Raw genomic sequence first — 144179 nt, 5'->3', positions numbered from 1 at the left:
CTCAATAGGAAAATAGCAATAAAGATCTCTAGACCCCTAGGATACTGGGATAAAGCTATACCATCTACAGCAAATATACACTTTCAAAATCAGCTATTGGCATGCTTATTGGATTAATGGTGAAAGGGAATTCCTGATATTAAGAGATCATATGGTCAGAGTGATGGACTGTTTCTGCATTATAGCCCCACTCAGAGTAACCCTGAAAGGTAGTGGTGAGGGGAAATTCTATGAATGAGTAGAGTTTCAGGTAAGCGCACTTGATCATTCATGTGGACTGAAAGGAAAGAAGCCTGAGATTGAAATGCATACTCATGTGGAGTTGCACAGAGTTTGGCTGACTGTCAAGGCTAGGACTGTAAGATTAGGGACAGAATATGTGGAAGCAAGCATGTGGATAGACAGTTTATGTCTTACCTCGGCCAGCTTCATACACTGGTCATTTCAGTGCTGGTTTAGTAAGCACATGCAAGAAGTAGCCATCACAGCGGGGTGGATACTGTACATCTAGCCACATACCCTGAGTGCCAAGGCTAGGTTAGTTTTTGCTGCTGCCAGAGGTATAATTACCAGCAACAGAAACCTCTGTAATTCCCAGTATGGCACACCCTTTAAAACAGATGGTGTTTTAATCAACTTTTTCCCAGCTGTGACTGAAAGACCTGACCAGAACAATTTTACAGGAGAGAAAGTTTACTTAAGGGCTCATGGTTTCAGAAGTTTCAGTTCACAGCCTGCCAGCTCCATTCTTCAGGGCTCTTGGTGAGGCTGAACATCATGGTGGAAGAGTGTGGTAGAGGGAAGTGGCTCACATGATGATCAGAAGCAGAGAGAGACTCCACTTGCCAGATACAAATATATACCCCAAAGACATGCTTCTGATGACCAACCTCCTCCAGTCACACCCTACCTGCCTTCAGTTTCCACTCAGTTAATTTGTTCAGGGGATCAACTCACTGATTGGATTAAGGCTCTCATAAGCGAGCCGTTTCTCCTCTGAACCTTGTTGCCTTGTTTCACGTATGAGTTTTTTGGGGACTCCTAATATCCATAACATATGGTCATTTGGTTAATTTGGGAAGAACAGTGATTTCTCTTGATTGCACCACGTATTCTGGGATTGGGGTTTTCGTTCCTCCTTACAGGGTCTTTACAACACCATTTTCTGAGGATTTACAGAGAGTGTAGTTCATACATGGAATGCATATATAATTACATTTGTCTAAGGGATCTACTTTAGAGCTACATTAGTTGTCCGTTGCTGCATAAGAATGCTCCCAAACTCAGTGGCTTTGGCAGTAAATATTTATTTCTTACACAGTTTCTTTGGGTCAGGAAGCTGGGAGTGGTTTAGCTGGTTGGCTCTGCCAACTAAGCTTGTATTCAACAGGTTAACCAGGACTGCATCATTTGAAGGACTGATGACATCTGGCAGGCGCATTTCCAAGTTATCTGACTCATATACTTGGCATGTCAATGCAGGTTGTTTGTAGGGGTCTCGGTGCCATGTCACCTGAACCCTATAGAGGGCTGCATGAGTATTTAGGACTTGGCAACTGGCTTTTTTCAGAGAAAATCATTTCATAAGAAACAAGGTAAGAGGAGCAAGTTGTATGCACCACCTCTGGAAATCACACAATTTATCATTCCCACCTTCCCTTATCAGGTTACATGTTAGTTCTATTTAGTGTGAGAGGAATCTGCAACAAGAGCTTGGATAAATGGAAATAAAAATCTATAAAGTTCTAATTAAAGAAATTATAAATAAATAAAAGGAAGACCAATAGAGTAGTGGAAGGGGAGGAAAAGGGGGAGGAAGTACTGGGGTCTGAAGTGGAGCAAATTATATCCCATGCTTGTATACTTCTGTCAAAATGAACCCTGATACTATGTATAACTATAATGCTCTAATTAAAAAAAAATCACTAAGAATTGTCTTGGAGGTTGGCCTTCACAAGAGCCAAGACAGAGAGCAGGGACCTCCTGGCCCTGTCCCTTGCAATACTCCACAGGAGTATAGATCTACTGATAGAGTGGTGGACTAGTCTTTTGAAGGCACATCTGAAGTGCCCACATAGAGATCTTATGCTCTTAGAATGACATAGTATCCAACCAGGATGTGGTATGTACCCTAATTCAATGGGCGTTGTTCCCAAATAAGTAGAATATATAGTTTCAACAACCAAAAGATGGAAGCAGTAGAAGCTACTCCCACTGATCTTTTTGGTGGATGTGTACTTCACATTTCTGCAAATCTGTCCTTTGAATCTTAACTCTTTGTTGAGATGATATTTTTTTTTTCCTTGAATTGCTTTGGTCAGGAATCAGTCGGCTCTGTGTGTATTCTGTTTCCAGTCTCTCAATTCTATTCAATTGATATCTATGTCTATCCTTACACCAGTATCTCCTTATTTTGATTGCTCTGGCTTGGAGTTAGGTAGCACAAGTTTTCCACATTTATCTTCCCCTAATTGACTATTCTAGATATTTAAGCATTTCCATACAAATTCTTAGAATCAACGTAAATTAAAACTCGGTTTGGATTTGATTAGGATTATACTGAGTCACAGATCAACTTGCCTTAGGTTGGTTTCTCTATGGTACAGCCAAAATCAAAAATTCGTACTCTTGAGATTGATTAGCTGGTGCTCTTGAGAATAACAATTTTCCACTGGTAGAAAATCAGGTCTGGGTAGAAACACAGGTTGACCAGTGATACATCTGCAACAGAAGGGAGCTCCAGAGGCCGAGTGAGTGTTCAGAATCTGTCTGAGAAAGGCACCTCATGTGTGTTGGTCACCTTTGCAACACTGTGACAAGACCGTACAAGAGCAATGTAGAGGAGGAAAAGTTTATTTTGGATCATGATTTCATATATTCAGTGTGCGTATTAATTCAACTCCTTAGTTTTGGGACCAAGGTGAAGCGGAACACCATGTTGGAAAGGTGTGGTGGAGGAAAGCAGCTCAGAACATGGCAGCCAGGAAGTGGAGAGAAAGGTGAGAGATCCACCCTCCAGTAACAAAATATCCACCCCAAAGGCTCACCTCCAGTGACCTACCTCTTCTAGCTACAATTTACCTTTCTGTAGTTACTCCCCAGTTAATCCATATCTATGGATGAATGCATGGTTTAGGTTACAGCTCTCATAATGTAATCATTTCTCCTCTGAATGTTCTTGCATTGTCTCACACGTGATTTTTCGGAGGACAGCTCATATCCAAACCATATCATGCTAGGTTCACGTTGTTGCCAAAAAAAAAAAAAAAAAAAAAAAAAAGAAATTTTCAGAAGAGTAAAAAACAAAATGATACAAATTAGAACTAATAAGAACTGAATAGCCACTTTTTAGCATTTTAAAAACCTTGCCTCCTCATTGGTAAGAAAATAAGTCATGTTGCTATCAAGAAATAAATGTCATTTAACCTTTTTCAAACTTCTATTTTGTTCTTTTTTGTTTGTTTTTTTCAGACATCAGTCCTATTTTTAGTAACTGAAGAACTTACTAGTGACACATAATTTTTGGAAGAACTTCCATCTTCATTTTTTTTCATATGAATTCCCTCATTCCATTCCTTTCAAGACTCCAGGAGAATAAAACACACTATTGCTGTTCCAAACTGGATAAAAATGTGTTGAGTTCAAAAGGTTTAGAAGGGATTTATTGGGGAGATGATCACACTGTGTTTTATGATTTGCTGTAAATTCTGCAGTTATAGTATATCAGGGCAGAGTGCTTACTCAGCATTATTAAAAGTTTGATATTGTCACTTTGCCCATTATTATAGAATTGGTAGAGAGAATAGTATTTCCCCAGAGAGCAATCCATCCTGAGGACTGTATCATTGCGGGTTTATTTCCACTTACAGCCATGTTGGTTGTACCCAGCACCAGCTTATTTCCACTTATCATAGTTTAGGGGAGGCATCCTCTCAGACCCCCGTAATGGGAAAATATCTTGTCATTCTCCATATCCAAAGGCCCCCATTCTTTTCAACCCTGAACTCAGATATCGCATATTTCATGAAGCTACCTACCACTTGTCTCTTTTTGTTCCCTCCTATTCTCTTTTGAATTCTGTTTATGGGAAGATGATTTTATTCCTTATAAACTGATTTGGGGCATCAGATATCAAGAGGCTGTACCCATGGTGGCAAACAAAATACCAAATTCATATAGAAAGACCACTGGTGACTTGATGAATTGATCTTTCCAAGGTAGTTAATGGAGACAACATATAAAAAGAAAAAGCAAATGCAAACTTGTTTAATACAGTGCAGATCTATTTTTCTTTTCAAAGAATATATTAAAATGTCAGGGCTAATATTTTTAAATTCAATTAATTAAGGCATTAAATTGGCTATAAATGTGTGATATAGATGGTAAAGAATTTCTGAAAAAGAGTACTATGGAATGAAGCGTGACTATTTTTATGAAATAAATTAAGGATGTATTTTAGTGGAGAAAATACTAAATTAAATGCTTATTTACTATAATATGTTCAAATGAAGTCTAATCAAATGAAGTCAACCACCAGGCTAAACTATTTTCAGCTATCCGAAATGCAATATCAAACAATGTTTTTAAAGGCAAAGATCTTCTTTCATTAAATGACTAAGAATTGATAAATTTCAGATCAGAGACTTTTTTTGGAAGACTGTCTGCAGAAGTATTTATGTTCCTCCATGAAGAAGCGTCTGGACTTTGAACTTCCTTCATCATCCGGGTTCTCACTCAACTCTGGAAACATTTTTGTCCACCAACTCCTTCCGTCTTCACAATCAGTCTCTTGATTTTGCTAACATTTCTTGGAGTATTCTGCTAATCCTTCACAATCATCTATACTATCCCTTAAGTTAATATCTTTCAATGTGTGCTTTATGATTTATAGATTGTATTTCCTGTTGAAGAACATTCTCTATTCTGGAGAAGGGCTATTTCTGCTTTCATTGCTTTCAGTCTTCCTATATTATCTTCCCATGAAGATTCAGCCTGGGAGTTGTAAGGGCTAGAACTCGAATCAAGTCACTTGTTATAAAAGTTGTAGTTCCACCACAATTTCCAAGTTACAGTTATGGCATATATATTAATATGCAATATATAATGAATGTATTGGTATACCATGTACAGTGAAGTTAAGTTTTGTGTGCCTAAGAAAAAACTGTAGTGAATAAGAAAAAGTTTATGAAGACTCCAGAATATCACAACCCAACCCCAGCAGTTGCTAAACCTTTGCAGAGATTTCAGGTCAGTGTATAAACACCATTGTCTCAGTTACTTATTGCTGTCCATGCTTATTTTTGAAATACAAATTTTTAAATGAAATGTGCATGGTATCTAGCTTCAGAAAGTCCATTTCTAATGGAATGTTGCATCTTCTACTTCTTTTTTTTTTAAGCATTTGATCATTTTATTCACAAAATATAAGTAAGACTTAACATCCCCTTTCTGTTGAGACTTTTCTCTCTGAATTATTTTATGTGGAGGACCTTGAGATATATCGATTATAAAATATGCTGAAATGAAAACATTTTTAAAATTTACAACTACAAACCAGTACTTAATACGAGAATTCTCTATAAAGTTTGTTAATCAAATGTAAAAAATACTTCATTTGAACTGAATATAGGGCATGTTCAGATTATGTTACTCTGTAGTAGAATCATTTTTGCCTCATTGGAGATTTCGCCGGTGCTGATTTTTCTTTGATTCTCTTGAATGTTCAGAGTATCTGCCAGATTTTTACCATCATCTCTCAGCGTCATTCTGATACCTATCCTCATTACTTTTAGAGCCTGAATTGTTTTCTATTCTTTTCCCTTGACTTTGATCTATCTTTCCTTCTAAACATTTCACTGTCCTGATTTCTACTTCTGCTTCCTGGGAGCACCTATAACTGCCTCTCACACCAAGTATTCCATAGTGGCTATTTTTTTTTGAAAGTCATTTGTCACCTGCCAACTTGTTCATGGAGCATGCATTTTTCCTAACCCTCCTGGATTTGTTATTAGCACTGCTCCTTCCCTATCTCCCATGTCTTGGTTCATCTTGGAGCCTGTCCTTGCTATTGACATCCCTTTCCAAATAACATGTCACTTCCTCTTGTTCTTTTTTTTTCTTCCACCCCCTGACTCTGCCTCTTTCTAAAATCACATTTTCAACTACTCTCTCAGCTTATGGAAACGCACCATGTGGAAATGACTCACAAGGGAATGTGCACTTTTACTGACTCTTATCTTGAATTCTGCTTCTGCATTCTGTCTGTCTGCTAGTACTTATTTAATGCTATAAAATCTTCACTACATTCTTAAGGTTAAATTATCTCATTCTATCATCTCACTATTGGAATAAAAACTTCATCCCCTTTCTGACTGCCTCATTTAGCATAGTTTTGGAGAGAGATTGAAAAATTATGGCACAAGAAACAAATATCACCTGCCACCTGTTTTTATATGGCTTGTAAATAATGTTTGCTATATTTCAAATGATTGAAAAAAAATTCGTGACGTGAACATTATGAAATTCAAATCACATTCATAAATAACATTGTAATGGAACACAGCCATGCTTATTTATTTACCTGTTGTCTGAGACTTCTTTTGTCCCCAAATGGTAGCATTGAGTAGTTGTGACAGGCAATCTGGCCTGTACAGATTGGAATATTTAATGTCTGACTCTTCAGAGCAAAAGTCTGCTCTGAAAAGTTTTAGTGGGTAAAGCATGAGTTTTGAAGTATTCAGATGGAGCTAAATGTTAATCTTCATTCGATACTTTCCTCACTAAGTGAGACCTTAGGGAAAGTGACTCAGCAACAATGAACCTCAGTTTTCTCATCTGTGAAATAGCCAACTGCCAAGTCTTTTATGAGGAGAGCCTCATCTTAGCTCTGAGACTTATACTGTAAACTCTCAGTCACTTGCACACTCTATTCTTTCTAATGGGTCTGGTGAAGCAATGGCAGATTAAATGTGTTTTAGTATGGTGTTGGCTCAAAAATAGCTCATGATACTCTGTTATTCAAGGCTATTTCAGATACAACTGAAAGCACATTAACTTGAATTGATTTAACCAAGCAACCATTATATTATGAAATTACATGTAATTTCTAGGGTTTAATGTTTTAGAGTTCAAATTTATGTATGCATGACACATTATATGCTTTATAATATATCTGTATATAGTGTTATACATACTATATTATAAAATGACTCTAAAGTGATGTTAGAAAAATTGCTTTACCATTTTATTGTAATTACAAAATAACTCCAATTTATCGAAATGCCAAAATCAAAAGTGACAACTGCATGATAATAGAAAAATATAGCAGCTTCTCTGTCATCTCCATTCTCATAACTGATTAGAAATGTTGTTCTAACTCTGCCATTGCATTTAACAACATCAGGTATTTGGCAACACAGGGGCCATATTTTGAAATATCTAACAACAGTTTTCAGAGCAATGATTTGCTTCCCTTGGAATTGTTTTAAACAGATAATTTTTTTTTTATATTTGATACCTAGTTTTAAGTACTCACTTATCTAACATGAAGAAATATTTTAATTCATTCTTCATTTTTATTTGTACCTTCTTCTACCTCCAGATATCTCCTTTTATTTTATTCTGTTGGTTTTCTGTGTTCTCCATCCTCTCCTCTCTCCTCTCTCCCTCTCTCTCTCTCTTCATATACAGATAGATAGATAGAGATAGACATTAAGAGAGATAAATATCTCCATGAATAGAATTGAGATGATGGTCAATAATATAAAATGTGTTTCATACATAGAATTAGAGAATAAGGGAGAGAGACAAAGTACTGTTTTTCCTTTTCAACTCAAAAAGTAGTTTTAAGATTTAGCCATATTGTCAGTTAGGTATTATATTGCTTGCTTCTTGCATACACTGTGTATTTGATGTATTAACTCACCCACACTCCTAAGATAGACCTTGAGGTTGCCAATAATCATTTTTTATTATGAAGTGCAATGATGATTGCATTTGATTTCTTTTCATATCAGTTATTGCAAGGGTTCCCTTATGATTCATTGTACAATTCACATGGAATCTCAAGAGCCTCCAAGTCGTCAAAACAATCTTGGGAAGGAAAAGAAAGTTGGAGGACTTACACTTTCTGGTTTCAAAACTTACAACAAACATTTGGTAATAAACACTGTGATACTGCATGAAGACAGGCACATAGATTAAAGGAACAGAGACGGCATAAATAAAACCTGAGATATTAGATCAAATGATTTTCAACAAGGGCTCTCAGACCATTTCATGGGGAAAGAATAGTTTTATAAGCAAATGGATAATGAAAATCAAAATGAAATCCACTATGAAATACTACTTCTCACTTTTTAGTACAAATACGATTACAAAATAAAACAAAATAATGGAAAATAACAAATGTATGGGAAAAGGTTGAGAAATTTGGAGAAGCTGCTTATGGAACTTTAAACTGCACCCACTGTAGAAAACTATTTCATGGTTTCTAAAAATAATAAGTAGCATATAATCCATAGATTCCACTTCTAACTCTATACATGAAAAGATATGAGAGTAAGAATTTGAACAAATATGTAATATACACATTTACATCATCATTAATTATAATAGCTAAGAGGCTGCAACAATCCATGTCCTCACAACTTGACACACAGACACACAGGAATATTAGTTAAACTGGAGGTTCTGACACATACTGCAACATGGCCCAACACAAAGACATCCTGCTGAGTGGAATAAACCATTCACTAAAGAACTCTGTGATTCCACATAGGTGATGTATTTTGAACCATCAATTCCACACAGACAGAAAATATAGTAGTGGTTGTCAGCAATCAGAGGGGAGGAAAATGGTGAGTAGATAGACACATAATTTTTGCTGGGTGGTGGTGAAGTTGAATGTTTTTCTGTAGTGGATGAATCCTGGTAACAGCTGCACAGCAAGGGGAAGGTCTGGCACTCAGTGCTGCCCATCTGTATGCTTTAAAATGCTAAACTTCATGCTGGGTGTATGAGTGTATTTCTTTTTTCAAGTTGTTCTTTTTAGTTATATATGACAGTAGAATGCACTTTGATACATCATATATAATGGAGTGTAATTTCTCATTCTTCTGGTTGTGCATGTGAAATCACACCAGTTGTATAGTTATATATGTACATAGGGTAATAATGTCTGATTCATTCTACTGTCCTTCCTACCCCTGTACCCCCTCCCCTTCCTTCACTTCCTTCTACCTAATCTAAAGTAACTCTATTATTCCCTAGCCCCTCCCCCACTGTGAATTAGTATCCACATATCAGAGAAAACATTTGGCCTTTGACTTTTTGGGTTTGGCTTATTTTGCTTAGCATGATATTCTCCAGCTCCATCCATTTACCAGCAAATGCCATAATTTCATTCTTCTCATATCATATTTTCTTTATCCATTCATTTGTTGAAGGGCACCGAGGTTAGTTTCATAGTTTAGCTATTCTGAGTTGAGCTGCTATAAACATTGACGTGACTGCACCACTGTAATATACTGACTTTAAGTCCTCTACTTCCATGGAGCTTAACTTCCCATTCTTGTGGTTGTACATGATGTGGAGTTACACTGGTGAATTCATATATGAACGTAGGCAAGTGATGTCTGATTCATTCTACAGTTTCCTGTTACCATCCCGCTCCCTTCCCTTCATTCTCCTTTGTCTAATCCAGTGAAGTTCTTTTATTCCCTCCTCACCCCTTAGAGTGTGTTAACATCCTCATATCAGAGAGAAAATCCGCCTTTGGTGTTTTGGGATTGGCTTATTAGACTAAGTATATTTTGTCATTATAAAAAAGAGATATTCTCTGTGACTTGTACCCAGAGCTGGCATGACAGGAGGATTGCAAGTTCAAAGCCAGTCTCGGTAAAAGTGAGGTGCTAAGCAACTCAGTGGGACTCTGTCTCTAAGTAAAAATACAAAATAGGGCTGGGGATGTGGCTCAGTGATTGAGTGCCCCTGAGTTCAATCCCCAGTACCTCCTGCCCCTGTACCTCCTGCCCCTGCCACAAAAATAAAGACATATGTAAATTTGCCAGGCACACTGGCACATACCTGTAATCCCAGCAATTCAAGAGACTGAGGCAGGAGATTCTGCATTCAAGGTTGGTTTCAGCAACTTAGTAAGGCCCTAACCAAGATAGAGCATTTCCCCAAAATTAAAAAAATAATAATAAAGCTGGGGATGTAGATAGTGGTAAAGTGAACATGGATTAAATCCCTAGTGCCAAAAAAAAAGAAGAAGAAGAAAAAAAAAACGGATACATATAAATCTAATTTAGCTAGCAATTGATCAATTGAAGGACTGACTGTTCACTGGGCTGTTCACTGGTATGGATATATACTTTTGATATCCCAAAAGTAGTAGTGCATGAGGTTCTCATTTTCCCACAAACTTCCATAAGTCACATTATTTAACTTTTTAATATTAGTCAGTCTAATGTCTACAAAGTGGTTTGTTAATTTATACTTTTCTAATTACTATTAAAATTGAGTGTCTCATCGTAAATCATTAGCTATTGAAATTTACCATTTAGGGAATTGTCTATTCCTGTCTTTTTCTCGTTTCCCAATTGTTTTATTTTATTGCTGCACTTCCTTTTGTACCAAAAAGGAATATTATTTGCAAGTATTGCAAATATCATCTCCATTCTGTTAAAATTTCTCTTATACCATTCTATGAATATAAATAAAATTAATTTTAGTTTACTTAAATCTTCAAGTTTTGGAAAATATGTGGTTTTATTAATCATGTTTAAGAAAACTTTAACATGATAAAGTTAGTCACCATATTTTCTGTTAACTGTATTTTTACCTATTATATTTAGGTCTGAATATGTCTACGTATCTTAAACTTTTTATTTTTTAATTAGTGCAATATTGGGATTCGTTTGTCATAATCATGTGTGTGTGAAATACAGTTTGCTACACTTCAGTCCCTGGTACTTCCCCTTTCCCTCCACTCCTCCCTCCTCCTTTTCCTAAAATTTTAAACTTGACATGAAGTTCAACACGAAGGCTTTTTTTTTTTCTTTTTTTCTTTCCAATATTTAATGCTCAAATTTGTAAGGTGATATAACTTGAACAATCAAGCCTGAATCCATATAAGAGTCATTTACCTTCTTTCTACCAATATATTCATAGTCTTGCCATAATCATGTGTAGCTAAGATGATTAAGATAGAAGCAAATGTCTCCTATAAATGTAAATTGTTTGCAAAATGAAATAATTTGATAGAGCCCCTCATTACCGAAGTTGTTTGAAGAAATTATATAAAGTTTTATTTTTTTTTAAGAACTTACTTTATATTCTGGTACTTGTAGCATTTCCTGGAATATACTTATGCATTCTAAGTATCTGGGAGGCGGGTCAGAACATGTATTAAATTCATGTGGTCAGCTACCTATGGTATTGGATATTAAGAATGAAAGGTCCTCTAGAGACTGAATTGAAGGAAATTATATTCAATGCTGGTATGATTACTTCAAAATGAACCCCAATATTATGCATGACTATAATGCACTAATAAAAGAATGAAAGGTACTGTGAAAGACAGCATGCTATTACAGGAATAATATAATAAATGCAATTCTCTGAATATGAGGTTCACAGAATAGATATGATTGAAAATAAATGATTGAGCATATGTTATTATGAACTCCACAAAATTGGAGCAGTCATTCGTAGGAAGTATTTAGCTGTTCTAACAAGAGCATTTTATTGTTATCTCTAAGAAACTTATGGGTCTATGCATCTGCCTAAGATCTTTTCTAGATTTTAGAAAATCTATTTCCTGCTATCCTATCTGGGACATCTCAAGGAAGTCTAGAAATTGATAATAATGAGGAGGAGCTTTTCCCAACTGTCCAGTTGTTTATACATGTGCATATGCAAGAATTCACCTGTATATTTTTTTTCTCCCTAAAATATAAGAACTTGATTCAGTGGCAATAGGGTTAATATGGTTAGATTTATTATAGAATTTTCTGGAATGTATGCTGATAATCAGAAAACACATTAAGTTGGAAAGTAATTTGGTATCATATTTTCACATTCTATGTGACTTGTAAATCGATATGTAGGTAATTTGACATAATATTACATTTTACATATCATGTACATTTTATATAATAAATCTGCACTTTTTGGAATCAAGAATTTAAATTTTGGTATTTCCTACTGATAGGCTTTAACAACATGATTCATACACTATTTATTATATAAATTACATGATGTTCACAATTTTTATTTTATATCACTCAGTATTTAGAGGCTGATAACTCATTCTTTTTGATCATCAAGGAGTTTACAGTGAAGCAGAAGAAATGGGTATAAAAATCAAACAAAAGATAGTACAAGCAAGGTACAATTCTGAAATATTGAGGGTTTGGTTCCAGAACATTACAATAAAGTGAGTCACATGGGTTTTCTGTACATATTCCCTAGTACATGTAAAACTTGTTTTCACTATAATATAGTCTATTAAGTGTACAGTAGCATTGTGCCTATAAAATGTGCTCATTCCAATTTTAAGATATGATAAAATAATGATCATCTGAGCCTTCAGTGAATCCTCCTATCTTTTGCTGATAGAGTTTAGCTCAGTGCTGATGGCTACTGACTGATCCAAGGGATGGCTGCTGAAGATCTGAATGACTCTAGTAATTTCTCTCTCTTCTTTGTGGTGCTGGTGGTCAAACCCAAGGCCTCACAGTAAGTGTTGTACCCCTGAGCCTTGATGGTCATCTCTTGAAATAGCTCCACAAAGAAGTTTCTTGAAATAATACCACAAAGGAGTTTGCCCCGGTGATTGACTTTCTTTTCACAAAAGATTTCTCCGGGGCATGCCATGCTTTTTATAGCACTTTATCACAGTTGAAAGTTGTTTCAGAACTGGAATCTGTCTTCTCAAACCCTGCTCCTGCCTTATCAACTACGTTTTTGTAATATTCTAAGCATATTGTTGTCCTTTCTGCTGCTTGCCGCCGACCAGTGGGACAAACGACACGTACACTTCAGAGGTTCACGAAGCAGCTTCCTTTTTATTTGGATGACACCCTCAATATATAAGCAGTCTCATGCATATGCAATTGTAACCAGATATGTCCATCCAATTCTCTTAAAGGTAAAGCGATCACGAGCTCAAGCATACATGTAAGATCTATCTGTCCACGCGCTAGGAGGCATTCAGCACGCCCTTTGACTCTCTGCCAGTCGCTATCTTTGGATGCATGTGGCGTAACCCTGGGCCCTGGGTCTCGCCCGCCACACTTTCAAAAATGTTCACAGCGTGTTCCCCAGGTGAGGATTGCACCTCAGGAAATTACCTTCCTTGCTGATCCTAGGAAGCAACTTTTCACCCATTAAAGTTCCATCATGAGGTCATTGAAATTTGGTCCCCTCTTCTCATCCTCTTGGTATTTCTACCATATCTGCAGTTATTTTCTCCACTGGAATCTTGAACCCCTTAAGGACATCCACAAGTGTGGTCATCAACTTCTTCCAAACCCCTGTTATTGTTAATATATTGACCTCCTTCCATCAATCACAAATTTTTTAAAATTATTATTTTATTTTTACAGACTGCATTTTGATTCATTATACACAAATGGGGTACATCTTTTTGTTTCTATGGTTCTGCACGATATAGATTCATACCATTTATAAAATCATATGTGTACATAGGGTAATGATGTCTGTCTCATTCCACCACTTTTCATACCCCCCTCATTTCCCTCTACATAATCTAAAGTTCCTCCATTCTTCTATCACCCCCAGCCCCCCACCCCTATGATATATCATCATCCACTTATCAGGGAAAACATTCAGCCTTTGGTCTTTTGGGATTGGCTTATTTCACTTAGCATGATATTCTCCAATTCCATCCATTTATCTGAAAATGCCATAATATTATTCTTTATGACTGAATAATATTCCACTGTGTGTACATACCACAGTTTCTTTATCCATTCATCTGTTGAAGGCCATCTAGCTATTGTAAATTGAACTGCTTTAAACATTGATGTGGCTGTGTTAGTATAGTATGCTAATTTTAAGTCCTTTGGGTATATACCAAGGAGTGGGATAACTGGGTCAAAACAAAAGTTTTCACCAAAAATACAAAGAAGCCAATCAATAAATGGGCCAAGGAACTGACAGACACTTCACAGAAGAAGATATACAGATGATTAATAAATACATGAAAAAGTGTTCAACATCTCTAGTAATTAGAGAAATGAAAATTAAAACGACTCTAAGATTTCATCTTACTCCAATTAGAATGACTATTATCAAGTACACAAACAATAATAGATGTTGGCATGGATGTGGGAAAAAGGCACACCTTTACACATGATCTTAATGGCATCTAGAATGGTGAATTGTTTCTAGATGATTTTCAATTACTTTGTGCAGATACATAAGAGGAATGAATCAGTATCTATGTTAGCTATATCCCAATAAGCATTTCTTAAATAATAAGACTTGAAGGTCAAGACTACTCCTTGATCCATGGGATTCAGAGTGGATGTTGTGTAGGCAGGCAGGAAAACAACTTTGATCTCATTGTATACATCTCTCTGAGCTCTTGATGGAGGCACATTGTTAATAAGCAATAACATTTTGAAAGGAATCTTTTTTATGTATTGTCAGTCTCAACAGAGGGCTTAAAATATTCAGTAAACCATGTTGCAAAGAGATGAACTCTTCCCAAGTTTGTCATTCCCCTTACAGAACACAGTTTTGTAGAATCAGTATTTAAGAACCCTAGGATTTTCAGAATGGTAAGTGATCATTGGTTTCAGTTTTTTTTTTTCTTTTTATCCATTCTTTTTAGTTATACAGTAGAATTCAATTTAACAAAGTTATAAAAGCATGGAATCTACTTTTTTTCTAACTTAGTCCCCAGTATTTCTTCTTTCCCTCCCCTCCTGCCTCTCCCTGTTCCCTTCCCTCCACTCTACTGATGTTTCTGCTATTTGGTAAACGTTTTTTGTTTTTTTTAAATTAGTGTTTTGTGGATGTATGTCATGATGATATTCTCTATGATAATAGTCACATATGTACATAGGAAAATTAGATCAGATTCATTCCACTGTCTTTCCCTACCCATCCCTCCTCCTTCCCCTTAAGTTCCCTTGATCTAGTCCACTTCACTTTGAAGTCAACAGCTGTATTAGCCCCTACAGGAGAAAGCCTGGTCTTTGAAGCCATTTATTAAAGTCTCTCTAACTCTGAAAAGTTCTAGATGGCATCTTCTTCCCACATGAGACTGTTTTGTCTATATTTGCAAAGTGTCGTTTGGTGTATCTACCTTCTTGTATGTTAGCTGGATCCTCTGGGTAACTTACTGTGGCATTTCCAGCTTCGCCCTGCACTATTATGTTTCGGAGGTGGCTTCCTTCCTTAATCCTCATGAACCAACTTTCTGCTAGCTTCAGATTTTTCTTCTACAACTTCCCCACCTTTCTCAGCCTTCATAAAGTTGAAGACAGTTGATCTGGATTAGGTGTTGTTTTAAGGGAAGATTGTGGCTGGTTTGGTGCTCCAACCAGAACACTAAATCTTTCTCTGTAACAGTAATAAGGCAATTTCACTTTATTATCATCTGTTTCTTTACTGGCACCTTGAATTTTCTACAAAAATTTTGCATCACGACTTGTCTACTCATTTGGTGCAAGAAACCTAGCTTTTGGCCTATTTTGACTTTTTTTTTTTTCCCCCTTCTTGCAGTGCTGGGGACTGAACCCAGATCCTTGTGCTTGTGAGGCAAGCACTCTATCAACTGAACTATCTCCCTAACCTCTATCTTGGCTTTTGACATGCCTTCCCTCTATGCTTAATCATTGCTTGCTTTTGGTTTAAAGTGAGAGGTGTGTCTTTATCTCTAGCATGAACACTGAAAGGCTATTATAGGGTTACTAACTGAGAATTTCATTATTAGTGTGTTTCAGCAAACAGTTCACGAAGAGGCAGCGAGATGGGGAAAGGCTGGTCACTGGAGCTATCACATTTATCAACTAAGTTCACCACCCTATAGCAGGGTGGTCTGCGGCACCCCCAAACAATTATGGTAGTAACAGTGAAGATCACTGACCACAGATCACAATAACAAATATAATTATAATGAATTTGTTTTTAATGTTGTGCTAATTAGCAAAATGTAATACAGAGACATGAAGTGAGCACACACTGTTAGAAAACAGGTGACAATTAGCTCACGCAACCTGGAGTTGCCATAATCCTTCAATCTGCAAAAATTGTAAAACCTGTGAAACACAGTGATGTGAAATGCACTTGAACAAGGTATGCCTGCATGAATCATCATGTATGTTTCGTATGCAGTGAGTATGAGGATAGCAGTAGGCACCATCTGTGTACTACAGTTCACAACAAAGAGGCTTTCCCTCACATTTCTGAAAGACCTATGAACTTCATATAGATAAAACTGTGGGGCCTTGATGTTACGGTTGGTGTCAACAGAACATGTAGCTAGCACTGTTCATATAAAGTACATACATTTCACAGTTTTAGGATGGTACTGTGTTCCCCTGGTCTTCATTTTACCAGTGTAAATCCTGACAAAGTTGATGATATTCATGAGTATAAACAATGCAGAATTAGACTTCAGAAAATTCAAATAGTACAATAAGATTACAGGGAAAAAGTATTTAAACTTCATTTTAAATTTGATATTTATCTATTCATAGCTTACTTAGGCTTCTTTTTATTAATATGCTCTTCTTTTTCTCTTTAATTTCTTATTGTAAGACATGAACACTCCAAAAAGGTTATTTCCACCTCTGGCCCATTTTTAATTGAATCAATTATTGACTTAACCTGCAGTTATCTTACAAGATTTCTCTTTCATGTAATTGGAAATTGTGTTTTATTCAATAAATTCAAAGGAATGCTTTAGAGATGCAGGCTTTACTGAAATGTGTGTGGAGGAGTGATTTATATAAAGAGCAATCTTTGTATTCCAGCTGCTTTTATTATGCTAAGATTCAGGAGTTGTTATTTAAATAAAGCAGATAGAGAACATATTCACTGGCTGGTAGTTATCCACTAAGCCTATGGACTTCTTGTGGCTGGATCTCATTGTATAGTATTTGAATAGAGAGCATCAAGTGAAATTCAGGGAAATGCAAGATAAATAAAATTGGCAAACACAATTAAAGATAAAATACAAAGATGATATCTGCATCTTTTTCTTTCTCAATACCCGTCATGTCTCAGATATATTACAAACACAGTGAAGAATGTGCTCAGAGTATTCTATAGTTTACAAATAATTTAGTGAATCAGAATAATAGCATGGTTCCTCTACAAGATACCCTTGTTAACTTCTCAAATGGAAACTTCACCACTGATGAATATAGAACTTTTAGTAATGAAGTATTGTTTTGCCTATATATCTTTGGAGTATGCTCATTTTATTGATTAATTTACCCAGGATTTTTTTTTTTTTTATGTACAGTATGAAAGAAAGAGTGGAAGGAGATAATAGCTTAAACCTATTTACAGTTTTCAAAGTACATGATTATGTACAATCATGTAGGTGTCAGGGAGGGTATATTTATTTAGTTCTCTTATTCTGAGATTAATATTACCAGTTTTTAAAATTTTAAGATATAACCAAACAAGTTAAGAATCATTAGGACTCTCAAACCATGGATAACTATAAGTCCATCTAACCTCCTAGTTTATGATTAAATATACCTTAAGAGGAAAACAGACCAGATTATGCAAGTCCCCACTCACATCTGTTTATTGACAAAACTGACAGAGTGCTCAGGTGAACATTTATGACATTAATATAGCTGCTGATTCTACAAGGCATCTCTGAGGAGGAAAACAAGTGTTGTCATGTTATCACACACCCCTCTGGGTGTGTGAAAGAGCATTTGCCATGGAGGAGTTCCTGTCAGGAAATTTTCTGGGTTACAAAACCTGGAAGAGAAAAAAAAAAGGCTTAATGTTAGTAGGTTCTTCAAAGTTAACATGTAAGAACTGGAACGAGCTAGAATGGAGTCTTTTCTGGAAAATTCTATCTGCAGCATCCCTGGAGGGTGTGGCAAGAATATTAATGACTTCGTCAAAGTGTCCTAAGAGATCAAAGAGGCACAGTGGTGTCAATGGATATGGGGAGAAGTGGGAGATAGTTGAGATGTTTGAGAACATCTTTGTGAAGCTGCAGATGATGGTGATTTAGAGTTGGCCTCCAAATACTTATGGAATGGGGCAGATCTCCTTGAATTTCTGACTAAGCTAGGACTCATCTTTAGTTAGTATCCCCTGGGATGTCTCTTTCTCTTATTCTGAAAGGTTATATCAAATCTTATTTTAATTTACTCCAATTACTAGAGATGTTGAACACTTTTTCATATATTTATTAATTGCCTGTGTGTCTTCTTCTGTAAAGTGTCTGTCTGGTTCCTTGGCCCATTTATTGATTGGGTTCTTTGTATTTTTGTTGTAAAGTTTTGTAAGTTCTTTATAAATTTTGGAGATAAGTGCTCTACCTGAAGTGCATGGGAAAAGATTTCTTCACACTCTGTAGGCTCTCTCTTCACATTCTTGATTGTATTCTTTGCTGAGAAAAAGCTTTTTAGTTTGAGTCCATCCTGTTTATTGATTCTTGCTTTGATTTCTTGTGCTTCAGTGTCACCACCCGCGGCAGCAATTGCACAGGTATTTATCTGAGAGGCCTGGAAGTAAACTATTTTTCCTATATTCACTAATTTATAGAGGAAGAGAGACTTTGAGAGAAAGATAGGCTTTGCTTAGAGGAAGAGAAACTTTGCTTATCAGGAAGAGAGACTTTGCTTAGAGGAAGAGAATTGCTTAGAGGAAGAGAAACTTTGCTTAGAGAGAAAGTTTTAGAGAAAGAGAGGCTTCTACGCTTATCAGAGATCTATTTCTTCTTAGTTGTGCTGCTTCTTCTTAAAGGTGCGTCCTGCATCCTGTGAACTAAGGGTGCGTCTATCTGAGGTGCTTCTTAGTGATGCGTCCCGCATAATGCGATCTACCTATCTGTGATCTAGAGGTGTGTTCTCAATTCTCCGCTCTGTGATCTGCCTTCCCCCACTGCCTGCTGCTTCTCTCTGCGAGCTGCTTCTATCTGCTTGCTGCCTTTTCTTCTTCCTTTCTGCTAGTGGCTTCTACTCCGCTTCTTTCTGCTAGCTGCTGCTCTTACTCTTGCGCCCCCGCCCACTGCCCTCTTATATTCCCTCCAGGAGGCGAAGGGCAGGGCCACGCCAGTTGCAATCAGGCGAGGAGCCAGCTGTCCTATCACGGTATGGGTTAAGACGAGCAGGCCTGAGCAGGCGCGCTCGGGAACACCTGTGCACACGTTGTGTGCGTGGACTTAACTGAATACGGCCAGTGATAAATCACCGGAGTGTGCTTATGTCAATTAACCTACCCACTGCTGATGTGATCAGGCGCCGTTCTGGCTGGCACAGCCCCCAACACTTCAGGAGTCTTATTGAGGAAGTCTGATCCACATTGCTGGTGGAGTTGCAAATTGGTACAGCCACTCTGGAAAGCAGTATGTAGAATCCTAAGAAAACTTGAATGGACCCACCTTTTGACCCAGTTATCCCACTCCTCAGTTTATACACAAAGGACCTAAAATCAGCAAACTACAGTAACACAGCCACATCAATGTTTATAGCAGCTCAGTTCACAATAGCTAGATTGTGGAACCAACCTAGATGCCCTTCAACAGATGAATGAATAGAGAATCTCTGGTATATATACACAATGGAATACTATTCAGTCATAAAGAAAAATAATATTATGGCATTTGGAAATAAATGGATGGAATTGGAGAATATCATGCTAAGTGAAATAAGCCAAGCCCCAAACACCAAAGGCCGAATGTTTTCCCTGATAAGTGGAGGATGATATATAATGGTGTTGGGAGTGGGGAATGAGAGAATAATGGGGGAACTTTAGAATATGTAGAAAGAAATGAGAGGGAGGGGGGTATGAAAAATGGTGGAATGAGACAGACATCATTGCCCTATGTACTTGTATGATTACAGGAATGGTATGAATCTACATTGTGTACAACCATAGAAACGAAATTATGTACCCCATTTGTGTACAATGAATGAAAATGCAGTCTGTAAAAAATTAAAAGCTAAATAAAAATAATAAAAAATAATCTTACTTTAGGTCTTGGCCCTACCACAATAAAGTCTCCTAGAATATTATTATTCTCCTATTAAAAATCTAATTAAACATTCCTATAATTATTTTTCAGTCTTACTCAATATAAAATAGGCTTTGTCAAAGTAAGGACTCTATCTGTCTTATATTTTCTCTTCAATGCTTAAATAATTCCAGATTCATGGAAGATAATAAATACTTGTGGAAAATTAATAACTTTCTTCAATCCTTTGTTAAAAGTTTTTTAAGTCATATAGAATCTGATTAATAAAATAAATTAATAGGGTGATATTTTACCAATGAGAAAAATAGTTATCAAGAAATAGGAAATAATATTACTAAGAAAAATTCTCATACAATAGTTGAGATTAGCTATTTCCTTTCCTGGAAGATTAGTCAAAAGACTATCTGACATTCCTGAATAAGAGATTTGGAACATCCAGTACTTAGATACTCATTGTAATCTGAGGTTCAAAGCCTGAAGAAATCTAGGAATTCTATAGCATTATAGGAAATGGACAATTAGCAGATTATATTGTATCTGCCCAATAGAGAGAAAGAGGATGTGTGAATGTTGTTAGCTTAGAAACAAAAATAGTAAGCTGCAATAACCGGAATTTTGATAATGAAAGTTAAGCATCAGGCAATAAAAACTGTGAGAGACATATTACATATTCTATATAGTCATATGAGGAAGTAGTTCTAAGATAGTAGCTGACAAAGAGCCAAGAGGTGGTACATGCGTGGCCTTAGTAGGGTGGGTTTATACATAATCTCTACTCTGATTGGTCAGGTTTCCTCCATACTCGTGGACAACTCATGCTCCTCTTCTTTCTTATACAGAGCACTGATCATGCGCGGGCTATTCTAAGATGATGACTGTTGGATTATATATAAGATGCTCCTTTCCTGATGCAAGGAAGGAACTTTGGGCTAAATAAAGATACAGCTCATTCCCACTCTGCCTCCGATTTTCAGTCAGCGACAAAAAACAGTGCTCTTTTCACACAATAATCCTTGTGAAAAATATTTTCATTGCAGAGGTGGAGGCTTCATGGAGCCATGTTCTGTTGCCATCACACACAGGACTGTGTGAGCTCCCTTTCCCTGCCACCATTTTTACCTGTCAATCACAGGTTGTAAGCTGATTTTCCATGCCTCCATGCCTATGGAGAGAGAATGTACCAGGGATTCTTTGTGTTAAGAATCTTGGTCATTATTGAACCATGTGGCATTCAGGCTGATAGCTCAGTCTTTCTTGGATCATTCTTTAACTTAAATTGATTCCCAAGGGCAGAACAAATCTTGGAATGGTAACAAAATGGAGTTCCTAAATCTGAGAGCTTGAGAGCTGAAACTATAGACTCAGGTAAATGTATCAAGGTGTTAAAGAACATAAAAATAAAGAGCAGGATGAGAATAATGGCTGATAAAAATTATCACCTCATGTTTTCTTATTATGAGAAAGATGCTAGGCTTAATCTCTCTCATCCATTTTATTCTTTATAATGACACTCTGTGGTTAATCGCATCATCTTACCACCTTACATGAAAATACTGAGTCTTAAAGAATTGCAAGAATCACAAAACCAAATAGTTGTGTGAGTCATCTTCTCATTTTGACCAAAATACCTGACAAGAACAACACAAAGGAGGCAAGATCTATTTTGGCTCATGGTTTCAGAGGTTTCAAGCCATGTTCCGCTGGCTCTACTTCTTTGGGCCTTGGGAGAGGCAGAACCTCATGGCAGAGGAAAGCTGCTAAGCTCATGCGGTCAAGAAGTAGAAGAGAGGGGCTAAGGGAGAGGAGCTGGTGAGAAGATAAACCTTCCTGGGCACATCTGCATTGACCTATTTCCTCTAATGAGGTCCCTGCTCCCAGTAGTTCATTCAGCTGTCATTGATTAGTCCACTGGTCTGGTCAGATCCCTTGAGATCCAATTATCTCTGTAAAGTCCCACTCCGACCATGTGCGACTATGAGGAACATTGCAGATCCAGATCCAAATCATAATAATGGTGAATTCAAGATCCCCTAGGATCTAGGTTCCAAGCTCTTGTTCCCCAGAGCGGTTTATCTCACAGATCCATTGTCCCTGTCATCATTGCCATTCTCCTTGGTGATACATTGATCTTTTCATGTAACATTGTGATTTAATTAACGCATTTTCAGAAAGCACACAAACCCAAGCGAATATCATTCTTAAGTCATTTCAACCATAATTTTTAAGTCAAATACCAGATAGGGACTTAACAGTTTTGAGTCTCTTAGGTACGTGCCTAGATAATAAGCCTGCGACAATCAATTGTGATTATCTGTTATTCTCATGTCAAGGTAACTTCACTCCTACGCCTGTACAAGCCCCTCATTTGCTGTCACTCACTCCAGTATCTCATATGTTTAAAACTCACAGATGGAATTGATTCAGATTTTCAGATCTATTCACTTTTAAACCTCAACCAACTCAGGGGCTTATTCCTCTGCCTTGGGATACCCACTAGAATCACACTTCTTAATTCAGTGCCATTTCTTAAAGATGCATGATACGGAGTAGAAAGCAGAGATCTAAACATTTACATCCACCCAGAGATGTAAAGGTGGTGATGAACTGCTGAATGGATGAGAGTTTTCCTATAGTCTGTTTCTGTGCTTTTACTATCTGACCTGGGTAATCTGAGTGTTATGGATATTATTCCTCTTGACTAGGAAAATCTAACTGACCCTCAAGGATAAGTCTATCTCTTATACTGAAAGGAAAATAGACTCAGATGGGAGAAGTACAGACTGGTTTCTTTTTGCTTTGCTCTTCCTCCTTTTCTCTGCTACAGCATGCACTATTATTCTTGTATGACCTTCCCGACTTTGTTCCTCTATGTGGAACCATTCTGATCTGGGGATGTGTCACATTCCCTAAAGTTTTTTTGTAGAACACTATTAAAATCATTTTTCCACTTTTGTGATTTTTTTTTTTTAATTGCTGTCTATCTCAGTTTCGTGAGGAAGCACTTGCTGGTGGGAGGTAAAATGACAGATTTGGAGACAAAGTTAATTTATCCAACTTCATAAACTCTTACTCCACTTCCAAAAATGTTTAATTAGATTGAAAAAGGCTTAAGGAGAACCACATTGTGATATAAACTCAGACAGTTTAATTAGTGGTTGTCTCTCATCCTTCGCCTTTAAGGAGAATATCTTGTTTAATAAGCTTTTCAAGGACAGGTGGAGGGGAGTGGGAAAAGAATTCTTGAAATTCTTTAAACCTCAATATTTTCATCTAAGGAGGAGGGGACAGGTAGGCAGGGCTGGAACACAGAAGCAGCTCCATCTAGGGAACACGGAGGCAGTGCGTGGATCTCCAGGGCTCTACACTCTCCCAACTCTCTTCTGGGTTGGCACCACCAGAACAGACAACATTCCGGGAGAGTCTAACTGGAATTTTCGTCATTGGGATTTAAGCCATCAGCCCTCACTAAATGGCTCCAAACCCATGACCACAGTGTCTTGGAAGATGTAAATCCTGCAGTCAGAACCAGGATCTCTACAAGCCAGGGGCTTTTGCTTGGTCATTTCATTCACCTGGCAATCAAGCTTCTTTTTTTTTTTATTATTATTATTGTATACAAATGGGATACATGTTGTTTCTCTATTTGTACATGCAATCAAGCTTCTATAGCATTTTACGTAATTGAATATTTTGGATCACACATTATTTCATGGGAGGATTTTACTATGGTTCCAAAGTGTATATGAAATATAGTAGAGAATTCAGGATGCAAACAGTTAAACCATATAAACAGGCAATTGTAAGGAAGAGGATACATGGCTTTGGGAAGACTGGGTCTGGAAAGCATTTCCAGGAGGCCATGATTAATTGTTCATAGACATAAATTCCTGTTTCTTTAGGAGAAGAATATTATGTGCAGAGGTCTAACATATCCATGAGGCTCCCTAAGGGAGACAAATTATACCAAGTTTAATACTGAAACAGAAATAGTAGTAAATCAATAATGAATTTATATAGAAAAATATTGAATTTATTTTCCATTTAATTTTCAAAGAAATACTTGTATCACCTACGAGAATGCTCAAAATTTAAATTTTTTTTTGTTTTATTTGTTTTGATTTTAAAATGACTATTAAGAGATCTGAGGATTTTAAATTACTTCCTTCATTTAGGAAATCTATTACAAAATGCTGTGTTGTGGTTTTTCTAAACCTGTGGTGAGTCAGAATACCTACATCTTATTCAACTATAAAGATATATAAATATATCAAAGGGCTACTATTTTTCATTCATTCATTTATTAGACAAATATTGATTGAGAGCTATTATATGCCTTACACCATTGTAGATCCTGAAAAAAATATTGGAAAAATTAAGGATCTAGCTTCATGTTGATTATAATCTAAAAGCATAAAAAATGGTAAACGGAAAAAAATAATATATATTCTTCATTACCAAGAATAATATAGGCTGGCAGAACAGAATGAAAAATCTGCTTTTTATGTAGAGGACTCAGGAAAGGTCTCCCAGAGAAGGGGTCACAAGGCTTAAACAAGATGAGGGAAAGAATAGACCAGAGAAGAAAACAGGGCAAGTGGTTTAAGATGTAACATGTCCTCTGAGTTTGAGGAGCTGTAAGATGTCATTGGCTCAGTGACCAAGGGGGAGATTAAAGAAAGAGGCCAGAGAGGAAGAGGGGCTTCAGGTCACAAGGAAACAGGTGGGAATCCACTGCAGGACTTTATAGCAAAGGACTGACATCTCTCATTCACAGTTTAGGAAAGTCTTCTCTCTGAACAAAATTTCATGGGAAGAGAAAGAAAGAAGCAGAGATGTGGGTTCAACAGTTATTTGAGTTGACTAGGAAAGAATGATGTTATATGGATCAGGGAGATTGCAGGGAAAGAGGTGAAAGAGGGTCATATTTTATATCTATTTCGATGTGTCAAAAAGTGCTAAGTCTTTTACCTGTAATAACTCACTCAATCCTCAAAATAATTCTAAGGGGAAGACAGATATTACCATCACCCCCGTTTCTACAAGAGAAATCACTGGTTGAGTGAGGTTGAGTGCAGATTAAGTTGAATTAAGAATGATTAAAGTGGATTTATCTGTCTCTGCTACTTGAGTGTGTCCTTACAGCATTGCATTGTGTTCTATTTTAACTCATCTACAAATTTGACCATTGACAAGAGAACCATATAGGAGAGTCTGCAGAGTATCAAGCACACCAATATAACTTTTCCTTTGTGTTGTCCCTCACTTCCAAAGCTGGATTTCCAGTACCACCTTTGAATAACAGTTCCAAGACTGGAGAGTTAAATGATTCCAGGAATTCAGACAGTGAGCCAATAAATGCACAAGGAAAAAGAATGTCATATATAACCCACTCCATTACACCACACTTTAACCTTTTTAAAAGTTAAAGGATTTGAGTTTACCCCCTTGGTGAATTGTTTCTATTAATGATCAGTTTGTAAATGTACAAGTTTAACAATGGTTTTCACAAATTGACTTCAAAAACCAAGTTTACAACTTAAATAAATTGGGCAACACTCACCCTAAGCCAGAACCTCCCATCCTCCCTCAAAATTAATTTTAGTTCCTACATTCAGCCTTAGGAAGCTGCCAGTTCTCCTTTGTTCTCTATAAATCTCCCTTTTTTAGGAAATGCATATAACATAAAGTCTCTTACTTTTACTTCTGTTATTTGGCATGTTTTAAAAAATATATACCCCTATATTAAAATATATATATAAACATACACATTTTAGTTGTAGATGGACACAATACATTTATTTTATTTATTTATTTTCATGTGGTGCTGAGGATCAAACCCAGGGTCTCACACAAGCTAGGCAAGCGCTCTACCACTGCGCCACAACCCCAGCCCCTGGCATGCTATTTTTTGAGGTATTAGTTGTTCATTATATTTTTAGAACTGGATAGTTTTCTATGATTGTAGATTACCACTTCTATTTTACTTTTAAGTCCATTTGTTAATTAATAAACATTTGAGTTGCCTCCAGTTTCTGGCTATTAGGAATGACAATGTTATGGACATTGACACACATGTTTTTATGTGGAACTACCTTTTAATTTTGCTTGGATAGATTCCTTGGAGTGAATCTGCTGGGTTATATGGCAAGTGGATATTTATATATATATATTTTTTGTGTGTGTGTGTGTTTTGCAGAACTCAATGTTCTTTTTTATTTTATTTTATTTTTCTTTTTAGATACATATGACAGTAAAATGTATTTTGGCATATTATATATACACAGAGTATAAATTATTCTAATTAGGATTCTATTCTTGTGGTTGTACATGATGCAGAGTTATCCTGATTGTGTAGTTCTTTTTTTTTTTTTTTGATTCACTAAATTATCATTGACTTCTTTTAATTCCTAACAAATACATTAGTTGGCTTGTGTACTCTGATGGAATTATAGAGTTGAGAAGGAGCCATTTGTGAGAATGTTTCAGTTCTTTCAACATTTATAACCTGTTAAAAAATTAGAGAACTTGTCTAACATAGAACTTCCTACCTTACTTGGCCCAAGGGTGGAAATGAAAAATTCTAAAAACAAAAAACTAAAATCAATGATAGTTATATAAACAATTTCCCAGGTTGTTTGGTTAGGGAGAAATTTTTTTTTTATTGTAAACAAATGGGATACATGTTGTTTCTCTGTACATGGAGTAAAGGCATACCATTTGTGTAATCATAAATTTACATAGGGTAATGTTGTTTGATTCATTCTGTTATTTTTTCCCTTACCCCCACACCTCCCACCCCTCTTTTCCCTCTATACAGTCCTTCCTTCCTCCATTCTTGCCCCCCTCCCTAACCCTAACTCTAACCCTAACACTAACCCCTCCCACCCCCCATTATGTGTCATCATCCACTTATCAGAGAGATCATTCGTCCTTTGGTTTTTTGAGATTGGCTTATCTCACTTAGCATGATATTCTCCAATTTCATCCATTTGCCTGCAAATGCCATAATTTTATCATTCTTTATGGCTGAGTAATATTCCATTATGTATATATACCACAGTTTCTTTATCCATTCATCAAATGAAGGACATCTAGGTTGGTTCCACAATCTGGCTATTGTGAATTGAGCAGCTATGAACATTGTTGTGGCTGTATCTCTGTAGTATGCTGATTTTGAGTCCTTTGGGTATAGTCCAAGGAGTGGGATAGCTGGGTCAAATGGTGGTTCCATTCCAAGTTTTCTAAGGAATCTCCACACTGCTTTCCAGAGTGGCTACACTAATTTGCAACCCCACCAGCAATGTATGAGTGTACCTTTCTCCCCACATCCTTGCCAACACCTGTTGTTGCTTGTATTCTTGATAATCGCCATTCTAATTGGGGTGAGATGGAATCTTAGGGTGGTTTTGATTTGCATTTCTCTTATTACTAGAGACGTTGAACATTTTTCCATATGTTTGTTAATTGCTTGTAGATCTTCTTCTGTGAAGTGTCTGTTCATTTCCTTAGCCCATTTGTCGATTGGATTATTTGCATTCTTGGTGAAGAGTTTTTTGAGTTCTTTATAGATTCTGGAGATTAGTGCTCTATCTGAAGTATGATTGGCAAAGATTTTCTCCCACTCTGTAGGCTCTTTCTTCGCATTGCTGATAGTTTCCTTTGCTGAGAGAAAGCTTTTTAGTTTGAATCTATCCCCGTTATTGATTCTTGCTTTTATTTCTTGTGCTATGGGAGTCCTGTTGAGGCAGTCTGGTCCTAAGTCGACATGTTGAAGATCTGGACCTACTTTTTCTTCTATAATCTGCAGAGTCTCCGGTCTGATTCCGAGGTTCTTAATCCATTTTGAGTTTAGTTTCGTGCACGGTGAGAGATATGGTTTTAGTTTCATTCTGTTGCATATGGATTTCCAATTCTCCCAGCACCATTTGTTGAAGAGGTTATCTTTGGATATTTATATTTTTAAAGAAATATTTTCCAAAAGAGCTATGCCATTTCCTTCTTCCAATTAGCAATTCATGATGGTTCCACTCCTTCTATATTATCTATGACTATTGATATCATCTGACACTTTCCTTCTAGTCCTTTTGGTAAGTGTATATTTGTGTCTTTTTGTGAGTTTGATTTCCAATTACCTAGTGATAAGTATTATGAACATATTTTCCTGTGTTTATTAGGCATTTACATATCTTTCTGGCAACATATCTATTCAAATTTTTTCTTTTGAAATTTTTATCTGCTAGTTTTTATTTTAACCATTTATTTTACTAAATATTTTCACTGATGCATAAAAAATTTAAGTGTTACTTATTAATGATATACCATGTGATACATTTATGTTATATAATATTTAAATCAGGCTAAATATATCTTCTCAAACATTAATCAACTATTCATGCTAAAATCTTTAAAAATTATTTCTTCTAGATTTTTGAAATGTATAGTACATTCTTATTATCTATAAGTTACCCTACACTGGAAACCATCATTATACTTCCAATTTTTATGCCATCCACTTTCAGATTTCACATAAAACTGAGATCATGTGTTACATGTTACTTTGTATCTGACTTGTTTATCATAGTGATATCAGTTGACATGATTTCATTCTTTTTCATGGCTGAATAGTATTCCTTTGGATATGTACTGCATTTTCTTTATCCAATCATCAGATGATGAATCTTTCAGTTTTTTTCATTTCTTGCATTTTGAATAACAATGCAGTGAAAATGGAAGTGCAGATGTCCTTTTGACACAATGATTTCTTTTCCTTTGAATATAATATTTTTATTTTGATGCTTTCTTAAATTGAATTGATTAATTTCATTCCTATATCATTCATTGCCAGCATGTAGAAATACAACTAATGCTATATAGTGATCTGGTATCCTAAAATGATTAACTTACTTAATAGTTCTAATAGTAATTTTAATGAATCCCACAAAATTTTCTACATTAAAAAATCATCTGCAAATAAGATAATTTTAAATTTCTACTTCTTTTGTGAATGTCTTTTACTTTCTTTTGCTTGTCAGATGGTCATGGTAAGAATTCTTAGACCAAAGGACAATGAAATGACAAGACTGCACTTGATATTTTCCTCATTTTTGCAGGAATGCACTCGTATTCACCACAAAGAGTAATAAAAGGTGTGAGGGTTTCACAGAGTTTCTTTATCAGGCTAAAGAGGAGTCTCCTCTAACACCTCCCCCCAAATTTGTAGTTTTCCAAATACATTTTTTTTAATAATGGACATGTATTGAATCATGAAAAGTTTTCCAATGATTTTTCTGTATCTAAAGAAATTATTGTGCCATGATAGTTTATTCTTTCAATACGATGTACTGCATTATCTCATTTTCATATATTAAACCAACCTTCCATTCCTTGCTGGTTTTAGTCTAATTAAAGTTTTTGTCAAGGATTTTTCATGTGTTCATGAGGGATATTGGTCAGTGCTTTTAGTTCCTTGGGTTGTCTTTGACTGCTGTGGGCATTAGAATGACTAGTCTTGGAAAATGAATTTGTGACGGGTACCTGCATTTATGTTTCCTTAGAGAATTTGTAATTCTTTCTTCTTTTATTTAATAGAATTCACCCTGGTCTGAGCTTTCTTTTGTGATAATATCTTCAGTTACCAATTAAATTTTTCATGATTTATAAATAATTTCAGATTTCTTCATCTTTTTGTTAGTTTTGATCATTTTCATCTTTCAAAGTTTTTTTTTCCATTTTTTTCTTATTGCCATAACTTGTTGGCATAAAGGTATCCATAATATTATCTGATAATCTATTTTATACATAATATTGGGGTTCCTTTTGATATAATCATACTTCCATGGAATATAATTTGGTATACATTAGTGTCTAGTTTTTCCCCTTTCTCTCCTCTCTCCCACTTTCCTTTAGTCTACTGGTTTTCCATATATATGTGTGTGTGTGTGTGTGTGTGTGTGTGTGTGTGTATACTCACATATGAGTGCTTTATAGATAGACATGAAAGTGAAATCCACTGTGGTGTAGTCATATAGGTTAGAAAATTTTGGTCAATTTTATTCCACCATCCCTCTCTTTCCCTGCTCCTCCTCCCACCCACTCAATCCCCATCCTCTGCTCCTCTAATCTCCCATCTATTTTCATGGTATTACTCAACCCTATTTTTTTCATAATTTTGTTTGCTTCCTGATGTGAGAGAAAACAATCATCCCTTGATTCTCTGAGTCTAGCTTATTTCACTTACCATGATATTCTCTAGTTCCATCCATTTACCAGCCAATGCTATAATTTCATTCTTCTTTATGGCTGAGTAAGACTGCATTATGTATCTATGCCATATTTTCTTTATCCTTTCATCTTTTGATGGGTACCTTGGCTGTTTCCATACCTTGGATATTGTGAGTTGTAGTGCTATAAACATCGATGTGACTGTATCTCCATAGTATGCTGATATTAATTCTTTTGCATAAATATCAAGTTGTGAAATAGCTGGGTCATATGGATGCTCCATTCCTAGTCTTTGGAGGAATCTCCATACTGCTTTCCAGATTGCTTATACTAATTTGCAGTCCTATCAACAAAATACATCCTTTCTGCACATGCATAAGTAATTAATATTACTTATATTATTGATAATTGCCATTCTGACTGTATTGAGATGAAATCTCAATGCTGTTTAATTTGCATTTCCCTGATTCTTAGGGATGTAAAATATTTTTTCATATATTTGATGACAATTTGTATTTCTTTTTTCAAGTAGTATCTGCTTAGTTCTTTTGCCCATTTGTTAATTGAATTATATATATAGATATATATACATATAGGTGTATATTATATGTATATAGATATATATATATACATATAGGCATATATTTTATATATATATATATATTTGGTGTTAATATATTTGGTTTTTATATTCTGGATATTAATCATCTGAGGTAGGCAGAATTAATATTTCAAAATAGCTACATTACCAAAAGCATTACATAGATTCAATGTAATTTCCATCAAGATGCTAAAGACATTCTTCACAGAACTGGAGAAATATAGTCCTAAAATCCATTTGAAAGTAAAAAGAGACTCAGAATAGCCAAAATAACCCTGAGAGAGAAGAGTGATGTTGGAGGCATCCTAATCCCAGACCTGAAATTATACCACAGAGTCACAGTAACAAAAACAGATACTAGCACCCAAGCAGACATGAAGAACATGGGAATAAAATGGAAGGCACAGAGACAAATCCACATAGATACAGTCATCTGACACTCCACACAGGTGTCTAGAACATACATCGGAGAAAATAGCCTTTATTTTTTGTGATGCCGGCAATTGAACCCAGGGCCTTGTGCTTTTGAGACAAGCACTCTACCAACTGAGCTAGATCCCCAGCCCAGAAAATAGCCTTTTTAAACAAAGTGCTGGGCAAACTGGAAATTCACATAACAAAGAATGAATCTAGATTCCTATGTTTCATTCTGAGCATAAGCCAACTCAAAGTGGGTCTAAGACCTAGGAACCAGAGTAGAAAGAAGCTTTGAAGAAAGCATAAGGTCAACTCTCCAACATATTGGTAGAGGAACCAACTTCCTTAACAAAACCCCTCCAGGGCAAGAAATAAAATCAAGAATCAACAAGTGGGATGGTATCAAATTAAAAAGCTCTGCCCTGCAAACGAAATAAGAGCATGAAGGAAGAGCCTACAGAATGGGAGAAGATCTCAGCCAGCTTTTAGTGTTTTCTATAAGGCAGGTCTGCTAGCAAATTGTTCAGTCTTTATTTTAGCCCTCATTTTCCAGGAGAGAGTTCTTGGTTTACCGTTTGGATTTTTTTTTTTCCTTTCACCACTTTGAATAAGCTATTGTTGCTGCTGCCTTCTGATTTGCATTGCTTTGGAAGAGAAATATTAATCTTTCTGATGCTCCTCTTAAATGATAAACTTTTTTTTTTTGCTGATTTCAAGTTGTTTCTTTGTCTCCGTCTTTCAAAACTTTGTGTATTATTTGTATAGATTTGTATATTTAGCTATAGATCTGTTTGTGTTAGTGCTACTTAGGTTCATGGAGCTTCTTGGTTGTGTAGATTATCATTTCCATCACATTTGGAAGGTTTTAGTCATTATTTCTTCAAATATTTTGTCTGTTCCTCATTTTCTCTCCCATTACACATATACTTGATGTTGAATAGGTCTCTGCTCATTTTCCTTCAATGTTTTCCTTCCTCTGTTTCTCACACTGCATAATTGCTATTGATCTATCTTCGAGTCCAATTATTCTTTCCTCTGCCATTGAGCTATTATAATCTTTTGTCATTTTAACTTTCATATTATGAAATTCTAGGTTTTCCGATTTTTAAAATAATTTTATATCTTGTTCAGCACCTCTGTTGATTTATTTTAAATATTTTCTTTAATTCTTTATACATAGTTTTTCTTTATCATTTAAGCATTTTTATAAACAAGGTATTGAAACTTTTCTCTGCTAAATCCAATATCTGGGAATACTCAGAACCAAATACTATTGACTGTTAATCGGTTTGTTTCCCTGCATATTGGCTATCTTTTCCTGTTGCTTTATATTCTATTTAATCTTTGGTTGAATACCAGATAACTTAGATACTATGTTGACTGAATTATAATATATTTCTCTTTAAAGAGTTATGCGGTTACTTTTTACTGGTTTATTTGATTTTTTTTTTTTTACTTAGTAACTATATTTCACATAATGTTCCATATAATATTGTGTATTCCACATCATAAGTGGTCACTCATGTCTTTTTTGCACACACACACGCACATGCACAAACACATACACACACAGTTTGACTTTTAGGGACCTCACTGTATGATATTTTGTACCTATGAGAAGCTCAGTTGTAAGACTTCCAACCTCTGCCAAGAGGTCTCTGATTACTTATTAGCATGAATCTAAAGCTCACACTTTTTTTAAGTCTGTTCTATGAGACCCTTTCAAGTCTCTTATGCTCAGGCTTGTAGCTTGAGGACAACCAGCAGAGTGTGAATAGATTGAGCATCTCTGGTCTCTGCTGCATATCTGATCAGGCTTAGGAATATACTGGCTCCTCAGTCACACAACCTAAATTAGTGCATCTGATATGTTGACCTTACCTAGTCACCTGCCTCTGAGAGATCACAGTAATGATGTTGCTGGGCATAGGTGTCACCTGCCACTCTGCATAAAGTAAACTTCTTTTGCCTGCTGTGTCATATCTGTTAGGACTCATGGTTTGACCTATTCTGGCAGCACCACCATGCTGAGCTGGGAGAGAAGACAGGGGCATATTCAGAAAAATGCCAAAGGTCTCCACTGTTCTTATTCAATGTTCAGCAATTTTTAAATCACAAATACCTTTCAGAATGTCATGTGGCTTGCTTGGCTTAAAGTTCACCAAAAGGGTTTTCTTTTTTTCCCTTTTTCTTTTATCTATTTATTTGACTTTTAAGTGTTTTGGGGGGAGAGGAGTTGCCAATCTCTTCAGTCAGCTATTTCCATAATTCTTTCCACTCTTCAAAACAACTACAAAAACTTTATTTTGACCATAAATGAATTGAGCTCGTGTATAACTTTGGGTATCAAAAGTTTTTTCAGACTTCATGACACCCTACTTTCTGAAATGAAGCAGTTGATCAATTTTTGTTGTAAAGTTATACAAAACAATATAAAATATATTTAAAATATCAAAAGTCAAAGTTTTGAGCCACATACTGTGGAGGTGGATTCTGAGAAATTTGCCATCATAGAGACTTGTTCTTTCCATCTTGAAAGCACATTAGTTCAAGAAGTTATTGTGTGTGGTTTTCATTTTGTTTTGTTCCCAGCAAGCATGGAGGTTCAAGCCAGGCCAAATAGCATCTTCAACTGCTCAAAACTTTGCTCCACTTTCCTGCCTCAGCATCAGGGGATATCATTAGCTAAAGCAATGCAATTAACATACTCCTTACTCAAATCCTGCAAGACCTTAAAAGTGGGTTAAATTGATGAAGGAACAACATCTTTAGCTATAGTCATCTCACTTCAACAAAATGACTCTTTCAATGTTACAAGCTAACATTCATTTTAATTGCCTTCCCTCACCTGTATCCTAAGTTGCTTAAATGGAACCATTGAAACAACTCAGGTTGACTCAATTATTTCTGCTTTTCCTTTTTAAACCAGAATATTATGATTCTGAAGCAGTAACCTAAAAAATCCTGTTACTTTCTTCCTGAAAATTTAAATTCTAAGGCAAAAAAGAGTTTACCAATAAGACATTTTACCTTTAAAATATTTATATTTGTAGGCTTTATTTTAATCTAATTATAAAAGAACACTTTTTGCAATTTTCTGTGGCAGATGCTGGTAACTTGTACCCAATATTCATTCTTTTCACTTCCCTTTTACTAATAATAAATAATATCATTTTAAAATTTATACCTGCCCAGCTAAGGGCTACATTTGTATCTACTTTGCATGTCTGAGTGGTTATGAAATTGAGACTTGAGATGTTAAATAACATGATAAATCTCACAATGCTATTTGCAGGGGAGGTGGGATATGAGGTCAAGTTCTCAAACTCTAACGAAATCTTTCTGTGCTAAAATAATTTTCTAAGTCATCCTTGGGATTAGGTTGCACTCAAAATTATAATTTCCTTTTGATGTGCATTTTTACTCTTAACTGATCTTATTGTCCATTGTAAGTTCTTTTCTTTCTAATACTTAGAAAGAAAAACTATATTCAGTGAAGAGAATTTATTTATGGCCAATGAAAGGCCCTGATTCAAAAGATCATGGAATTGTTATCATTCATGGGGTAAAACACCACATGATGAGAGCCAGTGGTAATGGACTATATAGGGCACTCTAAATGCTGGGCATGCAACAGATTCAGCAGACCATTAGTTAGTTCAGTTTTATCCACAAATGAAAGGAAGAAAATTAGCAGGTCATAAATACTCTGGTCACCATCTGCAGCAGAGAAGATGTCAATTTTAGGTTACTTATATCTCATTTACAATGATCCAGTAGTGTTTAATATTGAAAATAGACTTTTATTTGAAAAAAATTCACCTTTTTGGTTTTTGTTATTGTGATCCTAGGTTTCTAGCTCTAACCTCTACCTCTACATGTGCTAAAAGAGAGGAAGCTACTATGATGGAAGGAAAATGAGGATAGAAATTAGAAGACATGGAGGAAGGGGCTTCTGGATTGGTCACTCACTATCTCAGTTCGTTCAGAGAAATAGTCAATTCTTTTTACTAAACCTGGTTGGACGCCTTTATCTATAACATGGGGAAATTTTTCATATTTCATCAATTCTAATATTCACACTTGATCCCCATGTTTTAACTTCTTTTAAAATTGGGGTATATCTAACGATAAATGTGACCTTAGAATTGTACAGCATGTTCTCATTCTTAGCTGTAGATGAAATTGGTGATGTATCTTTGACTTGATGGTGTGTGTCATTGATGATGAAATTATCTGATGTGTTTTGGAGAAAAATCTCGAAAGGAATTAAACATAGGGCAGCATTTTAAGACATTATCACAGATACATACAAAAGTGTAGTTACGTAAGTCTTTTAAGAATACAACTCAGTGGGCACAGGACAAGTACTGCTGGAACCTACTTAGATACCTAATGTAAAATAATTGATCCCATGAAAGTTGAGAGGGCAACAGTGATTTGCAGAGGCTGGGGAGACTGGGGGAGAGAATGGAGCAAGGTTCCTATGTCTCCAAGTGCCATGGACATTTGAATAAGCTAGAAGAAAGGAATTACACTTTTTCATTACAAAGCTAAATGATAATCAGTGTTTGAGAAAACACATATATTACCCTTATTTAAACATCACACAATATATACTTGTGTGGAAATATTACACAGTGCCCTGTTGATATGTATTTTTACTTTTGTATTTTTTACATGAAGCAAGATAAAACAAACAAAAAAGAATACAACTGAACTAGTGCCTAACAATAAAAGTGACCAGAATATTAGTTTAGTAATGCCAGAACTCTATGTTTTTGAAATAACCTTGATTTTCCATTTCAAAATTATAGTCTGTTCGTGCATAGTGGGAAAATAAAACTGAAAGTTCAAAATCAAGTTATATTTTGGGGATGTTCATATTCAAGCATCAAGAAAAAAGAGTCAATGTTTAGGCAGAAAAAGCAAGTTACAAACAAGGAAGGAAATTGGAACCTAAGTTTTCTTCTATAGTAATATAGAATAGAAGAAAACTATGGGGCAATGTACCTTATCGTTTGAATAAATTAGTACAAATGATATACATCAAGCCAGGTGGTCCAGCAATTACAGTTGAGTTATAGTTGTTATAATATAGCAATTATAGAAAACACCTTGATAGTAAAACCTAACCCACAGAAGAACTGAATGCATGTGAAAAGGACAAGTTTTTAGAATTTAGTCTACTTTAAACAAATTTAAGAAAATGATCATGGAAGATAATATAAATGTCAAAAAATGGCATTTAAAACTACAGTAAAATTAAGAAAATTGGAAGGAGAATAATGTTCCTTCTTGTCTTTAATAGCAAGGTAAATTAATATGGTTTAAACTTGATTAAATTTGTAGCATGCAGTTAAAAATAATTATTTCAACCTCAATATTATCATGGTTTTTGATAATTGAAATGTTTCAGAAATATCTTTTCATGTCAAGAAACCTTTATTTAAGTTTACCAATTACTTTTACTTAATTAAAAGCCAGCATTTTTGTTTATTTAAATTTAAAATTAATCTTAATACTTTATTTGCAAAAATATAGTGAATATAAGACCATATTTTATTTTATTTTAATTTTTTAATTGTTTCAATTAGTTGTACATGACAGTAGAATGCATTTATACATTTTGATAGATCATACATAAACAAAGTTTAATCTCATTTTTCTGATTATACATATTGCAGAATCACATCAGTCATGTAGTCATACATGTACATGAGGTAATAATATGTTTCACTGTACTATCATTTCTTCCCCATACCCTTCCCCTCCCTCCTTCACTCCCCTCTACCTAATATATTCTATTTATATATTTTGATGTACATGTGTATTTAGGATATACATATGTATATGTACACATATACACACACACATGCACACTGTATATTGGCACTTGGTATTTTTCAAGAGCAGGATTTGGGGTGATTTGATACTTTATCATGCCTCAGTTACTTTTTAAATTTAGAAGCATTTATAATTATAAATCTAGAAGTAACAATAAAATTAAACATAAGTTTATCTGTAAACATATCTGTCTGGAACATAAACTGTAGCTGGTGAAAAAATATATATACCGAGAGAGAACCACAAAAAGTGAGATGTGTCAATAAAACAGGTACATGATGATTCATCAGACTTAGGGTGAAAGGCCAGGGCCTTTTTCATAGCTATGAGAATTTGATTGTACTTAGTGTGATGTTTTACACAGACCACATTCTTACAGCCTTCTTTACAATTCTCATTTTTTTCCTTGAAGTCTTTAAAATAGAACAAGAATTTACAAAACATTTCCAAATCTAATCTTTGCAGATCTTTAATTTTTATCCTCAAATTTTACATTTGTCTTACTATTCATATATTTTAAACATCTAGATTTATTGTTTTATAAAAGTACTTAACTTAGTTTTCATGGAAATTGTCATTATTTTTGCTGTCATTTTTCACTATTGTAAATGTTTCACTGTAGCATATGATTGTAGCAAATAAAATTACAAAAACTAATTTGAAAACAGATTAAATTAATATTTTAAATATCTTTAAAACCTTAAATAAAGCAATCGATTTACCTTTAAGCTAACTACTTTACTTGTGTGCATGAATATTTCTGTGTGTGTGTATGTGTGTGTGTGCGTGTGTGTCTGTGTGTCTGTGTGTGTGTGTGTGTGTGTGTGTGTATTCAAATACAACTGAGTTTAATACTAATCTTTTGAACCATAGGGCTTTTTTTTTTTTAAACATGGTAATTATTAAGAGCCTGGAATATAATAGAAGAAAAGATGGTTCAATAATATAATAACTATGGAATGGTAATATCCTTTCTCTCCCATTATTCCATTTTAATTTGGTGGGTATTATCAGGAATCTTTAAAGTATCAAAAAAATGAACCGAATTAATTTCCTCATTACAGAGAATTAACTGCAAAATACAAGAAAATCTTGGCAAGAATAACAGAAGAGAAAAGCTTTATTTTGGCTCACGGTTTTAGAGGTTTCTGTCCAGGATCAGCTGGCTCCATTACTTTGGGTGCAAAGTGAGGCAGAACATCATGGCAGGAGGGTGTGGCAGAGGAGAGCTGCTGAGCTCATAGCAGCCAGAAAGCACAAAGAGAGAGGGAGAGAAGAGACCTGGGACAAAGCAGGGTCCCCGATGACATGCCCCCAGTGACCTGCTTCCTGCATACACACCCCACCTGCCTACAATTTCCAACACCTCCAGTAGTCCATCCATTCAGGTATCAATGGATTAATCCACTGGTGAAATCAAAGCCTTTGTGATCTTATCCTTCTCCCAAGCCCCACCTCTGAAATTGTCTTCACTGGGGACAAAGCCTTCAACACATGTGACTCTGGGGGGCATTTCAGATATAAACCATAATCATGTGGCTTTAGGAAAACTAAAATTGTTTGCTCAAACAATGCTACTTGGAGTCTGTCTGCACATTTCAGCCTCCCTTGTCTCCGTGTGATACCTTTCTTCATTCATATTGGAGTCAGCATCCTCCTTGTGGATTCAGGAACAATAGCTCCTGGAACTCTAGGCTAAGGCATTCCTAATTTAGATACCATAGTAGAAAGCAAGCTTTGTTCTCCCACTGGACCTATTTAAATTTGGAGGACTCTGACTAGTTCTATTTGGCTCTAGCATATGCCTCTGATGAGTCATTACTTCCATGAAAGTAGAATATGCTATGAATAATGGAGATCTGTTTTCATATCCACCATTGCAAAGCTGGTGCTGAGTCACTGGAATTGACAAGCAAGCCAGATTTGCAAGGGAAAGAAAGGACTGGTGTCATTCCCCAAAGAAACAGGAAGTCTGGGCAGCCAGGACCAGAAGGTACCTACAGGGGGTGATCCCTTGCTTACCTGTGTAGATGTAGCCACCATTTCAAGTGAGCATGTCCTCCTTCATGCCTATCTCAAGTGAAGAGGCTCAAAGTCATGAAAATCAGGAAGGAATTTTATCTGGATTAGTACCCAGGAAACAAAGGGACATTCAAGAGGTGGAGAGTCATTTATAGACGTGATATAGAAAATACCAGCTAAATGTAGCACCTATCACCGAAAGTATGAAAACTTCAAGGCCAAAACTTTTCAGTGATGATTACTAGAAATAAAGTAGATTAAAGTTGAATCACTTTTTCACTAATAGCCCCAGATTCAAGTTTCCTCTGAAATACAGCTTGGATTCTACATAACCAATTCTTGGACCTCTTATGTTGGGTCAAAACTTGAGCCACTGGAATTTCTAACATTTGGCAAACATTGAACAAGCTATATATACATACCTACCACCCAGACCCCCACCAAACTTTGTACAAACTGCTCCTATCTTTTATGGTTTATATTCTTTTGAAGTCTAGGGATCATAGTTATATATCATAGTTATTTATTAATCTTAGAGACTTAATCCCAAGATGTGGAAAGAGTAATTGGAAATTATATGGCAGAAATAACCCAGCACTGGTTTATCAGTTTTCCATAGTTATTAAGATGACATCCACTGAAGTTACATAATCCTGAGTGGATCATGGTGCTGCCCATTGCAAATTATATAATACCAAACAAATCTTTTAACATATTTTGACACATTCTCCATTTGTACAATATTGATTGCAAGTATGGTGCTGACAATGTTATTTTTAAGATTACATTATATAACATTTACAAAATATTTAGTATGCTCAGCACAAGTCACCTAAATAATCAATTGCCACTGTTCAAATTTCTGCAAAGGAGATCTGCAGAATACTGTAGGAGTAGACAGCAGAAAGTGTGACCCTAACCAGGAGAGAGAGCCATATTTCCAGGACTCTGTAAGAGATTAACACCAGCATTTCAACACATTCACCTTGTACAGGAGGAGATGTGTGTCTCTCATGACAGTGACGAAAAATGATTCCAATAATTACAGTCATACCATGTTTTCATAAAAAGTTTTCATGGACTGTCACATGAATTTGTAGAAATCACTGGCCTGAAAGTAGCTCAATAGGTAAAAAGAAGTCAAGGAATCTTGTCAATATTACAACTTATAATAACTTTAATTTCACAAAATATTTTCCCTTTCTTTTAAAATAACTAATAGGAAGTGAAGGAACTTGAAAGGGAACCAAAATATACTATGAAAAGGAAGATCCAATGCTAAAGGAAAAAAAAATGACCAAGACAAAAATGAAAGTAAACATGCCAAAATAACACAAGAACACAGATGGAGACAATGGAATATTTCGCTGTAAATCCCGATGTCTTTTCAAATGTCAGTGGATTTTGTTCTCTGTAGTCAAGCATCTTCCTCAGGTATACTTTTGGAATTATACCTTCTATAAAGAATAGACCCTCTGCCAACTGACTTACCAGGAGATACTAGTGGTTCCATTGATAACAATAAATGGATTCTGCTCAGCCCAGAACTAAGTTGCCTGCTCGTCCCTCTGCCCCACCCGGGCCACAGAGGTCCAGAGGTTGCAGGAGAGGGAATCTGGGAGGTTTTGCAGCTACTTTCCTGCAGGGTTTTCCAGCAAGGGCTGCTGGACTGGAAATCACGAACACGGCAGGTAGTTCGATCTAGGCATTTAAGTTTCAGGCTGATTGTCTCAGGTTCCATACTTTAGAAGGTCTAAATGGACTGGACTGTATCAAAGTCATAAGGCATTGACTTAGGAAGTATGGCAGTTGAGAAAGTCAGTGAAATGAACAAAGAAGGAAATAAATGCTTAAATAAATGAAAACTCAAAAGTTCTTTCCACTAAATCACTGAGAAATCTTCAGGGCAAACAGAAATACTCCAGCCTTTTCTCACATACTCTTCCAAAGTTTTATTTTTGTCTTGGAATTTTGTCTTTAAATTTTTGATTTGTGGTCATTTGAACATAACTTCCCTGCTAGACATGTGTAGGGAGAAAGTAGAAATGTCATGAAGGTGATTTCTCAGAGCATGCAGTTGTAAGTTGGGAGAAAAGCAATTGTGGGCACGAGATGGTAAGAACCATTTGCAATACCCTTCTGTCCACACAGTTTGGGTCAGTAGCCCCTCAGCAGCTACTGAGGAGGTGTTCTAGGATCCTCCTTGGAAACCTGATCTGGGATGCTCGAGTCCCTCATTATGGTGGTGTAAGGGTTTGCCTGTAGACTACTGTGCATCCTTCTATGAGGTCAGCATTCCATATCCTCAGGATCCCCATCTGAATTCAACAACTGCAGATCGAAAATGTCTGAGGACTGGGGGTGAACTCAGTGGTGTTTGCTTAGCATATGTGTGAGGTTCTGGGTTTGATCTCCAACACTGCAAAAAAAATTGAGAAAAATTTCATCTGTAAATCTGTAATAAACGTACATAGACATTTTACTCACCATTATTTTCTAAATAACATGGTGTAAGTCCTATTTACATAGCATTTATTTTGTGTTAGGCATTATAAGTCATCTAGAAATCGTTGAAAAGGTATAGGAGGATGTGCGTTGATCATATGCAAAGTCTAAGTCATTTTATTTAAAGCACTTGAGCATCTGAGGATTTTGATTTCGGAGGGGCCACCCTGGAAGAAATCACTTGCAGATTCCTAGGGATGTTTGTATGTTAAATCATCTCTGCCTTACATCTAATATCTAATATAATGTGAAATTTTTGTAAATAATTGTTATGCTATATTGTTTCAGGGAATAAATGCAGATGGAATTATTTTTCCCAAATTATTCAATCTGTGTTTGGTTTAATCCACAGAAGGGGAAGCCACAGATATGGAGGTCCACCTGTATAGAAACTGGAGATCATACATGCATATAATGTTTCAAAATTGGTTGAAGAATCTATGGTATGAATATGTTGATTGAGCAAAAATATCATCAAGAGTCAATTTCTAGTCCTCCTCCACCCACCCCAGGATAACACAATTGAGATAATTTTTTCTCCTGCAAAACATTTTCTAAGTGCCAAGTTATGTAGGGAATGAAGCGTTACCTAGCAATATGGCCAATGCTCAATTACCCATAGCAATGGAAGACTGAGCTGGGAGAGAGAATTAAAATTCACTGACTGTCCCCAAACTTGAGTTTCATCATTCACATCACTTTCCACTTGCACTGAATTCACTGGAAGCACCATCTGAAGAGAGTATCTGGTGATTCCTGTTTCATCTCTTTTCATGTTCTTTGTCTTCCAAACAGGGAAAAAAATTGAAGAATACTTATTTCATCATTCTATCTTCAGGGCTTAATAAAAGATTTGGATCACAGTGAATGTTCAAAAATATTGAACTATTAGAGTGGGGTAAGATGGTCACAATGTTGTGGAAAGGATCTGTGTAATTCCTGAACTGGGAGTTGTGTATGATCCTAAATTGACTTTTATAGGTCAGACCATAAGAAAATTGAAGAATACAACCAACTGGGTTTCCTTTTATAATAATTTTACTTAAAATTACCCATCCATTCATTGACAAATGTTTATTAAATTTCTACTATGTGCCAGTCTTTGCTTTGGGTAGCAGATATTTAACAGCAAAGGAGATAGATAAGATTCATCTCCTCATGGAAATTAGATTTTGGTTGGATGAGTCAGATTCAAAGCAAATCTTCAAGATACAGAGAGATAGAGATAGATAGAGATATAGATACCTAATGGAGATACCTGTAAATACCTATTATATACTTGAAAAAGTATAGTATAGTTTGGATTAGGAGACTGTAATAGTTAATTTGAATTGTCTCAGTGAATTGATTGGATTAAGAGATGCGAAAGATTAAGAGACTTCTGGGTGTGTCAGTGGGGATGTGTCTAGGAATGATTGACTTGTGGGATAGCAAATAGCAGTAGAGACCCTCCCTACTCATGGGCAGCACCATCCAACCCGATGGTGGCCTAAATGGAATAAAGCTGGAAGAAGAGGGAAGCTGCAGCAGAGGCAAACTCGGTTCTTCCAGAATGGGTTCTTGATTGATGCTGTGATCACCAGATGATATCGGACTCTTGCTCCTTCACTCTTCCAAAGCAAACTCCGCCAGTGATTCTCCCGGAAGTTTTCTGAAGCCTTTGGTCTCCTACTGGGGTAGCATCCTTGATCTCTCTTGTTCTGAGGTTTCAGCCACTTGTACTGCACAGCTACTGGTTCCTCCAGCTCCCAGTCTGCAGATGGCCATTGTGGACTATTCAGCTTCTGGTCCTATCAGTCAATCTAATAAATCCTCTTTTTGTAATCACACTTCCTGTTGATTCTGTTCCTCTAGAGAACCCTGACTAACACAGAAATGAACAAACAGGATGGTCATAAATTCCCCTTCGCTGAAAGATGAGATGAATCTTGCCAGGTACAAGTCCAGAGAAAATGAATTTTTGATATCAAAGACCCAAGCTGAGGAAGAATTTTAGAGTGTAGAGAACAAATCCAAGACTGTTTAGCTGGAACATGGTTGGAAAGTTTCTGAGATCTTCTTTTAAAGTACCAGCTCATATATCACACCTTCAAACTCAGTTCAACTGAGGACCAGGAGTTACCCTGCATTCCTCAGCCTCAGATGGAACCTTTGAAGAGGTACTTCCTAGGTCTAAACACAGGATTCCTCACTGTACATTGTTGAGACCCATTTGAGATTTTCAGTAAACTTATCTCTCTTCTGACCACTCTATATATCTATGTACTGTACACACACACACACACATACACACACACACACACAGAGTCCATTCTATCACCACACTCTGTTTAAAGTAGTTCAGGACTTCAGTAGCAGCAAATCATTTTGTCATTGGATGCCTAGAATACTTGATTCAGGCACTGTTTTGAATGTTACTTTGTGCCAGGTGCTATCTAGATACTGGGGATACACTCAGTCAAGGACCTGACCCTCCAAGTCGAATGTGTGATTTTTAGCTATCTTTATAAAAGACTGTGGCCTTGTTGCTGCTTTGGGGGTCAAGCATTGGGGCCCCACTGACCACTACCAGAAGCCTGAATTATTACCACTAATAAAGAAATAAATCGTCAAAATTCTTTTAATGTTGAGCAATTACTAAGCTGTTTTTTTGAACGGGCTACCCATCTCCATAATTCTCCATAATTTTTAAGTTCAGAGAGGTGAGTTTTACCAGCTCCTTGAGTTTGCTGATTTACCTCTCTGAGTGGAAGCAGCTGCAACATGAATTCTTATGACTGGTCCCCAACAGTGACCCCCACTATGATTTTCATGAGGTAGTTTTTATTGTGCTTCCCCTACATCCCATTTGCATGTAAATGGAGAGGGTTGATGGAGAAGGGACTGGCCAACACCTGCTTTTTTTTTTGGTTTTTTAATTGAAAAGATCTGATTCTGAGGCTCCTGTACTACAGACATAAATTTCTCAAACTGGTTACTACTCTTTGAGTCCAATTTCCCTCATCATAGCAACTGCATAAGCTTCAGCATCAATGGTGGTTTTTCTAGAAGTTGTTCTGTTCTTTGAGCCCAACAAAGGGGCAGGTTCTTGATATTGTTTGAACCTAATTCCTCCCCGTTGAAGATTTCCTTGCCAATAATAGGTTCAATATTGAGGTTTAAAAATTTTTTTTAATATAGTCACTTTCTTTTTATTTTGGTACTGGGGATTGAACTCAGGGGCACTCAGTCTATTTTGTATTTTATTTAGAGACAGGGTCTCACTGAGTTGCTTAGCGCCTCACTTTTGCTAGGCTGACTTTGAGCTCTCAATCCTCCTGCCTCAGCCTCTTGAGCCACTGGGATTATAGGCACACACCACTGAGCCTGGCTTGTAGTCACTTTCTTAAATACTAATTAATATATAATAACTCACATGTATGAGGTACACAATTTGATAGTTTTTTCAGATGTGTACAACTATGTCACAGTACAAATAATAAAAAAAATCCATCACCCCAAAGGTTTCTTCATGTCCTTTATAATTGCTTTCTCCTACTCCTCACTACTCAGGCAACTAATAACCTAGTTGTCTCCTGTAACTTCAGGTTACTTTGCACTTTCTAGGATATATAAATGGAATCATGTAATATATGCTACTTCAACTTCTCTCACCCTTCATGAATTACTTAGGGATACCTCTATGTTGTTTAATGTATCAACAGATCCTTCCATTTTAATATTATGGGATAAACAATACAATTCAGTGGGGCTTTTTTTAATTTATAAGGTGTGTGCAATCCTCACTGCTATCTCAGTCAGAACAATCCCATCTCCCAAAAAGAAATCCCATACCCATTAGAGGTCACTTTCTTTTTCTCCTTCTCAGAGCTCTTGGCCCACATTACTGTGTTTCTTTATATATTGCTCTATTCTAGACTTTCCATATGAATGGATCATACAATATGTGGTCCTTTCTGTGTAGCATACTGTTTTCATGCTTATTGCTTGTAGTATAGCATATGCAAGTATTCATTCCCTTTTATATTTTGGGGGGAGATTTTTATTTGTTCTAATTATTTATACATGACAGTAGAATGCATTTTGACAAAACATACATAAATGGAGCATAACTTCTCATTCTTCAAGTTGTACATGATATACAATTACAGTGGTCACATAGTCATATACGCACATACGGTAATAATGTCCAATTCATTCTACTATTCTTCCTGTAACCGTACCCCCTCCCCTCCCTTCACACTCCTCTGTCTAGTCCAAAATACATCTATTCTTCCCTAGTCACCACTCCTGCCACCTTATTGTGAATTAGCATCTGTGTATCAGAGAAAACCTTTGGCCTTTGGTTTTTTGGGATTGGCTTATTTCACTTAGCATGATATTCTCCAGCCTCACCCATTTCCCTGCAAATGAAATAATTTCACTCTCCTTTATGACTGAGTAATAATCAACCAAGGACTGGACCCTCCAGGTCTAGTGTGTGATTTTTAGGTGTCTTTATAAGAGGCTGTGGCCTTGTTGCTGCTTTGCGGGGGTGTATATATGCCACATTTTCTTTATCCATTCATCCTTCATGTTGAAGCACTCTTCTTTATGACTGAGTAATAATCAACCAAGGACTGGACCCTCCAGGTCTAGTGTGTGATTTTTAGGTGTCTTTATAAGAGGCTGTGGCCTTGTTGCTGCTTTGGGGGGGTGTATATATGCCACATTTTCTTTATCCATTCATCCTTCATGTTGAAGGGTACCTAGGTTGTTCCCATAACTTAGCTATTGTGAATTGCACCTGTATAAACATTGATGTGACTGTGTCACTGTAGTGTGCTGATTTTAAGTCCTTTGGGTATATACAGAGGAGTGGGAGAGCTGGGTTAAATAATGGTTCCAATTCAAGTTTTCTGAGAAATCTCCATATCGCTTTCCATAATGGCTGCACCAATTTGCAGTCCCACCAGCAATGTATGAATGTACCTTTTCCCCCATAACCTCGCCAACATTTATTATTGTTTGTATTCTTGATAATTCCATTCAGACTAGAATGAGATGAAATCTTAGAATAGTTTTGATTTGCATTTCTCTAATTGCTAGACGTGTTGAACATTTTTCATACATTTGTTGATCGATTATATTTATTCTTCTGTGAAGTTTGTTCAGTTCCTTAGCCCATTTATTGATAGGCTTTTTTTTTTTTTTTGGTGTTAAGTTTTTTGAGTTCTTTATATATCCTAGAGATTAATGCTTTTATCTGAGGTTCATGTTGTAAAGAGTTTCTCCCATTCTGTAGGTTCTCTCTTCACATTATTGATTGTTTCCTTTGCTGAGAAGAAGCTTTTTAGTTTGAATCCATCCTTTTTTTGATTCTTGATTTTACTTCTTGTGCTTTAGGAGTTTTGTGAAGGATGTCAGGTCCTAAGCTGCCATCATGAAGATTGGGGCCTACATTTTCTTCTATTAGGTGCAGGGTCTCTGTTCTAGTGCCTATTCTTTGAACTATTGAGTTGAGTTTTGTACAGGGTGAGAGGAAGGGGTTTAATTTCATCTCACTACATATGGAGTTCCAGTTTTCCCAGCACTATTAGTTGAATAGGCTATCTTTTCTCCAATGAATGTTGTTGGCACCATTGTCTAGTATGAGATACCTGTATTTATGTAGGTTTGTCTCTGTGTCTTCTTTTAAGTACCATTGGTCTATGTGTCCGTTTTGGTGCCAATAATGTACCATTTTTGTTTCTATGACTCTGTAGTATAGTTTAAGGTCTGATATTGTGATGCCTCCTGCTTCACTCTTCTTATTGAGGATTTCTTTGGTTTTTCTGGGTCTCTTATTTTTCCAAACGAATTTCATGATTGCTTTTTCTAGTTCTATGAAGAATATCACTTGAATTTTAATAGAAATTGCATTATATTTTTATAATGCTTTTGGTAGTGTGGCCATTTTGGCAATATTAATTCTGTTTATCCAGAAGCATGAGAGGTCTTTCCAATTTCTAAGGTCTTCTTCAATTCTTTCCTTAATATTCTGCAGTTTTCATTGTAGTGGTCTTTCACCTCTTTTGTGAGATTGATTCCCAAGTTTTTTTATTTTTATTTTTTGAAGTTATTGTGAATGGGGTAGTTATCCTAATTTCTCTTTCCATAGATTTATCACTGATATATAGGAACATGTTTGATTTATGAGTGTTGATTTTATATCCTGCTACTTTGCTGAATTCATTGAATAGTTCTACAAGTTTTCTGGTGGAATGTTTTGAATCTTCAAACTACAGAATCATGCCATTGGCAAATAGTGGTAGTTTTAGTTCTTCCTTTCCTATTCCTATCCCTTTCATTTCTTCTTCTTCTATTTGCTCTGACTAGAGTTTCAAGGATGATGTTGAATAGAAGTGGTGAAAGAGGGCATCTGTGTCTTGTTTCAGTTTTTAGAGGGAATGTTTTCAATTTTTCTCCATTTAGAATGATATTGGCCTTGGGCTTAGCATAGGTAGCTTTTACAATGTTGAGGTACATTCCTACTATTCCTAGTTTTTCTAGTGTTTTGAACATGAAGGGGTGCTGTATTTTGTCAATGCTTTTTCTGCATCTATTGAGATGACTGTATGATCTTGTGTTTAAATCTATTGATGTGATGAATTACATTTATTGATTTCCATATGTTGAACCAACCCTGCATCCCTGGAATGAACCCCTTTGATCGTGGTGTGCTATCTTTTAAATATGTTTTTGTATGAGAGTTCCCAGAATTTTATTGAGAATTTTTTGCATCTATGTTCATCAGGGATATTGGTCTGAAGTTTTCCTTCCTTGATGTGTCTTTGTCTGGTTTTGGTATCAGTGTGATAATAGTCTCATAGAATGAGTTTGGAAGTCTTACTTCCTTTTCTATTACATGAAATAATTTGAGGAGTACTGGTGTTAATTCTGCTTTGAAGGTCTTGTAGAACTGGGCTGAAAATCAGTCTGGTCCTGGACTTTTCTTTGTTGTTAGACTTTTATGGAGTCTTCAATTTAATTGCTTGAAATTGATCAGTTTAAATTGTGTATGTCCTTCTGATTCAGTTTGGGTAGGTCATATGTCTCTAGAAATTTGTTGATCTCAATATTTTCTATTTTATTGGAATATAAAATTTCAAAATAGTTTCTAATTATCTTTTGTATTTCAGGAGTGTCCTTTGTGATATTTCCTTTTTCATCAGAAATTTTAGTAATTTGAGTTTTCTTTCTGTTTATTAGCATGGCTAGGGGTTTATCAACTTTATAACTGAATAATATTTCATTGTTTATTCATCACTTGTTGGGCATAAGGGTTCTTTTTACATTTAGACCATTATAAATAATGTGGCTATGAACATACCTATATACGTTTTTGCATGACAAAGTACTTTCTGTTTTCTTGGGTATCTATCTAGGAGTGAAATTGCTGAGTCTAAGGTAACTATGTTTGACTTTCTGATAAATTAACCAGATGTAGTTCAAAGGTTACACCAGTTCACATTCCCACTAGCAATGCATAAAATTCCAGTATTTTCACATAGTTTCCAAAATTTGTTATATGTTTTTTTATATAGCCATTCTAATGATGTGATGTGTTATTTTTTTTCTTGCAATTTTCTAATGTTTGTCTTCTTTCATGTGCTTATTGTCCATTTGTATGTATTCTCTAGTGAGATCTATATTCAAATGTTTTAGCCATTTTTTTTACCATTTTATTTTTCTTTTCTGTTTTCTTTTTAGTTATATAAAACTTTAGAATTCATTTGACATTATTATAAAAACATGGAATATATTTTGCTCTAGTTAAGTCCCTAGTCCTTCCCCTTTTCTTCTCTGATTCTCTCCCCCATTCCTTTTCCTCAACTTGACTCATCTTTCTGCTATTTACTCATAGTTTTGTTTTAATTAGTGTCTTGTGAATATACGAGATGGCAAAGCATATATGTGGTATATACTTTGATCAACTTTAAATTGATTTGTCTGACTTTTTACTGTAGAATTATAACATTCCTTTATATAATTCTAAATACTAAACTTTTATCAGTTAATGATTTTGAAATGTTTTCTCTCATTCTATGGGTCATCCTTTCTCTTTATAGTAGCCTTTGAAGCAAAAATGTTGTAAAATCTGATGAAGTCCAATTTATCTGTTCTTATTTTCTTTATTTGTTGGTGATTTAGGTTTCAAATTGAAGGAACTATTGGCTAACTTTAGGTCACAAATATTCACGTTTTGTATCTTCTAAGTTCTGCCATTGATATTTAGATGTTTCATCTATTTATAGAAATAGTGGGAAGTAGGGGTCAGATTAACGTATTTACAAGTGGATATACAGGCGTCTCAAAAAGACAATTTTCTTTCTGCCTTAAACTTTTTGCCACCCTCATCAAAAATCCATTGACTATAATACACGTTTACTTTGGGAATCTCCAGTCTATTATATTGATGTGCATATTAATTTTTATGCCAGTATCATAGTCTTGGTTACTGTATTTCTGTAGTAAGTTGTGGAATTAAAAAGTATGAATCTTTCAACTTTGTTCTTCCTTTTCTAGTTTGTTCTGGTTATTCTAAGAGCACATTCATTTTTATTGATAGGTAGTTTTCTATTGTATGGATCAACCATAATTTCTTTACTCATTGACTTATTTACAGACATTTGAGTTGTTTTTAGCTTGAGCTAGTTCAAATACAGTTTCTAAGAATGTTTTATATAAGTGTTTTTATTTCTATTGAGCAAAAATTAAGGAGTTGAATGACAGTTTTTTATTTTGAAACAATAGTCCACAGAAAACATCATATATCAATTCCTAGGTCCTTTTCACATAGTTAGAGAGAATTAGGGTTGAGTTATGACCAAGTGCTTGGTGTAGTATACAGAATAAAACAAACAGGAAAGGTTTAAGCAAATGAATGGCAAATTGGTGTATCAAAAATTATTCTGCCTTGAAGAAAAACGTGAGTCTTGGATGAGATTTAGAGGGTGAATTATAAGAAAATGTTTGAAGTCTCCTGTTGTTTATAAATTTATTTTAAAAGATAACTGTTAAATGCCTAAGTGTAATGTGCCTCAAAATCAGATGTGTCAAATTTCAGGATCATTCATGGATCCCTCACTTGCCCATGGACCATAGGTTAAGCATCGTAGACTCAATCTGACGGGGAAACACAAGGATGCTTTTGCCATTAGAATTAATCAGTTCTTCAGACCTGATAGTTATATTCCATTTCCATATCCTGAAAATCAAAATGCTATGATGATGGGGGAACACACTATGATGTTTATAGTAGTATTCCACTAGGGAGGATGCTAGGGGCTGGCAGGAAATAGGAGCATTTGTTTTTTAACTCATGTTCTCTTCAACTATTTTGTTTCTGAATTTTGAGATAGAGCATGATAATGAAGTTCAAGGGAGCTGCTAAGTTGGGGCAGCCAATTCACAGGTGTGGGAACATCTGAGTCAACCCCTTCCAGGGTTGAGGGTGCCAAAGAGAACACCTGTCTATGCGTAGAAGTTGCTTTGCCTGCCAAAATCCCTGCTAAGAGATGAGGAGCAGAGTGAAGAGCCATCCATAGACTAAGCAGCACTGAAGACTGAATGAAAAGAGGACCCTGAGCATAAGAAATCCAAGATTGGAAGTTAGAGGTGGGAGCAAATGCTGTATAAATGCAGTTAGCAAAATATCTTTCTCTATTGTTGAAAGATGTTTTTAGCAATGTTAAGACTGGAGAATCACTGATATTTTATTAAAGTAGCTTTCCAAACACATATAGCAGAATGCTTTATACCTTTAAGAAAATATTAGGGTGGGGAGAAATGTTAAAATCATTTATACTAAGAGCATTGCATGATATTTGTATATCCCTAAACCAGGAATCAAACTAAGAACAATTGTGCAGAAATGAATACTCACCACTCACCTTCCGAGAACCCATAGGGTTGATAAGCCATTGGCTCATTGCAAATTCCTAATAAACTACAAGAATGAATGTATTTCAATCAATACACATTCAGTTATAAAGGGTAAATACCATATAGGAAACATTATTAGATCCAGAGAGGAGGGAATGGCAGTATGAATTTGCAGAGGAGAATCTCAATGCTGAGGTAGGGAATTTGATTTAGAATTAGGAAAGAATACAACAGCATGCTTGCTCAAGCAACTGTTTGGAGATATTTCATTTATGGGCATATCACCATTATAAAGACCTTTTTAAAGTCCTGTCTTTAGGACAGTTACTGACTTCTAAGAGTTACTCTATGCAATGTGTAAAAGGTCACGTTTCTGGAGTTTCTGTTTCATAGCCATAGTTAGACTACTTCCCAGTATTTTAGTGTTCAGTTTATAGAATAATACTTACTGACTTTGAGTCATTCTATTATTTATTACAAATAATAATTCATTACAATTGGAATACACGTCTCCATTCTGTTGGGCTTGGCCTTGTTGACTTGCACTGACCAGTGAAATTTGGAAAAATGATAGGGTGTCCATTCTGAGCAATGCCCTTAAAAGGCAGATTGCCACTCATGTCTCTTAAGCTCCTGTGGTCCATGGCATGTTCGAAGATCTGTCATACCACAAGTGTGAACTTTAATGTTTGTCAGTGTATGTCACTGAGGTCTGGGGATTTTTACATCATGGAGAATGCTAAAAACTAATGTAGGGCTGGGATTCTGGCTCAGTGGTAGGGTGCTTGCCTAGCATGTGTCAGGTACTGGGTTCATTTCTCAGCACTGCATATAAATAAATGAATAAAATAAAAGTCCATCAACATCTAAAAAATATTTTTAAAAATGGAAATTTATAAAAAAAAACTATTGTAAACTATGTATTGTGACATCAATGAAAAAAGTATGTTATTTGCATTTGGAGCAACCTAAAACTAGAGATATTTAAGTGTAATTATAAGATCAAAAATCAAAACCAAAACACTTAAAAGGTGGAATCAATGCTGATGTTTATAGTCTTGCAGGAGAGATTTTTTTCAATGGCAGTATGAGGGAAATGATAAAAATTAAAATTAAAAAGGTAAAAAATAAAAGTCAAATTAAAAGTATGATGGACTCACATTACATTGAGCTTTCTCATAAAATGCTTGTGGTGATAGATGACAGACACCTAATTTAAAGTGCTCCCCTGGCTATGTTATTTAAAATTTGATCTCTTCTTTATTCTTAAGGGCACCCTTATTCCTATTCTACTTTACTTTCCTCAGCACATATCACTAACCCATTTTAAATGACAACTTACGTATCTCACTCACTATTTGTCTCCCAAGAAGAACATGAGTTGCCTGAAGTCACTGGTTGGTCTGTTTTATTTGTAGCTACATTTTCATTACCAAAAAGAATGGCTTGGCAAGTTATTGGTGCTGAATAGATGGATAAATTATTGAAAAATAAATGAATAAATGGCTTGTACAAACTGGAAATTATTAAGTTCTTACCTAAAAATAGTACTGGGTGTGGTTAATGAAAGAAATAATTGCAGAAAGATTTGCAAAGAAATCAATTCCTCAACGGCAGAAATTAAACAATCATTAATGTCTGTACAACAGCCTTTCTCCATTTTCTCTCATTGACTGTCTCTGCTTAATGTCTGTGTGTGTATGTGTGTGTGCATGTACCTTGATCTTATTTGTCCTACTATGGGTTTCTTTCATGTAATAGGGGAGATAGCTCCTGGAAGCTCCAAAAATAGAGCATCTCATAGCGAATTCAGAGGACAGGAGAATACGTCTTCCTCCTGAATATCTCACATCAATTCTTAGAAAAGACTTTGCTGGTGTCATTTGCTCATCCATTGCAGGAATGACTAAAGTGGGTGACAGGTCACACGGTTGAAAGGTCGGGACATATTTGCATCCTGAAATTCAAAGTGGACAGATGGGTTTAGTAGTATGACAACTGCAGCTGCACCTTAACAAATACAGGAGAAATGGTTTTGTAAGTACGAGGAAACTGGGTAGAAAATATGCTGTATGTTCAAGTTTACTTGCAAAGAAAGAAAGATTCTGCATCCCAAATCATGTTTAGCTAATATGATTCAATACGTATAATATTTCTCACTCACTAAACTTGGGTGTATGACCTTATGATTTATTTCATTAAGCACTGATATGAACCAAAAATCTATTTCTGTGTAGACTTCTATATATCACTTCAATTGTATTATTATTGTATTAATATTCAATTTATTGGATATATTCATCTGAAAACTTTTTTGCACTAGATACTAAAATCATGGTAGACTATCAAAAAGATCTACAATAATGAGTGGGGATCAACCATGTGTCACGTCTCAGAGGTTTGTCATGGAAGGTGAAATGTTACCCTAGTCCAAGGAATGAGGATATGGTTAATATAACAGGTGGTATGTTGTTCTTCATAGTAGGCTCAAGGAGTCCTCTGGAGGATGATAATGTGAAAAGTAAGCAGGAAGCATAGTAGGGGTCTCTTGGCAACTAAAGCCTGAACACAAATATCTACCCATTCGACTTAGAGACATAAAAATAACTGTGATAAAAATCCAAGGAGAAGACAGGAAAGTCATGAATCCACAAAAGAAAAGAAATTGGAAGATTAACATGTTGTTGTATGGACATTCATGAATTTTTCTGGTACATTCCATTGTATCTTAGAAGCTACAGTTCAGGCTCTGTTACCGGAGATACAGCCGAATCAGGTGCATGCTTCCCTTCTACCCACTGGACTGGGTTGGTCTTTGGCTAGTTAGAGATCTTCATCACTTAACCTCTATTCTTCAATTACCCAGTATCCCAGTAAACAAATTGTTTGCTTAATGAATTTGATTCAGTTGACTATATTGCTGAATTCAACTAAAGTTACATCTAATGTCCAACCCCAGTGTCCATCATTACCATTTAATACCTACTAATTGTTGATCATTTTCATACCTCCACCATTTCCTAATCCTCGAAGAAGGACCCCATTGCAAAAACTGATATCTTGCTCTTCTGATCCACCAGTCATGTTAACCAACATCAGGCATCCTCAATTGAATCATATTACCTCTAATATCTAAGTAATTTAATTCAACAATACTTACACATATTTCTCTTTCTTTGCAAATTTTGGAGCTTGTTATTTTTCAAGTAGAAAACAAAAGAGAATGTCATTTGGGCAAAAATAATTGTCTTAAAGAGCTTTCAGCCTATACTGTGACCTACATTATAGTAACTGTTTAATCTATTGAAATCAACTGACCTGTTTCAAAATATCAGTTTGTGGGGCTCTGGTTAGTCATATTCCTTTATGTTTCATGTTATACACCACATAATAGATGGCTTGTGATTGGACTGTAAAGCATTTATATGCACCAGTTATTTAACAGACTTTTAAGATAGGAGTCATTAATTTCTTCAAAATAGATGGTTTTATAGTTATATTCCACTTAGGAGGTAGAACTTTCTTCTCATTTGCAGGTTTTATCTCTCATTAGTTAATGTTTTCTTTTTAAAATTCTAGTTTTTTTTTTCTTCCCCGAAACATGAGAAATCTGAGCTAAACATTGTTCTCTGGCACTAAGTATGTAGACTGTATATAACAAAAATTGAGTTGCTTTTGGGGCAAATCCTTGCCCTGAGGTTAGTAACTAATCTAGATTCTGTGGTTATTTGAGAGAAAGATCTGCCTGGCGAGTTCTACATGGGGACTGTGGGTTGCTGATGATTTTGTTAACTGTTTTTAACACCAATTAACTGTGTAAAGCTAGTCAGTCTGTTGCCTTTCTTTCCCTGAGCTTGCTTATGTGCTTTGACCTTACATTAACAATGTGGTTGGATTTTAGTCAGTAGTGGCTCCAAGTCTAAACTTTCTAAGATATTTGGCAAGGATGTGGGCAATTATTCCTACAGCTTTGCCCTTAGAATCTAGTATGTAAACTGTCAAAAAGCTAATCAGGTTCTGCTTTTATGTTCTTTTTCTTTAGATTTTTAGAAACAATATTCTTTAAATATCAAGTGATTCAAGGTTTTGTTGGAAATTTGGTTGGGGTCCCACTCATCTTTCTGTTATGTCATGGTATAAGACGATGAGATTGTGTTGCAAAGAAGTGTCTCATGGGGCAAAATATGCACTTGATACTGGTTGCACTGGTTGGGAGGGCATAAGAAGGACTTTACCTCTCCCCAAACCCCTATTCTGGCAAGTATGAGTTTGTTCATTTATTCAATCAAATGCAGAGAGCAATTCGGGATTTATTTCTATAGACCAAAGATGACATACCTAGAGACTAAATGTAAAACCCAGTGTGCCCAAGGCTAGACAGGTCTGGGAAGGCCAGAGACCACAGGCTGGATTGCACATTAAGAGTGACCTTCATGACCTACTTACCACAAAACAGTTGGATTTAGCCATTCTTCCAATGAGGGAAAGTGAGAAAGTGGAACAAATCAAAGATTCAAGTTTTTTAGCCCTGTACTATCACACTATAGTAAATAATCAGACATACCTTGAATTTTAGGAGAAATTTCTTTGCTGTGTTGAACTTTTTGACTTACATATACATAAGACCTAGTATAAAAACTGGACACAGTAAAAATATAAGATGAACTTGAGATGCATGGCTTAAAATGAAGATGGGCTGCCTCTGTCTACAGTAAAAGCCATAATAATGAGTACTGATATTTAGGATAACTGTTTTGAGTTTTGAGTCATCAAGGGAAATAATACTCTTATTATTGTTGATATTATTAATGAGCATAAAATATATGCATATGCAACAACTCTTTAGATAGACTTTTTTGCCTTAGCTAGAATTTCCTCTTTGTTCAGAGGAAATCACAAAAAACATATTTACAATTAAGTATTTTATTGTTGTTACTGCCACCACTAACATCAGTTAAAAAAAAAAATAAGGGGATACACCCCTGCACAATACTTCATTGTGCTTCCTTAAATTTCATTTTTTGTATAAATACATTTTTAGGTTTGAGATAAAGTTCAGTGAATGCATACTTAACTGTATGTTTATGACTGGGGGAATCACATATCCATGAATCTGATAAGCTCTGGACCTTCTTCTCCTAGGAAGATAAGCATTACATATATATAGGAAATTTAGTATACATTGTATTGGAGTTTATGTATTATTGTAAAGCTCACTTTTATTTATCAGTTTTGGAAAAATTAGAGAGAAATCAGCATTGTATGAGCTATATCAGTGGTTCTTGCAGTGAAAGATAAACATTGCCCAAGTTTTAAACCATCTAATAGGGTTTTCCTCTTTGTGCTTTGTTTTACACAATATATTTTGAGAAGCAGAGTCATGACCAGTAATAACTATGTTGCAGTAATTTTAAAAATCTAATGCTGTAGGGGTGTTGTCTAACTCTGTGCTGTTTTGTACGGTTTGGTATCTTAGACCACAATGTGGGCAGTTGGGGTTATTGTAGAAATGGAGGACTGTCTGGTTCAAGACTTGCCTGTTTCTTATGTGACTTTCGCTGATACCCAATACCTAAAGGAGTCATATCTTGTACCACATTTAGAAAACTATACTAATTATATGTATCAGAGTACCCAGGCAGACAGGTATTTTCCCCCCAAATCCACATATTTAAAATCTCTGTACACAACTTTTCAAAAAAGGACGAGAACATTATCACGTAGTCAGATTGAGGGGTTCTTTTATATTCTGTTCTGCTGCACTAAGGAAGTACTTTATTGGCATTTCTTCTCTGAAGTATAGCAAAACATTAAATGCATATGAAAGGACAAGCAGTGTGCCAATTTCTTCTATTGCCTCTTCTTTTCCACAGCTGAGCTCACAGCTTCCCTCATTTACATCTTTTCCAAACAAAACCTTCCCAGTCTTAATCCTGTGGAAGTGGCTGCAAAGTCTGACTTTAATGAGACTGAGCCCTAGATAGGAACCTCTTTCCTCTTACAGGTTTCCTATTGCCCAGTGAATGTGGTTGAAGAAGTTCAGAAAGCTGCATCATGCCTGTCTTTGTCCCTGTGGAAATGAAGGCAGCCACCTTTTTTTTTTTTTTTTTTTTTTATAATCTTGGGTATTTCTTATGGGGAAAAGAAAGTTGCACAATGTTTTTTACTCTGATGAAGTTTTAACAATCATATTTGTTTTCGTCCTTTTTTTTTCGATTGCACTTAAAAAAAAGTAAATGTTTTGGAGTAATAGCCCTTACTTGGCTTCTAAATTAAAATGTCTTTATTTTGTCATACTCCTTTGATAAACATCTCTCCATGGTGGAGGTAATAGGTGACGCTCAGTTATTCCATTTCCAATTAATTCTGGGCTCCATCCTGATAACATCTGTGGATAAGAAGGTACAATTGCATAGTATCTTCGAGCATTTATTGAGATTCAGTTAGGCATTATTTGAGACATTTTAAATGTGCTTTCTTATTTAATCTCTAACATACTCTGACAGACTAAGTATGCTGAAAATAGTATATAGATGGGAAAATTGAAGTTCATAAAAGTAAGTCAGGTTTTTCCAAATTTTCCAGAATTAGGATTCAGGTTTTCACATCTTACCTTGACACTCCAAGGTTTTAGAGTCAAAGTGGCATAGATGCCAGCCCAGCTCTGACCTTGGGGTCTGTTTCTGTAATCCGGTATCTGGTGCTCTCCGGCAAGTAAGCCAACATATGTGCTAATACTCAAAGCCCTTTTCTCAGTAGCATACCCAGAAATGCTCTCTTTAGTTCCTAGAATTTCTCTTTCTCATGTACTTACTGAGAGTGTGCTATCTACCTCCCTACCTCCCCTCTGGTATAGATCTCTTAATAGTGTACCATCTTATGCTCTCTATTGCCAGGACAGCAAATTACCTCTTGCTGGTCATTACCAATTTCAGTAATTAGCCTAGATTACTACTTACCGTCAGTCATAGAATTCTGTGGCATTACGGAACTCCTGGTTTTCTGACCATGCCAATACATATCATAGATATTTCTCATATATTTTCAATGGGATAAGCTATGGCATGAGTAGGAGAATTTGGGGGAAAAACATCATATTCTCTTCACTCTTTGAGATTAAGTATTGTTAATATTTTCGGATTTGTGCTTATAGATTTTCCCTCAATTTATTTATCCATCTCAGATTTTTAAAAATACCTCTACTTCCAGAAGTTATTTGAATATTCTATTTAAATCTTGTAGAAAATTTGTTTGGGGAATAAGTTTTCACATTAGGCTTCCTCTGAAAATTTATTATCAACATTTGTTATCATTTGTTGATTTCTCACTGAAAAGGACCATGTATTCTTGGGTAAGATTGAATAAAAAAAATGGACCGGTTTTGATCTATTCGTTCTTAAAGAATATGTATTAAACTAAGTATTATCAACTTGAGTACAAACTAGATTTTGTCCACATCAGCCTAAGTCAGTAGTGGCTGCCTATTTCACTGGTTTCAAAGAAATTGAATCAATTTAAACTTGATGGGGGAAATAAGGGTCATGATTTATCAGTGATTTCTACCAAGGAAAAAGAAGGAATGTGGTTGCTATCTATGACCTTGAATTTGCTCAGTAAGCACTATGTTCTACTTGCCTAAGTAGACTTCCTACCATTACTCTGTGCTGTTTCTTCTTTCTTCTTGTGCATTGACTTGGTGATAGCTTCTAACTCCTCTGATATTTCCAGTCTTTCTAGAATCAATCTATGTGTGTTCCTGTAGTCATTCATTAGGGCAGCAACATGCAAATTCTGAGATATCTGTTTTACCTATATTGAGAAAAACTATTTCAATCTTACTATAGTCAACTTCAGATAAACTATTTAGTACTTGGTGTAAGAACCAACAACAATGATGAAGAACTGAAAAGCTCACAGCAGAGATAACATGCTCTTGATTTTGATCATGCAAAACCTTTCATCTCATTTCTTTGCTAGCTCTGGACTTCAGAATTGAATTTTTAGAGTTATAATCAGCTTTCCTAATTTATCAAAGTGTGCAAGTTAACTTACCTGAGCCTGTATTATGTTATTTAGAAAATAGATATAATAATGAAAATGCCATATGAATTTGTGATGAATGATCGCTGAGCTAATGCATGTAATATTTTTAGCACATGCCAAACTTCCACTAAGGTTGTGATTTTTATTAGTGAATCAATTGAGTGCATGAGTAAAAGTGAGCCTACTAAGTACAGCTGATTAGAAGATCAAAAGGAGAATAACTGCAGGTGAATGTAGTGAAACATACTTTATATAAACTATTTATGTATTCAACTTTTGCAATGTTTTATGAATAAAATCAATGAAGCCAATTCTGAGTCTTCTTATAACTCTTTTTTTCTTCTGGAGGTTTCTGTATTATTGTCTAGGTCTCAATTCTGCATCTGAAAAATACCCTACTTTAGCTCCTCTTCTTTCCTGGTCACTCTATGCTAGGCACCCAATATGTGCCAACTATTCCTTTTAACGCTTTATCAGAGAGGCTTTACTACCTTCATGTTGCAGAGAAGGGGACAGAGTTTCAGAGTTGTTAATATCAATAGCACATAGAAATATTTCAGACTGATTTTTTTTTGTTCAAAACCTTATGTTCACTGCACCCCCAAATGTTAAACTAGAACTCTTCCAATGAAACAGTTCTGCCCAAAGAGTGTGTAGTCACTCACTGAGAAACCTGATATACACATGTGCATTATGAGAAAATAATTTTGAAGCACAGTTGCTTTATTTAAACATCAACATATTGATTGTCCTATCCCAATCTCATTAACAATGGCTAGTGTCATTGTGATTGATATAAATCTATCAGAACAAACTGTAGGAATTCAGTTCACATGTTTGAAGCCAGATTGTGGCTGCGCATTGAGCAAGTGACAGGTTTAAGCCCCAGATCGTTAAATCTTTTGCTTTAATAACTGCCTGACTAAATTAAAACAAAATAAAACAGAATTATCACCTTCCAAACAAACACATACCAACACGAACAAAGTGACAAAATATACCAAGCGTAAGTAATGGATTAAATTACTATAGTGTTTTGGAAAATAAATTTAAAAATTACAGTGTATGGGTTGATAGTCTTCCTATTGCATGGAAAGAAGCTGATGCAGTACATTTACAGTATAAATCAAGGTTTTGTAGTCAAGTTTAATATGTATATGGTGTATGTATATAAATGAGTGTATGTATCTCATATAGTTCAATAAACATTCTGATATGTGTGTAGGTATGTATACATACATATTCACACTGACTTTCTGTCTTGAGCTTTCTTCAGTTTTAGTGGTGAGGTAATAAATAGCATCACTCAATTATGACCCAGGTCATTCTTGAGAAAATTAATCCATGATTGGAGAACAACAATTGTAATTAAGCAAACAGCTTTGAACAACCAATGCACTGGAATCAGAAATTGACGAAGTTGAAAGGAGCTCTAATAATTTTAATTAGGAGGAAGGAACGGTATCAGCAGATGCTGCACTACAAAACTCAAACCAGTCCAATTACTGGTGGCACATTACACCTGTAAGCAAATTGCAGCGCTCAGTGCAGAGAGCTCTTGGAAAGCTGCTCACACCGTATCCATTATTCATTTGGCTTTTGTGGGGTGAGCATCAGGTTGGCAAAACTGCTGTTATTACTATGGAAGACACTTTTTTTGCCAGTTATAGATAATCTCTCATAATTGAAATAGAATTAATAGCTCATCTAAGCCAGGTGTTGGATCACTTAATGGTCATGGTGGGGAGGAATCACTTTGATGTCCCAGGGTTTGTCTCGCTAAACAAGTTGTCCATGCCCACTTAGTAGGCACCCCGCCACTACCATTTCAATGTGTTTTAGCACCATATGAACCAGGAATATCCTCCTTCTATGTCCCCATATCCACAATATATCTTAAAAATGAACCAAATAACTGTCAATTACGATTAACATCCTTAGTATCTTTTGTCTTTACCACATTATTTTATTTTGAACAAGGAGATCCTAAATGTAACCTAGACCTAATTAAGGATAATAGTTAAAAATCTCTGAGTTATATATACTTTACACGTATTATATCATTTGATATTTACATAACTGTACAATACCCAGTAAGTTTATTTTAAAGATAAAGAAACTGAAGTTTCGAAGATTGTAATGCTTTGTTTAATCTAAAAACTAAAAGGAAAACAACATTTAAAATGAAGTCCGGGCAAGACCAATGCTTATTCTTAGTACCTATACTACTTTTTCTGAAGAGTCGACCAAAAATAACATGAAAAAGCTATTATATATACATAAATAGTTGTTAACCAGCAGCCATTGAGTGTCTCAGGTGTATAAGTCACAAGAATGACAAAGAATACAATGGTTTAAAGACACACCTTTCCCGCAAAGGCACAGACTATTGTATGAGAGATAAGATGTGACCAAATATAACTACAGTCTTGAATGCCAAGTATAATATACATAAAAGAACAGTGAAGTTTCAGACGTGAGAGCTAACTCTGCTAGGCATAGGTTTAGGCAAAGACTGTAATAAAAAGGAAAACCCAGACCAAGTGTGTACTCCAATACCTGTGTTTGGATTTTTACTTTTGTTTTTTCAGTAACGTAAGTCTCTTTCATCAGTGAGATTTGTCTGACAATTTTTTTGTTATTGTTAACCAAGTTGCTTAGTTTCCCCCCTGTGATATTGCCACCTGATAGCTATTCTCTTTACCAGGTGTATGGATTCCATTTCTTAAAGGATACCTGACTATGAATGTCTTTCCATTAGCAAGTGATGGCTGAATGTTTCTGTGTTACTTAATGAGATGACACAGATGCTGTTGTTTTGCTTCTCCCCCCACTCCCCTTTTAAACTGCAGTTACAGTAGAAATGTTCATAGGATGGATGAACAGATTCCATCAGGAATAGTAGGTATCCCATTGGAATGTACCTACAGATTTGAAATTTCTTCAAATGGAATTCTTGCCATGCATGTTTTGAGGCTTGCATTGGGTGGGTGCTTAGAAGAATCCCACCACATCAAAGTTTGCTTTGCATCTCATGCTAGGAGCTGGATTTCATGTTGTGCTATTTTCTGAAGAATATCTTAACTAAAATCAACCTCATTTACAGTGAGCAGACTCTTTTTGAAAGTTTATGTTTTACCATTCAATCTTAAGATTCTATGAATACTGTGAAGCTTGGATATATAGGCGTGAATATAGACCTATTATATATATGGAACCACAACAGGAGCCGAAGTTCATTGGGATTACCCAAAAGCTAGTCAGATGGGCAGCCACATGAGTAGTGCTAGGGTTGATTTTAATTTCTCTGAACTCCAATTCAAAGAGTTGCATAATGTAAAACCCATTAGTTACCTGCTGTGTACTTCTATTTAACTTGTTCCTTAATTTTTCATTTTGTAATCTTGCAAAAGGATCAATGTGAGCCTGATTATCCTTAAAACATCCCCTTTTCATCCATTTTTTTGCCAGCGGGAACAATGGCCTGAAAATAAAGAAATATACACATAGCTTGCACTCTGTGCTTTCTCTGCCTAACCCAATAGAACAGGAGTTACTATGGGGGAGAAAATATTCCAGGTTGACTATAGAACTTTCTGCCATAATGGAAATGTTCTATATTTTCCACTACTGAATGTGGTAGCCACTAGCTGCATATAGCTATGAGCATTTGAAATATGATAGTGTGAATACAGTGAATTTAAATTATATTTAAATTTATTTAAATTTAAATAGTCACATATGCTTTGGACAGTGCATTTCTAGATAGAATAATAGGCATAGTGGAATAGAGGCATGCATATTTGAAAATCAGACAACAATTTGTTAAAAGACTGGAACTTTTCTGAAAATGAAGCTGGATAACAGATTAAGGTGAGTCAGGAGACTCTTCAATGACAAGCTAAGTTGTTAGCTCAAACAGAGGAATTGAAACCTGATGCTGACGTGATAAAATTGATGTTTTAGGAAAATCTCCTTGTTACCTGGAAGGATTATATAAGGTAAAGGACGGGGAATAGATATGGTACAAATAATACAAATAAGCTAAAGTGATTAAATAAAAATAATAATAATGACAGTTTGAATAAAGTAATTAAAGAAAGATTGTAGAGGTAGAATTGACACTACTTATGATGAACTTTGTGTGTGTGTGTCTACTTGTGTATTGGTGGGGGGGTGAGAAATCATGAAGATGATGGGGGTATTACTAGCACAGGTACTAAATATATGATAATGATATGAAGCCTGGAGAGAAATACATTTTGAGAAAGTATCAGTAAACTCTTGCTGAATAAAAGTTACAGGCAACTCAGTGGTATTGATTATGAATTTACAGTTTGACTAGGCTTTGGCTGAGCATTTCTTACAGAGAAAGACTGATAATACTACTTAGGAATAATTATCTAGTGCTTAGGAAGTTTTTGGCTAATTTCAGATATTTTCAGCTTGGCTGACTGGCTGTGTTCCACACATCTCAACCTCTAGCTGGCATCTCTGAGCATATTCTCATGACAAAACATGAGTAGAAGAAGCAGAAACATCAAGTAGTTTTAATCATTTGATTGTGGCAGTTTTCTAATGACCTACTGCCCAAAGCAACTGGTTTAGTCAAACTCAGTCTGGTAGAAGGGCCTTACAAAGGTCATGAACAGAGGAAGACAGAAGACAGACCTTAAATACCATCACTTTTCCATGGTTTTTCTCTGGCCACAATTACCTATATCTCTTCCAACTGAACAATACCCTTTACTTCTACCCAATTCCTTTCAATGAGCAATATGATCCCTAATCATCATGGAACTCAGAGTTCAGAAACTCATGATTTACTTAAGGTCGAGGTAGAACTTCTTTTGATCCAGGAATTTATAAATTAAAAAGACATGTTATCTTCTATCACAACTCCCCACAAACTCACAGCTTAACGAGAGAAGGACAAGATGATTATAATAGACCACACTATTTTAAAAATAGAAGAATAGGAGGCACATAATCTTTAATGGAGATTATGGCATTCAGCTGAAAAAATGTTATCATTGGGACTACTTGTTTGGGGGTATGTTCCAGTTTATACCTTTGTTTTCTCTTTTGAGGTAGCTCTCTAGACCATTATTCCCCAGGGTTGTTCCATGGGAGTAGACTATGTATTCCAATGTTCCTCACACCTCATGCCTCTGCACATGAGGTTACCCTTCCTGGTCTATTGTCTTCATTTTATTTTCACTTATTAAAAGGCATTGAAAAATAGACATTTTCAAATGCTTTCTTTATCTGCTTCTTGCACATATATAAGAGTCCCAAAGCCTTAGCATAATTTTGAAAAATAAATTTTTACAATAGGTTAATAGTACTTTCACTAATACGTCTGTCTCAAAATTTTGTGGGTTTCCTATGAATTGAATGTAATGCCATTTGATGCCTAAAATGTCACATGGAGAGTTTATTTTTGATAGTTATCTTTCTCTCTAAACTAAATCAGTGAAATTTGACAATCATGGCCTCAGGTAATTTAGTAAAATATATTAGATGGCACCATTGAGATAAAGCTAACAGTGTTTTAAGTAAATAGCATCTTTTGCATTTTGGGGGTTATTCCAGATGACTTTCTCTGAACTTTGATTATTATCTTTTATTTTCTCCAATGACATCATCCTTTAAAACATGGATTAGATTCAGTTGTGTGCCAGAGCTGGCTTATACTGACCTGAATTATTTTTTTCTGTTGTTCCTTGTGTTTATACCAGATTCAAAATCAGAAGCACTTTCCATTTTAAGCAGAAAATTTTGTTTTGTTACAGTTGCTAAATAAAATGGCCATTTGACTCACTGAAGTTGATCGAACAAGTGTGGATGTTTTCCTGGTCCACGGAGAGTGTCTTAAGGGACGCTTGCCAAATTGCAACAGCAAAATACAGCAGAGAAAAATATCAGAAGATATTTGTTTATGAAATTGTTCAAGAAAGAGAAATGCATATGGATACACATACGCTTGTTTATTCTTTTTTTTATTAAGATTTTCAACTACTCTTTTTATAACTATATTGGGAAACATGTGGTTGGGGGAAAAGAGCTAAGCTCATTTGAACATAATTTTGTCAGCAAAGTAGTTTAAGAAAAAGGAAGCATCACTGAAAAATAATATAATGAGCAAGGACCATTTTAAAATTAGATTTAAGCAAAACTTTTCAAGAGAACAAATATGGTCTCTTTTAAAATATAATAAAAATAACTTATAGGCAGCTCAAGGACATATCTCAGGTTACCTATTGTAAGAGACTTTATAGTCTGTAGAATTTTATTTTATTTTATATTTCCTCCATTCTTATACAGTCATCTGGGAATAAAATTTATAATTGAAACTGTCCTGAGTCTCCAATGATTAGATGGTGAAAAGTGGTCTTAATTCTTTGCAATACAGGAACTGTCAGGCAAGCAATGACTGTGTTGGACACTCTTCATGGAAGAGGATCAAGGGTTCCTGGAAGGGAATCATTTCTCTTATTAGATGTTTCTGTTTAACATGCCTTTGCCTTATCAATTACAAACCTTGGAAAATTGAATTTCTCAAACTTAGAAAAGAATAGCTTCTTTGATTTTATCTTAGAATAGAGGAAGACTTTAGGGTCTGGTACCTCTGACTATTCCTTATGGGACTGATCTAGTAGAGGAGCCTCCAGACCACTCTCCCATCAGACTCAGTGAAGAAGGCGCCCAAAGGAACTGATCGTTCTGCAAACTCTTTGTCATCTTAGTGTATTTAAAAATCAGAACTGGAAGGGAGAAAAGATAGTGCTAGGAAAGGAGAAATGGCAACAAATCCTATCTGTCTTAGTCAGTTCAGGCTACTCTAACAATTTATTCTAGACTGGGTGGCTTAAACAGAAAATACTTATTCCACACAGTTCTGAAGTCTGAGATAACCAGACCAGCATGGTCTGGTTCTGGTGACAGCTTTCTTCTAGGTTGCAGACAGCCCATCCCTGTATCTTCACAAGGTGGAAAGATGATGAGCTAGCTCTCTGCATTCTTCTTACAATGGTATTAAACCCACTCATGAGAATTCCATACTTATGACCTAATTGCCTCTCAAAGTTTTCACCTCAAAATTTCTTCACCTTGGGGATTAGATTTTAACCTGTGAATTTCAGGAGGATAAAAACATTGCTTTCATGACATTATTATTAAAAAGTGACTTGGTGAGTTCAGAATGGTCACACGTTGTTTCATTGACTCCTAATAAAAGATGGAATTTCTCTTTCCACTTGTAGATTCCAGGCTCATCTTATTTATTTATTTATTTTGCTCTAATCAGTAGAATGAAGCAGAAAAGTATTATTAAAAAAGTTCTTAACTGAGGTTGCAAGAGTACTTGAGATGTTCTATCATCTTCCCTGTACATGTGGCTACTGGGCTCCTCAAATGTGGCACTGTGACTGAAAAATTGAATTCTTCATTGTCCAATTTTAATTAACTTAAATAGCCACATGGGGTTAGTAGATTCCATTTTGAACAGCACATGTAGATGACAGAATAATAGATGATTGTCTTCCTTTTGTTATTTACACATTTTTTTTCCTTCAATGAAAGTATTGTTTTTACAATGAGGAAAAAGTCTGTTTTGCTTTCACTTAAGACATTTACAGACTGTTGGTGTATATCCTCTTCTTTAGAGGATTATTCTTAAAATAAAATGGAGCTGAATAAAGTAAGCGACTTGGGGGGAATAAATAACACTGCTGCAATATAAGAAAGCACAGGCGAAAAATGCCACAGATCCATGGCCTAGTCCAAAGACTGTGCCAATCTGAAGACCTATAATTGAGGCCACCTTAGCCACTTAGTCTATTTAAATCACCAGATGGCTAAAGTCACATGAGTCACCCAGGGACCACAGCCAAGACCAAATTGTGGGCCTGCAGAGGAATGAGCAAATAACATGATTGTTACTTTAAGTCACTAAATTTAGGGGTAGTTTGTTATGCAGCAATAGGTAATTGATAATTAATACGAGTGAGCTTTGGCCTTTTAATCTTTAGCTCTAAGGATTTAAAAAAAGATAAAAGATAATGTCATAGGCTGTGCATGAACTTTAAATGTGGGTAAATTTATCCAGCAGGGACCATAGGCAACAGTGTTGCAAATTTGATAAATTAGTGTACCCACATTTGACCAAACATCTCTTTCCTAGGAAAGTGATGGAAGAAAATAAAGGAAAAGGTCAGAAAGGAGAAGTTCCTTCATCCCTGGCCTCTACAGATTTATCCTGCACTATGCTGATATCTTCTTAAGGGCGGGTCGTTTTATTATTTAATTTGTATTTCTCAAATGCCTATCCCTGTGGATTTTAATATAGTAGACACTAAGACTAATTATTGGATTAATTTTCTTTTTTATCCTCTATCTCTGAAGTTCAATAATTTTTATTCATTTTACTTTAATTCATATTGAAAACTATGAATGAGCTTGTCCAGGAGAACCTAATTACTGGCATAGCCAACGTTCTAATAAAGACCTTCTGGTTTCTTATCCAGTGTCATGTGTTAACATCATATACCACACATCTAAAAGTAGGATTCTGAAATAGAAGACATAGTTATCAATTGGTGATGAAAGCTGATACATTCCATATGGAAATTTACCATCAAAAAAAAAAAAAAAGAAAGAAAGAAAATTCCATCAAATTGTCGGTGTTGGTGAATGATGATGCTATAGAGCCCAGTCTGGGTTCACAGATATTTTAAAACAAATTTAAGTTTTGGTTATTACAGCCTGTAGGGTTTAGGGGTAAGATGACTTGGCTGGGCTTCAATTTTTACTTATGTATACTGGGGAAAATAACAATAGCTGCCCCTTAAAATAATAAAGGTTCAATGAAATAAAATATGAAGATATTTTGCACACCAACAAAAATAACAAATATGTACTTACTGTCCACTAGATACCAGGCATTGATCAAATACTTCACCTATATTAGTGCACATAATTTCCGTATATAAGCACCATGCAGTAAGCACTGTTATCATACCTGTTTCAAAGATGAGGAAAATAAAGCAAAAAAGAGGGTAAGTAATTTGTTCAAACTACTAAGTCCTAAGTTTTTAACTCTGTAAACATAATAGATTCAAAATTACCATAAGTGGTATCTCTGTTGCTCAGTTCAAGTTTTAATCTTGTTCCACATCTGGGATGATGCAAGAAAAAGATCTTAGTAGGCTCCTGCTAATATTTGTAGAACTGAAGTCAAGTATACGTGTATATATATACACACACACACACACACACACACACACACACTAGGCTCCATTCTCTGTGTCTAAAATAAAAAAAATAGAAAATAGTAGTGCATTGTGAAATATACATCCTATGAAATAAAATTTTCAGGTGTATTTTTCCAAACCCTTGTTCAAAAAGGAGAGATGGCTGTGTGGATATAACAGTTCCTGTGATGTTATGGTTAGTGTGTTATGGTTTGAACATGAGGTGTCCCCCAGAAGCTCATGTCTGAGACAATGCAAGAAAGTTCAGAAGAGAAATGATTGGGTTATGATTGGTTAACCCAATCAGTGAATTAATCGCCTCACAGAATTAACTGAGTGGTAACTGAAGGTGGGTAGGGTGTGGCTGGAGTCTGGTGAGTGGAGTCTCTCTCTCTGCCCTCTTATCATCATGTGAGCTGCTTCCCTCCACCACACTGTTCCACCATGATGTTTTCCCTCACCTTGAGCCTGAGGAATGGAGTCAGCTGTCTATGGACTGAGACCTATGAAACTGTGAGCCCATGAATAAACTTTTCTTCTTCTAAAGTTGTTCTTGTCAGGTCTTTTAGTCACAGCAATGGAAAAGGTGACTAAATCAAAGTGCTGTGCTGACATTGCGTCAGTAATAAGGAGAAGGGAAAAAAATATTCATATTCACACCCTACCACTTTAGTACCACTCAGTTTATCCCTATCAGGGGATTAACTTACCAGTTAGGTTAAGGCTATAACCCAATCATTTCTTCTCCAAACCTTCTTTCATTTTCTCATATGTGAGCTTTTGGGGGGTATCACATCTAAACCATAGTATTCCACCCCTTGCCCCTAAAAGCTCATACTCATCTGATAATGCAAAATACATTTAGTCCATTCCCAAAAGTCCCCATAGTCTCAACAGTTCCCAAACTGCTCAGAGTTCAAGTCCAAAGCCTTCTTTGAGGCTCAAGGCAATCCTGCATTATGAGATTCTATAAAACTAAAAGCAATTTACAAATATCCCATATATAAAATGCTACAGAGTAAATATTTCCATTCACAAAATTAGGGGGCATAGAAAGAAGAGATAGTTCTAAAGCAAGACTGAAATCCAGCAGGGCAAACAAGTCCTGTAGCTCCACATCTGGCATGTGGGGCACATGACATTGATGTCCTCTCCAGAGGGCTTGTGTAGATCTGCCCCTGTGGCCATGTTGGTTACAGCCCAAATGGTCTTACTGTTGGCTTGTCTCTGCTCAATTCCTACAGTTTTCATAGGAGGATGTCCCATATTACTGGTATTTCTTAATCTTAGAGTTTTTCTACTACGGTTTTGGCTTCCTCCTCAAATTTCCATACCTTCCTTCTCAGGGAGTGCCTGCAGGGACTTTGACCCTGCTGCTCTTTGCCTGACTCCCAGGCCTTCCTTTGAAATCTTGGTGGAAGCCTTCATGAACTCCTAACTGAGGAATCCTGTATTCCTGCAGAACCAGCACCATGTGGTTGCTGCCAAAATCTGTTGCCATCTTGAGCAGTAACAAAGTCTTCAAGGGACCCTGGCTACATAATCCTTTCAGTGCCTGGGTGACTGAGAATATTGAAAAACTTCCTAGGACCCCTTGTGCAAGAAGGGTGCCCTAGGAGTCCCTTCTTGAGATAATTTTTACTTTTACTCTCTTGAGTCTGAGATGTGTATGGTCTTGCCAGCTCCTGAGATGCCTTCAGATCATATTTCTTATTATCCCTAGTCAAAGTCTTTAGCATTACTTTAGTGGCTGTAAAGTCTTTAACAACTGCAACTTCCTTCGACCTAGTTATACTCCAGCCTTTCAAGTCCATGTTTTCTGGATCCTTCTGCTTTGTTTTCTGCTCCTAATTATCACAATAAATTTGGTTAAAAGCTCTCAGCAATATCCATGCCACTACCTGAATGCTATGCTGTCTACATATTTTTTCCATCAGATTAAGAAATTCATTGCTTTTAAATTCTGTCTCACAGAAAGTATCAGGACATGAGCAAATTGCAGACAACTTCTAAGCCAGAACACAACATGAATGGCCTCTAGTCCAAATACCAAGAGTGTCTTCCTTTTCTTCTAAACTCTCTTGAACCCTGTCTTCACTTGGTCTTAATGGTCTTCTGAGCTCCCACCAGAATCAGCCATTAAGCTCCATTTACAACAATCTACAGTATTTCTAGTTTCCACTGCTAAATATCTCAAAATTCCTCCAACCAATTCCAAAATGCTCCAAAAACTTATGAACCACATGGTCAAGTTAGGCACAGCGATGACCCCACTTCTCAGTATCAATTTCTGCTTTAGTCGGCTTTTATGGCACTGTGACTAAAAGACCTGACCAAAACAATTTTAGGCAAGAAAAGTCAGGAAGCAGAGAGAGACATCTCTACTTGTCAGATACAAATATATACCCCAAAGTCATGACCCCAGTTCCCACCTCCTCTAGCCATACACTAACCACTTTAGTTACCACTTTAGTTAATCCCTATCAGGGGATTAATTCACTGATCAGGTTAAGGCTATAACCCAATTATTTCTCCTCGAAATCTTCTTGCATTGTCTCACATGGGGGACATCACATCTAAACCATAACAGGCATCTATCTTTAAGCAAATGTCCTGATTGAAATGAAACTTTCTCTTATTCCTAGGAGCAGGGTTATTTCTCTTCTCTGACTGCTTCCTCTTTCCCACATTTCTTCTCAGTCTAGAATCATCTGATCAGCTGAGACTCCTTTAGCTTTTGTTCTTTCTTCTACTTGTTCCCTCTGTTTCTTAATTTTAAAAACATGCTCTTATGACTCCCAAAGGAAAAACAAAATCTTTGCACTTGTGATTTGAGTATCTTTGCAACCATGAAGTCCTGGAAAAGAGGACCTTCCTTCCAGGTTTATTCAACATAGCAATACAGGATCAAAACTGGGTAATGATGGAACTATTCAGGAATTCCTATTATCAGGTTATAGGTCCATGCTGCTAATTACTATAATATGTTGCCTTTTAGCAAGATTGCCCAGAAGTGTTAGAGGGATTTGTCTCTATCTTTTAGATAAAGACCTTTGAGAAAGGCTTGTGGGAACTTCTGAGCCAATATAGAACACAGTGGACTCATTACATTACAGTCATGCTGCATAGGAGAATAAATTAGAGAAACTTTTTTCCCTTTAAATCTATGGAGTGATTGCATTGCTATTTAAATTGCAATCTGAAAATGTAACAGCATTGTGTTTTTAGTCATTAAAATCGTGCCAAAAACTGATGTGGAAAAGAGGATTATAAGTGGCAAGAGGGAGTTGATTCAGTAATTACATAATTTCTGTTTTCGAATTTAAACTATTTCTGTCTCTAGGCTTCCTCCATGTAAACCTGTTAATCAATTATATCTTTTAAAAAGTTACACATTCATTTTTCTCTCCTACAACAAATTCAGTCACAGGACCATTGACACCCCACAGTGACATCTAGTACTATATACTTATTGCTGAATAGAAGAGAGCTTTAAAAGCAACTAAAATGTATCATGAAAGTAAATTAATAGAACACATATTGTGATCCTGAGTTCTTGATTGACTTTTATCATCTTTATTTGCTCACTCACCACAGGGAGTGCCATCCCCATGAAATTAACAATGTTCCACCTTATTAAATAAAACTTAGAGAGTTATGGATTCTGAATCTTACACTAATACTGTTTATGACTACAATCTCATAATTCATTTTCTTTAAACTATTTTATAATCTAAAATCTGAATGTATTTTTAAAATTATGGGATATGAGTGTTCTTGTCCTTTCATTGCTGAGGTATTTACCAGGAGTGTAGAAAATCTTATTAAAACTTTTCTGACGCTGCATTTTTGGAACTCATTGTATTTCAGATTAATGACATTGTTTTGTGTTGTCATTAACTGTGGGTGGGACAAGGAAAGAGGAATGATGTTTCTGTGATTAAATTCTAGCCCCAGGTATGCATGACTTGGTTGGAGAAGATATTGTGCACAGAATCTTTTTTTGCTCCAGATTCATTCAACAATGAGGTAGGTAATTTGAGGATAAATACAGAATCTAAGGAAAAAGTTATTTAAATAGATTTAAATGTAAAATATAAAAACAGCAGCTAAGACTTACTGAGTGCTTGGTGTGTGCCTGGTGGGGCTTTGTTCAAGGTGCTTCACACACACTACCTGATCTAATTGTTCAGCAACATGTGCTAGGTACTGATGGGTATTGAAATCTACTCTGGATCCTTGCTCTTAGGATTTTATTTCTACCTTCCATTCTGAAGCAAGGGGTGGGGGTGGAGTTTAGCTATAGCCCTTACAATCTTAATTTAATCAAAAGTGTTGGTAAGGAAAATAAAATGTTTCTTTCAGACTTTGCAAAGAACTTAGAGGGAGAAAAGTGAATGGGTCCTAGTGAGAAAAACTTAACCTGTAGTACCCAGTTGTATGCTTGGAGGTGAGGGTTAAAATGTGATGTGTATTTATCTCCATTCTTTATTTTGACTTTATTCAAAAACTTTTCTAATGAAAAATACAGTCATAAAAATGATAAAAATTTATACTCTGATTATAGTACTGTGAAATTAAAAATGATTCTTAAATGTAGACACTATTACATATATTTAAAATTAAATATTATTTAAATATAAGATTGCTTACAGTGCCAACAATATTTACTAAGAAGATTAGGATGTAAACAATAAGAACAACAAATTACATATAATACTCTTACATGACATAGATGCATAATAAGAAAATTAGAACAGTATTTTTTAAAGTTCTAGAACTTTGGGTAAATTGATGTCATTAAGAATATGCTTACAAATAAAATAATTTGAACAAAGAAAAGTTAAATGGTTCAAACCAAAATGTAATCTTCAGTGAATAATACAGAAGGTTTTTATTTATTTAAACTAAAATTTGATTTTTAGTTGGTCAGCTTCTGTGGACCAAGGCATCCTTGGAGCTTCCTGGGTGGTTAGCACTCTGTTGAACATACAGTTCTTTTCTTACAACAATTTTAGCTTATATTAGATTTTTCACTTCCCAAAGTGAAAAACACCAAACACCTTACTTCCTAATTAAAACTCCTGATCAGTCTGAATTGCCCCAGGATATAATATATGAGTTCTTTAATCAATCCCAAATTTTCCATCTTGGTTTGAAGTACTCTACGGCTGGCCTTATATAGATCTACCATGGTAGATGTTACATATTTTATTAGAGAATATTGTATTCCTCTTGGGAAACAAGCAAGAACAAATATCAACATTCTGGCACAACTATGAGTCTAAGGCATTTTTTTCATTCAAAAAGAAAAATTGAACCATTTAAACTTCTACTCAAACCACCTCAGGGAGTGGCTTAATTAAAAGAGCAATGGACCTGTGTCTCCAGTACCTCCACCCCTGCAATTGTGACACATTTGGAAACCAAGAGCCAAAGGACCCCAAGGTATGGGCCCCATATATCTACCCTTGCAAAAATGCTGCCCAAGTGCTTGAGCCATAAGCACATTTACCTTTCATTCCACAAGGTGGGGTTGTTTTCTACACAAACAAGAGAGCCAGAGATTCTCAGACATGCTCCCCTCTGATTTCCAGGAAAAGAAATTAATATTAATGTGCCCTTAATGAGGAGGAAAAGACATGATTTAGTGAAGGTAGGAGAGAAATGTTGTTGGCACAATTTTCTTATCCTAAACCATGCTTTATGCAAACATGAACTTCAAAGAAAGACAGTCGGTTGGCTTATTCAATACGATTAAATAACATGAACAATTAAATAATTTGTTACTTTACAAATATTCATATTTTATATGCCAGAGAGAGTTCATTGTCTGAATACAGTGACTTGAACAAATTGGTTAAAAAAAAAAAAAACCAAAGCTACAAAAAGAATACCACAAAAAGCCTTTATGTAGCTCTTAGTCCATTAGGGTTATGGAAGAAGTTGTTGAGTTGAAGATGGAACATACAAACAAAATATATGTCAATTATATAGCATATTACTTGATGATAAATTCAAGGCAGAAAACATAAGGGATGGAGGATTCCCAGGGTGGGGGTTGGGATTATGTGACAGTTCAATAATGGGACCTCTGATCAAGGGGCACAGTTTCCTAATGGATTGGATGTGGATGTAAGAGAAATAACAACTTCCAGGTAGTATGACTTATTACATTGTCTGATTGTTTCCAATTCATAAAAATCACTTCTAAATAAAATTTTGGTTTGGGGCCTTTAATATCTTTTGAGGGACCACTCTGCTTGGTTGTTTTGTGACACTGGGCAAAGTCCTTAAGTAAAGTGTGTTTTGACTTCCTTGTATGCAAATGTGGGTATTATTTAACACACGGATATGTCAGATATTAAATGAGGTAACATATATCATGTAATGATATCATTTAGATTATATAATGATAAATATATATATACTTTTTTTTTTATTTACTAATTCCACTCTCAAGATCAGAATCTGCAATCAACATCATTCAGTCAGCTCTAAAATTTCTCTCTAGTACTCTATGACACCTCAAACAACTAAAGTTCAGATAAGGAGGGAATCATGATCATGTAGACTGCATCTCCATACTGGACAACCAGTGTATAGGAATGGGGAATGCAAAGTAAGAACAAGTTGCTGGAATAAGCAATTGATTCCATCCACTTCTCCATCAGTCAGACCTATCCTTTCTCCTTAATTATGCAATGGGGAAGAGATTCCCCTGAGGCCCTGCCTTGCTGGAATTGATCAGCATCACTGAGACTCAGTGCCATACTGAACTTGGTGAGATTATCTAGGAGACAGAAACTGATGTAAAGAGAGATTATCAACAACAAGAAACAAGGAAGCAACAAAGAGAGAGAGCAAGTTGCAACATCAGCTTCACCTGTGGTTCATGGGTCCACAGTGGGAAGATTTTTCCACACTACCTCTCCTTGACAATCCTCTACCTAAGATTGCTTTCACCTTTTTTTCACTAATGAGATTGTTACTCCACCTATGAGATTGATTTCACTACTGAAACTGACAAAGGTTCATGTACTTCCAAATTGAAGAGATTGAAAGAGGCACCCACAGTTCCAGTACTGGTGAAACTGGTTCCATTAACCTTGGTTAATAATGTGACTTGGGTGTGGAGTACTGCAATGGTTTGGGTATGTGTCTCCCAAAAGTCCCCGTGTTAAAGGCCTGGTTGTCAGGGTAGTGCTATTGGGAGATGATGGAGCCTTTAAGAGATGGGGTCTTGTGGGACGTCCTTCAGACGTTAGAGGCGTGTCCTTAAAGAGGATTGTGGGACCCTCTTCCTGTTTCTTCCTTTTTCCTTCCTGGTCATAATGTGAGCAGTTTTTCTTCACCCTACACTTCAACATGGTGTATGCCTTTTACCTGAGGCCCAACACAATAGAGCTATCTGATCATGGACAGATATCTCCAAAATCGTAAGTCCAAATCAACTTGTTTTCTTTATAAATTAATTATCTCAAATATTGTATTACAATAAAACTAATATAGGTACCTATTACATGAGCCATATCTATAGATAATGAAGGAACTCATGTCTTTAAATATGAAGAGTAAGATGTTTACATAAGAATAATAGGGAGTATCATAAAACTAAGTTCTGTGTTGTGTTTCAAAAGAAAAATAATTACATCTGACTTATGTAATCATATAAGGCATTATAAAGGTGTGTTTAAAGTGTGTTTTGAAGATTATACCATCTAGATAGATATAGATACAGAGAATATATACTGAAAGGTTATAAAGATATTCCCCAAGTTCCATCTTGGTGTTTATGGCTTTCTTTAGGTAGAAATTGTAACATTTGGTTAGTAAGGTTGCTGGAAAACTGAGTTCACAGTTGTATACAAGATTACATATGATTAAATATCAAATGCCAAGCTTTTACAAAGAATTTCTTTTTGGTTAAGGTCCTTTCCACATTGCCATGTGGTTTCAAATACCTTCCTTATAAAAGCATTGTTTTCTTACAACACATGTAACATAAGCACATGTGGCTATTAAGAGAAAATGTGTGTCTGTGATCAGAATCTGTTCTTTGATATTGTTTTCTCTTTTTTTGGTGCTGGGACTGAATGCAGGACATCTTGCATGTTATGCACATGCTGTATCACTGAGCATCACTACCACCCCTGAAATCAAAATCTTTATTCATAGTTCAGAGGTAGAATTCTCCAGGGATCACAATTGATAAAGTTATGGATCTTGGTCATGCGAACTAGTCAGTGCTTTATAGCCTCCTTCAAGGTTGATAAACTCTGATATTTTATCAGCAATGATATTGATCAATTCCAGAAATATAAATTCCAATGCCCAGTATCAATACTTAAAGTTCTCTTAGAAAGTACAGGAGGATAAAACAATCCCAGTTTTATGAATCTACATACATTTGAATGAAAATACTTGAAAACATCTTTAGAGTTAAAAAAAAATGTGTGATATATCAAAGACAGAGGATGAGAGCCAGGTCTTAAGGAGTGTAATCAAAGGAAAATAAAAAACTGATGTAGAGACCAAAATAGCATTGAAATACCCACTGACCACAGACTTTTGATCTTTAAACTGTGAGTCTCTTTTAATGCCTCCCCGTGAGTTTGCCACTGAATATGAACTTGGGTTCAGTAGGCTACTCAGGTGGAAAAACCCAATCTGGAGTTAAAACTACTGATCTGAATCTCTGCTGAGAAATCAAGACTGCAAATAAAGACATGGGAATTACCCACACAGAGATGATAATGGAAATTTGGGAATGACTGGCATAAAAAATAAGTGGTTACATTGAATAACAGCAGTGATGATCAATTCTAAAGATTTCCAGTATTTCCCAGCAAGTGTTTTAAAAACACAGCTCACATTAAACTCAGCGGCTTGGGAGGCTGGGGCAGGAGGATCAAGAGTTCAAAGCCAACCTCAGCAACAGCAAAGAGCTAAAATACAAAATAGGACTGGGGATGTGGCTTAGTGGTCAAGTGCCCCTAAATTCAATTCCAAGCACCCCTTAAATCTACCCCCACACACAAAAAATAAAAGTTCAAAGGATGAATCCTAGACATCCTAGATCAGAGTCTTGGGTAGAAGGGTGCAAAAGGTATCACCATGTAAACATACATCAGTAATTTAAAACTGAAAAAAATGTACTTGAAAAATACAAATCAGACAGCAGACTCTCTCTCTCACCATATATATATATATATATATATATATATACACATATATAGTTATAGTTTGAATGTGAAGTGTCCCCCAAGAGCTCACATGTGAGACAATGTAAGAAGGTTCAGAAGAGAAATGATTGGGCTTTGAGAGTCTTACTCTAACGAGGGAATTAATTCCTGATATGATTAAGTGAGTGGTAACTGGAGGGAGGTAGGGTGTGGTTGGAGGAAGTGGGAATTGGGGCATGGTTTTGGGATAAAAATATATATATACTTGGGATACATATATATACAAATATATATATATATATATATATATATATATATATATATATATTTGTATCTGGCAAGTATCTTCTCTGCTTCCTGATCACCATGATGTAAGCTGCTTCTCTCTACCGCCCTCTCCTGCCATGATGTTCAGCCTCACCTTGAACCCTGAAGAACCAAGTCAGCCTTCTATGGACTAAGACCTCTGGAACCATGAGCCCTCAAATAAACTTTCATCCTCTATAATTATGCTGGTTGGTCATTTAGTCACAGCAGCCAAATAGCTGACTAAAACATATATGTAATAAAAATTTATTTCTGTGCTCTGTCTTATGCATGAGAGTCATAGGAAACTTAAATTAGGGGTCCTTTTGTATTTATACTCTTATTGATTAATCCATTAACCTGTGCCCTAGAGGAAGAATTGCTGATTCCTGTATTTTCATCATTCTCTTTTACCAGGTATAGATGACTGAAGTCTCCACAAAGACTCTAGGGAATTAACACTTTCTCGCATAGTTTGTGAACAAATATCTTAGCATGAAAACTTGCTTGTTTTCAACTAGCCCTACAGAGCAATATATCATTCAATAATACAAAAGGATGTCATTAAGAAATAGGAATCTTTTAATCCATGGAGAATGTTTTGATTACACTGAATAGTGGTACTTTATGTTTCTGTTAACAGTTGTTTTGGGTTTTTGTTTTCTTCTGGATGTAGGAGGACATTTGATTGAGAGATTCCATTTTCTTTATCCTTAACATGCTTTGTTATTAAACCTTCTTGTTAGAAGTTGCTAAAGTCAGCTATCTGCTCAGGTATTCTAAACCTGGAAGTACTCACATCCTCTAAATTGTAAATGGCGTCTCAAGACTCACTTGAGTTTTCTTTAAGACACTGCTGAAGTTCCAGGTGTGTATGCTCTTCCTGCTCCTACGCACTAAATTAATGACCTAACCTCTGCAATAATCACAGATTCTGAAGGATTGTGCAGTTAACTAGACTAAATGAAGCACCACGTGTTAAACTCCGAGAACTGGTTCCCATTCATAAATGCATTGAAAGTTATATTTTGGTATTAAAAGTCCTAGTAATATGCTCCTGGTATCTCCTTTGCCCTACGAAATTTTCAAGATACAGTGATTAGTACCTTTGAGAAATAATATCTTGTTTTATTTGTAACCCTCTTACAAAACACAGGCTTTTTCTCAGAGTTCTAATGATTATAAGAAGAGAGAGATCCCTAAATATGATTGTATGTTGTTTTATTAAAAGACATTTGAGATTAAAAAGCTAATAGCTCTGAACAGGAAAGTTACGATGTCGATGAAGCATTTCCAAAGCAAAAGGTTGATAAGACTAGGTATGTGGACAGTTACATGCTGGGCAGGTGATAGCAGTTATCTTGGTACTGATGAATTTATTTGGGATTACTCAATTCTAACAGTTTACTCTGGTGTTTGGTTTTTATTTTTCTCCTTTTGAAACAGAGACAAAACATCACAAAGGCACATCATGATATAAAAATTTATGTTGGTAATTTTGCCAATCCACTATTCAGAAATTGAAAAATAAGGAGAAAAGTATTTTTCAAAATGTATTCTCAGCAAATGAGTATTGAGTTCTTATTCTGTTCTCAGTACTATTCTAGATGCTGTATGTCCTTCAGAACAGGACAGACATTGTCCTTATTTTTATGACATATACCTTCTGAAGAAAGATATGCATGAAAAAAAACTAGTAAAATATGGGAACTTTTAGGTCAAGAAATACCCAGTGCCTGAAGGAAGCTCGTGATTGGGTTGAAGTGCACAAGCCACCAACCCAGGTTATATAGTGTGTGTTTGGGAGTGGTATGAGGCAGGTGGAAAGCATGTTCTAAGTTGTGAAGTTCAAGAAAAACTGTAGTGTTCCAGAGGGTGATGGAAGTTCAGAATGTCTGGCAATAGTGTCCCGGTGTTGGAAGCCCTGGAGGTGGTTTTGGGATGAGTAAAATACCCGTAAGTGTTGAGAAAGGATGAGAGAGAGAGAAAGGTCCCAGGGGAAGATCATTCAGGCAGCAGAGAGTTGAGCTCTTGGATATGTTCAAAGTTACTTTCTGTGACCTGATGAAGATACTGGAGTGGGGCACATGGAGGTGTGAGGCGATCAGCTAACGTGGATGAGGTGAGATTATGAGTGGTTTACGCTAAGCAGGAGTTCATGAAATGGATAAGTAGTACATCCCTCTACAAGCCTGGAAAACTTATGAATTCCTGGAGTCCTCTTTGTATATTTCCAGAACATGTATGCCTTCTTGAATTCTTCCTTTCACCACAGGCTCATGAACTCTGAAAGTTCTTTCAGCATGATGAGTAACAAAAATTATTATGACTTCTGTTTTGCTTTGATCACTAATCCCCCATCCTGTAATTTGAAGGTGTGTTTTTGGATTTGGGGATAAAATTGGTAAAACAGTTTCTTTTTTCTTGTTTGTTTGTTGTTTGACTTCTTGTCAAGTCTTTCATAGGTAGCCTACCGAATTTCTTGAATATGCAGGTAGAAAGTAACCTTCACATTCATATTTGAGTACTCAGCCATAAATGAAGTAGGAATATTCTCACTTCAATTTCCTACTGCTAACATAGTTGGTTTGCTCTACTTACCATAGTCTTGTGAGCAAGACCTTCATTTAAGCATGTCTGACTGGATATAAAAAGTGTAAATGAAGTAGATTGTACTTCCTGACTATGCTCCACAATATCTCACATCCCATATGGTCTCTGGAACATTACCTCTCTGCCAGCCAGATGTGGTACCTAATTACACTCTCTTTGAATCTGGCAGAGCTTGTGATTAATTTGTAAACTATTGAATTTAGCAGAAGTGATGCAACATGACTTTTAAGATCTGGTCATAAAAAACAATACCATTTCTGGCTTGTTAGCTGGAAACTTACCTTTAGAGTGTTGAGTCATGATATTTGGATTATGTTGAGGAGACCATGCTATGAGGAAATTCGGGCCTCAAGGAGAGACTATGTGAGGTTCTGGGCAACCAGAACCACAGCTGTGGTCCCAGCAAACAGTCAGTGTCAACTGTCAGATGCCTTTAAATAACTCGAGATTATTTGATTCAAGTCATTCCATGACCTTTACTTGTCTCTAGTCGAGGCTTCAGACAACGAGGGGCAGATCCAAATTTTCCTCACTATGTTCTCTATCCATTGCAGACCCACAGCATACATGAACTCAACTCTTTACAAAGTCATTATTTTAAAGTGGTTTGTTATGCAGCAATAGTAACTGTAGCAGTTAATGTGATTCTCAAATACTATAGTTGTGGATGAGAATTATATGCACCAATATTTAAATAAAAATATACTATCCTAGGGCAACAAAGATAAATAAGAGTAAATATAAAAAAAGAAGAATGTTCAGGAATGTCAAGTGCATTTGTTTTCACAGTTATGCTCCTGGGTCAAGATGAGATTAGAAATTTAGGATAAAGAGAGATTATTGGCACTCATTAAACTTATTTGAATTTTGCCTTTACAAAGAAATAGGAAATACTCTAATTCCTAGAATTTCTTCATCAGTTTTCAGGCTGATTTTATTTGTTGTGCTTTCCATCAAAAAGGGAAAGCAAAAATCATCGAACACTAGATGGCCAACAGATACTTTATTTTAAAATGCTGCAAAAGATAGATCATAAATAAATTCTGGACTCTGAGAAACTCACTGAATTATTCATAATAAAATGAACTTGTTTACTGTCTCATCTCTTTTTTTATTCCTAGATTGTAGAGGAATATAATTTTGTGTTGTGTTAAGACTTAATCAAAAGGAGGAAAAGTAGTCGGTCACATAATGATAATTTTAATAATCCAAATTGTTTCATGTTCCCCATGGAATTCTTTAGATTTGGTGTAATATTCACTGTGCCACCCTCGCATGACACTAAGTCTGTAGCTTCTAGTTACTTAGTGCTGTTTACAATCATCAGGCATATGTTTTGTCTCCTGCTCTTTGCATGAAGGTTTACAAGAAGAAGATCAGATCAATCAAACTTATGCATAATAATTCAGAAGAGATAGATGAGGTTAGGTCCCTTCCTCTTGCAAAGGAATGAAATTCATTTTTGATAAGAGGAGAGAGAGTTGAGAGGTCAGATGTGGTTCCTGTCACTCATCTTACTGAGCAATATTATACAATGGTTTAAATAACAAGCAGATTTTATGTAGCATATGTATGTCATCTATGCAAATTTAGTTTATTGGAATCTTTACAAAATCCTGTTAGCCTGATGTAAATACAGTGATAATGAAATATTGCCTACATGGATAATGAAAGAGTATTTCCTCTATAGAACCATGTGTTCAAGGGGCCATTTAATAACTATTCCTCATCATAGCACTATAATGCATTGGCGATAGTGTGTGCTGCTTTGCCAAGTCTCTTGATTATGCCATTTCTCCAATGTGGAAGAATTTTTATTCACAGCCTATGAAAAAATGTTATCATAATTTAAAAAGAAAAATTGATATTTGCCTCATTAAACTATATTGAATTCCAGGGGAGTTGAATGATTTCATATATATAATTCTTTCAAGCAATATTTTGAGAATTGACACCAAGGTAGTAACTTTGAAATAATGTATAGAGGAGCATTTTTTTTTTTTTTTTTTTTTTTGGGTACTGGGAATTGAACTCAGGTGCACTCAACCACTGAGCCATTTTTTTGTATTCTATTTAGAGACAGGGTCTCACTGAGTTGCTTAGCACCTCACTTTTGCTGAGGCTGGTTTGAATTCACGATCCCTCTGCCTCAACCTCCCAAGCCTCTAGGATTACAGGCACGCGCCACCCGCACCCAGCTAGAGGAACATTGCGTAGACATAAAAGCTTAGTGTCAATAGAGCTGGCTTGGACTTACAGTTTTCTTGTTGTGGGTGTTTTACTCATCTCCTTGTTGACATTCTTGCTATTAGATCTCCAAATGCTGGAATGTGAGAAAAAATAAGAATAAAAAGTGAACATAGCAAGCACTGCAATGGGTATAAAAATGAATCTGAACTGGCCCCTGACTTGAATCCTTCTTAAATTTAGAACAGGAAATGAGATGGGTGCTAATTACCATAAAATAAGGACCAGAAAAGTGAATGACCTCAGCAACCTTCTTGCCTTCTTTCTTGGACTCAGGTCACTTACAGCTGTTTTGCACACAATAGCCAGGGAGATCTTAAGACTCAAAGCAGATAAGGTTTTACCCTATGGGGACTCTAGTCATAGTCCTGCCTCGCATTTCTCTCAGATTTCCCCACAGCAATGCTTTCCTTGGAAGGGGATTTGTGGACCAGAATCACACCGTCCAAACTACAATGCTCCCCTTTACTTTGCATTAATTGAGTGAGTTTAAAATGAACATAAAGTACAAAGTCAGGCACAAAAGGCAGAAGATATGGCCTATGTGGAGCATGGACATTTCCACCCCTTTCCATGTATTGGTGATATGGGTGTAGTGGACTGGGAGTAGGCACTTAAATTTCATTCTTCCTTTGGGTCTAGTGATTGGAGCTCCTTCTAGCAAAGGTTGCTTTCTAAAGAACAGGAAAGGAAACCCCAAGGCCCTGTTTAGCAACCCCATCCAGAAAAGAATGTGCACAGAAATACATGCTAGACTTCAGATAAGCTCTTTGATGAGTTATGAAGTCTCAGTATTAAGTGGAAATCATAACATATAGTCCTTATGTTCTCATAAAATCATTATTCACTTAAAAGGACTTGGTAAGTACCTTCTCATTGCATCTAAAGCAGGTTATCATTAATTTACTGGTAAATTATTATTTTGATAAACAATAAAAGTGAATGTTCTGAGCTTGAGGTTCATTCTACTGACATTATAGTTGGTATTCATTTCTCAAAAATGGAGCATGTCTGTTCATTTAGAACAGATGAGAGAGGACAGAATCCTTGAAGACCAAAACAAAATTCACCAAAACTCATTACCGATTTACTGAGAGAATAACTTAATTCAAGCAATTAGGAGATGACATTAATTAGGACCACCATAAAGTGGTTGATGATGGTGGTTATAGATAACTAACACATATTGAATATTTGTAATGTTTCCTATGCTTTAAAAAACAAATCCCTGAATTCTCAAAACCATCATGTGATATACACAATCATTATGATCCCCATTTTACTGAGGAGGAAAGTAAAAATAAAAATGAAACAAAAAGAAAGGAAATATTAAGTCAACCAAAGCTGTACAAATTTGACAGAGTTAAACTTTAAAGTCGTCTGTCTTCAGAGTCCAAGAACTCTGAGGGTGAGATTTATTCTGGATTATCAAATTTATAATATACTTGTCAAACTTAAATGAAATTGTAATGTATGAAATATATGTTTGGTAGAAAACAATTTACCTATTATTTTGTCATAGTCTTCATAGTTTGACCAGAGGATATCTTAGCATGTGACTGGATTTATAGAAAATAGTAATTAGCAGGTGGAAGGTGGAGAAAAGACGAGCTGACCTTAGTCATTTCCAGTTCTAATTACCCTGGATGTTTGAACTCTCAGGGAAAGAATCCTTATGTGAGTTGACTTTGAATGAATCACTCTTTGGGAACTCATCCTATAAGATAGTCTCAATCATTCCTGGAGACAGGGACTGAAGCAGTTTGACATATTGCTGGCATGTTCCAAATCCCCGTGCCTGTCAAGGTTTTGAAAGACATAAAAGTAGTTTTCAAATATTCAAACCTGGGCCCTGGGGAGACTCTGAGCCTCACAATTTGAAAAGAAATAAATAGTGTCAAGTGTTTACTACTCAAATCTTCCCTGAAAATTGGCATGTCAGATTTGCAGGAGAGGGTAGATCTTCATATCGGTTTCCAGTAATAGCAAGGAAAGAGAATTTCAGATGTGCGGCACTAAAATGCCCAGAAAGAGTGAAGGAAACTGCTGTACAGATTGCTTGTCGAAACTAAAAGGTAGCTGGGAAATGCTAAGAAAATAATCTTATTTTTATGAATTTGTCCACTTCCACATTTTTTTACTACAGATGCTTTCAACTCTGAAGTTCCCGGAGATATATTTTTTAAAAGGGTGAAATGGGTAGACAGCGATTCCCAAGAATTCACCAACACAAACTCCTCTCTCCTACTTTCTTCTCGAAAACATTTTGCACTGCAAAGGTTTCAGACCCGACAAAGGCATGTAGATTAAATAAAATATACACGTACTGCTGTTTCCATTCACATGCTCGGCAATAAATTCTTGTTAGAATGTTTGGGTTTATCCTTATAGTTTTCTTTCTACATTTTAGATACCTATACATGTGCATATACACATATCTAGAATGGGAGTTTTGTGAATACCGTCTTTTAAAAAATTTTACAACCCATTTTAGATATCTTTTCATGTTATTCTTTGCAAAGGTAGAATGGAGTTTAATAAAAGTCTACGTGATAATTGATTCAACCAATCATATATGAAAGAGAATTTTAATTTGTATCTAATGTGTTGTTGGTGTTTTTGCTTTTAAGAACAGTGCTACAGAAATTTCACTTTGGGCATCACTGGGTAACTGGTTCCAGACTTCCTCTGCTACCATAAACGATGATAAAAGTGGACAGCATATACAAGGTAACTCTGTTGGCAGGTTGGGCAGCAGGCAATGGAAGATGATTGACAGATAACCACTAGGTAGGTCTTATGCCTGGCAGCACTTCCACCATACTTTGTAGGAAGCTAAATCCTAGCAGATGAAGGAGACCTTGACCTGCTGAACTCAGAAGTTCTAGGTTGCTGAAGCAAGAGGAGTTTGGAGGAAGGGGAAGCTAATGGGGGTGCCTATGCCAGGAAGCAGGTTCCAGAAATCTTTCTGGGTTCCCCGAAGGTCATTGGTCATGTGCTGGGATAACAGCACAAGGCAGGATTCCAGGAGGTCTCACAAAGACAGGCTACTTTGTGGCTGAGCTATGAAATCAGAGATGGTTAAGTAATGGGAGACTGTGAGAGTTCCACCCTAGTTGGTGTGGGCTTTATAACTTAAAACATGCATCAGACATGTATTTAAGGACTCCCAGAAATAGACATGCAGAATAAGTGAATAGATAGCAAACTTTAGTAAAAGAATGGAAGCCATGAAACTATGAAAAATGCCACTGTGAATTTTATCATTCATGATATTTTCTTTCTTTTCCTAAAGTTTTGCATTACTTGCTCTCACGCATGTTAGTTCATCTATTTATGTGGCTTGTAATTATTTCATTTTGCTCTCCTAGCTGTCCGAGTGTGTTATCCTTTGTGGAAACCCCAGGAAGTTTCTGCTATGAAGGTCCCTCTATAAGAGTAACTACTTATTTCAATTCAATTGATAGAAATTTCAGCAGTTTGAGAGCAGTTTTTGTTGACTTCTCAGTCATGGGCTCACTCACTTCATAGTATGGATTCGTTCCTCACCTTCACATGTGGCATTTGGTTTTGTGTTTTTATCCGCAGTCTAGAAAAATGAAAGCTTGCTATGATTTCAAAGGGAGTGTAATTACAAGAGTACAAGTCTGGGGCAAGGGGAGTGAAGCAGGAAAGAACAGGACATCGGTGCAAAGATGGGCTGTCGGCCATTACTAAGTGTGACTGATGGCTTCATCCCTGGAATCGGCTCTCTGAGCAGCCTTACGAATTGCCTATCAGCAGCATGGCTGTGAATTTGTCTGTGGCAGGGTGAGGAAGGGGAGAGTTAGCAGGAGGAGGAATCTGGCCACCATATCCTGTCCCCCATTGGTTAAAGTACAACCCATGGGACTTGAACTTCCCTGTAATTGAAGATTGCACACGCATGGGTGCCCAGGATTCTGTAGCAGCCCGTTATTCCTGCTTAACAAGGAATCTCCAGGGGACAGCAGGAATGGTGTGGCATGAGAGCTCTTGTGTAGTCAGGAGGTGAGGCTCGGTTGTCTGAGCGGTCAGGAGTTCCCAGGAGAAGAGATGCCTCAATCACCTTGCCCCTTAAGAATCTCTGAGGTCATGGGTTCTCAACCTAAGGAATCCAACTAATCCTAAGGGCTGGTGTAATCAAAAGGCAGGTGTTTGAGTCTGGGGGTTACATAAAGCAATTCTGGTCTGTTCTGCTCTTCTTTTTCCTTTCCTTTTCCCTTGATTGATGATCCTCCTCAGTATATACATTGGTGGTAGTACATACATATTTTCTTCTTTTAAATTAATATGTATTAATTATACACATTTATAGAGTTCATGGTGAAATTTTTGTATGTGCATACAGCCTGCCTTGACCACATCCAACCACCATACTTCCACCCTTCCCATGCCCCACAACCTTCCCAATCCCTAGTAATAATGACTGTATTTTCAGTTCAACTGTTTTTAGTTTTCATGCATGAAATAGAACACGTAGCACTTGTCTTTCTGTTCTGGCTTATTTCATTTAACATAATGCCTTCTACTTCCATCCATTTTGCTACAAATGACAGGATTTCATCCTTCTTTGTGACCGAATAGTACTCCATTGTGTATATACACCACATTTTATTTATGCATTCTTCTATTGATGGACACCGCATCTGATTTCATATCTTAGTTGTTCCAAATAGTGCTGCATTAAATATGGGCACGCAGGTATCTTTGTGGTATGCTTACCTCATTTTCCTTGGATAAATACAAAGGAGTGAGATAATTAGATCATCTGGTAGTTGCATGTTTAATTATTTAGTTTTTTGAGTAAAACTTCCCTACTGTCTTTTATAATATCTACCCTAATTTACATTCCCTCCAACAGTATATAAGAATTCCTTTTTCTCCACATTCTTGTTGCATGGTATTTTTTCCCCCTAATATCCTTTCAACTGGGGTAGGATGGTATATCATTGTAATTTTGGTTTGCACATCCCTGAAAGCTAATGATATTGAGTATGTTAAAACATATTTATTGGCCATTTGTATTTTTTTCTCTGGAGAAGTGCCTATTCAGATTATTTACCCATTTTTAAAATTGGATTTTTTTTTATTAAGACTTTTGAACCTGGATATTAATACTTTGTCAGGTGAAAAGTTGGCAAACATTTCCAATCTGTAGGCTGTCAATTCAATCTGTTCATTGTTTCTTTGGATGCTAGTTTGCTTTTGTCTATTTTTGCTTTGATTTCCTGTGCTTTTTGGAGTCCTATCCAGAAAATCATTGCCTGTACCAATGTCTTGAGTGTTTCCCTTATACATTCGTCTGTAGTTTCATTTTCAGGTCTTACATTTTTGTCTTTGATCCACTTTGAGTTGACTTTTGTACAGGGGAGAGGCCTCACGCTTTAGTCTTATGCATGTGGCTATCTAGTTTTCCTAGCACCATTTGCTGAAGATGCTGTCTTTTCTTCAGTGTGTGTCTTGGAATTTTGTCAAGAATCACTTGGCTATAGAGAGGTGGATTTACTTCTATGATCTCTCTTCTGTTCCGCTGATCTCCATGTCTGTGTTTATGTCAGTACCATGCTGTTTTGGTGACTGATTCTGTAGTATGTCTTGAAATCAGTTATTGGGATGCTTCTAGCTTTTTAAATTTGTGCTCAAGATTTCTTTTGCTCTTCAGGATGATTGTGCCTGCATGTGAATTTTAGGATTTTGTTTCTAGTTCTGCTTTTATAATTATTTTATTTTCCCGTAGGCAGAATCAGTTTTATGTGCCAGGTTTTATGCTTAATATCTAAAATCTAGATTTTCTGCTCCATCTCATGCAGAGGAATATGTAGCATTCTGTTGTGCTCCATGTGAGAGATAGTCACCTTCCTTCCTTCCTTTCTTCCTTCCTTCTCTCTTCATTTTATCTATCATATATCCATCTACCCATCTGTCTTCCCTACCTTACAGGGAATGATCAAATAAGAAATATACAATGAGGAATGTGTGAAAATTTAAAAAAATATGGACTTATGTACATTTTGTTATTATGTTGACTTTTATTAAAGCATGAAGTTTCAAAGGGGCAAATCAATAGATTCTAATATTCCACAGTTCCAGTGACAATGCCCTAGTTCATAATTTTAGACATTATCTTATCCAATCGCTACAGATAAAAAAAACATTTCGGCTCTAACAGTAATGCCAAGTTTTAAGGTCATCTAAAAGAAAATACAGATATAATCTGGGCAATAATATTTATTTACAAGCATCATGTCTTGCTTTCTGTATTTGAAAGCTTTGCTTTTTTCTTCATGTGGATCTCTTTGCAGAGACATCTGCCTGCTGTTTTGTGTCAGGACTGGAAGGTTTCTATAGCTTCCTAAGTCTTGTCGTCTGCAACACTGTGGGCTGAAAACCTTTGATTCCCCCTTCTCATTAGCATAGACAAACACACTTTGTAAGTTTTCAAAGTGTGAATCAGCTAAATTAATGTTAAAATATTTCAAATAATATTCCTGATATGGAAAATATGTTGAAAATTTCATCATTATTTCTGTTGTCTTCTCATGTTAATGCAGAGAGTGTGGTGAAGAGATAGCTAGAAAAGACAGAAGGGTTACTTGTCATAAAGTGGAAGCTAAAACACAAACTAGGGGTAGATTAATTAACTCTCAAATAAGAACAGTAAAGTGATTTTCTCTTTTAAGTTTTTGCTCCTGGCTCTCCTACCGCAGTTGGTTCTGTAGTCACTGTCGTTCATCAGAGTTCTTTGTGTATTTTTCTTCTTATTTATCCACATTGATGCCTTTGCAAAGTAGATCCAGGGAGAAGGTCCTCCGTTAGTAGTCTGGAACAAAAAAGTAATTGTGATTAATAAAGAACAGATTATTGTGCATCATAGAGGAGGCTATCTATTTGGAAAGTTAGTGATTGATACTTTCAATGGTAAAAGACTTGAAAATCTACGGATGACAATTAAGAAATCAGAAAATAATACTTCCTGGATGGGGAACTGTCATGAGAAGCCTTGTCAAAAAGGAAACCTAAATTAAAAACTTTGAGAGAATTAGTTCAGACAGACGAAATTTTGTTTGGCTGGTAATAGAGCTGGCCTTTGTTTCTAAGAACATTTCAACTTTGAGATGAAGGTTTCCTATTTTTCTCCCTCTTCTCACTCTCTTACAAAATATCACCTAATTTTTTTTTCACCATCAATTTCTTTGCATATCCAATCCCATGAGAATGAGTTGGAGGGGAGTCCATTTTTAAGATTTAGTTGTGAGACTTGAGAGAGAGAGAGAGAGAGAGAGAGAGAGAGAGAGAGAGAGAGAGAGAGAGCAAACATCTAGGAATCCTTAGCCTGAAAGAATAAACCAATTTAAATGAATAGAGCAGTAGAACCTTCTATGAGCAGAGGTCCCTGCACCCTGAAGTGCTCAAAGTTGTGCCTGAAGTAGAAGCAGCAGCCCATCCCTGGGAGCTTGATCAAAGTGCAGATTTGTAGTCCACCTGGACTGAACATGCTCTCCAGTTAATCCTTGCCCTTACCAACACTGGAGAATCACTGCTTCACACTATCATTCAGTATCAGAAGCTGGTTGCCTATATCTACTCTTAATATTTCCAAAGAATAATGTCTACGCATTGATTAATCTGCATATTACTGTGAATTTCCAAGCATAGTGGATATTCGGATGTACCTTCTATTTTATTTGTCTATTTAGTTAGGTAAACTGTGTATTAAAGTAAAACCTACATGGAAGGGAACAAAGCCCAGATCGCTTGGTGAGATGTTAACTGTGAATACACATGATCACTACCCTAATTAAGATAGAGATCATTATCATTGCCTGTAAAATTTCCAATTGCTCCTTTCAAATAATGAATCCCACAGAATTGATCATCAGTCTGACTTTGATCACAGTAAATACTTTGGACAGTTTAACTTCATAAGTTATTTGCTATGTATTCTTTTGCATCTATCTTATTTCACTAAACATGTTTGTGAGGTTTACCAATGTTATAGCAAATGTTCAGGGTTCATTACTTTTCATTGCTTCATAGTGCAATGCATTAATGTAACAGAATTTATTTATTCATTGTACTAATAATGGACATTTAGTGGTTTCCATTTTGGGCACTTATGAATAATAAACCTATGAACATTCTTTCTTATGTCTTTTTGGCATAAGGGGATATATAATAAATGCATGTGATGACTATTATTTTATTTTGAATTTCCTCAGAAGCTGACCCTGAGAAAACAGTGTAAATACAAATAGTTAATTTGAGACTGGTGACCACTTGGGGCAAACACTGATCATTCCTGTTGCAGAACTTCAGTAGACAAGTAAGAAAATGGCTCCAAGTTATCCCAATTCAAGGTTGAAAATCTGCAGTATTCAGATATGATAACATAAGTATAAGTCTCAAATAGAAAAATGTCAGTTCATAGAAATAAGAGTGGAGAATTCCTAAGGAATATAGGTGGGATATCAAGAATTTCTAGAATAGGCATATGGTCAGAAGCACAGATGCTGCCTTGTTAGACACACATGTTGATCTTTAGTAAACACTGCCAAAGAGTTGTCCTAAGTGGAAGCCAAGGATGGTGGTGCATCCTGTAATCCCTGTGACTCAGGAGGCTGGGGCAGGAGGATTGCAAGTTTGAGGCCAGCAATTTAGTAACAACCCTTAGCAACTTAGACACTATCTCAAAATTTAAAAAAAAATACATATATATGTGGACTGGGGATGTTCTCAGTAGTAAAGCACACCTGGGTTCGATACCTAGTACCAAAATTATTTAAAAACTAGAAAAAAGTGTTCTAAGTGGAATTACCTATTTTTAATTCTACCAGGAGAATGTGAGAGTTTGAGTTGTTCTACATCCCTGTTGACATTTATATTGTCAGATTTTCATATTTTTATTACTTTGATTACCCTTTGGACATTCTGTATGCACTTGATGAATATGGAAGTTGAGTACAAGGACTTGGTCATTTGGATATTCTTTTATGAAGTGTAGGAATAAGATATTTGCTTAAGTTGGTTCTAGTTCTATGGTTCCTAATTTAGGAGATTCCCCAATTATATAAAATCAAATTAGAATAATATATACATACAGAAAATATATTTTTATCTCTTTTTTTTTCCTTTAAGATAAATGCATTGCAAAGAACTTCTCCCAAAGAACTTCTTCATTATTTTTGGTTTTCGGTGAACTTATGTTTTTTTAATTTAATGAATATCAAAGAATCAGTATGAATTTTAAATGGTTAGAGATTTTGCATCCCAAGAAATATTTGGTAAACTGAGGAAGTGAAGATATTCTTCCTGTTATTATCTAAACCTTATTTTTTATCTTTTACAAAATTATTATCCATAGGACATGATTTTGTAGAGTTCAAAGTAAAGACTGACATCCTTTTTTCTATAATGATTTCCAATCATTCCAATTAGCACCATTTATTAAGGTGATTATATTTTCTGTACTCCACTGCAGAAGCATTTTTATAGTAAATAAGTTGACCTGCTGTTATTTTTCCTTAGTTGTATATTATATATTTGTGCAGTGTTTCATTACATTTAACCTACTCAAATTTTGTAGAGATTGTTGAACACATACCATAGCATCTTTCTTGGATTTGGAAAATTACTATTAGTTCTTCCTCATTCTTTCCTCTTCTTCAAGGTCTCTAATTACAAGTTTGTTATTTTCTTCTTTCTTCTTCTCATATATATCCATATGGTCTTTACACATTTTGAAAATTCTCCCCTTTTCTATAATTTGCACTGTGTAAATTATTACATTCCATTTAAGTTGTCAACTAGTTCAGGCACTTTTCTAATGATGATCTGGTTTTATAATATGTACCCTGATGATTTATCTTTAGTATCATTTTAAATATATTTTAAAAATAATTTTAAAGTGGTCATTACAAGGTATTCAAATAAAACATTTAGAAAAAGAAATTAAAAGCCTCTTGCATTAGCTATTACTATGTAAACTTCTCCCTAAATCGGGTGTCTTAAAGTATACTCATTTCATAGATAACAAAAATAAAAATATATAAATTGGATTACATAAAAATGTTGTGCATCAAAGGACACAGTAGATTGAAAAAGCAGCCTTATGGAATGGGAGGAAATACTTTCAAATCATATACATGATAAGGAATTAATATCCCTATAACTCAACAGCAACAAAATCCAATTAAAAATAGAGCAAAGAACTTGAATAAACATTTCTCCAAAGAAGCTTATATAAATAACCAAAATCATATGAAAATAATGTAACATCATTAATCATTAGGAAAAAGCAAATCGAAAGTATAAATGAGACATCACCTGATATCCAGTAGGATGGGTAATATTAAATAACCAGAAAATAACAGGTGTTGTTGAGGATGTAGAGAAATTGAGCCCTTGTGCACTGTTGGTGGGAATGCCAAATGGCGCAACTTCTATCAAGATAGTAGATCATTTCCTCAGAAAACTAAAAATAGAATTACCACATGATTCAGTAATTTCACTTCCTGATAGTTATGCAAAAATGTTAAAAGCAAGGTGTTAAAGTATTTGTTAACCCATATTTACAACAGCATTATTGACGATAGCTAAAAGATGAAAATCCACTCGAATGTCCATTGGCAGATGAATGGTTAAATAATATTATGTATGCATTCAACAGAACATTATCCTTAAAAAGGAAGTAAATTCTGACACATAGCACAGCATAGAGAGCCCTGAGGACTTTATATTAAGTGAAATAAGCCAGTCACAAATAGAAAATAAATACTTTACCATTCTACTAACGTTAGGTATCTAAAGCAGTCAAAACATGGCCTTTTCTTTGGCTGCCAGTCTCCAAGGCATGGCATTGGCTCCAGTATAAGAGGTTCAAAAGTGAAACAGAGGCTCCAGTATCTTTATAGTCTAGCTTCAGAGGTGATCTTCTATCACTTTAGTTCCTCATTCACTTTTATTTTTCCAACACACCAACCCTGATATATTAAAGGGTGGATTACACAGGGATGGGAACACAAGGAGACAAGAATCTCAGGAATTCATATTGGAGGCTGGGTACTATGCAAATGCAACTCATTACTATTTATGTTTTCTTTTTGTATTTTTTTAATTTTAAAATTTTATTCGTTTTAATTAGTTGTAAATTGCAGAATGAATTTATACATTTTGATAGATTGTACATAAATGGAGTATAATCTCTCTTTTTTCTGATTATACATATTGTAGGATCACATCAGTCATGCAGTCATACATGTACATGAAGTGATAATGTCTGTTTCACTATACTATCATTCCTTCCCCCGTGCCCCTTCCCCTGCCTTCACTCCCCTCTACCTAATATAAAGTAGCTCTATTCTTCCTTATCCTGCCCTCCTTATTGTGAATGACCTTCCACATATCAGAGAAAACATTCAACCTTTGGTTTTTTTGGGTTTGGCTTATTTCATTTAGAATGATATTCTCTAACTCCATCATTTACCAGCAAGTGCCAGAATTTCATTCTTCTTTAAAGTTGAGTTATATATATAAAACACATTTTTTTAATTCATTCATCTGTTGAAGGGCATCTAGGTTGGTTCCACAGTTTAACTATTGTAAATTGAGCTGCTATAAACATTGATGTGGTTGTGTCACTGTAGTGTGTTGACTTTAAGTCCTTTGGGTATAAACCGAGGAGTGGGATAACTGGGTTAAATGGCGGTTCCAATTCAAGTTTTCTGAGGAATCTCCATACTGCTTTCCATAATGGTTGCACCAATTTGCATTCCCACCAACAAAGTATGATTGAATGTTTTTCCCCACATCCTTGCCAACATTTATTGTTGCTTGTATTCTTGATAATTGCCATTCTGATTGGAGTAAGATGAAATCTTACAGTAGTTTTGATTTGTAATTCTCTAATTGCTAGAACAAATTGTTGAACAATTTTTAATACATTTGTTGATTGATTTTATATCTTCTGTGAAATGTCTGTTTAGTTCCTTAGTCCATTTAATGATTGGTTATTTTGGGGTGGTTTTTTTTTTTTTTTTTTGGTGTTAGGTTTATTGAGTTCTTTATGTATCCTACAGATTAATGCTTCATCTGAAGTTCATGTGGCATGATTTTCTCCCAATCTGTAGGCTCTCTCTTCTCATTATTGTTTCCTTTCCTGAGAAAAATCTTTTTAATTTGAGTCCATCCCATTTATTGATTCTTGATTTAGCTTCTTGCACTTTAGGGGTCTAATGTTAAGGAAGTCAGGTCCTAGACTGACATGGTGACCATTTGGACCTACCTGGTGAACATTCAGGCCTACTTATTCTTCTGGTAGTTACAGGGTCTCTATTCTAGTGCCTAAGTCTTTGATCCACAATGAGTTGAGTTTCATGCAGGGTTAGAGATAAGGGTTTAATTTCATTTTGTTATATGTTGCTTGCCATTTTTCTCAGCACCATTTGTTAAATAAGCTATCTTTTCTCCAGTGAATGTTTTTGGCACCTTTGTCTAGTATGAGATACCTTTATTTATGTGGGTTTGTCTCTGTGTCTTCTATTCTGTACCATTGGTCTACAAGTCTGTTTTGGTGCCAATATCATGCTTTTTTTTTTTTTTTTATTACTATAGCTCTGTAGTATAGTTTGAGGTCTGGTATTGTGATATGCCTCCTGCTTTACTTTTCTTCCTAAGGATTGCTTTGGTTATTCTGGGTCTCTTATTTTCCCAAATGAATTTCATGATTGCTTTTTCTAGTTCTATGAAAAATGTCATTGGCTTTTTAATAGGAATTGCATTAAATTTGTATAATACTTTTCATAGTATGGCCATTTTGACAATATTAATTCTGCCTATCCAGGAGCATGGGAGATCTTTCCATCTTCTTAGGTCTTCTTCAATTTATTTTTTTGGTGTTCCATAGTTTTCTTTGTAGAGGTCTTTCACCTCTTTTGTTAGATTGATTCCCAAGTATTTTTTTTGAGGCTATTGTGAATGGGGTAGTGTTCTTTATTCATCTTTCAGTGGATTTATTACTGATGTATGCGAGTGCATTCAATTTATGGGTATTGATTTTATATCCTGCTACTTTGCTGAATTCATTTATTAGTTCTGGAAGTTTTCTGGTAGAATTTTTTGGATCTTCCAAATATAGAATCATATCATCCACAAATAGTGATAGTTCTTCTTTACCTAATTATATCTTTTTAATTTCTTTCTTCTGCTAATTGTTCTGGCTAGAGTTTGAAGGACAATGTTGAATAAAAGTGTTGAAAGAGGGCATCCTTGTCTTGTTACAGTTTTTAGAGGGAACGCTTTCAATTTTTCTCCATTTAGAATGATGTTGACCTTGGGCTTAGCTTAGGTAGCTTTTACGATCTTGAGGTATGTTTCTACTATCCCTAGTTTTTCAGTGTTTTGAACTTGAAAGGGTGCTGTATTTTGCCAAATGCTTTTTCTGCATCTATTGAGATGATCACATGATTCTTGTATTTAAGTCTATTGATGTGATTAATTACATTTATTGATTTCTGTATTTTGAACCAACCCTGCATCCCTGGGATGAACCTCACTTAAACATGGTGCACTATCTTTTTAATATGTTTTTTTTTTTTTTATGTGAGTTGCCAGAATGTTATTGAGAATTTTTTGCATCTATCTTCATCACTGATATTGGTCTGAAGTTTTCTTTCCTTGATGTGTCTTTGTCTGGTTTTGGTATCAGGGTGATATTAGCCTTGTAACATGAGTTTGGAAGAGTTTCTTCCTTTTCTATTTCATTAAATAGTAGCCCTCAGCTACCCATACTGTGTTATCAGGACACATGTCCCTTCTCTTTATCAATTTTACTTCTTTTCCTCTGATATTCTGTAGATATGGTTTGAATGAATTTTTGCAACAGACTTGCAAAATATGAAAATTATTTTTTGTGGTTAAAAGAAGGAAGTATATTGATTTTACAATGAAGTGAAAATTCACGTAGTAAAATGGTATTGTTTAATTGTTTGGTTGGCCCTCTTCTATATCCTTCAAAGCTTCATAAAGGGTAGGATTGAAGTATGCAGTTCTTATCTATTTACTATCATTATACATATAAAAGTATAATATTTAGGGTTATTTTCATCAAAGCAAGAATATTTTATTGTATGTTCACCAAATTTGGAAGGCATATTTCATGTTCTTATTTATTGTTTAATTGTTTATTGTTTTAATTGATGTAATATTCACCTGGAAGAACCCTGATAACTTCAGAGAGATAATTGATTATATTTATATAGTTACATGTACTTGTGGTTCTAGAACTATAACCCAGAGAGATAAATAATCTCTATATAGAATATAATTCCAAGAGCATCATGCTCCAAATTAAGTGTATTTTACCCATAACAATGTAAGTCCATACACAAATGAAAACTAGTCACAGTTTCTTTTAGAATATACACAGGGAAAAAATTAAGGGAAAAATTTAAATGAGCTGTTTAGTCAAAGCTCCGTGGACTGAAATAAGATTTTATGTTACTGTATCAGGACACTACTAGCTTTCCTGTCCTTTGCGAGTCTCATTGAGATAGCCCTTTTTAAAACTCCAGAATTATGTGCATCAAAGGAAAAGATAATGAAAAAGTTAGATTCATTGAGCTAAATGAAGCAGCAGATAAAAGCAAACAGGGAAGCAGCATCAGGCTAGAGAAGAAACAGCATATTTATTCTAGTGTGTGCCTTGAATGCCTTACAATGGAAGTATACAAATTGAATCTCTCCTCCCTCAATTTTCCTTTGTTGACAATAGACACTATGGATGTTAAATCAGTTAGAGTGCTTGTGTGGAGATAGATAGGTTAGCCGATCCTTTCCACTGATTGACATCCTTGCATTCCAGAGAATTGACTGATGTGGAGATGATCTAGTCTTTTGACCTTCAGGTTGTCAGACAGAACATCATGGGTTTGCATTGGTTACGAGTTGCTGACTAAACTGGTTTTTTTTCCCCTTAAACTGGGATTATGTAATTAATAAAAGGGGGAAAATGAAAGCTTAAACTGTAATAAAAGCCTTTCCTACTAATAATGACATTAATATTCTTAATGCATTCTGAAATGCACATTAGGCATGGAGTTACCAAGCAAGCTATTGTGTTGTGCTATAAAATGTTCTCTTTTGTAAAATAAGAAAGATGATATGGCAGGGATTCACTTCTGCAGTGTGGAAAGAGCAGAAAAGATGAAGATACAAGTTTTAGACGCAGTTATGCTACTAAGTCATCATGTGACCTTGGGGAAGGAAATCTCTTGAACTTTTGGAGTCTCATTTTCCATATTTATAAAATTAAAAGGGGAGGATCTGAAATCCTATGACCTCAATTCTAAAATAAGCTCTTTATTGTATTAATTTTTGGAAGCTGGAATCATTCTCAATAGGACTACTTTATCAATATTTTATCATACAGAATTATTATTTGAGAGGATGTGATTTGATGCTTAATTTTTTTCCAAACCTATGGTATCAAGCTATGTAATAATATTCAGAATGAATATTCGTAATATTTTCTGACATTTCTGTACCTTGCAAGCAATTGAAGATAATTCTCCATTTAAGCCTTGACTATTAGAGTATTTTTATCAACAATAAAAATATTTAGAAGTTTCATTTTTTAAATGGATTGTATCATAAGCACACATTTGGAAACTTTCTCTTTTTGTTTTATATTTTTACTATTGCATCATAGTTTTACATAACAGTGGGGTTTTGGCATAATCATACATGCATGAAGTATAATTTGTTCCATTTCAGTCTCCAGTACTTCTTTTTATCCTCCCTTCCTCCTGTGCATTTCCAGTTCCTCTATTCCCCTGGTCTTCCTTCTATTTAATTTTTATTTTTGTTAGTGTTGCTTTATAGCTATACAAAATGTGAAATTCACTGTGGCATGCTCATATATGTATATAGCATAATTTGGTCAATTTTCAATTTTTAAATGCATGTATCTGTAAACTTTCCTTTATTGAAATTTTGCTGTGAATGATTACTATTCTGTAGGAACTAAGCCATGTTAACAAAAGGAGTGGAATAGGGACATTGTCATATATAGGACTCTTAGAGATTCTAGTAATACAGTTTTGTTTTGTGACTCGACCTCTTAATCATTCTGTAAGCAACCATAGAGAGAAATGCCCTCTAATCCAGAGCCCTGTAAGTATGGATTTTCATTTATTCATCTGTCAGTTGTAGGTATAACATATAATATATGTAATTTGTGTGTTTTATTCCAAGTGTATGGAAAAATAATTGTACAAAAATAATTGAACCAGAACAAATGTCCCTCCCAGTTTTCAAACATTTATATTCTATTTCTTTAAGATATCTTCTTCTTACTCTTAAAAATTTTCCAATATAGTTAAGTCTCCCTTTATCTCCTCTAATATCTCTCTTCCTCATCTCACAAGTAATAAGCCCTATATAGAAGTGTTATGAATTAACACATAGGAATAATATAATATACTGGCTATTTATTTTTTCATTGTGATTTTCTTTCTGGGTATATGTCTCTAAATGTTTCTATTCAGTGGGTAGAGGCTATGGATGCTGTTAACATCCTGTACTCCAACAAGACAGGTTTGTGACAAAAAAATTATTAGGACCAAATACTCCCAAATGCTGCAGAGATGAAGAAATTCTAAGTGTCCAAAGTAGTTCTGTTTTATTAATTAATTAGAAGTTCTACATCTATCTAGGTGAAAGCAGGTGCTCCACACTACCTTTCTGCTCTCAAATAGAGAAACATAATGTCTCTAATGTGAGAAAAAATAAATATGAAAGAATCAATGATGGATACCTGTATATATGTGTGTATGTATATGTGTATATATGTGGGTGCATATATATGTATGTATATACATTTATACATATTACATTTATATAAATAAAGATGAGAGCATCCTAAAAGTTAAATTTAGAGTGCTTTTTGATTTCTACTCTTGGTTTTAGCATGAAAATTTTGCATTTCATATTTATCTTACCATAAGTGTCTATTTTAACTTGTCAAACTATGTCAATCATGTTATCACAAATATGTGCCCTTTTAAGTACTGTTTGATTTATAACTTTTTTCTTTGGTGTCATCATCTGCAGGTGTTAGAAACTAGAACTTATTTAGACAAATGTTTGCTAGTCATCTACTAAACACATCTTACTTTTTTTGTACTTGAGGTATAATGTGCATTCTATTTAATTCATTCTATTTAATTCAGGTGTTTATGTAGAGTTCAACTATTTTTAGTAAAGTTGCCAAGATTACAGTCATCGCCATAACCCAGTTTTAGAATATTCTGATCACTCTAATAATATTGTTTGCAGTTAATTCTTACGGCTCTTTTTCTGCCAGCCCCACACAACTAGTAATATAATTTCTGTGCCTATGGATTTCTCTTTTTTCAGAAATTTCCCATAAATAGAACCATACATTATGTGGACTTTGATGTATGGCTTCTTTTTCAAACATATTGTACCTCATTTTCTCAGGAAACTTAAGAATCCTGCTTCTATGATGATGGTATGAGGTTTTGGTGAAAAGTACTAAATTTTAGGGAGACTTTTTAAAGCTACAATGGAAATCACTAAATAATAATTGGTGTCCACATGTTGGAATGTGTTCCTATTTTATAGATTAGCTTTCTAGAAAATAAGAGTCAGTTTTTCATTGTTGACTCATTCTGAGTGCCATCCAACCTAACCTCACTCTTTACCAATGCTGAGTTCTCCCTTCAATGTTGTGCTGTTAACTGAAGAAGTACACCATTTTCAATATATTTCATATTTTATTTCAATATATTTCAAAACCAGTATTCATGCTGAGGATGCTGCACAAGATAGTAAGCATTTTTGAGGCTACCTGGAGGAGAAAACATGAAAGGCAGCATCTTTAAGTGACAATAATGTCACATTTGGAGATCTACATATCTTCCTAGTAGGGAAGATCAACATTGCTCAGGTTTGCTTTAAGTTATTCTCTCATGACTAATATTGTCATTTTACTCCTGGATTAAAATGAATAAATGTCAAAGCAAAGTTGAAATATAGTGAACACAAGGTTTATATAAAGTCTTATATAAAATTAGAGGTCTTCTATTTAATTCTTCCTACCACAAGAATATACTTTAGGGTACTAGAGAATAGAATATTAATGATTTTTGACCTTGAGAGAATTTTAGAGGAGTTCTAAAATCAGTTGTAAAACTCTTTCTATTTTCAATTGTTCTTAACACAAGGAAGATAGAATATTGGTTTGCTATTGAATCACAGAAAGTTTTGAGAAAGTTAAAATAAACATTTGGGACATTGTGTAATGTGCTAACAGATGCTTTCTAGGCACTTTTAATCAATGTACAACTTACATAAAGCAAAATGTGAAGAGTGAGTTCAGTTAGTCATGGCAACGTCTCACATGTGAAAGTGACACATAACAAGAACTTCCTCATCCTGGAAGGTGTTTCCTTGTAACTCCTTGGTTCCCTTTTCCTCCCACTCCAAGGCAGCTACTCTCATGTCCATGACCAGAGATAAGTTCATCCTATTTTGGAACCTCATTTAAATTCAATTATACGGGGTTTAGTTTAATCTCTTTTGACAGGATTATTTCACTCAAGATAACTGGAATATTTAATAGAGCAATATAATTCATGTATTTATGTATACATTCATCTTTGTTTTACGTGTTTGGGTATTCTGTTTTAATGTTAAGTAGCACAGATATGGAGCAACTGATTTATTGATTGGGCATTTGGATGTTTTGGTGTTTACTTGTGATGAATAAAGTCACTATGATATTCTTGTGTAACTCTACTTGTGAATGTCTTCAGTTCTCTTTGATATATACCTTAGGAATTGAATTGTCAGGTGACAGTTCATCAAGGTGATTGTAACAATTTCAACATCTACTGGTAATATATGGGAGCCCTCAGTGCTGCATAGCCCACCAATGTTTAAAACTTTCCGTGTATTTAAAACCTTCTATCCATCTTTATGGGTGTGAAACATTATCTACTTGAAAATTAAAATATTCTTTCTCCAATGACTCATATATTCTCTTTTATGACCCATTAGGTCAAGATTATTGTCTTCTTGCTTCCCTTTTAAAACTTTTTTATTAATTTTTTAATGGGCTTTCTTTTCTAAATTATATATAGTATATGTATCTGTATGTATGTGTGTATATATATATATATATATATATATATATATATGTATATGCCTATATCCTTCCCAGTCTATAGATTTCTTAATCTTTTTGTTAAGCAAAAGGGGTGGGGATACCAGGTATTGAACTCGGGTACTCAACCACCGAGCCACATCCCCAGCCCTATTTTGTATTTTATTTAGACACGTGATCTCACTGAGTTACTTAATGCCTCACCATTGCTGAGGCTGGTTTTGAACTGGCCATCTTCCTGCCTCAGACTTCTGAGTTGCTGGGATTATAGGTGCCATTCCACCCAGCCTTGTTAAGCATTTTTTGATGAAAAATAATTCTATTTTGTTGAAATCCAGCTCTCTCCCCTGCCATTATTAGTGCTTTTCCTGTTCTAACTAAGCAAAATTTACCTCATCCAAAGATCAATGCATTCTCCTGTATTTGTGTCAGATTTCATAGAGTTCTGTGTTTTACATTCTTTCTGTGATTCCATCTGAAGTTAAACTGAAAACATACAGTGAGTAGGCGTAAGCTTCACTTTTCTCCCCAATTTTGATATGCAGCTGTCCTACCTCCGGTTCTTTCCCAACTCAATGTGGTGCTCAGTTGAAATCAGTTAGAAATATAGAAAATCCCTGGCTTATGATGGTTTGACATAGGTCATTTGTATTTTAATCCATCTGTATTACAATGAACAAAACCTTTAGTAAGATGTTTACTAAGGGTTGGGAGAGTGAAATTCTTCAACATTATAAGACAAATCTTCAGTTTTTCACCACGGTATCATGTGGGTTTTTATATTTCTAAAATTTTGGGAGTTGAGGATGAAGCTGGGGAATTTGTACAAGATAGACAAGCACTCTAATACTGAGTGATATCTCTATCTCTATCTGTAGCTTTCAGTGGATTTTCTTCATGATATTGAGGATATTCCCTCCTAATGGTTGAATGTGTCCCCCAAAGCATGTGTTGGTTCCCAGGGCAACAGTATTTGGAGAAGGGACCTAATAGGAGGCATTTAGGTCATGAGGGTGAAAAAACTCTTGAATGGATTAATGCCAGTTATAGAAAGAATGATCCTGCAAGTTCAAATTCAGTCTCTGTCTTTCCCATAAGATGTCTTCCCCCATGTTATAGCACAGCAAGAAGACACTCACCAGATATGACCCAATTTACCTGGGACTTCCCAATGTCCAGAACCATGAGCCAAATAAATTTCTGGTCATTATAAATTATACATTCTGTAGTATTCTTCTTTAACAGCATAAAATGATCCAAGTCATCCATCTTGTATCTATTTTCTAAGAGAATTTTTACTAAAAATGGGTATTGAATTCATAAAATATTTTCACATCTATCAAGTTTAATATAGGTAGTTCTGTTCATGAATTCTTGCCATCTTCTCTGCATGGTCAACTTTATTTTCAATATTAAATATTTTGTCTTCATTATCTGAGGTTCTGTCTTCCAAATGGTCTAGTCTGTTGGTGATGCTTTCCATTGATTTTAAAATTTGATTTATTGATTCCTTTAGTTTGAGGATTTCTGCTTGGTTTTCTTTCACAATCTCTAACTCTTTATTGAAATGATCTTTCATTTCCTGTATTTTTTCTTTGATTTCACTCTTTATACCATCCTTTACTTTGCAAAGCAGTTTAACTATGTACATTCTAAACTCCTTGACATTTCTTCTATTGTGTTGTCAGTGGCTTCTCTTATTAAAGCATCTTGGTTTGTTTGTGGCATTTTGTTCCCTTGTTTTTTTCATGTTGCTTGTGTTTTCTCATCTAGTTGTATGAATCTGTGGTGATACAGATTTTACCTTGTAGATCTATATTGTCAAACTCAAAAAACCAAAGGCTGAATGTTTTCTCTGATATGTAGAAGCTAATTCATAATAAGGGGTGGGATAGGGAAGAATAGAGTTGCTTTATATTAGGTAGAGGGGAGTGAAAGGAGGGGGAGAGGTATGGGAGAAGGAATGATAGTGGAGAGAAACAGACATTGTTACTTCATGTACATGTATGACTGCATGATGTATATGATCCTGCAATATGTATAATCAGAAAAATGAGAGATTACACTCTATGTATGAACTATCAATATATATAAATGCCTTTTACTGTCCTGTACAACTAATTAGAACAAATAAAATTTAAAAAATAAAAGCAAATAAATAAAACAGCGATGAAAAGAAAGATTAATATAGGATTCTTTTCCATTCATATAATATGATAAATTTTATTTTAAATTACTAAGTTAATCTTTTATTCCTTGGATAAATTGTTCTTTGCAATAATACTATTTATTATATTAGCCCATGCTACCAAATACTATGTTATTTATTATATTTCCTCCTCACTCCATGATGAAAAAACTTAAAATCTATCTTATGAACATTATATATCATTATTTACCATAGTCATCATGCTGTATGTTGGGTCTCCACACATACTCATAGCTGCAAGTTTGCACCCTTTGAACAACATTCCCCATTTTTTCCAAACCCCATCCCTGGTACTGACCCTTCTAATCTCCAAATGAGTTCATCTCTTTTTAGAGTCTATGTATCAGTGAGCTCATAGAGTATCTTTCTGTGTGTAGCTTATTACATTTAGCATGATGTTTCCTAGGTTCCCCCAAATGGCATCATGTTCTTTATCAAAACTGAATACTTATTTCATTGCATGTGTATAAACCAAATTTTCTTCACCCACGTACACATCTATGGGCATTTAAGTTGTTTCATATCTTGACTACTGTGGGTTAAGCTATAAAGGACAAGGAAGTGTACAGATATATTTTTGAGATACTTATTTATATTGATTGTATTGATGGATCATGTCGTAGTTATGTTTTTTAAAAAATATTTTAATTGATGCATTGTAATTATACATAAAACTGGAATGCATTGTGATATATTCATACATGCACCTAGTATAATTTGGGTCAATGTCATTCCTGAGTTGTTCTCCTTTCTCTTCCCCTTGATCTCTCTTCCACTCCACTGATCTCACTTCTATTTTCATGAGATACCTCTTTTTTATTCTTTGCTTCCTTTGGCTTCTGCATATGAAAGAAAATATTTGACCTTTGACTTTTCAAGTCTGGCTCCTTCCCCTTAGCACAATGTCCTCCAGTTCCACCCATTTGCCAGTGAATGACATAATTTCATTCTTTATTGCTGAGTAGAACTCCACTGTGTTTGTATGACACATTTTTAAATTCATTTATCTGTTGATGAGCACCTAGGTTCGTTCCATAACTTAACTATTGTGAATTGTACTGCCATAAACACTGATATGCATGTGTCACTATAGTATACAAATTTCAGATCTTTTTGATAAATACTGAAGAGTGGGCTAGTTGGGTGATACAGTGGTTTCATTCCTAGTATTTTTAAGGATCTCCATACTGCTTTCCAAAGTGGATGTACTAATTTCAGCCCCACAAGCAATTTATCAGTGTACCTTTCCCCTACAACCTTGCCAGCAATTATCATTATTTGTATGCTTGATGATTGCCATTCTAACTGGAGTGAGCTGAAATCTCAGTATAGTTTCGATTTGCATTTATGTAATTGCTAAGGATGTTGAACATTCTTTCAAATATTTGTAGTTCATTTGTACTTCTTCTTTATTTTGGGAGTTGATACTAGGGATTGAATTCAGGGGCATTCAATCATTGAGCCACAGCCCCAACCTTATTTTGTATTTTATTTAGAGACAGGATCTCACTAATTTGCTTAGTACCTTGCTTTTACTGAGGATGGCTATGAACTCACTATCCCCCTGCCTCAGTCTCCCCAGGCTCTGGGATTACAGGCATGCACCAGTGTTCCTGGCTGTATTTCTTCATTTGTGAAATAATACCTCTATTAGGATTAACATACAAAATCAATAACTTTCTTATATTCCAATATTGAATCTATTAAGAAGGAAATCAAGAAAATGATTACATTCTCAATAACCTTAAAAAAACACTTGGGAATAAATCTAACTAAACAAGTGAACGACCGCCGGAGCAATAATTTTAAAATGCTGAAGAAAGAAATTGAGGAAGACCTTAGAAGATGGAAAGACTGTCAAAATGGTAGATCTAGTTTTAGTTTTTTGGGAACCCTTAATACTGCTTTTCATAATAATGACTGTATTTCTTAATGATTATGCTAATTTACATTCACAAACAATGTATAAATATTTCTACCTGCATTCATAACCTTTACAAAATATGCCCTGAATGTTATTGCTGCAATATGTTACCAAAAAATAATGAAATTGATTTTTCATACTTTCTATAGTTGATGTACTCAATTGGATAAAGGACTAACTTGCATTGCCCAGGTACTTTACAGAGTAAAATATCGGTATTTTATGTAAAAAGGAGTTACACTGGGGCAGTATTTCTCTATCACGTCATTAGAATTGAAAATAATGTTAATCCTTTGTATTATCGTCTTCTAACATCCTTATTTGTCTACATCTACTTCTAGTAGCTAGCTTGAAAGAGTTATGCATAACCCTTGTTTTCATTACCAATTATCCCATTCTAAGTCTGTTTCATAGCCATCTGTCTATAATGCATCCTCTTCATTATGGGTGAGATCCATGTGGACAAACCACTGGATCAATAGCTGCGTCATATCTATATCCTTATCTTTCTTCACCTTCCTACAGCACTCCACATAGATGACTGTTTTCTTTGTTGAAGTCATGAGATTCAAAGCTGGGAGGCTTAGTTTAGGAGGATAAATAATGAATTAAAAGCAGCAGTAAGTAGCAAGGAGGACACTGTAGCATATCCCTCTTCAGTCCACCCCCTCCCAGAACAGGAGTTATAGGAGAAACATGTACAGCACATGTGGTCTTCCCCAATGCCACTAAAGAATGCCATCAGTTGATATGAAAACTTGAGTTGGCTGCAGAGGAATCAGGGAAGACCCCGTTTCAGTAGGTGCAAGGTGATGAATGGAGTGATGTTAAAAGCAGTTAAGGATATAATGTAAGTACAAGATGTCATGATTACAACATAAGCAAACAAATCAACTCAGATAAGGCTGTCATTTAAAAATTTATGCTTTAGTTTCTCAGCATGGGCTTATTGTTGGGGGGCACTTGAGCTAATGGGTGTAAATGTATTTTTTAAATATTAAGGCTTTATGCAATTAAAGATGATATTACTAATACTTATTTTTAAAAATCATTTAATTCAAGCTTTAGATCATTAGTTTCTAGATCCTCTAATTGTATATGCCTGTGTGTGTTTGTATTAATTTGCTACCCACATACATTTACTAAATCATTAGTTTTGAAGTGAAAAATACATAAGTATCATTATCTTTCCTGTAGTGTTCTGATGGTTAGAAGGACAGGAAGGACAATCTTAAAACTGAATCCATTTAGCTTTACGAGTAACTCTTACATTTTCATACCTTTTCCTTATTTATCTCAGACAAGTGAAATCACTGTGGAACATGAGACCAAAAAAATCAATGTTTAGAAACTACTACTTTAGATGCTATCTTTCAGAGGTATAAAACTTTTATTGCTTCAGATAATAACATCACAGAAGATGATTTTACAAATTCAGAAAACACTCAAGCATCATTAAAAAGTGACATCAGTCATGACCTCTTAAATACTGCTTGAACCGAACTTTGAATGCAGTCCTTCTGTGAAATTATCACTTTAAATACTGGCTTGCTTGACCACTTGAAGTGTGAAAATATTCAACGTCTTAAAATGCATACTTCTGCTTCTGTAGTAAATAATAAAGAGAAGAAATAGATTCTCTCTCAATATCGTTATATTTGGCTCTGCATCTGCCTTGTACAGTAAGTTATAAACTTATGAAAAATCTGCAACTGTATCTCACTCTTCCTCACTTTTCTGTTTTCTGCAATAGCAACTAGGATAAGTTTTCCTTTCTATTTGCATTGCAAGTGTTTTAGGAAGTAAAATAGCATTTAAGATTGAAATAGTATATAGTCAGTTGAATGACAGCACACCAAATCTTAATTTCTGAAATCTGAATGTGACCTTAAAAGGCAAGACATTACTAGATTAAGGATACTGAAATGGAGAGATGCTCTCAGATTGCCCAGGTTCAATATCATCACAATGATCTTCATGCAAAAGAAATTAGGGAAGGTGGCAATGCAGTGATCGAAGCAGTCATGAAGGTAATGCAATTTAAAGGTGGAGAAGGGATCAGGAGCCAAAGAATACAGGAGCTGAACTAGGCAAGCATGTGGACTCCCCATGAACAGGGATAAAGGAACCAGCCCTGCCAACACTGTGGGCTTCTGACATCCAGAACCATAAAAAAAGAAAAAGTTGTGTTAAGTTCCTAAGTTTATAGTAGTTTGTCACTGTATTTGTAAGAAACTAGTCTAATAATTAATAATCAGAGCCAAGTCCATTCAAATTAAAGTCTAGGATGCAAATGCTGGTGTTATTTGAACCTGCTGAAATCTCTTTTTAGGCACCAAGCACTACAGAATGTTTGAAGTTGGCTTCTGCAACAAGGCTGTAGCTCAGGTCTTAACAAGGATTGCTTTCTTATTCACCTTTTCTGGTTTATTTTGCCTTTCAATGTCTTGGTTGACACTATATTCAATTAATGATTTAAATGTAAAATGTACTTAAATGCACTGAATAGGTTTGTAAAGTATTTATAACAGGACTTTTAAGGATTGGAGGTTTAAATTCCCCTGAAATTCATATGATGAAAACCTAACACCAAAGTGATGGTGTTGGGTGGGCCTTTGATGGACTATTAGGTTATGAAGAGAGAAACTTCATGGGAAAAATTAGCATGCTAAGTGAGATAAGCCAATCTCAAAAAACCAAAGGACGAATGATATCGCTAATAAGTGGATGATGACACATAATGGGGGGTGGGAGGGGTTAGTGTTAGGGTTAGAGTTAGGGTTAGGGAGGGGGGCAAGAATGGAGGAAGGAAGGACTGTATAGAGGGAAAAGAGGGGTGGGAGGGGGGAAGGGAAAAATAACAGAATGAATCAAACAACATTACCCTATGTAAATTTATGATTACACAAATGGTATGCCTTTACGCCATGTACAGAGAAACAACATGTATCCCATTTGTTTACAATAAAAAAAAAAAAAAAAAAGATACCAAGAGAAGGAACCCTTGACCCCTTCTTCCCTGTGAAGTTACAGTGAGAATACAGGGTCCTATGAATCAAGAAGTGATCCTTACCAGATTTGGAATTTACTAGTACTTTGATCTCTTATTGTAAGAGAATTATTTGTTGTTTATATAATAACACCTATTTATGGTATGTTGTTATAGTAGCATAAATGAACTAAGACAGAAATTAGAGAATCTGAATAGAATTAAAAGTGTAAAGAAGAGTGAATTTGCTATTTCTGTTTCAACTGAGACAACTATCTTCTCCTGCCCTTGGATATCAGAACACAGAGCGCTTGAGTAGAACTGGAATTGCCCTCTTCTCACTAATACCCGTTCTTTAGTCTTTAGACTCATACTGAATTATACCACGACCTTTCCTGGTTAGTGGGTTTTCAGATAGCAGATCAGTTCTCAACCACCATCATTTAAACCCGTTGCCATAATAAATCTCCTGTGTGTGTGTGTGTGTGTGTGTGTGTGTGTGTGTGTGTAGTAAGTAGAATAGGATGACTGAGATGTAGAATATCAGAAGATGAATTATGAATCAGGGTGACTAAAAGAAAAGTCAAGGGATGCCATCAAAAAGTTCTGAAAAGTGTTGTAACATAACATTTTTTTCAATGAATACCATTAATCTTGGTTGGAGAACATACTATTTTAAAATTGGTATGAATTTATGGGGTACAGTGTGGTAATTCAAATATTTATATGAGTGTAATGATCAAATCTGGGTAGTTAAAATTTCAATCTCCTTAAACATTTAAAAAAACTTTTATTAAAGCACAATAATTGTACACGTTTAATTAGTATTTTAATGCATGTTTACAATATGTATTGATTAAATTAGTATGATTAATGTTTTCATCTCCTTATCATTACTCTATGCTTGAGGTCTCACGCTTTCATTTAGTTACTCATAAAATATGTAATAGGTTATTATGTAGTCACTTTGGCTGCGCAGAAATTTCTTAGTTTGATGTAATCTCATTTTCCTGTTTTCTATTTTTTGCTTTCATTTCCTGTCCTTTTGGGGTCATATTCAAAAGGATCATTGCCTATACTATGTCTTGAAATGTTTCACCTATTTCTTCTTCTAGTAGTTTCATAGTTTCAGATCTTACATTTTGGTCTTTGGTCCATTTTGAGTTTACTTTTGTATCAAATGAGAAATAGGAGACAAGATCAATCTTCTCCATGTGAATACCTGATTTTTCCAGCATTATTTATTGAACCCACATACATATATCCTGGCATTCTTCCATAATCATTTAATTCAAATTTATCTACCAGAGAAGAATGGACTTATTGGGATTGTATTTATGGCATAGAAATTAATTTGCAAATGATCAAGAAGTCTCACAACATAATATATTTTAACAAAATCTGATTAAAACTAATTTAGAAACATTATAAGAGAAATAAAGTAATTTAAATTTTATCCTGTGTATAAAATAAGTTCTTACCTAACACATCTTTTGATTTTAATAAAAAATCAAAATAAATAAATAAACAAACAAACTTCTGTGAAAAATTAACTGGTATAGGAATTTCAATTCCACCAAAGAAAAAAATGAATTAAAAATGCTATATAAAACCAGACCAAATAATGCAATATCTTTAGACATTGAACAACAGCAACACTGATCTGTATTCTGGAAGAAAAAGAAAATTAAAAAGTGGGTCTTGTGATCAGACAGCTTATTACCTGATGGCTTTTTAAGGATTCATGTAAAATAAAATTTCAAACAAAGTTCAGCAGTCTTGCCTAGTTCTGGAGACAGGAATTTGGGGTGACCAAACCAATTAGAATTTGCAGAGTGAATAAGGGGGAGAAGGGAGCTGAGCATACAGCAAGCTCAAGAAGTTTTCAGAAGGACTCCCTTGGTTTACTTGCTTATTTCCCTGAAAATACTAGCACAATTGAATTACTGAGCCATTTATTTCACATCCTGTAGAGGTCTTGAGTGTAGACCAATTCAGTAGAACTGAATCTTTGGGGTCTCCATGGTCTAAGGTTAGTGTGGCTAAGTTCATCCCAAAATCAACTGTACTGTACTGTAATGTCATCAATTAAGAGAAACCCAAGAGAGATCTCACTGCACCTTGTAATGACCACAATGGAATAAGACCTAGTATGTGGTCCTATGTTTTCATTATCTTTAGGTAATTTATTTTAGAACTTGTAAATCATAGGTTTAATTTCTTTCTCTGAAAATTGATATGCCTTTTCTTATCAAATAATAAGAAATATGTAACTGATTTTGATTGTCTTTTCTCTTCCATTGCTGGTGTGGTCTATGAAGTCCCTATGGTCAGACACCATTTCAGAATCTGGCACCGGATCAGGAAGAGGCAAGAAGGCACACTGCAGATCTTTATTCTCTGCTTTAACTCTAATCTTATCAATGGAAATTCATTTATCACAGCATTTTTTTAAAAATAACTTATTGTTTCTATTAAAATGCTAGAAACCATTGGCATTAAGTTGAGCTCTAAATTTATTAAACCCTATGTTCTCAACTTTTTGGTTAAAATTGTGGTAAGAAATGTTATAAACCAAATCAGAGTAATCCCTTACTGTCTGTGATTTCTGAAAATTTATTTAGCAGATGTATGATCCTATATATTCATTATAAAAGGAGGACAATAACATTTATCTCCTAAATTCCTTGCCAAACAGTGATGCAGTCACATAGTTGGCACTTAGCAACAACCTCACAAATAGTAGCTATTTGTATAAATTTCACCAGTGATTCTCAACCTTGGTTATATGTAGGGAAGTTCTGGGGAATTTAAAACAAAACAAAAACAAAAATACCCCAGAATGTAGGTCCATTCCTTCAGAGAATCTGATAGAACTCATCTGGGGTACATCCTGGGCTCTTGAAGTTTTAAAACTCTGCAAATGATTCTAATGTACAAATTTAAAAATAACTGAATCAAGTGCAGTGTTCTCAAGAGAAGGAAACATATTGTGGTTCAGTGCATCAAAAAAGGAAGCACATAGAAAAGCTATCAGGTAGCTCATAGTTGAAATAAGAGGAACTTGCTACCTTCAGTTAGTACTTATAATCTGGGTGCAAGAGGTAAATGTCTGCCTCTTGAGATGTTTAAACAAAAGCATTTGTCACTAAACTTTGTTTCCCAACTTGAAAGAAAGATAGAGAGTAAAACTGAACTGAGTTGGGTCATATGGTTCCTCCTGTGGTTAGAAAAAGTAGGATACTTTGATACTTACAAAATAAAACAAACAAAAACAAAAACAAAAATTTAAAACCCAACCGAGAGATGAAGGGGTAATTCTTCAAACTGGAATGGAAGGCACTTTTACTAGAAGAAAATAAGAAGTTAAAATAAGTCAGTAAAGAAATATGTACACACTACAGTTATCAGTGATATAATAACTTTCCATCTTAACAGTTTTTAATTATAGAACTGTACATCTATATTTTATTGATAATAGTCCATATCACTAAGAAATAGGCCAAGTGGCCCTAAGAAACTCCATTGCATGATAAATAAGGTGCTAATAATTAAACAGTGAATTTTAAGGTAGTGATTGTCCAGGACCTCAGCAAGTGCACAGATTCTGTTCTGATTGTTGTACCTCATTGCATAGGTAATGCATAATATGAATTATGAAACTCATTTTTATGGCAAGTGAATTTTGACAACCATGATTCACTTACGATAGAATCTGTGCCCTAAGGCGTTGGTACAACATGGCATTAGCATCATGCTCCAGGAATATTGGAAGAGCAGCACTTGATACAGGAGAGACAGATACACTCACAAGCAGGTAGAGCAAATCCTGGATAATGATACGAACTTTTTGAAGATATTCAGAGGGTAAAAAATACAACTGTTAGATTGGCTTATTTTTCCATATGTTTAAAAGGACAGAATTAAAATAAATTTACAAACTCTTTAAAGCTAAAACATAATGATTACCACTATTTTTATTGCCTACATAAAGTGTGGAGTCATGATACCCTTAGAGATAAAACTAAATTAAAGCTAAAAGGAATTCTCAGTGTCTGCAGAAACATTTCCAACCTTGGCAACATCCAATCAAAAGAAATCAAGCTGACAAAATCACAGCTAACTGTGAAACAGGTTTGGGATTATCTCATATACATACTCTGATGGTTACCTAACAGAAACACACTAATGACAATACAGTCAGTAATTGAACCAAGGAATGTTATCTTTTGCACACAAGATAATTTAGTCTTTTAAAATTTTTTTGAATTTTTTTTACTCAATGTACACGATTTTTCATTTCTGTGGTTATACACAATGCAGAGTCACACTATCCGTGTAATCATACATGTACATAGGGTAATAATGAGATGGCTCATTCCTCCATCTTTCCCATCCCACACCCCTGCTTCTTCCCCCATTCCCTTCTTTTTAATTAACAAGAGGCAGGGTACTATTTTATATAATGGGGGAAATAGAAGCCATTTCATAAAAAAAGAAAAGCAATCTTAGACTACAATCCTAGATTTAGTTTTGCACATTTCATGTTAAAATATTCTTAAATAGGTTAGGAGTTATATATGTATACACACATATGTTTATATATACACACACACCCATATATACATATATATATACTATAAATTAAGAATAAAAGAGATAATACGTGAAGTAGTGGCATTTTTGTATGCAGGGATATTCAAGTTCAGTGAAGAGAAAGCAAAGGTTGGGGAAGATTCTACTCTGGAATAAAAAAGCAGCTCTGAATCAAATTTGAGGCCAACTGAACATGATCTTTTGTGCTGTTCAAGCAACACACACACATAATTGTGTACCAGGTCTGGAACAGGTCACCCAGGTCATGATGCCCAGTGGACAGATCAATATGAAATCTTGTTGAACTCTCTCTATCAGAAGCAGACCTCTGCCTTCTTGTTATAAAACTTAAGAGCCTACATTACCTTCCTGTTACGGTTTGGATATGAAGTGTCTGCCCAAAGCTCCTGTGTTAATGTAGGAATATTCAGAGGTGAAATGATTGGATGGTAGAGTCATGACCTAATCAGTCCATCCTAGCTTGAATGGACTGAATAGGGGGTAACTGCAGGCAGTGGGGGGCATGGCTGGAGGAACCAAATCATTGGGGGTGTGCCCTGGAAGACTGCATCTTCCCTGTGTCTCCCCTCTCTCTCTCTCTCTCTCTCTCTGTCCCTCTCTCTCTGCTTTCTGACCCTGTCATGAGGTGAGGGTCTTTCCTCCCCTGCTCTTCGTCCTCAATATCCTCTCCTTGGGTCCAGAGCAATGGACTCGTCATCTATGCACTGAGAATGAACCCCAGATAAACTTTTCCTCCTCTGAGTTGTTCCTGTCAGATGTTTCAGTCACAGCAATGCAAAATTGACGTAAACACTTTCTGAACTACCTTTCCAAAATTGGAAGGTGTACTCCTATTTTATACTCATATGGGGTATGTGTATGTTTTTCCATAAATGCATGGGAATTTATTGTATCCTAACTGCAGTAACATTGATTCTATGAATTTCAGGAGATTTTTAACCTTCAATATCTTATTTTTCAATGCAAATAAAAAATATTCGAGTGTAAGGCTTTATGTTAAGCAAGTGGGGGAAGAAGAATACGGAAGTTGATCCCCAGTTCTCAGTGCTCAGTTACCCAGTTCATCTATAACATACGGTATGTTGGAACAGCATGTCATGGTCAGAGAGGGGAACAGAGAAAGATGAGACATTATAAACAATCAGGAAAGGACCAGGTAGTTAAAATATTTAAGACTCTTAAGCCAAGTGGTTTGGGTCCCAAGTCTTCAATTCTGTTGTTCTACTGTGAAAACAATCACAAGTGACACATAAGCAAATTATAAAACTGAGAGGGGAAGATGGTGAATTCTACACACTGGTCATACTTGGCCCTTAATCTAACTTTTGAAGGAAGAGATGGAATGAAATACCCAGAAAAAATATAAATATGATCCTGGAGGGATTGAATAGTCAAATACAAAGCTGTGTTCTGTGTCCTGGAAAGGGAAAACTAAAACTAGAAGTGTCTACTCCCATGTTCTGCAGCTGACAGTTAAATTGCCATGTTCAATAAATACAACAACTTTATTCTTATTAATGAGAGAAAACTCCATAATAAAGTGGTAAAAATAGGACTCAATCATTCAAAAACAGGTTTGACTTTTAACTCCTGCTGTTTGTACTGTACTTGGCTTCCATAGTCTCAGAAACACATGCTTGCTAAATACTAAGTACGTAGTAATTGCAGGTTTCTATCTGTCACATAGGAATTACATTTACTGGATTCAAAAGTCATTAGCTTATGTAGTAAGCTCCACCTGCTTAGAATATTGAAGAATAAAAAGGAAAATAGGTAAACTTACCTATAATTGCGTGGTTAGCACCATGTAATTAATCTTCCCTGAAACACCAGTTAATTCTGAATTAAAGGTTTCAAAACAGATTGAATTGGAAATGGATTCACTTTTTAATTTTCTTTTGCTCAACATTTTGGGGCAGATTGAGTTTCATCCTCTCACCATTGGCTACAAGTAGAAATGAATCCCTTTCCTTTAACACACTCCCATGGTAAATGACACATAAACATATGTTCTTGCTGGAGTCTCAATTAATTATGAGAGAGATTGTGAAACACCTTATGTGCCTCTTCTAGAAATGTAAAATGCTATCAATCATTTTTGCCTGTTGCCTTGGAAAAATCAGTGATGTTGTATTTAGGTTAAAAGATGGGGGGAAAGTTTAGTCATCTGGATTAAAAATAAAAAGGCTACAGGCTGGGGTTGTGGCTCAGTGGTAGAGCGCTTGCCTTGTGTGTGTGAGGCACAGGGTTTGATCCTCAGCACTGCATATATATAAATGAATAAAATAAAGGCCCATCAACAACTAAAAAAATAAAAATTAAAAAATAAAAGTAGGCCAAATCACCATTAAAGCTTTCAAATCACAGGTACTGCAAATATGCAAAATGGGATCAAGGAATGACTTCTAAACATTCGTCATTCATACGCTTAAACATTTCATAAAATCAGTTATCCACATCAAAAGTGAAATCTGGAGACCTGCTATACTTCATTAGGTCCATTAACTATATCCCTAGCTTCTTTGTATAAATTATTCTCATATGAGTACCCAAGAGGAGAATTAAACACTTTTCAAAAAGATGAAAAAACAGACTCTGTGGTTTCTAGTCTTGTGATTGTTAATGAGTCACAGAACTTTTGTGCTATTGAATCATCTCTAATTAGTCTTGATGTTACAAGAAATATACTCTTACCACTGATCTTTCCATCATGTAAAAACCTTTTCACCTAGAATGATAAAGCTGAAATAACCTACGAGATGAGTTCATTGTACACCTAAATTTTGCACAGAGGGAAACTGAAGGATAAGAAGATGATTATGGAGCCTGTAAATAGCAGTGCTTCTTCCCCGATTTCAAATTAGAAGATCTAGCTGAACAAAAGAAATTTGGAGAAAGGAGGTTAAAACAGATCATCTCACATTCCCCTCTTATGGGTAAATGTGAGCTGGTGGGATAGGACAGAGCTTTCAATTGACTGAGAGAATAAAAGTCTTATTTTAATATTTAAAAATAAAGTTATAATATCTGAACTTCTGTCTATCAGGAATTTTATCTATCACTAGGAAACTAATAACCTTGGACAATTTATTTTTCAAAATGGGGATGATTATTTAATAAAATACTTTTTAAAAATTTTTTACAGACTGCATTTTGATCCATTGTACACAAATGGGGTACATCATTCCATTTCTATGGTTGTGCACGATGTAGATTCACACCATTCGTGTAATCATACACGTATATAGGGTAATGATGTCTGTTTCATTCCACCATTTTTCATACCCACTTTCCTCTCGTTTCCCTCTACATAATCTAAAGTTTCTCTATTCTTCTCTCACCCCCCACTTTTGAGGTAGAGGTGATAAAAATACAATTAAGCATCATGTAATGACATTTAATTTGACCACATATACATGGACCAGGTATAAGGTTATAACGATGCTGAAAAATACCTGTGACATATGTCATTGTACTGTTTTTATGTTTAGATACACAAATACGTACCATTTTGTTACCTTCTCCTATAGTATTCAGTACAGTAACATTCTGTACAGGTTTGTAGCCTAGAAGCAACAAGCATACAAGAGTCTATAGCAGCAGGCTATACCATTTAGGTCTATGTAAGTGTACTCTATGATGTTTGCACAACAATGAAATCACCTAATGATGCATTTCTCAGAATTTATCAGAGTTATTATGTCATGCACCATCATACAAAGGTTAAGTTCTAATGAATCCATTCTATAATTATGTAAATACCTACTGAGTACATACCACAAGTCAGGATGGAGTGATATATATTTGAATAAGAAAATTAAAGTCCTCAATAATAGGGGAATTTAGTTTTCCAGTGGAGAAAAAAAGGTAAAAAGTAAATAATTCCATTAAAATTTAGTTTAGTGTTACAATATGGTATATGTAGACTTATTATGGAATCACTTTTTAAATGATGGCATCAATTTATTAAATAAGAATAGTTTTAAAAATGGGGAGACACTGCCTTTTCTTCCATCTGCCTGGTAGTTTCTTTTTTGATAAGGGTCAGATTTAATATCAAATCTTCAGAAGATATCTTTCCTGTAAAATCATCATTACCTCATTTGTGTATTCCTCTAGTGTAGTATAACCAATCCTCTGTGTAAGTTTCTTGTTTATGCATTTATTTACTTATTATCTGTACTTCTGTTGTAGTGTTCAATAATATATATCCAAAGGTTGGATCAGTGTTAGGCACATAATACATGTGCAACTAATATTTATGTATTAATTAACTAATGATACTATACAAATATGTTCCCTTGAATATAAATCTAGGCAGTAATCTTTTTTTAAAATCATTATTGATTCAACTATATGGTTTTCTTAACCTTAGGAAAACATAGCCACATTTTAATCTTGTTGAAGAGTAAATAATGTTTTATTGAATGTATGTGTCACACTTTCTTAATCCATTCATCCCTTGATGCACATTTTAAGGTACCTACATGTCTTGAATATTTTGGAAAATGCTTTGTTAAGTATTACTGAGTTCAAAAGGAAGGCTATCCTGCCATTGCAACAACATAGATGGTTCTGAAGGACATTAAGTTAAGGGAAAGGAGCCAGATACAAAAAGACAAATGCTACAAAATACTACTTATATGATGAATCCAAAGTAATCATAGAATAGAATGGTGGTTGCCATGGATTGGGGGAGGGGAAATGAGGAGGTCTTAGTGGAAAAGTACTGAGTTTAAGTTTTATAATTACTGAAGACCAATGCAGCATAGTCCTTTAGTTAGCAATGCTTTATTTTATACTTAAAATATTCTAAGAGGGTTGATCTTATGTTAAGTGTTCTTATCACAAAAGATAATAATAACAAGTGGGAAATTGGGAACAAATTTTTGGAGGTGATGAATAGGTTTTTGACATGAATTATAATGTTGGTATACACTTGCCTTCCAACTGATCAAGATGTGTAAATCAAATATAATAGTGTTTTGTTTGTCAATCATACATCAACAGATAGATTTTTAAAAATAAAAGATAACAGGGCATAGTCGCAACTGTTCCAAAACTATAGGTCACCTCTCTTTTCGTACCTGCCCAACACCTATTCAGCTTTCTTTTAGTAAGTTTTCCATCTTGCTCAATTGGGATTTAGGTGGTTTTTCTTTTCCTTTTCTTTCCTTTTCTTTTCTTTTCTCTTTCTTTCACTGAAAACCAGACTGAGAATGAAATACACACATAGGAAAGTAAAATATGATCAAATTTCCTGATGTGAGTCTTTTACTACCTAGATCCAACTCTAAGCCTGAATTTCTGATGCACTTCTCCATTCTTATCTATCAAGTAATAGGGTTTGTGCATCTCATACATGAAAGACTCCTTGCTAACTGTCCATCATTTTGTTGACTGATATGTCTTCATACCTATGAACTTCAGTTCCCATCTGTTTCTACTTAAAATCCTCATCGTATATTCTGTTTTTTACTCAGAGTTTGTGTACCTATTTCCATTCACTCAAAACCTACATTTAAACATGATCCATCAGACTATCTAGCCTCATTGATCACCATGACTTTTTACCATGAACTCTCCTGATAATTGCCTTATTTGCAAATCATTCCTAAGCTTAGCTTCACAAGTGAGGAAATCTAGGGGACACAACATTTTTTTCTCTAGAAGGGCTGTATATTATCAGTTGACTGTATTTGGGTGGTGTAGCCATACTTTGGCCATCTACTGAGGGAATGAGAAGAATAGGGTTACGTGATATGGTATAAAATTTGACTTCCTACAGGGAAAGTGAACAGAAGGTGTTCCCAGTACAGGCAGTGAGCATGAGAAGCAATGCCATATTTGATAATAAAATTGCTACAAGGATGCACCATAGTAGGTGATCAATTAATAATAATTACTTATGGTTGTCTGTGCTTGCCATAAAAAGGGACTCTTCCACTATTACTGAAACATGTATGAATAAGGTAGTCAAGGCATCAGAGATTTCCTTACTGCTTTTTACTTTATCTAATGCATTTGTTCAAGGTAGATAACCAAGGAGTTTTGTAACTCAGATTTTTGTTACTCTTGTTCCAAAAGACTCTTTTCCTTCTACTATTAGGGATACAGTCAAGGTTGCAGGGTGTTAGAAAAAAAAAAAAAAGATAATAGTATTTCTCTAATGAGAAACTCTACATTTGCCAAACTTTCCATGTATGATAATGATGCTTACAAAGGACTTCCACATGTTATCAGGATACATAATATTTCAAAATTACTTCCTCCCTTATTTAGGAAATAAGAATATTACTTTAGAGAATTTTTCTGAAGTTTGAGTCCATATCTTACAGCACAGATAATGCTAGTATGACTGTTTCACTGATTTCCTCCTTTCTGGAAACATAAACTAAGATCTCAATATTTTGGCGAGGGATTCTAACTATTTTCTTCATTTTTCAGTTTGTTACCTCTAATACGTAAACTGATGACTGATGTTGACAGTGTGTTTCCAAGATGCCATCATAAATTATACTACATTTTATTTCAATATTCAGATTTTTCAATGCAGGAGGAGTTATAAAGTCACTAATTTTCACCACACTGAACATATTTTTCATTAGTTATCAATCAATCATGACAAAATATTAGCTGATCTTTCAGGATAAATGTCTGTTCTGAATTATAAGATTTTATGAATGTTATACAGCCAGAGGAAAAGAAAGGATAATTTATAACTGAAATGCCAAGTAGGTACTTTAACCTTCCCCTGCAAAATGAACTTATGTCTCCTTATATTTATTAGTGACAGCCATATTTTACTGTGGGATTGAATCACATAATAGACATCAATCAGTCATTCTCTCCAAAAGGAAAGACAGTAACCAAATTCTTTGCAAGACAATTTTCAGAAGATAATAAAAACAGTAGTTCTGTTCAGATAGTTGAACATCAAATTTCCCTGTCATCTCTAATCTTGGTGTAAGTTTCTTCTACTTAAGCATGAATAATAAACTTTTTTAGACTTCTGAGGAAGATAAATACTTAAGGATTAGTGGCTTAAAATGTAAAGTAATATACATTGCTAGAAAGACTTGGAACCCTTAACTTACAATACCATTTTTCTTAAGTTCTTTAGTCATGAGTGATTTCAGTAAAAGAATCCTTGAAGACATCTGCTAACACAAGAGAATATGTAATCAGAGAGGTGTAGTGTAAAAGAAGCTGTATGTGTTCCCAAAATTAGATAACTACTGCTGAGTGGCAGAAGAGAGACTTTGTACCATGTAGAAATGAGGTTGTTTGTTCAATGTATAGAGAGAACAAGTGGCAGATGAATTCTACACAAAGACAGAGAAGATATTGTAAAAAAGAGAAAAGCACCATGTGCTTGGTTAGGCTTACTTCCCTAGCACATGAGAGAAAGATGCAGAGAATCTCTGTCCTCTATTGGATCTTTTGAAGCACAGTAATCCTATCCTCAAGCACACTTGACCCAACTAGGGTCTGCAATAGATTAATAGAGGCTCAAGTTCTTTCCTTTTCGTGATGACTTGGAGGGAGATAAAGACCATGATAGGGATTGCTTTTTATCTCTGCATGGCCTATAGGTAAATTAACATACCAGTTATATAGTCCTGGAAACTTCCAAGTAAAAGTATATTGACTGTCTTATAGTATGAATTTTTAGCTTGCAAAGGAGAAAAGAGGCCATGAGATGCTACAAATGATTTGCACAAGTTACTTGCTACTCCTTTATTTGCAGGTATAGATGTTTACATGTAGGGATGTGGGTGTGTCTCAGTGCAATGAGTGATCATATTCCCACTACTGTCTAAAATTAGACACTCATGTAATGACCTTCTTCAGGAAAAAGTAAGGTTCTGAAAGGATTGGGAGTTAGAGTTCTTGAATTTGTTCTTATATGCAAGAAAATAAATTTCATCCTAGCAAAGATATGAAATGATTTGTGAAAAAAAGTACAAATTACTAAACTATATGTAATAAAAAACATCTAACAGGAAACCCAAATATCTGTCCACAGGGACCTTGTTGAATAAAACCTAGCTAATCAACACAATGAAGAGCCACACAACTACAGTGTAAAGAGAAAGAGATATCTCTATATGTTACTCTAGAATAATTTCCAGGAAACCTTGTTAAGTAAAGCAAGAAGGGAAAAGATGTGTATACCAATTGATATTTTTATTAAGGAATGATGGAAGTATATATATATATATATATATATATATATATACACACACACATATATGTATATACACACACACATACACACATACATATAAAAATATATATGGGGGGCAAGTAGCCATGAACTGGTGATTTTTAAAATTGTATAAAAAGGAGTATGGAGTTTAAACATACTATTTTACATTTTGAGGTTTAAAATTTTCCATAATAAAGTCAATAGAAAAATAAAAGAAGCAATTTACATTTGCAGAGGAAAACCATTGCTAATATGCCCAATGCTATTATATTACAGGATGCTGTGTGTTAACCACAAGTGATTTCTCTCACTTAAACCTTAGTGAACAATAAGATAAAATAGTCTGTCAAGGAAATTTCTTTTGAATTTTGTTTCCACAGATCATTGTGGGAAATAAACTGTTAACTTAAACTCTTTACAATGCTAGAATTGTTTATTCTAATCTCAGAAATACAAAGTAGAACCCGAGTTGCAATGTATATTTATGAAGAATTGAAGAGGAACAGAGTTGTCTTGAGATTGCTCTGAGGTTGTGAGGCAGCCAAAGAAGTGGTAGTGTCTATTAACCACAGATGCTCTTGAACTTAAAATTAATCCAATTACATGCTTACTTCCTCAGTAACAAATGCTCAATTTGCACACATGTTTACTTAGTTTATTGAACTGGGTTGATGTGAATATTTCTATTACAGAAAGTTCAATAAACTAGTGCTGCTGTAGAACAAACATATCCATTACACCAGAATGTTCTTTTGGTCAAAATTTATCAAGAGGTATCGCCTTGAATTGAAACCCCAGCTCTGCTCATTATTGACTGTGTCAACTTACTTTCAGCTTCCTCATCTTTTAAGCACTAAAACTTGTAGTACTTACTCATAGAATGGTAGAAAGAATAAAATATAAGGTCTATTTTGATGCTAATACCATGTTATTTTGTTATTATCACTCTGTAGTATAATTTGAGATCAGGTATTATGATGTCTCGTGCATTGCTATTTTTGCTCAGGATTGCTTTGGTATTATGGATCTCTTATTCTTCCAAATGCATTTTGAGACTGTATTTTTTAGTTATGTGATGATTATCATTGATATTTTGATGGAGTTTGTATTGAATCTGTATCATGCTTTTGATAATATATCCATGAAAAAAAATGGACACAAAGACCAATAGAATAGGAGACACAGAGACAAACCCACATATTTATAGAAATCTAATGCTTGACAAAGATGCCAAAAATACATCATGGAGACAAGACAGTCTTGTAAACAAATGGTGCTGGAAAAATGGTTGACCTATATGTACAAGAATGAAACTATATCCTTATCTCTTGTTCTGCACAAAAATCAAATCAAAATGGATCAAACAATTAGGCTGGAAAATTTGCAACTGCTAGAAGAAAAAAAGAAACAGGATCAACACTCCATCGTATTGGTGGAGGCACTGACTTCCTTAACAAGACCCTTAAAGCTCAAGAAAGAAAACCAAGAATCAATAAGTAGGATGGCATTGAATTAAAAAACTTCTGCACAGCAAACGAGACAATTGAGAATATGAAGACAGCCTGCAGAGCGGGAGAAAATCTTTGCCAGTTACTCCTCTGGGAGGACTTTAATATCCAGAATATAGAAAGAATTCAAAAAGCTTAACACCAAAGGACAAACATATAACAGTCCAATCAATAGAGGGCCAAAGAACTAAACAGATACTTCTCAAAAGAAGAAACACAAATGGCCAACAAATATTTGAAAAAAAATGTTCACTATCTCTGTTAATCACAGAAACATAAGTCCAAACTATACCAAGGTTTTATCTCACTCTGGTCAGAATAGCAATTACCAAGAATAAAAATAGTAATAAATGCTGAAGAGAATGTGGAGGAAAACATACACTCGTACATTATTGGTGGGACTACAAATTAGTACAACCCTTCTGAAAATCTATATGACAATTCCTCAAAATCTAGAAATGGAATTGCCATATGACTCACTCAGCTTTCCCACTCCTCAATAGTTTTCCAAAAGAAATAAAATCCACATACTACTATGATACAGCCACATTAATGTTTATAGCAGCACAATTCACAATAACCAAGTTTGAACTCAACCCAAATGCCCATTAAGAGATGAGTAGATAAAGAAAATGTGGTATAAATACAAAACAGAGTGTCACTCAGCCATAAAGAACTATGAAATTATGACATTTGACAATAAATAGATGAAACTGGAGAAAACCATGCGAAGAAAAATAAACTAGACTCAGAAAATCAAGGGTTGAATATATTCTCATATGAGGGAACTAGAGCAAAGTAAGAAGGAAAAATGGGTGAGGCAATCAGATATCATAAAATCTAGGGAAGATCAGTGGAATAAAAGAAGGAGATGGAGAGAGGAAGGACAGGAGGGATGAAAAAGGGGAGTCAATGCAAAATGAAAATTTAACAAAATTATGCTATTTGCATTATAAATATACCTCAGTGAATGCATATGTATAAAGTACCAATCCAAAACAAATGAGTGAAAGGAAGATCAGTAGAGTAGGGGAAGGAGAATAGGGAGATGGAGGTGAGGATGGAAGGGGTCACTGCAGGGAATGAAATGTAGTCAATCAAATCCCCTGCAGGTGTGATTTTGCCAAAATAAACCCAACTATTATGTATAACTATAATGCACTAAAAAAAGAAAAAAAAAATTTAAAAATAGAATTAAACATAATTAAGGCTCTGAACCATACCTTGTATGATGGAAACATTTGATAAATATTCTTTGATACAAACCATCCCTTGAAATAGTGATTAGGTGGATTAGGTATCTTTTCTACTTTGTACAGATTTAATAATCACTTTTGGTAAGTGAGACATTTTGTATTTTGCTTAATATTTTTGATGTTAAAGTCAGAGCTTTAAATATAGATTTAAAATCTTGACAAAACTCATGAATAACTTCTCTTACATTATCATGATATGTTGTTTTGCTTAGTTTTTGTGGGCAAAGTCATCTGCGGCTTATAATACTTAAACAAGTTCTTTCTGTCTAGAGAATCTGGGAGAGTATAGCAGGTAGAATAATATATGGACCCCCAAAGATACCCATGTTTTATTCAAGGCAATTTGCAACTAGGTCATAATGGAACCAAATAAACACACACACACACACACACACACACACACACACACACACACACACGCATACATACATACAGGAAAGGCAATACTTAAGGTTAGAAACTTTAAAAAAGGATAATTACCCTAAATAATCTGAATGGACCCAACCAAGGCTGTTCCTGTGTCCCTTTAGAATTATAATATGGAGGCAGACAGGTCAGTTACTGGGGCATCCTGAGTTATGATTGAGAGCGAAGACAGCAAATGTTGAAGCATGAAAGAAACTCACTGATGCCGGCTTTGAAGCCAGAAGAAAAGTCTTCCAATGAGGTCACATGGAAGGTCTCTGAAAGCTGAATATGGCCTTCAGTTGACAGCCAGCAAGAAAACATGGACCTGAACTCTGTCACCACATGAAAACATTCTGCAAACAACCCAAGTGAGTAAGGAGTCACCTTGTCCCCTATACTTCCCAAAAGGAACCCAGTCCTACTACTATGATGATTTTAGACTAATGAGACCACTGTCATTATTTTGACCTACAGAACTGTAAGATAAAAGATTTGTATTGTTTAAGCTGCTAAAGTTTTGATATTTTGTGGTAAAATAGAAAATTACTACAATCAAGATAATAAAATATGCACTTAAAATTATAATTGTATTCATATAAGTCCTAAAATTATATAATAGTAAGCCTTTAAATTTCTAATATGTTACTGTCATGTTATCTTGTTAGAATAAATGTACTCATCCATTAAGATCCCCATGAAAATTTAACTTGATAAAAATATTGAGACATAAGATAAGAGCATATTGCTATTCTGTGAGAAAATCCACAATATATTCTTTTGTGTGTGTGTGGTGCTAGGGATTGAACACAGGGCCTGTGCATATGAGGCAAGCACTCTACCTCCTAAGCTATATCCCCCATGCCATAATATATTCTTAATGAGGTATGAATAGAGAAAAGGAAATACTGATTCATGTGTCCTCTGATGAGAAAATCTGAATCACTTGTGGCAAAGGTAGAACAAAACTTTAAGTACATCTCAACTTGATCCAATTCCAGATGTGAGAACTAAGCCTATCAGAGTCACCTGCCCTTTATTTCATGGTGAATTCATTTCTGAGTTTCACAGAAATGTCCCTTCTATTGACTTCTATTGACGAGACCTATGACATTGTGGTATGCATGCAAAATTATTGAAATCAAGTTGAAAACTAAAACTTGAATGTTTTAGACTTATAAAGTTATTTTAGTTGCCCCCAAATTAAAATACTAATGCACAAAAGTTTTGCATGGATATGAAGTGCAAGATAATCTAAAAATCTTAATTTGATTATAACCATATGATTCTCACAGAAACTACATGAAGTGAGCATTTTGGCTACTTCAAAAGCTAGATGTTAAAAAGTCATCAGAAGTTTTTTTTATTAGTTATTTCATCACATAATCATGATAATGTACAATATTCTTAGAAAACATCCATAAACTTCACAGGTAAAGTAGAAGATTAAAACAGAACAAATAGGAAATTTCTGAGAAAAAAAATGATAGTTTTCTGGTGTTTGGAGCTGAGAGAGTTGGTGGAGTGGGTGTGGAAGTGTGAGCAGAGAAGTGAAATTCAGTTCCTCTTTGATGTTAAGTTACCAAAGAATCAAAATTTACTATCACACATAGTAGGCACTGTTCTAACTCTCCTGAATAGGAGGAACCCTGAAATACAACAGCAAGTAGAGTCAGTTCTATGAAATATGCCAGGTAACATTTTATTCTTCGGTAGCATATGAAATTCCCATTTGATTTAGGTGAATTCTTAGTTATGTAGGGTCTTCCAGTGCATCCTGTTAGTCATTCCCACATGGGACACAATGATAAAATGTAGATGTCTACATACATCTTCAGTTAGGACTGTCCTTAGCATTCTGTAAAATCGAGGTCAAATTTTCAGTTTAAGCTTTGAGCAGTTGTTATGTTTACATATTTGTTGATGCAGTTATGTTTCTAAAGGGTGTGTGGCTTTTATTAGGTCAGCCTGTGATTTGGAATTAAATTATTCAATTGCAATGCCTGTAAAAATCTGCCTAGTCATGTTTCGATATTAGTTCACATAAATTTTTATAACTTAAAAAATATTTTTATTCTAATGTAATTAGTTGGTATGTTTTAATCTAGTAAGGATTTTTAAAAGACAATATTAGATCTAAAGACAAATGCAAAGAGTTTTATAGAAGAGAGTTTGGAGCAAACAGTATAAGTCCAGTAGTTCATGAGAGATCATATGAAGAATTGGAGAAAAGTTAAGAAGTTATGAAGTGATGTGTGTGCACATAACCAATAGAGCACTGCTGAATGCATGTTAGGAAATGATCGACTTCTTTTGTATTTCAGAGTTGCAGTATTTGGGAGGTGGGTGGGCACCACATGGTCTAGGGAACAGTTATTTCCTCAAGCACAGGTAGCTTTTAAATAATGTAGTTAGGATTCAAACTCATGTCTTTCTGATCTCAAACTTTTATCTCTAGCACCACACTGACAAGGGATTGATATGACCAGAGAGGATTGTTCAGCTAAACTCCTCTCTGATGTACTAAGAATAATACTGGGAAGATGTAAAACCACATTAACTCAAAGTATTGTCATGGTTGATAGTAAAAATTGCTTTTATTTCTTCTTATCTAAACCTCTAACTTGTTCTGTTCTTTATAGTTGAAACTCCATTGAAAGGCATATGTACAGACTTTTTTGAGTTTTGCATATTCAAATGACCCTTTCTCATAAAAGGTGGATAGGATAAATATGAATAGAGTACTGGGATTTTATTGCAATAAAATCCAGTGATTCTTATGTGAGATAAAAAGGAGGGATTCCAGTATAGGAAGTCACATTCCAAATTGGAGAGATGGAATCTGTTCATTGATGAAATAAAGATGTCCAGGATTAATACCTAGCCTAGCACTTGCAGAGAAACAAACAGAAAGGAGATGCAGACCTGGAACAACTGAGGAAGGCCGCACACTATTTCCAATAAGGTGACATATCAGACTCCTGGGAATCCCAGAAGAGCTACTAGTGTTAACTATATTACCCTGGGTATAAGATATTCATTTCCCTCACTCAGGGACTATAATAATCCTGTCTCACTGAGTTGTCATACAGAATAAATGAAATAATAACTGTAAAGCATCACATCATCCCTATTACACAGCACATGCTCATTAAATATTGGCATCTCCTGCCAGGCCTTTCTGACACTCAGTGGTAATGGGGGAGAAACAGTTAGTACTGTGTAAATCTAAATGCTGAACTTTAGACAAGGAGTCGAGGAGCCCAGCATTGTGGGTTTCACTATGTAGTTTTACACAGAGATATAGTCACTACGGTATATTAATAAGTCGACCTCCACATGGTAGCCATTTTTAGAAGCCTTTCTGGTTCATTTCCTGCTGACATCTATAGCATGAATGACAGTATCAAATGAAATGGAGGCATATTAAAATAGGGATGTGAATGCAGTGGAAAATGTCATGCATACCAGAATTGTTTAGGAGAAAATGCATGCAGCTCTGAAGTTACATCTTACAATAACCACATTGATTTAATATAATCCTTATAAAACTCAAGGGCACCTGCTGTGCTCATTAATTTGTAAAGCCCTTGTGTAGATATTTGGACAGTTTCCATTATGCTTTGGAAGTGGTAAAAATAAAATATGGACCACCATCATCACCTCAGTAGACCCCAAGCTATAACTACTGTTCTAGTCCATAACAGGTGATGAATAATGGAATGAGCTGAGGTTGAAAGGAAAGGGAGGCACTATTTTTGTTCTGGAAGCCTGAAGGAAGGAATGTGGCCCTCCATGTTTGATGGTTGCTCCAGTAGCAATGAGGAATGACTCAGAACTCCCTCCTTTCTTGCCCTCAGAGTTGAAAGCATCTCGATTAAATTGGAGAACAGCACAGGGCTTTCATTACAATGGGGACTGTTCTTGCCAAAAGGGAATTTTCCTTAATTAATGAGAAAGAACTCCTTTCAAGTACTACACAATGAGGTCATTGCAATGCAACTTTCTCAGCAAGAGCAGTTGCCTCTGACTACTGGACTTTGTAGCTGGGGTGGAGAGGCAGTTTAGTATAATTGCTAAGATAATAGGATTTGGAGTCAGAACAACTTGCCATCAAATATTGGCTCTCAGGTAACTTTTTAGTAATCTCAAATGTGCTATTTCACTTCTCTGTCTTGGTTTCCTTTTCTGTAAAAAGTGGGTTTATCAATTCTGCTCCAAGATTGATTGTTAGGATTCAATATGGTAAGGAGAGTGAAGAACTTAATACAGCACTTGGGAAATTAGGTACTTATTAAATGGTAGTTATTTTGTCCCAATATTTTTATTATTAGTCTTTTTGATTCAGTAGTAAACATTTTAACAGTTTTATGAAATACATGGTTTTCGAAGGGAAGCAAAAATCTCATTATTCAACATGAGTTAATGCCAAACATTTCACTTTTTAATTTCTGCTTAGATCTTGCAACTGTGGGTTCATAAAAGCTATAAACCTAACTAGTGATGACAAATTAGGTTTTTGCTGTTGTTGCTTTTTTTTCCTCATAGAAGGTTGAGAAGGAATCTGAAGGGGTACCTAGATTCACTGGAATCAAGCACTGTGATTGATGGTGACACTTGCTAAGAGGGAAAGGATGAAAGGATGGAGCCTAAGGGAACACAAGTCACCCACTCTCTATCCCTGACCATGACAAGTAGCACCCCATCATATTGGAATGAGAGCAAGTGAAAACTGGACTATGTAACATTTAAGTTGCTTGGGTCTCTGGTAATTGCCAAGTCAACAGCACTGGATCCTACCCTTTTAATGTTAGCAAAAATATTTTGGTGATTGCTGTGAGTCATACAAGCCAAGCCCATGATTTTGAATTTATGAAACATTTAAAAAAATGTTCAACCATGTCTGGGGATGTAGCTCAGCAGTCAGGAACTTGCTTAGCATGTGTGAAGTCCTGGGTTCAATCCCCAGAACGACAAAAAAAAAAAAAAAAAAAAATTCTACCAGTATTCCTAAAGAATTTTCTTAACACACTTTGAGTAATCAACTGCTTAAAAAGATGAAAAAAATGGCAGAGTTGATAATTTTACATTCGTTAGTACCTCCTCTCAATATCATGCCTGCTTGGATGAGAAAGAATTGCAGTTTGGAAACGTAACAATTGATTTGCCAATTAATTGTCTTCTCATATCAGTATGTCAGAGTTTCATTAGTTAGGCAAGCCCCTTAGATAAAAGCATAGAACTGGTGCTTTCTTATCTACTTTTTCCTAGAGGGAGATTAAACATACTGAGACGGATCAATTTCACATTTAAAAAAGGAAATTTGTATTAGTATTCATTTAAGATCCATAGATGGCCTATGATACCATTCCATAGATACTTGCTGATGATATAAATTATGCAGCACAAAAAATATAAAATTGAAAGTGAGGAAAGTAAGACCTATCTTTCCACCTGTTTTCTTCAACAGTAGATATGTTTCAACAGTGGGAACAGAGTATGTGTGTGTGTGTGTGTGTGTGAGAGAGAGAGAGAGAGAGAGAGAGAGAGAAAGAGAGAAAAAGAGAGAGAGAGAGAGACATGCTTGATAGGGAAAAAATAGCCAAGGGACACATCCATTTATTTGTTTCTTAGTTACCATGGTACTAACACTACACTCTTCTGAACTTCATTGTGCTGTGTTTTGGTATTAAAATACTAAGGATTATCACAGGAAGCAATGGTAGGAAATGTAGAAATGAGCTGGAGCTTCCTTTATCTGTCATGGGGCAGTGTTTTCCTCTGCTTCTGTTTGTTCCACTCCCGTTTTGCATTTATCCACTGTCCATTCTGAAGTGCACAGAGTGGTAGGAAATGTCTGCACCAGCTGCAGCTCTAGAGATGGAGACCTGACCCAGTGTGCAGATCCTGAATAGGTGATAACATGAGGCTTTTGCCCTGACTCTGCCCTGGCCTTTGACCATTCCTCAGCATTTGAATTTCAGTCAGTTACCCATCTCAGGGGTGGAAGCCTTGGGAAATAGGGGACAGGAATTTTTTTAATGGATACAAGCAGATTCTTCCATCAAATTCGCTTCTCTGTGTGTAGTATCTCTCCTTGCTCTTCAATCCCTGTTGTGAACCTGGCCATTTCTTCCTCACCCTGTTACTTTGAGATAGGTTTTCTGCATTAGGGTGTCTTTGCTTTTCAATTGCTTGTTATAATCTTGTGTTTTTAAAACTAAAATTTTCCCTGAATATTCATCCTGTGAATTCATTCTGTTCTTCTGAATTCCTAAACAACTCTTTGTTTCCTCCTTCTATGCACTATTACTTTTATTCCACACCTCTAGTGCACATACACACACACACACACACACACACACACACACACACATATGCAGGCATTACCATTCTGATTCACAGAGCAGAAAAAATGATGAATAAACTGAAAATTCCCATACAGTTTGAGGGAATTATGTCAGTGATAAAGCAGTGTGCTTCTGTGTATGTGTGAATGTTAGAGACAGAAAGATAGAGAGTCCTAGGACTGAGGTTGTAGCTCAGTCAAAGTGTCTACCTAGTATGCATAGGACCTAGGTTCCATCTTCAGCATGAAAAGAAAAAGAGCAAGGAAGAAATGTCTTGCACAGTTTTTCTAATATCGAGCTTCTAGAGTTCCTCTCCCCTCAAATCATATTTCCAGGCAAGCAAATTGAAAGGGAAAATGGGAAATGTATGATTAAGGAATTTCACGTCAATTATTAGAAAATGTTAACAGAAAAACTTAAAAAAAAAAAAAAGAAAAATGATTGATGGTGGCATGAGAATCCACTTGTAGCAGAAGTCCTTGAAGAAAAAACTTGACCCCTGGATTCTGAGTCCCTTGAATGGTGACAGCAGTGACATACAGCTGTGTCTTGATTGGTTGTCTCTCTAGGAAACACAGTATTAAAGAAAGGATATGAGCCATGACATAGCAATAAGTCACTAAAGCCTGAGGCTGAAGCTTCAATATGTAAATCTGCAAACTCTTTAATATGTCTAGATAATAAAACTGGAATTATACACAAAGCAATCATTTGGAGTGCCCATTTTCGGACAGCTGAAGGACACCAACGTTTATTTGAATTTGAAGCATATGTCTCGCACTGAGTTTGGTGGATTGGAATTGTCGGTAATTCACTATATAATAGATTGTGCAAATGGCTTTCCTGAAGGTTTCAGACACTGGAGGGTTTCTATGTATTTCTCTTAACTAGGCAACTTTCAAAATTATTACACAAAGATGATATGAGAGACTGTCTCAGTCATGTGTCCTAACCTGAACCCCAGGGTTGAACAAACAGAGGAAAATGTAGCAATTATCCATGACCGCTTTGTCATTTTCAAAGGTGCCGCTCTCTGTTGCTTTCTTACACCTTCAGAAGAAATCTAAGACACAGATAAATTTATTTCCAAATTTAAAAAGATCATTGACCAGCCCTGCAATGGGAATGCAAATTAGAAAAGTGATTTTTATTGGGTAACTTTGTAAAGTTACATGTACTCTTTAATATCTGTTAGAAAATTTTAAAAAATAATCAGATGTAAGCATTTCTAAATATATACGTGTAGATATTTCTAAATTTTACTTGGAACACTGTTCATTTGTTCTATTGGCAGTTAAAGATAACTTTTGGCTTCTCTGATCATTTTCATTTTTAATACTTTTTAAAAAAATTAACTTCTACCAAACACTTGGGATAAAAGGACTAGGGAAACACTTTCCTTAACTTTAAAGAGCAAATAAGGATAGACTGATGCTTATGTGCATCTTTGTGTAAGAAAATGCTACACAAAACTGTTATATTAAAATATATTAAAAGAGTCCTGCATAGACACTAACCAGCAGGAATGGAGATGCTAATTCTAATTGTGTCACAAGGTGACTCTCTACTCACTAGATTGTTGTAGAGAAGGAGAAATCTCATGAAGGGACCAGAATAATGAGATTTATGGGTTATTCAGAGTTTAGGGCAGTTGCTGTTTACTAAGCAGTATTAGAGTAAGTCAGTGATTTAATAAAGATTAAGAATATATCCATGGATCTGGGGGGGTCTCTGTGTTAAAGACCTTTAGAACATTTGAATGAAGGTTCTCAAGGGGGATGTGTGTCTGTGTGTATATATTCACATGTGTTAAATGAGAAATGTTTTCTATTAAGAATGAACAGTAAATATTAAAACACAGAAAACTTGAGTAGAAATCTTTCAGATAAAGTGAAAAAGGAATCTCTAGATACAGAGTGGAAAGCGTGGTGTGCAGCCTGATTTGCAGAGACCAACAATGACAGAGATTTGGGGATTAAACCCAAAACTAGAGATTCATTCATAGTGTCATGATTAGTTTTATGTTTCAAGAAGGTAACTGATATAAATATGAAAGGTAAAATTGATGTCAATTAATTTTTTTAAATTCCAAAAGTGTGTGTGGTGTGTGTGTGTGTGTGTGTGTGTGTGTGTGTTTATGTGTGTGTGTGTGTGTGTGTGTGTGTGTGTGTGTAACAGAATTCAAGGAAATTGGCAGAGCAGGAGACCTAGTACTTGTTTGTATAGTAAAGGGAAAATAGATTTGTTTATAATGTTAGTCATTTTCTTGCCAAATGTCCCTGCGTCCCTCATTTAAGAGAAGCACAAACTTGAATCAATTTCTCCTTTTTCATTCCTTCACCATTTCTATGCTATGCCTCATAAACACTGTTGAATAAAATAACTTACATATATATTTTAGTATTAATGCATATTTATGGTCTTTTATTATTCAGATATTGCTACAATAATCCTGCCTAACAAACCACTTTAAACACAATCGCTTAATAATTATTCATTTTTAATGTTTACAGCACTGCAAACTGATTGTGATTTGGCTGATCGAGGTGAGGATTCTAGGTAGGTTGTCTAGTGCTGCTGCTGGCTGTTTGATGCTGAGTCTGGATTCAGACCCTGAGTTGAGTTGAGATCTGCTCCATAGGGCTCATCCTTTTTGGGCCAGCAGCTACCTAAGCCTCCTTTTCACAGTGAAGGACAGCAGCTCAAAGCCTATGCCAAGGTGCAGCCAGAGCTCAGTTTACTTCCCATTTCCTAACATTCATTAGGAATTCATTGCCAGCCCAGGCTCAATATTGATGGGGCCGTATAGTATCTACCACCCATTGTGGAGGCATACCGCAATGTCACCTCCTCAAGAGTGTGAATCTGAACTTAGTAAAGCAGAGTGAAGAATTATGAAATACAATGCAATACATCACAGTGCCTATCCTTAATTGGGGTGCCAAGATTGTCAAAAGTTATGCTTTCATACATATTTCTTCCCCATCCTCCATAGCTACTATTTCAAGCTCCATACTTTCTTTTTTTTTTTTTATTTATTTTTTTTTATTGTAAACAAATGGGATACATGTTGTTTCTCTGTCTGTACATGGCGTAAAGGCATACCATTTGTGTAATCATAAATTTACATAGGGTAATGTTGTTTGATTCATTCTGCCATTTTTTCCCTTCCCCCCCTCCCCTCCCACTCTTCCCCTCCATCTATACAGTCCTTCCTTCCTCCATTCCTGCCCCCCTCCCTAAACCCAACTCCAACCCCAACACTAACCCTTCCTACCCCCCATTATGTGTCATCATCCACTTATTAGCGATATCATTCTTCCTTTGGTTTTTTGAGATTGGCTTATCTCACTTAGCATGATATTCTCCAGTTTCCTCCATTTGCCTGCAAATGCCATAATTTTATCATTCTTTATGGCTGAGTAATATTCCATTGTATATATATACCGCATTTTCTTTATCCATTCATCAATTGAAGGGCATCTAGGTTGGTTCCACAATCTGGCTATTGTGAACTGAGCAGCTATGAACATTGATGTGGCTGTATCTCTGTAATATGCTGATTTTAAGTCCTTTGGGTATAGGCCAAGGAGTGGGATAGCTGGGTCAAATGGTGGTTCCATTCCAAGTTTTCTAAGGAATCTCCACACTGCTTTCCAGAGTGGCTGCACTAATTTGCAGCCCCACCAGCAATGTAAGAGTGTACCTTTCTCCCCACATCCTCGCCAACACCTGGTGTTGCTTGTATTCTTGATAATTGCCATTCTAATTGGGGTGAGATGGAATCTTAGGGTGGTTTTGATTTGCATTTCTCTTATTATTAGAGATGTTGAACATTTTTCCATATGTTTGTTGATTGCTTGTAGATGTTCTTCTGTGAAGTGTCTATTCATTTCCTTAGCCCATTTGTCAGTTGGATTATTTACATTCTTGGTGTAGAGTTTTTTGAGTTCTTTATAGATTCTGGAGATTAGCGCTCTATCTGAAGTATGATTGGCAAAGATTTTCTCCCACTCTGTAGGCTCTTTCTTTGCATTGCTGATAGTTTCCTTTGCTGAGAGAAAGCTTTTTAGTTTGAATCTATCCCAGTTATTAATTCTTGCTTTTATTTCTTGTGCTATGGGAGTCCTGTTGAGGAAGTCTGGTCCTAAGCCAACATGTTGAAGCTCTGGACCTACTTTTTCTTCTATAAGATGCAAGGTCTCTGGTCTGATTCCGAGATCCTTAATCCATTTTGAGTTTAGTTTCATGCATGGTGAGAGATATGGGTTTAGTTTCATTCTGTTGCATGTGGATTTCCAATTCTCCCAGCACCATTTATTGAAGAGGCTATCTTTTCTCCATTGCATATTTTTGGCACCTTGTCTAGTATGAGAAAATTGTATTTATTTGGGTTTGTGTCCGTGTCCTCTATTCTGTACCATTGATCCACCTTTCTATTTTGATACCAATACCATGCCGTTTTTGTTACTATTGCTTTGTAGTAGAGTTGAAGATCTGGTATTGCGATACCCCCTGCTTCACTCTTTCTGCCAAGGATTGCTTTAGCTATTCTGGGTTTTTTATTCTTCCAGATGAATTTCATAATTGCTTGCTCTATTTCTGTAAGGTACATCACTGGGATTTTAATTGGAATTGCATTGAATCTGTATAGCACTTTTGGTAGTATGGCCATTTTGACAATATTAATATTTCCTATCCAAGAACATGGGAGATCTTTCCATCTTCTAAGGTTTTCTTGAATTTCTTTCTTTAGTGTTCTGCAGTTCTCATTGTAGAGGTCTTTCACCTCTTTTGTGAGATTGATTCCCAAATACTTTATTTTTTTCGAAGCTATTGTGAATGGGGTAGTTTTCCTAATTTCTCTTTCTGAAGATTCATTGCTTATGTATAGAAATGCCTTAGATTTATGTGCATTGATCTTATATCCCGCTACTTTACTGAATTCACTTATGAGATCTAAAAGTTTTCTGGTGGAATTTCCTGGTTCCTCTAAGTATACCATCATATCATCAGCAAATAGGGATAGTTTGAGTTCTTCTTTTCCTATTCGTATCCCTTTAATTTCTTTGGTCTGTCTAATTGCTCTGGCTAGAGTTTCAAGGACGATATTGAATAGAAGTGGTGAAAGAGGGTATCCCTGCCTTGTTCCAGTTTTTAGAGGGAATGCTTTCAGTTTTTCACCATTTAGAATGATATGAGCCGTGGGTTTAGCGTAGATGGCCTTTACAATGTTAAGGAATGTTCCCACTATCCCTATTTTTTCTAGTGTTTTGAGCATGAAGGGGTGCTGTATTTTATCAAATGCTTTTTCTGCATCTATCGAAATAATCATGTGATTCTTGACTTTAAGTCTATTGATATGGTGAATGACATTTATTGATTTCCTGATGTTGAACCAACCTTGCATCCCTGGGATGAAACCCACTTGATCATGGTGCACTATCTTTTTAATATGTTTTTGTATGCGATTTGCTAAAATTTTGTTTAGAATTTTTGCGTCGATGTTCATTAAGGATATTGGTCTGAAATTTTCTTTCCTCGATGTGTCTCTGTCTGGTTTAGGAATCAGGGTAATATTGGCTTCATAGAATGAGTTTGGGAGAGTTCCCTCCTCTTCTATTTTCTGGAATACTTTGAGAAGTATTGGAATGAGTTCTTCTTTAAAAGTTTTGTAGAACTCGGCTGAGAACCCATCTGGTCCTGGACTTTTCTTTGTTGGAAGGCTTTTGATGACTTCTTCTATTTCATAAAGGTGAAAGGATGGGGAAAAACATACCATGCACATGGGCTCAGCAAAAAAGCTGGAGTATCCATCCTCATTTCAGATAATGTGGACTTCAAGCCAATGTTAGTTAGAAGGGATAAAGAAGGACATTTCATACTGCTTAAGGGAAGCATAAATCAGCAAGATATAACAATCATCAACATCTATGCCCCAAACAGTGGCTCATCCATGTATGTTAAACAAATCCTTCTCAATTTTAGAAACCAAATAGACCATAACACAATAATACTAGGTGATTTTAACACGCCTCTTTCACCTCTGGACAGATCTTCCAAACAAAAATTAAACAAAGAAACCATAGATCTCAATAACACAATCAATAATTTAGACTTAACAGACATTTATAGAATATACCATCCAACCAAGAGCGAATACACTTTCTTCTCAGCAGCACATGGATCCTTCTCTAAAATAGACCATATATTATGCCACAAAGCTAATGTCAGCAAATACAAGAAGATAGAGACACTACCTTGTATTCTATCAGATCATAATGGATTGAAGTTACAAATTAATGAAAGAGTAAAAAACAGAAACTACTCCCAACACCTGGAGATTAAACAATATGCTACTATATGATGAATGGATAACAGAAGATATTAGGAAGGAAATTAAAAAATTCTTAGAGGTAAACGAGAACAAAGAAACATCATATCAAAATCTCTGGGACACTATGAAAGCGGTACTTAGAGGAAGATTTATTTCATGGAGCGCATTTAATAAAAGAAGTAAAACTCAAAAAATAAATGCCCTAACACTACAGCTCAAAGCCCTAGAAAAAGAAGAACAGACCAACACCAAAAGTAGTAGAAGACAGGAAATAGTTAAACTGAGAGCTGAAATCAACGAAATTGAAACAAAAGAAACAATACAAAAAATTGACAAAATAAATAGTTGGCTCTTCAAAAAAATAAACAAAATTGATAAACCTTTAGCCACACTAACAAAGAGAAGACGAGAGAAAACCCAAATCACTAAAATTCGGAATGAACAAGGAAATATCACAACAGACACGACTGAAATACAAAACATAATTAGAAGCTATTTTGAAAATCTATACTCCAACAAAATAGAAAATTTCGAAGACATCAACAGGTTTCTAGAGACATATGAATTCCATACTTTCTTAATAGCTCTTATCACAAACTACTGCCAGTATCTATTTCACTAGTCAATCTTCCTTTTACTTTCAAAAAAAAAAATTAATTCAACTTTCTAGAACCAATCTTAAAATTTATCTAAATCTCCAATATTTAATCTAAATCCTTCTGCTTTTTTATCTGATACAAGTAAGAAGACGTTGGCCCTTCAGCAGGACTTCACTGCTCTGTCATTTCTTGGGTACCCCTAAAGATTACTCCATCAGATAGCCCCACTTTCTACTGTCCTTCCAATATCTACTTTTAAAAAATTCTTTCCAACCAGTGCTACATACTAAGTACTTATATAAATTCTTTATATATTTTACTAATTTGATACTCAAATAATCTTATGAGGTAAGTACTATCGTTATGAAGCAGGTGCATCACTAAACACAAGTTAAAGATCTAAAATCATGAGAGGGCTTCATCCTAGTAGACATGAAAAAAGACCTTCTACATTTTGACAATGGACAATCAGGGAGAAGAAATACACTGTCTAGCCAGTGGTGGTGCACACCTATAATCCCAGTGACTTGAGAAGCTGAGGCAGAAGAATTGTGAGTTCAAAGCCAGCCTCAGCAAAGGAGAAGTGCTAAGCAACTCAGTGAGTCCCTGTCTCTAATTAAAATACTAAAAAAGGGCCTGGAATGTGGCTCAGTGGTTGAGAGCCCCTGAGTTCAATCACCAGCACCAAAAGCAAAAAAAAAAAAAAAATACACTTTTAGAGTTGAGTCTACAAAATAGAGGTTAAAATTGAAAAATTGAAGAATAAAGAATTAGAATATTATGGATGTGGCATTAAAGTGATTGAAGAATGTATTCACATTCAATGCGTGTTTTGGGAATCTCGGCATAATATTTGAAAAAAGTATATGTAAAACCATGTAAATAAATACATACATAATGTTACTATATAACTGAAATCTATACTAAATGATTTTTTTTCTACAGACTGCATTTTGATTCATTGTACACAAATGGGGTACATCATTTCATTTCTATGGTTGTGCACTATGTAGATTCATACCATTTGTGTAATCATACATGGACATAGTGTAATGATGTCTGTCTTAATCTGCCATTTTTCATACCCTCCCTCTCTCTCATTTCCTCAAAGTTTAAAAAAATTAAATATAAATTTTAAAATTTGTGACAATTTTTTAGAACTTTGTATATGGTGGAACTTTCTAAATTTGACACCAGAGTGGGAAATCGTATGGAATAAATTAAACCATAAAGAATAGAAAATTGTAAAACTAGTAGAGGTCAGGATAGTCTACATCCAGCCAGTTTTCCCTATTACTGACATCTTAAATCAGTATATTTGTTGAAATGAACAAACCATATATGGACACATTTTCCTTAGTGCATTATTTTAAACTTGTGTTTTTTGATTCAGAATGTTCTCTCTTTTGGTGAAGGTTTCATGTGAAAAGAATTTTCTCTGCAATTGTTTCATGGAATCATAGGATATATGACCTTTTGTCTCTGATTTGTATAAATCAGCATATGCATAAAACTCTCCCCTTTCCCCAGATTTCCTCAGTATTAAGACACTCCTTCAATGATAATCCAGCAGTTTATAATTCTGCTTAAGCAGTCACATCTACTGTGTACACTAAAGGTGAGAAAAAAACAAGAAATTGGAATATTTTCAGGTCTCCCTAGCATGCATGCTCTCTCAAGCACACCAACTTCTAGATTCCCTGAACTGAAATACACAAGGACTTTTCAATGTTCTTATTCCCCCAAGTATATCCTTCCCCAGCCTCTGCCTTCCTATGTTTTCAGAATGCTTATTATTTGCAACAACTCTTATCCCTTGTTCCAGATGGCAGCATCTAATACGTTTTTGCCTTTAAATGTTTTTGACAAATGACTCCTGGTAATCTGCCTTTCAGCCATGGGGAAATTCTGATGCAGGTGAAATAAAGCCAAGCTCTGGACTGATTGTTCAGGGAACCACCAGATAGGTCAAAGCACAAGCACAATTCTTCTTAGGAAGAAGATTAGATTGTTTCCTCTGAACAAGGAATGCAGGCTGGTGGTTTCAAGGTTGCTGCAGAGCTCTGGTGTGAGAGTGGTAGCAGGATAAGTCCAATGTGAGTGTCCTCTTAGGAAACACCAGCATTTTTTTTCCTGACAGGTGTTCTCTTGGTCAGTATATATTTTATGAGATTCCAAAGTTCTGAAAAAATTGATTCTAACAGTTTTTGCCAACATTGTTCTTATCTTCAAGGCAAGAACACATTTCTAATTCTCTACACCATTTTTGCTAATGTTCATCTTCATATTTGAGTCTTGCTTTGTATAGAATTCTAAGTTAATTTTTTCCCAACACTTTAGTGTACTTTGCTCTCTTATTGCTTGCATAGTTTCTGATAAATACCCTCTAATTCTCATTCTCTCTCTCTCTCTCTCTCTCTCTCTCTCTCTCTCTCTCTCTCTCTCTCTCTCTCTCTCTCCCTCTCCTCTCTCTCTCTCTCTGTCTGTATTTTCTTAGGTTTTTATTCTCCAATTTTATATGATAAATCTAGAAATATATTTCCAATATTTATCCCATTTTGTGTTCTCTGTGCTTCCTGGCTCTGTGGTTTCCTATCATGGATAATATTGAAAATTCTTAGCCATTATTATTTCAAATATTTCTTCCCTCCTTTTTTTTTCCTTTTACCATTCCAATCATGTATATATTATTTTTTTAGAAATTGTCTTGTTGCTCTTGGTTGTTCTGTTGTTGTTGCTGTTGTTTCTCTTCTACTCATTCTTTTCTTTCAGATTGGAATTTTGTCTCTGATCTTGCTTCAATCACTGACTCTTTACTAAATACTTTCTGGTAAACTGATAAGCCCAGAATAGACATTCTTCAATTCCATTTTAGTGCTTTTGACACGTAACATTTCCTTTTGGTTCTTTCTTACACTTCCAACTCTTTGTACACATTATCTTGCATTTTGTGTGATTTTGCCACTAAAACCTAAACATAATGTTCGTAGTAATTTTAAATTTTATCAGATCAAAATCTGAGTCATATCTGAATCTAATTTGGATGCTGATTTTGTTTCTTCAGACTGTGTTTCTTCTGCTTTGCTGCGTCTCATAATTTTTTGTTCAAAGTCCATATGATCTACCAGGTAATAGGAACTGAAAAACGAAGGGGCTTTACTGTGACAATTTATGTCAACAAATTTGCAATAGCTGTGGGGTGTTACAGTTCCTTTGGTGTCCTTGTTTGAGTCTCCCCTGTCTCTGCTTTCCCATAAAATTCTTCTGTGTCATTCCTGAGTCTAGTTCTGATGCTGTTTTTGCCTCTGTAGAATGGATTTTCTTTGCTTTTTTGTGTAACTTTTATTTTTTTTTATTGACAGCAAAACCTCTTGTATTGAATAATAGGAACTGAGGTAAATATTTCTATGGCATGGGGACCTATACTATGAATCTGGAAAAAAATCCAGGATGTATATAATGTTTGCTTTCGCTCTGGATGCCAAAGGCTTTAAATTCCTCTAGTGTGTTTAGTTTTTATCCCTTCTTGATTATGGGCTTTCCTTGGTACTCCTTCTCAGAGAGAGCCTGTGTCTCCATTATTGTATTGGAGCCTATTAATTTTGTTTGAAAGTGTGGAGGAAGGGGAGCATTTACAACACCATGATTAAATCTTAGCCTCTTGGTGGGCCCATGTCCCCAGAGTGAGAACTGCATATGCACTCATTAGCTTTTTCACACCTTGGTGAGGCGTAAAGTCTAGGGAGGATGTGGTTGGATATATGTTCTCCCTGCAGGATAGGTAATGCTTTGATAAAGTATTTTCTTTCTTACAGAGAATGACCTGGGCTTATATTGCAATGTTTAATATTCCCTCTCCACCTACCAGAGCTGTAAGGGATCTTCCTACGATCTTCAACAATTAAAAGCATGTGGGTTCCAAGTGACTTAACATGCAAAACCAGGTTTCTTTAAGTCTGCATCATTACATTTTTTAATTCCCTTACTGGATCACACTGAGTTTCAGGATCTCCTTGGAACTGCCAGTTGTCATTCTGAAAGGGGTCTTGAAAATCAGGACTGAGTCCCTGTTCCCCAGGTGCTGATGATTGAACACCCGAGAAGCATTGAGGCAAGAGCAAAAAGAATTATTTTTTTAGAGGACAGGAAAGAGACAAGGGAGTTGGGGGTGTCTTGCCCCTTTTATAGATTTTAGGTTTCCTTTCTTCTCATATCCACTCCTCCTCTTATCTTGCCTATGGGACCCAAAACTGCAGGAAGAGAGCTATCCAGGGAGTGCCTCTCCTGTTTTCCATACCTGCCCAGAAAGGAGGAAGGAAGGTGTCCTTCCTGCTCATTAAAAACTCCTTGTTAGGTGGAACAAATCCCTGGAGGAAATTGACGTTGACAACAGGTGAGGAGGAGGAGGAGGAAGCATTCTGGAGGTATTAGCATTCTATTTCCTCTTGAATCAACCCCATCGACCCAATCATTCATTATCTACACCGATGATTCTTTAGCCCCCATCTCAGATCTAGTTTATAGCTCTAGCAGGTTCTTCTCCAGATGAACTGATCTCAGCCATGATCATTTCTGTTCAACTGTCTCTCCAGATTGTGGTATGGACCTTAGCCCTCCGGCGTCAGTTTTCTGATCCCTTCAAGTCATCGATTTTCAATTTGTTCAGCTATTTTTCTTGTAAGAATGACAATGACATATTTGCACATGAGAATTCACCTGAATATTTTGATAAAATATTTTTAAATTATAAGATGTAACTAAAATAATCTTTAATGAACAAAGAGAAACTTCAATTTCAACAATATATACACAAATTAACCACAAATTGAGCCGTAAGAGTCTCTCTAAATATCAAAGAATTGACATTAATCAGATCACAGTCACTGAGAAAATTGCAACTGAAATAAGAGTCAATGATTAAAATAAATCTTAAAAATCTGTCTTAAAATGTAAAACGTCCTTTTAAAAAGCTGTAGTTCAAAGAAAATATCACAAATTAGAAAGGAGATGCAACTATTAAACTTTGAAGTATGTTAGATGAGATAAAATAATGGATTGGAAATTTATAGAGTAAAAATATTGAACCTTAGTGGGCTAAATGTTCAATCAGAAGGTTTTCAAGATGGGTTTGGTGGTGGATGCCTGTAATTCCAGCAGCTCAGGAGGCTGAGGTAGGAGGATCTCCAGTTC

Source organism: Sciurus carolinensis, chromosome 11 (genome assembly GCF_902686445.1).
Source record: "Sciurus carolinensis chromosome 11, mSciCar1.2, whole genome shotgun sequence".
Taxonomy (NCBI): domain Eukaryota; kingdom Metazoa; phylum Chordata; class Mammalia; order Rodentia; family Sciuridae; genus Sciurus; species Sciurus carolinensis.
The sequence above is the reverse complement of the archived record's forward strand: the minus strand, read 5'-3'. Positions refer to the sequence as shown.